This window comes from Camelus bactrianus, chromosome 6 (genome assembly GCF_048773025.1).
Source record: "Camelus bactrianus isolate YW-2024 breed Bactrian camel chromosome 6, ASM4877302v1, whole genome shotgun sequence".
NCBI classification, from domain to species: Eukaryota; Metazoa; Chordata; class Mammalia; order Artiodactyla; family Camelidae; genus Camelus; species Camelus bactrianus.
In genome coordinates, this window is record NC_133544.1 from 36,278,020 (window position 1) to 36,398,379 (window position 120,360).

The 120,360-nt window shown below is 39.6% G+C and overlaps 4 protein-coding genes and 1 long non-coding RNA gene across 9 annotated transcripts; 4 read left to right on the plus strand and 1 right to left on the minus strand.

Moving 5' to 3' along the window:
• The first annotated feature begins 251 nt into the window (after window positions 1-251).
• Window positions 252-57,151, plus strand: CCDC175 (coiled-coil domain containing 175). Its single transcript, XM_010962371.3, has 21 exons — window positions 252-314; window positions 518-701; window positions 2,393-2,478; window positions 4,299-4,410; window positions 8,237-8,372; window positions 10,984-11,212; window positions 15,599-15,721; window positions 18,346-18,455; window positions 22,530-22,611; window positions 28,994-29,130; window positions 31,397-31,507; window positions 32,336-32,407; window positions 33,437-33,572; window positions 34,134-34,265; window positions 39,568-39,706; window positions 43,575-43,654; window positions 44,878-45,030; window positions 47,271-47,373; window positions 50,421-50,464; window positions 51,758-51,920; window positions 57,020-57,151. Exons 1-21 carry the CDS (start codon window positions 252-254, stop codon window positions 57,109-57,111), a joined length of 2,487 nt encoding a protein of 828 aa, XP_010960673.3. The 3' UTR covers window positions 57,112-57,151.
• Window positions 57,152-57,847: 696 nt separating this feature from the next.
• On the minus strand, window positions 57,848-72,506 carry JKAMP (JNK1/MAPK8 associated membrane protein). 4 transcript variants are annotated; one of them, XM_045522057.2, is made up of 7 exons: window positions 72,377-72,506; window positions 70,356-70,447; window positions 69,648-69,802; window positions 65,060-65,266; window positions 64,129-64,310; window positions 60,460-60,536; window positions 57,848-58,583 (listed from the first exon to the last, which is right to left on the minus strand). In XM_045522057.2, exons 1-7 carry the CDS (start codon window positions 72,378-72,380, stop codon window positions 58,365-58,367), a joined length of 936 nt encoding a protein of 311 aa, XP_045378013.1. In that variant the 5' UTR covers window positions 72,381-72,506; the 3' UTR covers window positions 57,848-58,364. The 4 variants fall into 4 exon arrangements, with proteins under 4 accessions (XP_045378013.1, XP_045378014.1, XP_010960525.1 ...); XM_045522058.2 differs by having other exon boundaries at window positions 70,356-70,429; window positions 72,377-72,459; XM_010962223.3 differs by lacking the exon at window positions 72,377-72,506 and adding an exon at window positions 72,229-72,356.
• Window positions 58,590-60,754, plus strand: LOC123618866 (uncharacterized). Its single transcript, XR_012507503.1, has 3 exons — window positions 58,590-58,957; window positions 59,509-59,614; window positions 60,624-60,754. It is a non-coding gene; the product is annotated as an uncharacterized LOC123618866 (long non-coding RNA).
• Window positions 72,507-72,540: 34 nt separating the features above from the next.
• Window positions 72,541-102,834, plus strand: L3HYPDH (trans-L-3-hydroxyproline dehydratase). Of its 2 annotated transcripts, XR_012507501.1 has the most exons (8): window positions 72,541-73,150; window positions 76,690-76,859; window positions 79,249-79,371; window positions 79,462-79,599; window positions 83,702-84,874; window positions 91,483-95,944; window positions 98,968-99,049; window positions 101,905-102,834. XR_012507501.1 is itself a non-coding variant. In XM_010962222.3 (5 exons), exons 1-5 carry the CDS (start codon window positions 72,643-72,645, stop codon window positions 83,825-83,827), a joined length of 1,065 nt encoding a protein of 354 aa, XP_010960524.1. In that variant the 5' UTR covers window positions 72,541-72,642; the 3' UTR covers window positions 83,828-85,295. The 2 variants fall into 2 exon arrangements, 1 of the variants encoding a protein (XP_010960524.1); XM_010962222.3 differs by lacking the exons at window positions 91,483-95,944; window positions 98,968-99,049; window positions 101,905-102,834 and having other exon boundaries at window positions 83,702-85,295.
• GPR135 (G protein-coupled receptor 135) lies at window positions 89,025-91,476 on the plus strand. The gene has a single exon (XM_010962370.3). It carries the CDS (start codon window positions 89,177-89,179, stop codon window positions 90,677-90,679), a length of 1,503 nt encoding a protein of 500 aa, XP_010960672.3. The 5' UTR covers window positions 89,025-89,176; the 3' UTR covers window positions 90,680-91,476.
• Window positions 102,835-120,360: the final 17,526 nt, after the last annotated feature.

Here is a 120,360-nt window from a genome sequence, read left to right on the forward strand (position 1 = left end):
CACTGATTCAAGGTAAAATGTGCTCAGTGGTAGAAATATATACAGAGAAAGTTCTAGAAGAATACAGAGACAGGTTTTGTAGCATAATGGAAAGATTTATACAAACTCCACTTTAAGCCCCAAATTATCCTCTTGTGATCCTGGGCGATTCACTTAGTCATCCCTGCCTCGAGTTGTGAAAGTGGAGATAATAACGTTCCTGGTCGAGCCATTGTGAACACCGAGGAAGCTGTACATTATTTGGCACAGAGATGCGTTCAAAAGTGGTCATTATTATGATCCCCGTGGTCCGCAAGAAGTGCACAAGTGTTCAGGTACAAGGCCTGAACTAAAGAAATGAAAATGAAAGGAGGAAAGGACGGCTGAAGAGGGACTCGTCCTTAGCGGATTGCGTAACTATCGTGGATAAAGCTAGATAAATCGCGAGGTTTCTCGCCAGGTGAGAGCCGCGGGCCTTTGCGCAGTCTCGGTGCCCTCGTTGCCCCTGTCAACCGGCGGTCCTTACCTCTGACTGCAGGCGCCTGCGCTGCGCAGGAGCAGCAACATGGCTCTGAGCTCCTGGTCCCCTGAGCTGGGGTTCGGCGAGAAGGTGGTGCAGGTGACCGCTGTCTCCACGGGCCCCTCCCTGGAGTTATGCACTTTCCCGTCCACCCTCGGCTCCTCGGTCGCGGCTGCCGCCCTTGATCAGCTCTTTGTTGTGGGTGAGAAGCCCGTGGGCTCCCCAAGGGACGTCTTCTTAGAAGTGATGCCTAAATGGCGCTCAGCAGGAACCCTCATGGGGACCCTCCTCCCAGAACCCGGGGCATCCCTGGCTAGGGCATAACCTTTTCTGGCTCCTTGGGACCCAGGGCTCAGCTCTGACTTGGCCCAGCTCACTAGTGGCTGGTGACAAATCCAAGTCACTGCCACTTGCCTGTGACCAGAGTGCCCACCTGCATTTTGATTATGCGTTTAATTTCAGCTTATCCCTTCTTGTCTTTTCTTAGCAAGTTAATTTCGTCCAACACTTTGCCATGGCAAACTGGAGAATTTAACAGGCAAATAAGAAACGGAGTGTTTAAGAAGCTCCTGTTGCATTAAGCAAGGAATTGTGTATTGGGCACAAATACTTTTTCTGCCAATAATTTCTGGACCCTCAGAAGGTTTTTCGTAGAAAAAAAGCTTCCTTATGCTTTCTTGCCCTCAGTGTGAGTTATAAAATATGTAGTTTTCCAGCCAATTTGCAAGTGGGAACAAGCTTGTGCTCATTCATTCCATAGGAGAAAGAAGAGACAGCAGACAATGCCTGTCCCTCCATAAGTCACACTTGCTTGGAAGCTCAGTAACTGAGTTTCACTTGGTTTGAGAGCTTATTCATTAAGAGAATTCAGGTTCCCTGGAACAGAGGAACTGCTGTTTACTCTTCTGAGAGGTGAGGATGTCCACTAAAGGCATGGACTCTGGAGTCACACCACTTGTGTCTGAATCCAGTGATGGGCTCTCTGACCTTGAGCACATGACATGACCTCAAAGTCTTAGATTTCTTACCTGTGAAATGGGAATCATGAGGTTATAAGAATCAATTTAGATTACACATACGTGTAAGACATTAAACACATCAAACTCATCCCACACATGAGAATGCAGGCCTGGAATCCATTTAGACAGTATCTGTATAATGCAGTCGTGACAGAGCCAAGATGAGTCGAGTTTCCTCTGTTCTCTCTCCTCATCCTTTTATGTTTTCTTTTTTCCTTCCTTCCTTCCTTCCTTCTTCCCATTCTGCATGTATCTTGTCTTCCTTACCTTTGCAAGCATTTCCCAAGTGTCTCTTCTGTGTTTTCAATGTACAGTTTGTGAGAGAAAAGGTGATATCTTTCTTACATCAGTGGGGTTAGAAACTCTGCCTACATTTTAACTACCACTTTTATAATGTTTACTCTCATCCCATGATTAAAATATTGGCACAGAAGTGAAAATGACATAATGGGTTTTTAAAGAATTAAATGCTTTTTTTTTTTGCAAAATACTACATTTAGTATATATGTATACAAATATGTGTATATATGAAAACATTCTTAAACCTACATTATGGACATGTTATATTTATCCCTTTCATAAATATTTGTTGAATTTTTTTGTCCTATCCTATACAGATCCCTTCTTTCTACCATGAGTGATACAAAGATGGCGTCTTAAGAGAACTTTGTCCTCAAGTAGCATAAAGTATATACCTTAATTAGAACACTGTAAAAATAATAGCAAGTACAAAAGAGATTCTTATTAAGTACTATAGAAATTCAGAGATGGAAAATGTAATTTTCAGTCGAGTAAGCATTTGAGCTAGATCTTATAGAGTTAAATCAGATTTGGACAGATAAATAAGCGATCTTAACTTTCAAATTTTTTTTAGAACAATCACTGCAAAGCGATTATTTTAAATGCAATGAAGAAGCTAGGACATTTCTTAAGGACGTTGCTGTCGCTGTTAAGAAATTGGTATTGTATTATCTATAAGAGCTACTTTTTCAATCTTCCACTTATTTCTTCCTCAAACTTTAACTTAGTGCCAACTCTGTTCAAGGTACTTCAGTAGGTGAATAGGGAAAATACTTGCCCTGAATGAAAATTTCTCTCATTTTACTAATTGCACCAGTGTGGATCAGCTGTGGATTGCTGCCCAGTTTCCCATACAGAGCACTAAATTAAGGACCTGTGCTCTGAATGAGGGCAAGCCTGCTCAGGAGAAATGACCTGGTGGTAACAGAGCTCAGTTCAGGGGTGGGCCACATGGGTAAAGGCTCACAACCCCAAGATGTGAGCATTGCTTAAAATCAGGAAGCAACGTCTCGGATAAATTGCACATGTGGTGCCAGTTTTCTCAGGTCTCTAGAAGCAATTCCTTACAAAACAAATGAAAGATTATTTGGTACCTACTCTGTTGACATAGACAGTGCTTTTCACTGGAAACAAACAGGAACTCTTTCAGTTACATAAACTTGGCCCCATCAAAGAAATATTTTTAAAATTTCCTTTTGAAGTGTCACAAATGCGTCTCTTTGGCCCTGGATGATGTCTGTGATGCTTCCCCGGCAGGGTCAGAAGGGTGACATCTGTTCATTTGATTTAAAAATATTAAGGATCTACTACATATGAAGTATCTAAAAAATGTGGAAATCTGGCTGTAAAGTAAGTGAGCTCAAGTCTACAGACTGAGAAAAGTTACTCTCATTACTTTGTGATCATATTTTTATGTAATTATATGTAGTTGTGTATGTATACTACAGAATTATACTTTATAATCCCACTTAATTAAGTACATACATGTAAACACTGAGAATGTGCATTGTCCTACACTACAGTCCTGTGGAAACCTTTTCCTCTGCTTTGTTCTTTTAGTTATGTCTTTCTCCAGGACTTAGAGGGGTCAAAATATTTATTGTGGCTTATTAAATTATCTAGTATGTCTCCATTTAATATCTGAGCTGTGAAATCTCTTAAATAGAGATAAATCCTCCCATTTTTTTAAAGTAACACATTTTTGCTATTATAAAAACATTGTGGGTTTACTCTGGAAAATTTAGAAAAAAATAGATAAGCAAAAGAAAGAAAGTAAAAAACCAGCATGAGCCCACCCTAAAATAATCACAGTTAACTCTTTGATCAATGTCTTTCCTATTTTCAGGACATAGATGTACCTGTATTGAAGTTCATTTTTTACAGAAAAGTGATCATACTAAATATATAATTATGCAACCTGCTTTTTATTATTCATAAATTATAATGGCAATTTCTCAGTCCATAAAGTAACTATAGCCCTTATGATCTCTTATTTAAAAGAAGATTTATCTATTTTTTCCACTGTCAGATTTTTGGATGTTTTTCCTTTTTAAAATAGTCCCACCAATATAAAATTATAGGATATTTGTTTGGATTTTTAGGTGTGTATAAGAAAACCATTTTTCTTTTTATACCTGAACATGCTTTTATAGGCATTTTCCATTCTTTAATTCAGTAAGTTTCTCAGTGTCACCCTTTTGTTGGAGCCTTTCCTTTTAAACTGATTGAAAAGATGGGAAAGGTGATTTCTCAGTAGAAGAAAATCAGCAGAAATGTAAAGATAAAATAACAGTGACACCTTAAAAACTGATTGTAGAATAATTATTTTTCCTGCTTTCTATTCCAAATAAAAATAATAGCAGAAGGCATTTAATGAAAAGCAAATTTTGATCTCTGAAAACATTTACAGGACATTGTTTAGGAAATCAATCTTATATTTTAATGTCTTAACTTTTAAAATATGTAATTTAAACTTTCAGGAAGAAATGAGAAAAGCCACAATTGATCTTCTGGAAATTGAAAGCATGGAATTCAGCAGACTATATTTTCTACTGGAAACTCTTCCCACTGATGTTAGCAGAGAATTGGAAGGTACTTTTGAAGTTATCAACTCTAGAAATTTAGCTTATCTTATAAAATCGAGCTCAGTACTTGAAACAAGTACGTTTAATAGTTATTTCATATCAAAAATAACTAGGAAGAGTACACAACACAAATAAAATGAGATCCATAATCATTTTCCCTTACTTTTTAAGTGGAGGTAATATATGTGACTTGAATTTATGTAATTACTTATAAATAGGCTAAATATATATAGATCAGCCCATTCCAAATTGCTATTTATCCAATTAAATTAGGCAGCTTGCCTGACCTAACCCACTACTCTGATTTCTGTCTCTATGAGTTGATTACTCTAGGTACCTCATGTTGGTGGAATCATACGTTTGTCCTTTTGTGACTGGCTTTTTTCACTTGGTATGTCATTAAGATTCATCGGTGTTGTAGCATGTGACAGGATTTCCTTTCCTTTTAAGACTGAACAGTATTCCATTACATGTATATGCCACGTTTTGTTTTCCATTCATCCATAGATAGACCCATGCATTGTTTCTATCTTTTGGTTATTATAAACAATGCTGCTACAAAAGAATAAAAATAATAATAAATAATGATGTTACAAACATGAGTGTGCAAATATCTATTCAAGTCCCTGCTTCCAGTTCTTTTGGGTATAAATGCAGAAAGGAATTGCTGGATTGTATGTTAACATGGTAATTTTATGTTTAATTTTTTGAGAAGCTGCCATACTGTTTTCCACAGCAGCTGCACCGTTGTACCTTCTTGTTCACAAAGCACAAGTGTTCCAATTTCTCCACATTCTTGCCAGCACTTATTATTTTCTTTTTTTTTTTTAAACAGTCACCCTTATGGGTATAAATTGGTATCTCATTGTGGTTTTGATTTGCATTTTCCTAATGATTAGTGATGTTGAGCATCTTTTTATGTGCTTATTGGCTATTGGTATATCTTCTTTGAATAAATGTCTGTTCAGGTCCTTTTTTCCTCTTTTAATCAGGCTGTTTGTTTTGTTGTTTTTGAGCTGTGGGACTTCTTCATATACCCTGGATGTTAACCCCTTATCATAATATATGTGTGTGTGTGTGTGTGTGTGTGTGTGTGTGTGTATTTGCAAATATTTTGCCCCATTCGATGGGTTGCCTTATCACTCTTGTTAATAATGACTTTTGATACACAAACATTTTTAACTTTCAGATAGTCCAGTATATCTATTTTTTCATTTGTTGCCTGTGCCTTGGTGTCATATCCAAGAAATCATGGCTAAATCCAATGTTATGAAGATTTCCCCTATGTTTTCTCCTAAGAGTTTTGTCTTTTTCATTCTTACATTTAGGTCTTTGATCCATTTAGAGTTAAATTTTGTATTTGGTGTAAGATGAGGCTCCAACTCTATTTACCCAGTTGCCAGGAATGTTGGCTAAGGCTCACAGCTCAATTCCTCTGCAGGAATTGCTCTACAAAAGAGAAAGGCCTCACTGCAGGTTCCCCAAGTGCTGCCCACATTCAGTGATTGGTCACCAAGAGAGTACAAGGTCTACCTCCCTTGCTCAGTGTAGAACAACTCTGCCATGTCACCACAGCTCCAGAGCTCATCACCATTTAAGCCCCCCACCCCTGCCCAACCCTGATTTCCTCAGAGATGTTCCTAAGAGCTCTACTTAATAAATTTTCTACATACAAATTTAAAAATTTGTTTCCCAGGGAGCCCAACCTAAAATAGTGGTCTGAATAAATAAAAACTGATTTTTGAAGTAGATGTTACCCATTTATTGCCTTGCAGCTCCAAATCTACCTTCATTGTCTGCTCTGTCATAAGGGAGATGGACCCTGTGATGGGCCCTTTGCCAGCTGGTACAATGTTAAGCTTTGTCATCAGAGAGCACCAGAGGGACACTGGAGGAAAAAGGGGTTTTCTTCCCGGTCTCAGTGTTCCCAGCTTGGCTAGCTCCTGCAGTGCAGGCAGCTTCTCCAGTGCAGGCAGCTTCTCCCTTAGCGAGCACCCGTCCTTGGTGCCCAGCAGCTTCCTCCAATAACCCCTGGGCAGCTCCAAAGTAGATTGCTACCAGTGAGGCACCTCCCTGTAAACAGTTTCCCTGGTGTCCTTTGGGTGGTTTTGCAGTGAGTTCTAGAGTATGGCAATTCCCTGTGGACAGGTTTTCCTCAATGCCCCTAGAAGCCAGATTTCTAGTAAGTTCTGCCAGCCCAGCATTTCACAAATTTTCTTGCCATCTAGTGAGCCACCACCCTTTTCGATGAGGTCTGAATCTCAGGTCTGGAGGTGCTCCTTCCTGGAAGGCACTCTGTCTCAGCCATAGGGGTAATGCTGCTGCTTATGCCTGCTATTTCTGAATTCTTTAGAGTTCTCTTTATTGTCTTACTATTTATTCCTTCGTTACTCTAATCCTCTGTTACAGTTAATGATTCTTCATATTAAAATTCCCCTGTTCAATTTACTATAAGATTTCTATCTCTCAATTAGACTCTGAGTGATAAAGTCAGTTATAAAACAATATGCACGGTGTTAGTCTAGTCTGGCAGGGAAAATACAACAAACTCCTACATGCAGGGAAAGAAATAAGACTTCAGAGAATCTGTGCTTAAGGCAGAATTAGGAATGTTTTTGTTTTATTTTCTTTGCTTTCTTTGCTGTCCATTTGAATTATTTTTATAAGCAGGAAAAATATTTTAGAAGGAAAAAATACCATTCTAGTTTATAAAGTCCTTGGTACACACTGAATACTTAACCAAGTAAATTTAATTGGCCTTAATGTTTTAAAGCTTTGCTGCTAGAAGAATGGTCCTTGGATGAGTAGCACCAGCATCACCTGAAAACTTGTTACAAAATGCAGAATCTTTAGGTCAACTTCAGACCTGCTATATCAAAATCTGTATTTCAGCAACATCTCCAGGTGATGCACGTGCATATACGAGACATAAAATTTCAGAAGTCCTGCTACAATGAACAATGTAACTAGTAGCCTACAAAAAAATAACCTGGCTCTCTAGGGGAGCTACCAGTCCTTTTCTAGAGAATTTTTTTTTATAAGAAATGAGTAACCCACTACCCATTTCTAAATAGCAGTGTTCAAAAATTCATGCATTTTTACCATTTATCTATCAAGCACTGAGGTAATCCTTTGAAGTTATGTGATTATACACTAATTTGCTATTTATTGATGAATAATTATTTCTTTAATACACTCGATTCCCTAGAAAGCAGAGCCAGAGGCAATGGCTTTTGCACTATTGTTTTATTAGGAGATATAATCCACAGAGGAGGAGGATGGGATAAGAAGACCAAAGCAGGGAAACAGGAGAGTTGATATGGGTGGCAATATGTTGTTGACTGTCGCTGAAGGCAACTAAGTGTAAGAATATGCCCCAGGACACAGTGTTACCTCTTCTCAGGCACATCCAGGCACTGGCTCCTGTCCACCATTGGTCCCATTGGTCCAGTGCTTGTCACACTTCCCGCACTTTGGGTTACACATGCATGGGTGTGGGTGTCTAAAGAAGTCCGATGACAGAGGCGACAGGGAAGTCTTAGATAGGTGGGAAGTGGCTGTGACAGGCAGAAATCAGGTGCACTGAGTCTGAAGTTGTTCAGAGCTCATAGAAAGCTGGTCACCGACCATAGCAGCAGCTGAAATAAGGGAAATAATTGATAGGTAAGATTGAGAGGGTCCAAAGGAGTAAGTAAGAGGTGTCTGATACAGGAATACCAATTAGAGGAATATTTCAAATAAAGATATAATTTGTTTATGATTTTAAAAGTCAGTATCTACAGTTATGCTGTTTCTCAAATAATTGAGTAACATTTCTTCTACTTACTTTTAAGAATGTGTCAAGGATGCTCGAAGATTAAATCTTGTTGAGATAAATCAGTTACACACGAAAATTACAAGGATGAACAATGAAATAGAGTTTCTGAAGAAGAATATACTCAAACTGAAAAAAATTAATAAAGCTCTGGGGTACGTACTTTTTTTATTTAGTCCTTGAGGGAATCAGAGTCTGAGGCTGAAGTGGGACATTTTTCCTGAAGGGTTTGTCCTCTGGTCTGAACTAGCGCAGTGTGAGTTAAGAGGCAGAGATCACTTATAGATGACCTGGACTGATGAGGGGTGTGGGATGGCTGCATAGAGCTCAGGAAGAAAGCAGAACATCTTTAACTACTGCAGCCAGGAGATCTGCAAAATTTCAGAGGCAATCTAGCTTCCCAACTCCTACCTCGCACCTCACCTCCAAAGGTAGAAACACACAGTGGTTGTCATTTGATTTTTAGTAAAATTAAGTTTGTAAGTCTCAACCACCAAAGCAAGAAATCTTGCCGGGTATTGTTTTGCAAATATAATATCAAACTAGATATACTATAATTAGTTTAGTTCCTTGAAAACATTCTTCTGAAGGGCTGAGAATGTAATTGGTTCTAGGTTTCATCTGCAATTAAATGAGAGCTGACACCTGTTAGCTTCTTTCCTTTATCCCTCAGCTGTGTTGCCAGCACTTCGCCTCTGTGGGCCTCATTTTCTCCATCTATAAAATGGGGCTTACAAATCTTGACTTTCCCACCCCATAGGGAAAGAGATCTATTCTGAAAGAAAAAAAACAAAACAAAACCATGAAGAATAACTCAGCACTGCAAGTCAATTTGCAAGACTAATATATAAATGTCAGATTTTCAGTTTGTTTAGAGTAAGAAATACTCGAAGAGCCCTCATTAGAGTGAAAAAATCTTCTTGGGAAGTAAAATAATCAGAAGGTGGCTTGGTGGACAAGATATCAAAGCATCAGGAATTAGGTGGAGACCTCAAGACACGTTTCAAAAAGTAGGCCCTCAGAACACCTATTCTGGCAGATGCTCCATGAAAAGGCAAGTTCATGATCACATAAGTTTGAGAAAGAGTGCATACTCTAACTCCCTGTTAGGGATTCACAGTGCAGATTTGTGCATGGTGCATACTAGCCACAGTCACCAGAGACCACTGTATAAACTAGACTAGCAATTTCTAAATTAATAATGAGGAAGAGAAAACCCAGGCTGGAATACTCACCTCAGTTGGCCAGCACCTTCACCCCACTATAGACCAGTGATTCTCAAACTTGAGTGCTCATCAGAATCACCTGGAATGCTTGTTAAATCACAAAGTACTGGGACCTCCACCCAGATTTCCGATTTAGTAGGTCTAGGGAATAGGGGTAAGAATTTGTATTTCTAACAAGTTTCTAGGTGATGCTGCTGCTGCTGGTCCTGACCACACTTTGAGAATCACTGCTCCAGAGAAGTCTTCATGGAAAGGCAAATTACAGACATAAGGTGGGTTGCCCAATGAGCTGGCATCATCAAGCTATAATCACTTTTCAAAGAAAGATGTCTATCAGGGTGCCCACGCGCTCTGATGGTGATCCTCTCCTGGACAGTCCTCAAAAACTGGACATGTGCAAGCTTTTTTGGGAGGAGGGGAGCTCCTTTGGTCCTGCATTTCATTTCTGAGAACTCTCTTCCCAACCTATCACAATACACCTAGTCAGTTTTTTTTTTTATTTGACTTGGTTTTTTTTTTTTTTTTTCTTTTTTCTTTGCTTCCTTCAGGCTACTCAATCCTTAATTTGCTTCTTTCTTAGAAAGCTTCCTTTATTAAACCTGGGAAGCACCCGTTATCTGACCCAGTCTAGACTGGGCTGCTTTTAATTGCCTTTCTTTGCTGGAGTTGACTTTTGGAAAATGAACTTACCAACAACCTGTTTCCATTTTCCTGAGCCTTTGCATACAATCGCCCTGAACTAAAGTGTTTACCCTGGAGACTAGAAAAGGGAAAATGTGTTTACATTGTAGGAGCTTTGAAAAGAGGGAAAAATAGAAAAGGTACCAATTGTCCCTCCTCCAAACCTTTTATTATTAGCCCTGGGGTAGATGTTTCTCACAATCTTAAGGTTTTCCTCAGGTGGATGTGGACAGCAAGGGCTATGTGAGGTTAATGTCTCCTCTTGAACTCAGATTTGGCTGCAGCTGTGAGGAGATAAGAGGGTTCAAATTAGACATCAAGCACCCTCTGAGTGGTGAAGATGGACTCAGATCCCTTCTCCCCAACTCCTGTCCATCAGAGAAGTACTAGCTTTCTCCTGAGCCCTCCCTGCAGGGCAGTGGTGTCAGAAGGCGGCTGGAGGGGTGGCGGGATGTTTATCTCTTTTTAGTTTCGCTACATATCTCAGGATGATAAGATAGCTTTGGCAATGCTGCATATCAAACCAGTTTGGGCAGATTCCATTCACCTGTTCAAAATTATTTTTGAATCATTGTATGGTTTAAACCAAAACATCCCCATAGTGACTACCTGGTGTGTGAGAATGGGTTGCGTGAGGCAGGACTGCATGACACTTTTGCAGTGGTAAACAGTTGCAAGGTTAACACTTGTGTTTCCTTCTGTCCTTCATGTCAACCAAGGTTAGGCAATCACAAATACAACTCTAAAATAAGTATGCCTTACAATTTCCCTCTTTATGGTGATTTATCTCACCAAGTGGACTTTAAATTTCTTTCCTAAAAGCCATCCTTTTCATACCATGAATAATTCTTTCTCCTAGTGAACAGCAAGAGGAGATAGCAAGGCAGCATGAAAAGATTGTCCTGTCACTCAACCACGCAATGAAAGAAAAAGCCATTACCAGCATTTACATCAATGAGACTTACACCAAAATTAACTTGGAGAAGGAAGAAATAGAATTGCAAAAAAAATATATTCAAGAAGTAGAGGAGCAAATGGGAAAAGAAAAACAAGAATATTTGAAAAGAAAACAAAAATTGAATCAAGAAGTAAGTGACATGATTTTTTTTTATATACAGAATTATACAGAATCAAGGGCAGGAAATGGGAAATAACTTATTCGTCCTCAAGGCTAGCAAGTGCTCCTTGCATTATCTTCTGCAGGAATAGAGCAGAGACTCAGGGACATGGGAGCCCCATGGGGAGAACGTTTGATTGTAGAGCAGCATCTCAGTTCATGGGAAAGAATAATGTAAGTGACAGGATTGCTAACACTAGGGTGGTCCCTTGCTCACTTGCAGCCCGTTAGGGACAAGGAATTTGCTTCCATGTCATCCGAGGCCCTATGTCTGCACAAAGGATCAGTGAGTTTACCCCTGCTGGAGCTTGTGCCTCCTGCTGAATGAATCTGAGAGGAGAGGCCTGTAGAGGGGCTGTGCAGAGCCAAGGGTCCTGTAGACCGAATAAACAAAAACAAAACCAAAAAACCACATAGTCTAAAATTTGCAAGTTTTGTTTCATTTGAGGACTTTTCTGAGGACTATAGCCCAGCAAGGCAGCCTCTCAGATAGCTAATAGGAACTGTTCCAAAGAGGTAAGGGAGGAGCCAGGATATAAAGGATCTTGCTTGGGAAAAACAAACAAACAAACAAACAATCAGGAGTTGAACCTCAAAAGATTACTGCTAATTACAAAAAACAGACATCTCAAGTTAATGACTTTAGTGCTTTCCTATGTATGGGAGGATGCAAAAGTCTGGGCTCATCGAAATCATTCCTTTGAGACACATCTTAACTATGTAGGGCCAGTATCGTGTTTTTCTCCACCCTCGGCTCAGAGTCAGGAGGCAGCTGCAGAGGCTGATGGGTTGATGGTAGGCAACATTCTTTGTTTACCCGAATGGCAGGCAACATTTTTTTTCTGTCCACAGCCCCAACAGAGAAGAGTATTTTGAGACTAGAAATTTTGTGAGTGTCAGTGGGGATAATTTACTGCATCTTGAATTCTTAAGAATTCACACTCAGAATGGCTTCTGATGGATTCCTCTTTGTTCTGCTTCCAGCTGCCCCAGGAGAAGCAGGGCTGTTTCTGTATTAGGTGTTCCCAGCAGGAGCCTTCTTTTCCCCCATGCAGTGAGGGCCTGGCCCAGGATGAGCACTGCTGTTGAACTCCTGATGCTGCCCAGTCCATCCCGGGAACTGGCATAAGGATAATGCAGAATTGAAATTGGACCAGGGCTTGCAACTCTGCTATATTATATACATATGAACATTTGTTAAATTGCATTTCTTGAGTCAATTAAAATTTAGTGGAATACAATCTGGCAGTGATCAAATTTGGTTCTTATGATGATTGGTTTCATAAGACTGTTCATTAAGTTCCAGTCAGGTTTGAGAGTCTATATTCTTTACAGCGCCTGTCTCTTCAGAAACAGTTTTACACTAAAACCATGGATTATGTTTCTTGAGTAGAGATAACTCAGCCCTATTCATCCTTGGAATGGGCAGTTTGTGAAGTCCCTGGCAAGGAGTCTCTTGGTCAGTCTGCAGCCACTAAACAGAATTTGTAAAAGCCAAGCTTCCTGGACTTTTTCAGGGGTTGAAGCCAGCTGTTAGTGTTCCAGTGCTGGAATGAACTGAAATCCATGGCTCCTATCACTGGGCTAGACCTTACTTGGATTTATTGTTATTTTAATGAAATAGTGTCAGGGCAAAAACAACAATGCTGTGAGGACTTCATCTCCCACACTGTTTGCAGCCCTCTGCTGGACTGTTCTCTCTGAGCAGTATAGAACACTCATGCTGAAGCAGCGTACTTAAGTTATAGGGGCAAAAAGTGGGATGTGTCTGTGTGGACACAGCTGAGGGATGACTCGCAGGGTGCTGTGGGCAAGGAGTGGGGAGCCTTCTCCCTTTTCTTACTTCCCTTGGGTTTGAAACAATGGTCAGTGGTAGCATGGATCTGAGTTTTGCCCACCAGGAGGAAGGCTCCTCCAGGCAAGGATTTTGTCTGTTTTATTCATTGCTGAATCCTAGCACCATGATCCGTGCCTAGCATACCTGGTTCGAGGTAGGCACTCTGTCATGTTACTTTATTGAATGACTGAGTTTCTAACTTCATTTTAAGCCCTAAAGGGAAGTTTTTCCCATCTTTCTATTCTTTAACATAAATGTTAAAATACAAGAAAGAGAGCCCAGAGAGGCTTCAAATGGAATTTGAGAATGTGATAGGTTCTTCCTTTTGTGAATAGTGTTCCTCAGGGATCCACAAACTTTTTCTGAAAGGAGCCAGAGGGTAAATTAGGGTATTGTGGAACATATACAGTGTGGGTCGCAACTACTCAACTCTGCCATTTTAACACAAAGGAGCCATAAGTAATACCCAAATGAATAAGAGTGCTTTACAAAAACATGTGGTGGCTGGATTTGGCCCATGGGTAGTAGTTTGTCTACCCCTAGTCTATCTCCCTGGAAGAGGGCACCACTTTCAGATGGAAATAGCAGAAGCCCTGACTCAAACTGGCTTAAACAGTCAATAAGAGCATTTATTATCTCATAGTAGGAATTCCCAAGGAAAAGCAGACTCCAGGACTAGTTAATTAAGTGGCTCATCCCTCTTCTCCTCCATCCTTCATCTTAAGGCTGGTTTCCCTCATGGTCACAAGATGGCTGCCAGTGACAACTGGACTATATGCTTCCTCGTTCAACTAGAAAGAAGAAAACCTTTTCCAACCAAGGACATAAGTCTTTTTGCTGTGTCTGATCCAGCAGGTTAAGACACTGCCTACCCCAGAACAACAACGGATCCTAAGGGAATACTGTGTGCCAGTGGGCTAGACCAGCTGGAGTGGATTATTAAGGAGTCAACCACTGATGTTCACTAAATGCACATGATATGCATGGTGACAGCCTGTTAATTCCCTTTACTTCCTATAAAAAAGGAAAAGCTGTTTACAGGTTCAGAGTCTTCAAACCCATAAGGTCTCCCCTAACACAAAACAAAATGTTTTTTGCTAATATTATTTCTATAGTTGTAAGACCTAAGACCTTGGGAGAAGGCTTAGGCCAAAGTATGAGCACAGAAGTTCAATTTTCAACAAAATGTATTGATCACAGAGTTTCATTCCTATGCAACTGTGCCCTGCGGCAGAGATAATTGATAATCTCATTCAGAGTAGCCACCTGGGGTGAATTTGCTGCTGGCTTTGATGGAAAACCACCCAAACATGTGTTTTCATAACTCTTTAATGCAGAGTTAAGTATGCTTTCTCAGGCCTTACAACTTAGTTACCTTGTTCTTGATAATTCATTTTGCCAGACAAATCATGATGAGTTTGATTCTGATAAGAAGGTGACCCACTTCAGTAGGGTCTGACAAGTAATCAGAATATGTTTGCTTTTAGTAAAATTGTTATTTATCACCAACGGGTCGGTGACTTTCTCAGGGTTCTTTGCCTGGAGTCGCAAATGCCAATCAAACGAAACCGGGTTAGGTGTAGCAGATCAGAAACTTGATTCAATGATCAAGGAATGGAGAAGGGAGAGCTTGTGCTCTGAAAATATCTTCTCCCTTAAGGGAGGGGAGTAAGGGAATTTTAAAGAGTAGGAGGCAGACGTCATCAGAGCTCTAGGAAAGGGGCGGAGATTTCCAGGGTCATGCGCAGTCTTTTGCTTCTTTGCGCAGAGCATGAATTGTGCCTAGCAGAGTGCAAATCCTCCCTTTTGGCAGAGATCTTAGCATGGTGATGAAGCAAAGGTAACTTTCAAACACCTCCAGGTCTCATCCTCGCAGGCAACTCATTCCTGTGGTCAAGTCACAACCAGTTCAGGGCAGTTGACCACTGCGTATCTCTTAAGGCATAGCTGCAAAACATCTCTGCTGAATACCAGGTGCTTTTGAAACAGAGATAAATCGAGGCAAGGATCCATTAGCTCTCAGGGGCTGGTATGGATGGCAAAACGGTGGGTTGTTCAGGATTGTGAGCTTCCCTGTCTTCAATGATTTTGTTTTTGGTATGTTTTATTTCCCATTAAATAACGTGAATTTAGATTTCTGAATAATTCTTCATTCCTTCCTTTGACTCTTCTGCTGTGCTTAGCACACTGTAAATCTGGTAACCATTGCTGTAATGTTTTACTAGTAAATTTTACAATGGCAGTTACTTTCGTAATTTGCTATTAATGATCATTGTTTTATTGTTCTAAATTTACTATTTCAGTATTTTATAATTACACTTTGGTCGTTGTGGTTCATTATTTTTCCTTTGATGCGGCAAAATAAGCAAACCTGGTTGTTGTTTTTCTGAATTTGATAATATACTTAGATTGAATGTGGCATACTTATATTAAATATGAATTAGGTTGGCAAAATAGAAAGATTTCCTAAGCTGTGTTGTCTTAAGCTTTTTGATTGGTTGATTATGTTTGTCACTACAGATTGATGAATATAACAAATTCTGTGAATTAAAGAGAAAGGAGACTTACAAAAAGAAGACAGAATTGGATGGATTAAAGCTTAAAATGAAAAAAATTAGAGAAACAATTACTGCCAGCACAGGGGTAAGAAAGAAAGAAAACGTATTTTTCAAGCTTGACCTAGGGCACCTCAGAATACACTACCTTCAGTATAGCTGGGAGCAGGTGATTTAGTTCATCTTCATGACATTGAAAGGAGTTGATTTGAATTCAAATTCTTGCCGTTCTGGGGAGAATGTTTTTGGCATCTTAAGTTTCTGACTCTTAGTTTAAGTGTTATAATGCAACTGCGTTTTGTCCTTCAGGAATACGATGGAAGGAAGTGTGGAATGCTTTAGGTATAAATTGCATTTGATGGTCCAAAAAACTGTAAAAATGACTTTAAAAGATACATATAGAGCCGACTGAGTGCATGCAGAACAATACGTAACATTTCTGTGAGATTGCTTTATTTTACATAACAAAGTGAATGACTATGGGCAGATTCCTCAATTCTGACTGTGTGATAGTAAAACAGTTTAGGCTCTCCATTTATATTGAGTACAGGAACATTAATATGGAAAGGGGACTATTTGTTTGAAGTAGAAAATACTTCCGAGTTCTGCACTTCTATTTTTTAAAAATTGATAAGATTGATTGAAAGCCAGTACTGTGGTGTTTTGTGAGGGTTATCTTTATTTTAAAGATATGAGAACTGAAATTTATGGAGATGACTGTAACTGAAGAGACTGTAACACCACTTCTATGTTAATTAACAGAAACACCTGTTAATCTTCTATCACAATTAGTTGAATTAATGAATCTTTAGTGTATTTCTTCTCTCTGTATTAATTCCATGTAAAACTATATGGGGCAATAGTAACACTAAAATATCATTTCTCATCAGAATGTTCAGTGAATTCCGTTATACTTTTTATAGGGTGGTTCTGATCATTATAGTTACAATATATCTATTATGACATCCAATTATAAAACATGAGTAAAATTAAAAATTTTCCACAAATATGTGCATTTAAAAAGATCATTATCTATTTTTAAATGTCAACATACTAAGGAAGCATGAGTCAGGCTAGGCTCAAAGGGGTTGTGTAAAACAGATTTTATCTGCATGCCTTAGCTCATATCTCCAGTTTGGGCCTCATAAATCATGTCAAGCACACCACAAACCTAGCTTGGGAAGATGAAGTATGCATCCCTTAACCTGAATTCCAAAGACCTCTAAGGCCAAGTTAGACAAGGCTTGAGGTGGCAGGGATAAACTCACCTCCAGTGTCATTCTCCACCGCCTCCAGTCCAGCCTACCCACCCCACCCCACCCCTCTTACCAGTAGAAAATAGTGTCTAAAGCATTAACTTCAATTGAAAAAAATAAATAAATCATAAACTTCAGTGTCACAGAGACCTGGGTTTGAATCTTGGCTCTTCCAGTGTGAAGTTTCCTCACCTCTAAAATGGGGGTAAGAATCCTGCCTACGTCTTAAGGGCGTTTGTGGAGATGGAATGAGGTCATGTCTGCAAGGCTTTTAGCTGAGTGCTTTGTATCTGGCACAGTTTTGTTGTTGTTGCCTGAGATGAAAAAATAACATTTTTGGCTATGGACTGAGACTACAGGGAATTTCAGATTCATCTTGGTGTAGTGCTTTAAGTTTAGAAAACTCTGCAGCCAGCTCAAGCTAGTGTTGTGTTGGCAGAAAAGAATACTGGTATGTGATTCTCAAGGTCCCCTCTGCGTCCAGGGCAGGGAGGACCAAGGGCTGGAGGTTACAGATGTCAGGCCGGATGGGCCTTCAGCATACAGTCATTAATCCTGAAGATTGGTCAGAGTCCTTTGGATATTCTGCTAATTTTTGATGGCAGTTCTAGGATTTCAGACCCCTGTTAACTTTGGAACTAGTTATAGCTCACAGGTTCAATCATGTGAGTGCTTTAGAGAAAAAACAGTTTTGGGGCGCTTTCACCCACCTGTCTCACCTGACAGGTGCTTCTCTGACCCCACATTGCTGGGGGTCCATGGGAGCTCTATGCCAGAGAGCAGAGGAATTTTTGATCAGTTTCTCTCTCAGCTCACTCTCCTTTACAAGCTGAAATGCAGACCTAAGCTCTGATAAGTTTGCCTTCTCTTTTCTTTATTCCAAAACTACATTGTAAAAATATCTATTTCACTATGAATTTTTTCCATCTATATTTCCTTCTACTTAATCATTTGAACATATTTTCACAGTAACCAATTTTACCATTTCCAAAATACTGATGGAAAACTAAGAAAAATTTTCGGCGTGAACATAGCTGCCAACTAAGGCAAAAGACCAAATTTGTTTTGACTTTTGTATAATTAATCCTCGTTCTAGTATCCTCGAATAATACTTTGAAAATAATTATGAAAATGTATATCTAATTTTAAAATAGTAGTCAAAATGAATTTATGTCTTGAAAGTTGTTTTTATAGTTTCCACGTTCCTATTGCTATAATTGGTTGGTCTCACTCCCAAATTTTGTTTTCTTTTCTGATGATTTCAGGATTATTTCTGTCCCAATTTTTTTTTGTAAATTAGTCTAATGGCTGCTTTTTACTTTAACTAAAGGACAGGACACCCCCCCCCCCCATGTAAAAGTTGAGCGGGTGATACGTGAATATTTAGTGAGTTGAACTGCTGTCATGAATCATGTGGTGATGATTGAGTGCCATAATTTTACTGAATTTTCAACAGGTTCTTAGTGATGACAATTTAAAGATAGCACAATTACACGAATCAATAAGATTTTGGGAACAACAAGCTGAAGACATTAAGAAATCCTGTAAGGACCTGGAGGACAAAGTGTGAGTATAATACTTTATTTTTACTGAAGCATTTCCAGATGTTATGTTCCTTTCATTTAAAAAAATTTAATATCAGATGAAAATTATATTTTCTTAGTTTGCTAAAATTTGTGTGATTGTCAGTTTTATAGAGCCTCCTCTTCATTTTGAAATTAACCAGTCTCTCAGATGATCAAGAGGGAAAATTGAGGATGTGGTTAGTCAGGAAAAGGGAGGGACTTCTGGGTATGTACTACCCTCACTTCGGTTCCTGACTCCCTACAAATATGCCCTTTGGGGAAGGCACTGCCATAAAGCTATAAAGTCAACTAACCATGTTGTTACAGTTGTTCTTAGTCAAGGGGACTTCCAGAACTTACTAAGAAAATACAGGGAAACCTCAGAGTGAAAACTTTTACCTATGAGACTAGAACCAGAAATGTAAGGAAATAGTCCATCTATCCCAAGGCCCACAGTCTTTGCCTCCTTCTGCAAACATGTCCATACCTCTCTCTTTATCTACGTGCTGTGTTCTCTTCTTGATGACCCCATGGCTAAGCACAGCCATGCCAAACCCTCTGAGTTTGTTGCCAGTGACTAAGTTATTTTCCCGTCGCAGAAAGAATTCAGAGATGGCACATGGAGGTTAAGCGAGTAAAGTGGGGATTTTTTAAGGGAGAGATAGTACACTCTTGAGGGGAGAGCGGACAGGCTCAGGTGAGCGGCTGCCCTGAATTTCTTTGGCAAGTTGGTTACACAGGGTGTAAAGATGAATGGTTGGAATATTCACTGGGGAGGGAAAGGTTTGGGGTTGCATTCCTAGATTTTTATCCCAATTCCACCTTCCCAAAGGGAGGAGGGATTTTTATCCTTATTTAGTGTGGATCAGAAGTGTCATGTCATGGGTGCATGATGGGTACTTCTCATCTGCAAGGCTAGTTTTATTGAAATGAGGGTATAATGAGCAAAAGGTTACATCCAGACCTTCCTACCTTTTCGCATCTTTCTTTGTTGGCCTCCAGGCAACTTGTCACCCCAAAATAGACGACTGCTTATCAGCCCAGAGGTTCCTGCTTTTCTTTCTCTGCCCAGGGACCTCTGTTGTTTACATGATGTTTGGTTTCCTGCCCTGTGCCCCTCCTTTTTGCCCAGTTCCTGCCATTTGGCCTGCGTCCTCCTTTCTCTGCTCATATCTAGCTATCTGCTTGCTCTAACAGGTTTACCTGTCACAGTTCCATCTGTCTTTAGAGACTGTGACATACTCTTTCCCAGGAGAGTTCCCAAATTTCCCATCAAAAGCTGTTTGGCTCAGCTCTTGACAGGAAGGCGGGGCCTTTTAATATAAATATGGCTTTTGGGTTTACCCCCAGGGTTTGCTGAGAGTTTAAAAGACAGATTGTGGGTGATCAGATTCCCCAAGAGACAAGAAATTTCACATGTGGGATCCTGTTGTGCTCATTTCTACATAGGTTTTCATGTATTGTGATTAAAATTATGTCCTTGAAAATAGCAATTGCACAGTTCAATGCCTACTCTACCATCACCAGTCCATAAAATAGGCAATAATCTTTACATTCAGTATCAGATTTAAAAATGGAAACTCAAGTAATACAACACCTAAGACTCAGAATAAAAAATCTTTTTCTTTTAAAGTGATTTGATAGTTTTAGTTGATATGTAATTTTTACAAACTAGGTAAAGAATCAACATGGAAAATACAGATTAGCTCTTAAATTATTTCTAAGAGTTATAATTAAAAACCATCCACCCTGATGTTTTATTTATAAGCAGCCTTCATGTTGGCTAACTTATTTTAAATATATTTTCAAGGAGGAAATGGAGATTCATTGATCTTTTATTTTGAATGGCTCGTTTTATTCCCTCAATCCCTTTTCAAGAGTTTTCATGTGAAATCTCACTGAGGAAAAGCACTTTTGACTAATTGGGTGACTGGGGATATGTTTACCCCCTTTTATTAAAAAAAATTTACTTTTTCCTCTTTGTTATTTGGCAAATAAAGAGAATTTTCTGTATTTTTATTTTCTCAGTTCATTTTCTCTATCTTTGGAGGTGGGGAGAGGCAGCTCAGTTCTTATCTGGTGAATTTGAAGAATCAAAGTTTTATAATAAACATGTGATTCTTTAAGAATAAATTACATTAGAAACTAAAATAATTTGCTCAAGTCATCTTCCTTTTAACCTGTAAGTCTGAATTCCTTCCCCCTCACACCATGAAATCTTTACCTTGCAAACTCATTACCTATTTTAAGGTCAAAGTATTGAGGAAAAACGAAAATTACTCAACTATAAGTTTACATTCTCTATGTGGACAGTGAAGAGTACTTCAAAGTCTCCACAAGTCCACAGGAGGCATTGATAGTTTAATCCTTGTTCTTTGTTATTATTGATACCCAGCATGATGTGTTTGCATAATAAAGGCAAATCAGTGCCTATCTTTCTAAATGCTATGCTCTTTCTTTGCTATTCAGCTGGTTTTCCGCACATGGGAAGTGGGGGGCTGGAAGCTAAATGTTGTGTATAAATGACATCCAGTTTGTGAGTCAGAGTATATACTTGCCATTACAGTGCAGGAAGCTATACAAATTATGGATGCTTTTCTAAAACGGCTGAGATGGTTTCAAAATTATCAAGGTTACTAATGACTTCTATCCTACCAAATTTTAGTTATCTGGTCAATTCCTTAGAGATTTTGAATTCTTAATAGTTTGACACAGATGCTCACTTTTACCTTATTGAAATACTTTCTTCACTTGGCTTCCCAAACATCACATTCTCTTATTTCACTCATTACACTGCTCCTTCTCAGGACCCTTTACTTGTGCCAGTTCTTCTTTCAACTCGAAATTTTGGAGTTCTAAGCCCTTCAGTAGTCTCTATTCTCTACTCATACTCTCCATACATGATTTCATTCAGCCTCATACTTTGTTACCCCAGTGACTCCCAAATTTATATATCCAGCCTTGATCTCTAAATGCATATAGTCTCTAGCTTATTTGACCTTTCTACTTGGAGGATATCTCAAATATAATGTGTCCCAAACAGAATTCTTAATTTCTCATCTCCTTGAAATAGTTCATCTTTCAGTCTTTCATGTTACCATGTACCTAGTTACTTCAGCCAAAAACTAAGACTCATCCACCATTCCTGTTTTCTTCACTACCTGACCCTAACCCAAATCTAACTCCAACCAAATCCAAATGCAAACTCATTTTCAAAACTAAATCCAACTATTTCTCACCACCTCCACCAATACAACCTTAGTCTGAGCCACCATTATTTCTTCTGATCCACTGCCATAAACTTCTACATAGTCTCTCTTCCTACACTGTTGTCTTTCTCCACTGAGTAGCCAGAGTCATCTTTATAAGATGTTGATCAGTTCACGTCACTCTTCTCCTTAAAAAAATCCTCCCCTGGTTCCCTTCAAAATAAAATCTGAACTTTTGCCTTGTTCTCAAGACCCTACATGATCTGGACTCTGTTCTACCTCTTCAGCTTTCTCGTACTCCTGTCTTCAGCAAATACATCAGCCTCATTCCTATCTTAGGATATCATCACCTGCTGTTCCTTCTACATGAAAAGCTCTTTCTTCAGAACATCATATATCTGATTCCTTCTCATCCTTCAGGTATTTCACAGGTTATACCAGGAAGTGTCCCCTAACCACCTGTCTAAGGTACTTTCTCACTCTCAGGATTTCTCTATCCTTTACCCTACTTTGTGATCTTTGGAGCACTTAATACTATCTGAAATTTATGTGTATTTTTGATAACTCACTTATATTCTGACTACTCCACTAGAGTGCAATTTTCGTGAGGGTAGAGACTTTGCCTGTGCTGTATCTCTAGAACTTATAACCCTTGCAGAGTGCACATGTTTAAAATTGCTTCTTAATGTATAAATAAGTATTAATAGATCAATTCAAATAGTAAAATTTTTGTTTATTTTAATGAATTGTAAATAAATATGTTGCATAGGGAGATGGGGCCTGGAAGTTTCTGATGTCATAAGTAAATGTGGCTTTGCAGGAAAACATGTCCTCATAGAAATTTACTTGGCTTTCTTTGTTCATAGGGTTTTTTTTAGGAATAACAAGGAAGACCTGGATGATTCATCTAATTGTGAAAAAAATGAATTATTGCTGAAAATAAAACAGGTAGGAAGATAGATATGATGGTTTTAAGATTATAATAGTATTTTATTTTTAGTTAACATTTTAATTGTAAGAAATGTGAGATTTTCCAAAAGTAGCATTTTCATTAACTCATAATAATCATGATCATTCATAGTAATTGATTTAAAGATTTGATCAGCAAACTGGAAGACAGGGTATTGGAAATCATCCAAGCTAAACAAAAAAAAAAAAAAAGAAAGAAAGAAAAAATTTTTAAAAAATGAGTGTAGATTGAGAGACCTCTGAGACAACATTAAGTGTACTAACATTCACATTATAGGGGTCTCAGAAAGAGAGAAAGGGGCAGAGAGCATAACTGAAGAAATACATCTGAAAACTTCCCTAACCTAGGAAAGAAAACAGACATCTAAGTCCAGGAAGCACAGACCAAAATGAAACACAATGAACACAAACAAAATGAACATAGAGGTCTACACCAAGGCACAATGTAATTTAAATCGCAAAAAGTAAAGATAAAGAGAGAATCTTAAAAGCAGCAAGGGAAAAGCAATTAGCTATGTACGAGGAAACTCCCATAAGACTGTCAGCTGACTTTTCACTGGAAACTTTGCAGGCCAAAAGGAAGTGGAATAATATATTTAAAATGATAAAAGGAAAAAACCTACAACCAAGAACACTCTACCCAGCAAGGCTGTTATTCAGATTTGAATAAGAGATAAAGAGTTTTACAGATAAGCAAAAGCTAAAAGAATTCAGCAACACTATACCCACTTTACAAGAAACATTCAAGAGATTTCTCTAAGTGGAAAAGAAAAGACCACAACTAAAAATATGAAAATTATGAAAGGAGAAATCTCATTGTTAAAGGCAAACAGACAGTAAAGGTAGTAGATCAACTACTTCAAAAGCTAATAGAAAGGTTAAGAGGCAAAAGTTAAGGGGTACACAAAACAAAAAAATTAAAAATATGTCAAAAACATTAAATATGATAGAGGGGGAGTAAAAATACAGGGTTTTAGAATGAGTTCAAACTTAAGATCAACTTAATCACACACACACACACACACACACACACACACACTCATATATATATAAGTTGTTATATATAAACTTCATGCTAACCACAGACCAAAAAAATCTATAATAGGTACACACAAAAAAGAAAATAATCCAAACATAACACTAAAGATAGTCATCAAATCACAAGGAAAGAGAGCAAAAGAAGAAAGGAACATAAAAGGACTACCAAAGCAAACAGAAAACAATCAACAAAATGGCAAAAAGTACATACCTATCAATAATTACCTGAAATGCAAATGGACTTAATACTCCAATCAGAAGACATAGAACGGCTGGTAGATTAAAAATAAAAAAGATCCTTATATATGCTGCCTACAAGAGACTCACTTCAGATCTAAAGACAGACACAGACTGAAAGTGAGAGCGTGGGAAAGGGTGTTCAGTGTAAATGGAAACAAAGAGAAAGCTGGGATAGCAATACTTATATCAGACAAATAGGCTTTAGAACAAAGACTGTAACAAGAGGCAAAGAAGGACACTACATACAGACAAAGGGATCAATCTAACAAGAAGAAATAACAATTGAAATACATATGCACCCAAATACTATTTCTAAAAGAGATACACACACCTATGTTTATTGCAGCATTATTTACAATAGCCAAAATATGGGCACAACCTAAATGCCCATTAGTAGATGAATGGATAAAAAATATGTGACGTATATATACATATATGTACACAATAGAATATTTCTCAGTCATAAAGAAGAATGAAATCTTGCTATTTGAAACAATGTGGTTGGGCCTGGAGGATATTATGCTAAGTGAAATAAGTCAGAGAAAGACAAATACCACATGATTTCACTTATGCATGGAATGTAATAAACAAAATGAATTAATAAACATAACAGATACAGACTCTAGATGCAGAGAACAGGTTGTTCCCAGAGGGGAGGAGGTGGGGGTGTGAGTGAGATATGTAAGGGAGATTAAGAGGTACCGACTTCCAGTTATAAAATAAATAAGTCTTGAGGATGAAATGTACAGCATGAGGAATATGGTCAATAACATAATAACTTCATATAGTGACAGATGGTAACTAGACTTATCGTGGTGGTCATTTTGTAACATATAAAAATATCAAATCACTATGTTGTGCATTTGAAACTAACATAGTATTGTAGGTCAATTATACTTAAAACAAAACAATTTAAAAGAGTTGTCACAAGGGAAAAACATTTTTTTCTTTTTTCTTTGTGTCAATATGAGATGATGAATGTTAATTAAACTTATTGTGATAATCGTCTCACAATATACAGAAATCAAATCATAATGCTGTATACCTTAACTTACATAGTGTTGTATGCTAATTATATCTCAATGAAACTGGAAAAATATTTAATTGAAAAAAAGATTTTATCCACTCCCTGAATGCTTTAAAATTATGAAAAAGTCAAAGTTGTCCATGTGAAGATGTATAACTTTTCTGGTAACTTTTCATGTGGGTATGGTTATTTTACATTAGGAATACCCTTGTCTAAGGCACATTTTTACATGAATTATTTAGGTAAAATAGTACCTTTCTGCTGTTGTATGATATCTGTGATGTGTAGTAACCTGTACTGCATTTAATAATGTTAGTAAAATATTTGAGTCAGATTAAGTTCCCAGGAGAATTCTCCAGACATTTTTTTTTAACTCAGGTTAAAAGAAATATCATGACATAAGTAAGTAATCATGGGTATAACCAAGATTTATCCACAAGATATTCAGTGAAGCATTCATTATGATTGTTGAACAATTGAGGAGGGGGATACAAGTGAAGTCCAATAAAAGGGCCTTGATTAAATGTCATAGTTCACAATATATTATCCAGTGACAAATATGATATAAAACAGTACACATAATGACCTCATTTATATATGTATATATGCAAGTACACATGCACACCAGACATAAGTGAAATTCTTCTTGCTCCTTGCATTGAAAGTGAAATGTCCTTGGTATCTCCTTCCCACTCCCGCATATATACATACTTAATTTCAGTAGTCCAGGACTTGTAGTGTCAAGTACCCTATGCCTACATTCTCTATCTTGGTTTTGTCCCCACATCAACTAGGGTGTAAAGTTCATCCCTTTCACTAGTCTCTAAAAGAAATTTAGTAACAGTACTATCTATTGCAAACTTTGTTGGAAATTTGAGTGATCATGGGGAGGAATCCAATTGCAGAGCACAAAGTACCTGTTCACCTCCTTTCTTTCTCTTGCAGTTCCTCATACATCGTCTTGCTGTAGGATGCAACAACACCCCATACCCTTCTTGTCTCTCTGTTACAAACCATACCTTCACCCTCCATCTGAAGCCTGCACCTATGCCTTGAGGCAGGGTAGTTCTCTGCTGGAAGAATGATTTGTACCAGTTAAACTGTTTCCATTTTTGGTTTTGAGTTGTCAGCATTAGGGATAGCTTACCTCTAGGCTACACCTACTCTGATTCTTTCAGTTGCAAGGATACTGAAAGATAGAAACTAAACAAGGTTAGTTGGTTGGTTGATTGGTTGGTTTTTTAAAGTTTTCTTTCACTCTCCAGGCAAAGGATTTTTTTTCCTTTCCATTTACTCACTAGTCTAGGAACTGTTAGGCAGCCTTCAGATGTTAGCTCCATGGTTTCCAGACCTCATGACTGTCTGAATAGTCCAGGACCCCTAAACTGGCATGACTTGCTTGGTCAAAGGAACAAATACAGAGGAGTTTCCTTTTAATCCATAGCCCTCAGTCAAATTCTATGAGTATAAGTGAGTGACCACCTTAAAGGGAGCATTTATTTATTATTTCCGCTGAACCATTTATTACTTCCACTGGGATGAAAACTGGACTCTTGCTGACATCCAGTCTTCATGAGTTACAGGAGGCAAGTTCAATGATGACACAAAGTTCTATTCTAAATTTAACTTTTGTTTTGAAATACTACGAATATACAGAGCAGTATATACGTTGTAAGTGTATAGTCTTTATGTACATACCTACCTTTTGATAAATGCAATTTATTAATTTTAATGAAGTCCAGTTTATCAGTTTTTACCTTTTTGGCTTATGCTTTTTATTATCCATGTCATAAGGATATTCTTTCTCCTACATGATCTTCCAGAAGCTTTACTGTTTGCCTTTTCACTTTAAGGACTACAAGCCATCTGGAGTGTGTGTGTGTGTGTGTGTGTGTGTGTGTGTGTGCGCGCGTGCGCGCGCGCGCACTCGAGCATGCACGCACTCATGTGCTGTGAAATGGTGGTCAAGATTCATATTTTTCCATAAAGTTGTCCAATTAACTAGCACCATTAAATGAAAAAATGGTCCATTCTTCCACTATACTGCAGTGGCACTTTCGTCATAAATGAAGTGTGAATCATAAAAACCTCATAAATATGTGTGTGGATCTGTAGACTCTCTGTTGTATTCATTTGGGTTGAGTCTCTCCTTGCATTAAAACCATACACTCTTATTAGTAGCTTTAAAATAACCCTGTATATTTAGTAGTATAAGTCCTTCAACTTTGTCCTTCTTCAAGATTGGTTCCATTATTCTTGGTCCTTTGAATTTCTATCAGTCTGTCAAGTCCTGCCAAAAAAACCTGTTTGGATTTTGACTGGGGTTGAATTAAATCTATAGATGAATTTGGGGAGGATTTCGCATTTTGGTAATATTGAAGCTTCCAATCCATGAACATGGTATATCTTTCATTTATCTTAGATCTTTTTTGTTCTCTTTGATCTAGTTATTCAATTTAACTATGATATGACCAGGTTTTCCTTTTTTATTTATCCTGCTTGGGATTTTATGGGCATCTTAAATCTGTGAATTCCTGTATTTTATAAGTTCTGCAAAATTCTCAGCCATTTATCTGTTCATGTATTTCTTACGTCCCATTATTTTTCTGAGACCCCAATTATATATATACAATTATACATACTAATATTCATATCCTCCCTGTATCTTTCTCTTTTCTATATTTTCTACGTTTTGTCTCCTGCTGAATTCTAGGTAGAATGGTCTTATTTCAGTTCTTAATTTTGGTTATTACATTTTTCAGTTGGTAATTTTTAAATCTGCTTTGTCACTCTTTACTGTTTCTGATTCCTTGCCATATTTTTCAACCATGTCTAATATTTCTTTGATCATAGTAAACACAGTATTTTTGTATTTCAATGTCTAATTCCAATACCTGGTATTTTTTTTAGAACTGCTTCTGCCATCTGTTGTTTCTGCCAATTTTTGTTCATGCTGTCTTGTTTCCTTCTATTCCTGGTAGAAAACTGTGTGCTGGACATTGTACTTGAAAAAAGTATTTTTAGATACAATTTGAGATCTAGGATGACAGCATCTTTCTCGGGAACAGATTTCATTCACTTCCATCAGACACCTGGGGTATTATCCTTCCCAGACCTTCTTAATCCACTTTAGGTTTCCTGGTGACTGAAGTCAGGCTGTACCATGGCTTGTTAGCTTCCAACTCACCTTTCTCTGGAGAGTGAACCTCTTTGGGATCCCAGACTAAAGTGGTGGGAGGTTTATCAGGCTCAACACTTGGATGAGCTCTAAGTGTTGACTTTTGTCCCCCATGTCATTCATGCTAGAGATCCAAAACTCAGTTTCAAAGTGGCTTTTTCCATATCAGTAAATGTACTTAGAGTAAAAGAAGTTTTCAGGGCTAGATTTTTCAGTCTGGATTCTTGCTTTCTTGCAGAATTAGGCCTCCTAATTCCTCATTATCTTGTTAGTTCTTCAACACTTTTAAAAAAATCTCTTTTCATCCAGCTATTTTAGTGATCCTTAGCCCAAAGTTTATTTTGAATTATTCAGCCCACCATTCCTACCAAACCTAACTTTCTTACATCGTTTGAAGCAATTCAGTAGAGATATCCAAGCACAAAGTTCTAACCTCATTCAGAACACTTTTTGTCCTAGAATATAAATATCTAACAACAGGCAAGCATGATATCCAGTCTAAGAGGTTTTGAGCAAGAGCTTGTATTAAAGTTGCATTTTCTTTTCCCTGGTGTAGTTTATCTTATGGGGAAAAAGACATACAGATCTTGCTGAATGATCCTAGTTTATTAATCTCAGTTCTTATTTCAGTATAAATTATTATTTTATGGTTTTGCATCAGTGTTTACCTTTCTACACTTTTATCATACTTTATAGAAGAGGCCCCCAAATGTACAATTACATATTTGATACAGAATTAAATCACTCAACTTTTATGGCATTGTCATTGTGTGCTAAGTAATACACCCAGTGCTCTAGGGAGTTGCCCACCTGTTCTTGACCCCTCAAAGGAGCCATGAAGCAAATCCTCTACTTCAATTCCTTTTTTTTTTTCCTAGATAGCTGAAAAACTACACAAATATCATCTAGAGAACAAAGATCTACGAGAGAAATTGAATGCTGTTACCAGACAATATAAGATTGTCTTAAATGAGGAGGAAAAAGTTTTTATGCAGAAACAGAAATTGTATGCTGAGTACGTTTCTATCCATGGTCCATACATGAATCAACATGCTATAGTTATGGATTGCTTCCTCTGCTGTCAAAGTGGTGACACTCCAGTTAAACTTATCCTAGTTTTAAAATCTATTGACAACAATGAAATACTATCTACCCAATCATAAATAAACATATTCCTAATTTGCCTCTGTATATACTAAAAATTGCTTTCCTCATATGGGTCAGATCAAATCCATAAACACCAAATCCATTATTTTTACTTCTAAATCAGATTCTTGAAAGAATAATTATGCTTTTACCCCATGAGGCTGTTTAGAGAAATTATGAGATCTACCTTCAACAGAAACTGGCTTTGCGCCTGCATTTCCTATCTCAGAGAAAGGTTTGGTAATTGACACAATCCCCTAACCCAGAGGCTGGGGAATTATTCAAGGAAACTCCTGTCATTCACTTGGACGCCACTCAAGCACTAAGGCTTGTTAATTGCACCTCCCAAATATTTCTCAAACATGTCCTATTCTCCTCTCCATTTCTGTTCTTTTCACTCCTTTTAGCCTCTTTATTTTGGTTTGCCTCTCAAAAGTCCTTCCTACTTTCTGCCTTACCACCCCTAATGTGTCTCCCTCCCTTTCACCAGAATGGTCCTTCTGAAACAGCCCTCTGCGGTCATTCTCTTTCATCAGTGACTGTATTGTTATCAGCTGGGTACAAACCCATCTGTCCCACTGAACCATGAGCAGATCAGGGCAGTTGCTCTGTCTTACTCAGAACTATATCCCCAGGATCTTGTCCATTGCTTAGCAGGTAGTAGGCATTCACCAGTGTTTTCCTAATGAGTATTACAGCATAACATCTTGCACGCATGAATTATGTAAGTAATAATCCATTACTACACTCAAAGTTAAATCACATGGAAGTGTAATTATGGTGTCCAGGCCCACTGACATGAAGATGAATTTATGGTCATTGTTGTAGCATTTAAGATGCAGAGAGTTGTTGCAATCATTTTACCATCCAATTGAACAGCCTACTGCAAATAATACTGTTAGTATCCTTTAGGCAAAAAACTTTCCTCAGATTAATACTAGGTTATAAGTTTGAATCATAAAATGTACTGATGATAAATAATTGTAACACTAAACCATTTACTACTGTTACTGGTTTTTGTCGTCTTCAGCTTGGGCTGCCATACAAATTCCCCTAGACTGAGGGTTTTAAACAACAGTTCTGGAGGCTGGACATCTGAGATCAAGGTGCCAGCATGATCAGGTTCTGGTGAGAGCTCTCTTCCTGACTTGCAGATGGCCAGCCACCTTCTTACTGTGTCCTCACACAGTAAAGAGAGAGAGCAAGCTCTCTGGCACTAATCTTATCATGAGGACTCCACCCTCATGACCTCAGATAAACCTAATCACCTCCCACAGGCATCATTTTCAAATATCATCTCATTGAGGGCTATGGCTTCAACATATAAATTTTGGGCTTCAACATAATTCAGTCAATAGCAGTTTTTTTTTTTTTTTTAATGGAGGAACTGGGAATTGAACCCAGGACCTCAGAAACTCATGCATGCTAAACATGCGCTCTACCACTGAGCTATGCCCACCTCCATCATAGCAGTTTTGAGGAAGATGAGACATGTGGATAAAGTACTTGCTGTTACAGGCATGTCCCTATCAATGTCTGCAAATTTGAACAAAGTCATAAACTTCCCATTATTCTCTCTGCAAGTTAGAGACAAATTTTTTTAAATAAAATACTCATGGGTACCAACCACTCGCTTGAGGAATTTACATGTTGGTTAATCCTGGTACCAAGGAGATAGGTGTTCCCCATTTTACGGATGGGAAAACTGAGGCTCGTCCACAAGTGAAGTTTCTTTTAAAGGTCACTCTGCGGGCAAGAGGTAGACCACTATCCAAAGTAGGTCTGAGTGATTCCTTCACCTTTTATAAAAGAACATAAAGGAATTGATAAATTCATTAAAAAGACACACACCCACTCAGGAGATGAAGCATTATAGAACTGTTGTTGTGGTTCTGTGGTTACTATCGCAGTTAATGTTCTTTTCATAGCTTGGAGATTTCCATAAATTTAGGTTTAGCCACCACTAGGAAAAAAAACTTGGTTTCTGTTTTTACTAATTTATTTGGTAAATAGTTCATGAACAGAACTTTCCAAACTACTTTTTAAATTGTCTGTGATTACATATTTTCTTATGCTGAAAAGTTAAAAACAATTATTTCAACCTTTGACATACAATAACTGTATTTTCATGGTAGAAATCAGAAACAACTGTCATTTATAACTCAGAAAGAAAACTTCCTATCAAAAAGAAGAGTAGACATCAAAAATATGGAAGAAGGACTTCTCACCCTCAAGGATCTTCATCGGTATGTTTGCTGCCTTTGAAATTTTTGATCTTCATTCCCCTGCATTTATTTTTTAATAAATGGTAACAGCAAATCTATGCCAATTTCTAATACACTATAGAAAAGGAGGTTTATAATTAGCTCTCTCTGTTTTACAGTCCAGAAGAGTCATTATCATTGACTCTTTCGTGGAAAGGATAGACAGGTGCTGAGTTCTGTGCTTCTAATACCTATGTTAGAGTCTTCATACCCCCGTCCATCCTAGATTCATAAGCACATCTTCCATCCTTAATTACCACCTATCCCTAGTTCGGGAATCTATGTTGGCTTTCTGAATTGTACACTGATCAAGTCAGAACTCAATCCAGAATCTAGAGTTTCTTACCAATTTGTCAACCTTAATCCCTCCTGTGTCACAGTGTGATTTCCCTTCATGTCCTCTGGATGCAGCAAGTCTGCCTTGGTCACAGGTGTCCTGATTTACTGCTCCTTTCCTCTGTGTCTTTGCAAATGATGATGTCCTTTCCTTGGTGAGATCACAGCTCCATTCTGGGAATCCATGTTCCTCCCTGTATTAAACATTATCCTCCAGTAACCCTCGATGGCTTCCCCTAGAGTTATTCTTCTCTGTCCTTGGGTTCAATACTTGCAAAATCAGTTTGCACTCACATAAAATGGTAATTGTCTTTCCATTAGTCTGCCACTAAAATCTTTAGTTGTTTCACAAGGCTTGTTTTGTCTCCCAATTAGACGGTAATCTTACTGTGCATGAGAATTATACATAAAATCTTTTATACATCCTGGCAGCTCCCACAAATGCAAAATCCAATACATTTTTTCTTGTTTTAGAGCAACAAAGGAAGTATATCAGAAACAAATAAAAATCCTGAATGATAACCTGGAAAGAGAAAATCAGAGATGGTAAAAAAAAAAAAAAAAGCTCATTTATATTTTAAGTTGTATATGTTATCTTAATTAACAGTGCTTCAAACTTAGGAGGAAATCAGAGTGCTTGTTTGTTGCTAGAGTTCAAGGAAACCATTTTCCCAAATTAAATTGTGTGAGTTCTCTTGGATGTAGATGTGTTTGTTTGATTTTTTGGCATTGAACAGAACCGAAGTTTTTCATTCCAATCAGGTGACATCACCAAAGAGTAAAATTGCCAAGATGTGTGCAATGCCTTTTGCTCATTCAGGCTTCTATGTGAACCGGTAAGGGAGGTGATTTACAGGGACAAAGGAGGGTGGTTAAAAGCACCCTGGCTTTGCAGATGGGCTACTTTGGTTGTTCTGCCGCTTACTAGCTCTGTGACTCAGGCCAAGTGATTTGATAATCTCTCTGCTCCCATCCCTAGAAAGCGGAGAATGGTAATAGCACCCACCTGGTAAGGTCACTGCGAATGATAAAGTGAGATGGTTCATGTAACAGAGACAGCTCTGTGCCCAGCACCTAGAAAGCACTTGTGGACACTTAGCTGTATTTTATTGTTGTTGTCATTGTTATTAATATCATTTATAAGACTCCAATTGCATATTTTTTACCCTTCTCTAATTATATAGCTTTGCTAGTGGAGAGAAAAATTTGAGAGCCCTGAAGCTTGAAATCTCTTACTAGCACTTTGAGTGGTTTAGGTAATTCCATTGCTATGTCTGTCTGGGACTCTTCTTTTCCCACCCTTCCCTGAGCCTTCCCCGCTTACCTAAAGGAGGCGAGCTACCAAGTGTGGTTTGTCTGCTGACCTGTTGGATGTACTGATGCCACTTAACGTGGAGCAGCTGGCAGAGAGGGCACTGAGGCAGTTAACGTTTTGTCTTACTTTTTCCGCTAACGTGCCTAGTCTACATCATCAATGGCACAATTTTGTATAATTTGTTTTGTTTTGAATTCCTTCGTCTTTTCAGTAAACAGTGATGTCAAATTGATGGTAATTCTTTTTGTTCTAATCTCTAGTGGCATAACTCAGTGGAAAATAGCTTGTTTACTAAAAAAACATGCACGTTGGACTGCCAGGGTAAAGGATGAAATGCAAGAAATTATAAATAAAATTCAGGAAGCTGAACTTAAACGCAGCGACTTACTACAAGAGGTAGGAGAATTCAAGGAACTTAGTATTTACTCCCTGTGTTGCATGTCAGTAATGCTACTTCAGTGTTTCATTACACCTTACATTATTAAAATGTATTTTCCTTTTTTGTTGATTTCATGTTTAGAGTGAATTCTGCAACTGTCTTAGGAAATGTATCCATTTGCTGTATAATAACTATAGGAATTAGCAAAGTAACAATTCTCTCCAGAATATGCCTTTGAAGCACCTAACTGAAACTTGAGGATAGTGTTTAGGGGAATTGTCTCTAAAAATAAAGAGACTAAACGGCACTTATTTAGCTCCTGTATTTATCCTCTACCTCCCCTCCATCCCTCACTATTCCCATTCTCCATTTCCTCATATCATTTATAGATACTGTTTGATGAAGAAATTAATTTTGGAGGGAAAAAAGATCCCTCTCAGTGGTTACTAAGAAATAATATAACCTGAAATCAGAGCCAAGTCTCATGCAAAGAGATATTAATTTGCCTGGCTTTTTGAAAAATATAAGACTGACTACTGCAAGACAAATGATTAATCTTCATTTTTTTTTCTAATTAGACCAATCTTAGAGAAAACAAGGTCAATGAATTTTTGGCACAGATTGAACAACTTACAATAGAATTAAAAAGAGAGGAGGAGGAATTTGTTGTCAAAGAAAAAAAGTTAATTCAAGAGTTGAGCAAGTATGAGGTAAATTTTATTTTACATCTAAGAACAATTTTTGATGGCTCTATGCACGGGGGGGTATATTACATGCGATTTTCATCTGTTAAATGTAAGCTAAATCTTCTAGGATGAACAAGACTACAATTTAATTCTGAATCTTTCTTCTTTTCCAAGAAAAGAAATAGAACAACAAGAAATTTTTTTTTCAGTTAAAAAAGTAAAATCCTCACACACTCCAAATTAGGTAGAAGTGCTGGCAAAGTCCTTGGAGGCAGGTAGAGTTTTGGAGAAAACCATACAGACAGAGCTGGGCCAGGAGTGGCTGGGGAAAGTCAGGCAGAGTGAGGGAGACCAGCGAGGCCAATCTCAGAAGTCCTCCTCAAAGGGAGGGCATCATACTGACCTGGGAACTGCCAAGAGCCAGCCTGGGCTAGAAGAGAGCCTGGGCGCTGGGAGAGGTGGAGAGAAAAGGCACTGAAAGGGCCCAGGGGGCCCTGAGGGGGGAGCTCTCCAGAAACACAACAGAAAACAAACCTTTTTGAAGTGATGGTGTTACCTTGACAGCAAAGGCATGTTTCTTGGAGACCACCATTGATAGAGGAGCCGAGGAGAAGAGGGATGGTCATAGAAGGCTTCCTGAATTTAATTCGGTTTGAAGAGGGAAAAAAGGCCTGGCTACCTACCCAGAGAGGAACTTTGTTGGAAGACAAAGTGCCTCACTGTAGTAAGGGAGTAGGGAGTCCCCATCTTTCAAAGTTTAGATCTTACTCTGGTCCAAGGCCACTTCTCCCCCGCCACACACACCCTGCCAGGTCCTGCAGAAACCCTCTGCAGATAACTGGTCCCAGAAAAAGCCAATTCTTTCTAATATGAATAACAAAAAAGAAGCCTATATGTCTTCCACACAGAAATACTATGAGGAAAACAAGCGAAGAAGGTACACAAAACTTTCCAACAAATGAAGAACTCTCAGGAAATTGGTGCGGGAACAGGTGAAAACTGTGACTCAACATTTCTCTATGAATTTAAGGGAAAAAAATTCATAGAAGTGCCAAGGAAGATCAGCAATATGGAAATATAGGAACTCAGAGGAGAGACATCAGAAGGGGGATGGCCAGAAATAGGAAGAGGGGAAATGGAAACTGGCACAAGTCAGGGAACAAAGAACGGAAAGAAAGCACTGCTCAAATCCGCACAAAAGGAGCCGAAACAGAAGGGAGAAGAGGCAAGGCGGGGAGCATTTCAGAACAGAAATTTTTAAAAAGGAAAAAAAAAAAAAAAAAAAAACAAACCCAAAGAGCTTTGCCCTTATGGAGCTTACATTCCAGTGGGGTTGGGATGGGGGATTGAAAATAAACAAGATAAACAGTAGGACATGTAATATATTCAATGGTGATAAATGTTACAGAGAAAGTAAAAAGGGAAGTGGGCTAGGGTGAGTGTATGTAGTGCAGACCGTGTGCCATTCTAAACAGGGAGTCAGAGGAGGTTACAGCCCCGAAGGATACAAGGAAGTGTGACGTGAAGGTATCTGGAGAAGGCGCTCCCGGCAGAGGGCATGCTGAGCGTGAAGGTTCTGGGTCAGGACTGTCCTATTTGAGGAATGACAGGGAGGCAGCTTGGCTGGTCAGATGGGGGAGAGTGCTGGAGGGGCCAGGGACTCATCTTCCAGAAGCAAATGCTGATGTGAATTAGAAGTGCAAAGGTTTATTAGGGAAGGGGGCAGGGGAAGTCATCAGGCCATTATGTAAACTGTAGGCTTGCTCTGGGGAGCTCCAGGGCAAGGATTGTCCATTAGAAGAGGCCTGCCTTGGGCAGAAATGGCTCCACCCTTGTACCATCTCCTTGCTCATGCAGTTCATTGGAGGCCACCCCTCAAAGAAGATCATCTTGGCTAGGTATCCAATCCACTCTGAAGGAGCCAACTGCTGGAGGCTGTCAGCTAACCACTCCTTGCCACGGGGCAGTGAATTCTTCCTTGAGGGGCAATCTACAGTGGGTAACTCCAGGTCTGCCACACCTTATAGGACATTGTGGATGCTTTGTCTTTTTCTATGCATGGGCTGGGAAGCCATTGGAAGGTTCTGAGTGGAGGGCTGAAATAATCAGATTTTCATTTAAATAGGACCCCTCTAGCTACTATGTTGAGTAGAATTTAGGAAAGCAGTGGTGGATGCAAGACCAATTAGGAAGCTAGAACAATATGCCTAGTGGTTTAAGTAGGTGACTGGAAGTAGCCAGCATCTCAGATATTTTTTGAGTTCACCAGTCATACTTAATGGTAAAGCAATGAGGGCAAACCTCTTAAGGAATAAGAGAAGGACACGATTTAACATTGCATTCACACTTACACAATGCAATTAGGCAAAATAAGTCAATTAGAAGTACAAGACTGCAGATGAGAAAACTGCTACAGACAGTCCACTTGCCAGGCTGTGAGCCCACTGCAAGGCTGTGTCCCCCTGTGTCTCATTTATACAAAGACATGAGCAGGTGGCAGCCTGTGTGCCATTGTTACAAATCCCTTTTCCCGTTGATAATCATCATCAATAACCCTAGGCACATGGGAATCCCATTTCTGCCTTTAGTTCAGTGGCACGAGGAGCCTGAAATGGAGAGGAAACAACCTCAGATTTCGGTGTATGGAAGCATTATTGTGCCCTTGGTGGAATCACTCTTCTCACCAGTAGCAGGGTCTCTAAACCGACAGAGCCAAGTTCACGGTGAGGGAAAGCAAAATTATTAGGTTTAATAGAGAGGAGTCCCATCACCACTTGGGCCCCTGACCCACAGATTCCAAGGGAAACAGCTCTGAATATTAGTCACTGGTTCAGAATACAAACTTCCAAATCTTGAGAGGTGTTTTCTCAGCACAGGCGGTGCTGTGACTAAGTCTTCTGTAGACGTGGCTCCGATACCCAGGGGCCTCCACTACTATCAGAGCTTGCACAGCTTTCTACCTTCTCATCTTGCACAGACAATGTTGATCACAGGTGGATCTGCTGGGCCCTACAGCCCTGTATCGGCAAGGTTCAGTCAGAGAAGCAGAGCACCAGGCAAGGGGTTTATTAGAGGATTTGACCGTCCGCACTTGTGGGAGCTGGTTACACAGTCTAGTGAGTCTGTCAGCTGGGGCCTAAAGGCAGCAGGCAGACTTTGTGGAAGGAAAGATGGACAGGGAATGGAGAAAGCAGGGTCAAACTGGAAGTCGCAGGATGAGCAGAACTCACCAGCATCAGCTGGTACCTGCATTGGTCTCTCCCGTCCAAGGCTCCAACTCCAAGGTGTTGCAGCAGAAGCCAGAGCTATGTATGCACCCGGCTCAGGAATCAGGGAAGCTGAGACAGGATTTGAAGGATCTGAAGAAGCTGCGGGCCTGACTGGTTGCCCACCTCCAAGAAGCTGAGCCAGCGGACAAACAGCACCTTGCCTGAGCTTCAGCAGCACCTGGTACCCAAACCCTCTCTCCAAGCAAAAACCAGAGCATGGTTTCTTGTTAGGGTGGTGTTGGCGAAGGGAATGAATGAATGCAACCACATGCCTCCTTATCCGACCCCAGGCCATTCTCTTTTAGGAAACAGTATAGATACTACATGACTGAGTTAACACTGCAGTCTGGAGAAATTTACTCCTGATTCTGCATTGTAATATTTTTCTAGTACGGTGTTTTATGTATGTGTTTGCCTTTCTGTATTACTCATAAGGATTCTAATGATGGCAATTTGGTGGTGGTGGTGAGGGGGTTGCAACATACCAGGCCAGCATATCACTGTATTAAGCAGGGTGTAAGCAAAGTGCTCTATCAAAGAGATGCCAAAACACAGTGAACATAAGCCAGATGTATAGTAAAGGGTTAGCAACCCTCTCTCCTTTATTGGGATGTTGAGCTTGGCTTGACTTTCTGGCTCCTTCCCCTAGCAGCCTGACAAAGATAGATTACCAGTTATATTGCCTGACAACCTTGTTTGTACGGACTGACCCATTATTGACCAGGAGAAGACTGGTGGGCAATCAGGGCATTGGGCTTTCCCGGGTTTGGTGCCTGTTTTAAATGGGCATGTCCCTTGCATGGACTTGAAAGTTATGCATGAACGATGTTGGTTCCTATTTGAACATGAGGCTTCTAAGCCAGGGAGGCCTTCACACCCACCCCTGTGGGTCTCTTTCTCTTGCACCAAGCTATCCCTCTGGTGGGGCCAATGGACACTAGCCTCTGGTCGACTGTGTTGTGAGGACACCTCCACTGGGGAAGCATGTCTGGAGTTGCTGGCACTTGGGGTTTCCTTCAAATTTTGTGTGTGTGCAACTTAGATAGAAATAAAAAATAAAAGTTTTTAAGAGTATACTGGGTCAAGCATGGCCTGTTCAACTCTTAAGAGTCTGAGTATCACATTGAGAAGACTCCCTGACATGGTCATTACAGAAGAGAGATGTTTATTTCTCCTTCCTGGTACAGGCTGAAGGGAAGAGGTCAAGGGGTGTCATGAGGCTGACATCTGTGGGACCAAGTGGCAGCTTGCATTCTCATCCTCTTCCAGCTAGGGGAGAGAGGAGGGACCTGGGGAGCACATACCACTCCCTGTTGTGGGGGCAGGATGCAGAAAGGGCACACACCACTTCTGCTCACAGACTTGTTGGTCACACCCATCTGCATGGGGAGCTGAGAAATAACTCTAGTTGGCAGCCATATGTTCAGCTAACACTCAGGAGTCCTGATACTGAAGGGCAGGGAATGGATGGTAAATGTCAGTTGTCTGTCTCTGCCTTAGTCACCATTTTAAATCCACCCTGACTTTCTAAGAGAGACTCAACTATATTCCATTTGAAACTAAATGAAGCCTGAGGTTGAATAAATAAGCAAGTATTTTCATGTTTTGCTTTAACATATTTATTGTAGTATTATATCCATTTATTTCTATCCTCTTCCCATTCTTACATCCACATTTCTTAGAACTTGTGTATATTTTGTTTCACTGCTGGTTTTGTTTTGTTTTTTCATAAAATATGATCAATTAAGAGAAATTTTCTCAAATATGTTTTTGGGGTACATTCATGGTAATATTAATGGAAACATAGCAGTAGAGCTATAGAAATGAAAGGATGTTTGAAGAGCCCAGTGAATTTAATCTCCTAACATTATAGATTGCCAGAGAGCCAGTGAGTCAGCCAACAAGTATTTATTTAATGTCTGGTGTGTGCCAGATTCCTTTCTATGTATCTTAGGATAGGAGGAGCCAAGACAGACAAAGAACTTATCTTCTGCTCTAGAATATTATGTGAATTCTCCAAAAATCATACCTCACAATCAGCTTTACTGTCTTTAAAGCAAAGATTTGTCAAGGAAATGCAAATTAACAAAATAAAGGAGGACGAGCTAGGCGAGTATCTTCCACAACTTCAGGTGGCAGAAGAAGAGTACACAGACAGAAACAGAAAATTCAGAGAGCTCGCTGATATTCTTACAGGTATGTATGAAGCACTTAGTAACTGACCTCCAGCCCACGTAAGGATTTCAGTGTGTCTTCTAACAAGGTGGGTCATTCTTCACAAGCCAGGGTGAAATTCTTCCAATTTTCCCCATCACCTTTAATCTCTATTCTCTGGTTTTTGCCTCTTCTACCACTTTCCTCTCCTCTACACCAGAATCCTACTGTTAACGCTTGTCATACTTTTCCTTTTCTCTGTTAAAGACTGTTTAAAATTAAAAATTAGTAGCAACTGTGTTATATGGTTTCTCCCTGTACTTGGTAAAGATAAAACCTACTCCTTGATCTCCTACCCTGTGGAGAATTTTTTTTCTGTTCTTAACATGAATGTACAAATTATATCCTGTTTCCAGCTATGACTTTAACCATTTATCAGGTAGGTACTCATTAGATTTTTTTCACTAACCTGCCTCTAAGGCAGAGATAGATAAAAGCTTGCCTCAGATCTGGGGGCTTCATAGAGGATTGAAATGTGTCTGAAAGTATGCATATTTTGCATTCTCTTACATGGCACAACCATGTGTGTGTGTTTTATATAAAAATAATTATTTTCTCCACAAAAAAATGGATGTGGTCATCCAACCGTGCGCACAAAAGTTCAGAGATCCAGAACAATCCCTAGAGGTGAGTCTTATCTTGAATTTGGGGAGTAAAGGATCATTATCCAAGGATTTATGTTGTCAAGCAGGACAACTTCCAACACTTCCATCTTCTAGATGATGGAAGAAGTGCCATGGGAATCAAAAGGCCAGGACCAAAAATTACAGAAAGTACTGGAACAGGAGTAAAAAATGTGCACTGTGGTGGGTGGGACTGACCAGCTGGCATAGACGAATGTGGGGATGGGAATTAAAGCCAGTGTGTCAAAACGAGGCAGTCATGTGGAAACCCAGTACGTTCAACTGTGAAATAAGTATTCAAAGTGAATAGTGGTAATTGTCAAAGAAGTTCAATTTTAAACAATATAAGAATATTGTAAGAATAAGTACCTGTGTAATTAATTGATCTGGTTCCCATTCCTCTGTTGATTTTCCACTTTTGTCAGGTTTTCATTTAGTCTAATGAGGTTTTCTTGGTCTTTTACCAAGACTTATGATGTATATGTACTCTGTTCCCAATTTTCTACTTCCCCAACCTTCCCCCATCCCTTCTTGCACTAAGGAGAGGAGATAAGAAACACTATGAGTATGAAAGTAAGCAACATACTGCAGTATGTTGCAAGGTTCTCTTAAGGCACAGACAAGGGAGAAAATACTGAAGAAAGTAGAGAAAAGAGGGGAAGGCAGGAGAAAAGAAGGAAAGGGGACGTAAGAGCAATGTGCTTCAGAGAATAGGAAAATACACGTCACCTGCCAGCAGTGAGACTTACAAAGGGTAGAATACAAGGGCTTAGAACACGTAAAGAATAATACTGTGACTTGTGGTCAAATATGATGGATAAAGCACATGTATCTATCTTTGCTCCCTATTGAAACTTCACAAAAATATATGCAAAGGATTTTTTTTTTAAGATATAAACCCACAAGTACAAAGAGACTGGCAGAGAAGACATCAGCTGATAATAAGCAAACTTTTGGAAGGTGTAATTGGATAGAGGTATTAGCAGAAAGAGAAGTATGAAGAGCAAGTGCTTGCAGAGAAGCACCGCATGAAGGCAGGAAGTTCTCTCCACAGGACCAAGGAAGTCTTAGACATTGGAAGACTGGAATATTGTGAAGGCAGAAATGAGTCATGGGGCTAAAGATTGACTGAAAGTCGTTACGGCAAGCAAGTGAACCTTGAGATCAAATGCCCTCTTCTGGGCAGTTGAGTGACTGTTCCTCCCCAGTGCCAGCAGAGACATTGGGCCAGAGGGTTCTAAACTTGAGGATATCAGATATGAGGGAGGACAGAAGACAGGTGCTGTTCTGAGACCCCCTTCCACTGCCTAGCTTGATGAAGGTTGCCAGCCAGTTGTGTTATGACTCTTCTGTAATCCCTTCCCTGCTCTGAAGAAGATGGTTGGATTCTTCCCCAAGGAAACTGAGCAGTTTCAGAGAAAAGTCCCCACAGAATCTTATATTGGAGAGCCCCCCAACAAAATGGCTGCTCCCTTCCTGATCACTGAGCAGTGATGCCTACCCAGGAACCAAACATTTTAGTCCTTCACTCTTAAATAGGATTAGGTCGTCAAAGATCACCAAACATCTCAGGAAAAACTCTAATGCAAAAGACAGAAACTAAAGCAGATAGAAAAACATAACTTGGTGGAAACATAGACAACACAAAGAACATAAGACGATTTTTAAAGATATATTCTCAGAGAGTATATATTTTCTCTGTATAATACATATACAGTCTCCATTATTATGGAGACTATATGTGTGTATTCTTAGAGAAAAATGATAGTGCATTTTTGGAAGATGCTTAAAAGAAAGAACAATCCAAGAACAAAAAAGAACTCTTAGAGATAAAAAATACAACAACTTAAAGTTTAGAATTCAACAGGAGGATTATAAGAATAGTTAAGGGAATTTCCCTGAAAATAGAACAAAAAAATAAGGGGCTAACAGGATAAAAGAATAAGAAAATTAGAAAACTATTCTGAGATAGCAAATATCTAATAGGAAGGCCAGAAAAAGAAGACTGAAAAAACAAATGGGACATATAAAGTTATCAGTGAATTAATACAAAATATTTCTTTGAACTGGAGAATATGATTTTCCTAGTTGAAAGGCCTTGTCAAACCCTCAATACAATGTATGAAAGAAAAGACACTAAGCCACATCACTCTGGGATTTCAGGAGAAAAACAGAGAAGTTCCTGAAGACTTTTAGATAAAAAAAGCAGCTCTCACATAAAAGATGAGATATCATAATTGTTTTAGATTTCTTAAGATCAATATCATAACAGAAGTTAGAAGACATTGCCTTCAAAATTTTGAGAGAAAATAATTTCCAACATTAGACACCCATCCAAACTATCAGTCAAATACAGGTATAGAAATAGAGACATATTTAGATATACAAGATACCAAAATATCTCATTAACTCTGTCTCAGGAAGCTACACAAAATTTGCTTCAAAAATAGAGGAAATATGTCAAGAGAAAGAGGAGATCCAACATGAGAGAGGCACAAAGGGAAGTCTCGGGAGGTCAGCTGTGCAGCAGGCCTGAAGACAAATGTACAGCAGCCAGTGGGGAAGGGCAGAGAGGTGGATCTGATGGATTACTTAAGGGGTTTGACCATGTGAGAAGTAATATTCAGAAACATCTTACAATTCTGTTGTAGATTTTGATAGGAATTAATGATATGTACATAGAAAATGAAGCAAAAAAATTTTTTTTAAATGTAGTTAACTCTAGGAAAAAAAAAACTACACAAAGGAAATGTAATCATACTACACCATTTGTCTTATCAGTGAATAATATTTACATTGTTATAATGATCTAAACAGTTAAAATTCATTTAAACAAAATCTACAGTTTTATGGGAAGTTTAGAGGGGGGAATGTGGAGGGTGTGGGTGGGGATGGGAGTAAGCATGCTATGTCCTTTACTACACTAGGAAGTAAGTAGAAAATATCTTAAAGTGACAAATCAAGAAATAGCCGTATAAACATTTTTAAGAAAAAAATTTTTAAAGAAAATGGAAGAAGAAAATTTTAAATGAGTTAAAAATAGTTGATTCTGAGAAGTCAAACCCATGGATAAATGCAGCCTTGGGGAGCACCTAACATCCAGTTTTTGAAATATGTCTTATAATAGTAGTTTGCTTTTAAAACCAGGCATGTATCTTATTTTGATTAATTTTTTTAAATTAAAGAACATTGTGGATAGTAATTTTCTCATTTTCTCTCTCTTATAGCACAAAAGCAGGAGCAGAATTTACTGAATGATCAGATTGCTCAATTGTCAAGAGACTTTTTAAGATATTTTAACGATGCGGTAAAGAGTCAATGTATCCATTTTTTCTTTTATTAGAATACTGGTGTATTTAGACAGTAATACTTACCTGGCACTGTTAGCGTTTTCAAGAAATTCACATTTTTAAACTTATCCTGTTAATACCAATGTTTTGAAATTTCTAGTCACAAAATGCACTCATATATATGTATGTGTGTGTGTGTATGTCGGGAGTTCAGTTTCCTTATTTATAAGGTAGAGACTGGATTATGTTTTCTAAGGGTCTTTTCAGATCTATTATTCTGGTAAATTCATATAAAGACAAGGATAAATGGGCAAATGTTGCAGGGATTGAGGGAGTGAATGAAATGAGAGCAAGTAAATAAGAGGTTTAGTACCTTTTTAAATTTTATAATCAATAGTCAGTGAATGTATGTGGAATTGGTTAATTAAAAATATAAACCTATTCTTTGAGGTTTGCTGATATCAAAAGTAACTTTTAATGCATTATGGGAGTAGAAAATTGTAAGTAGATATGCCGTATAGACAATTCTGTTTCCTTAATAATATATTGCTAGGGATAATTATACAATGAATAAAGTCTATGCAATTTATAACAGTATAAGAATCAAGAACTGACTGGAGAATTCAGTAAACTGTAGAGAATTATGAAAAATCCATGAAGTAATATTCTTCTTCCTTTGAGAAACATTAAATCCTCCCTGAAAGAGAGTCAACAGATTCCACTTCCCTCTCCCGCGTTTTTGCCAGGCATTTGTTCATATATTAAAGTACATTCTAGTTTGTGAAGTTGTCTCAACAACTTAACTTGGGCTCTTAACTTGGGATCCATAAACTTGCTTCCCAGAATCCATTAGCTTTGTAGTTTAATATTAAATTTTTCAAGGGAAGGTATCCACAGCTTCTGCTGATGGTCAAGGAATTACAGTTGACCCTTTAACGAAATAGACTTGAACTGCATGGGTCCACATACATGCAGATTTTTTTTCAGTGAGTATGTACTATAGTACTGCATGATCCGTGGTTGGATCAATCAGTGGATGAGAGACACTGGGGAAGCAGAGGACCAACTGTAAAGTTATATGCAGAGTTTTGACTATGCAGAGGTTGGCACCTCTAACTTCTGCATTGTTCAAGGGTCAGCTGTAACTAGAACCCCTCTTTGAATGTGGTCCAGGCAACCCAATACACTGGTGCCCTGCTCGTTGAACTCTGTGAGATAACTGGGTTTTATGTGTGAACAGGATAAAGTGAAGCAAGAATTAAAACAATTACGAGATCACGAAAGCTATAAAATCAGAACTCACTTTGAAATTCTGAAGGTCTTAGAAAATGAAATCTATGTACATGACCTAAAAGCGGATGCTTTGCTCGTGGAAAATGAAAGGTTGAAAGAGGTAAGTTCAAGAGCACTTCACTCTGTACAATGATCTTGGTTGATTGTCTACACCTGTACTAGTTATGGAAGAAAAAGAGTAACTCTTAAAACTTTTTAAGTGAAACTTAAGGTACACACAGAAAAGTGCCCAAGTCATAAGTGTACAGCTTAATGAACACACTGGGTAACCAGCACCCAGATCAAGAAACAAAGCATCAGCAGAACCCAGATGTCTTCTGTGTGCCTTCCTGTCACTAACCTCCTCACAAGGGCAATGCTCTACTGACTTCTAACACCATAGACAAGTTTTGCCATCCATTACATTTATGGAACGATACAATATACACTCTTCCGTTCAACATTATGTTTTCCAGGTTCATTCTTATTGTTGAGTGAAGTTATGGTTCATTCACTGTTAATTCTGAATTGTATTTTTTGTATGACTACTACAATTTATTCATACATTCTACTGTTGATGGGGTTTAGAGAGTTTCTAGTTTAGGCTATTACAGAGAGTGTTGCTACAAGCATTCTAATCCATGTTTTTTGGTGAGTGTGTGTACATGTTCCTTTTGGGTATACATCTCAAGTGGAATTGTAGAGCAATGGGGAGGCATATTGTCTACTTCAGTGCACAATGCCAGTCTCCCAAAGACGTTGCCCTAACTGCCACTCCCAGCAGCAGAGTATGAGGGCACAGTTATCCCTCATTCTCAGTGAAACTCAGCCTTGTTCAAATTAACCATCCTGGAGACTGTGTAGACGTGTCCCATTGTGGTTTTAATTCGCATTTGCCTGATGATTAATGAAACACCTGTTCACATGTTGTTGGCCACTTGGATACTCTCTTAGTGAAGTACCTGTTCAAGTCTTATGCCCATTTAAAAAGTTAGGTTGTCTGTTTCATATTAATTGCAGCTCTTTTTATAGCAAAGGAATTTGTTCATCCAACCCCTTAAAGTCTCAATCTCAAAAGTTAAAAGTTTACTTATTTATATATACTTAACATTTACTTGAGTCTGTCCCTCATGAGTCACCCTGTGACTTTGGGCAGATCATTTAACTTGTGAGCTTCATTTTTGTCCTGTTAACATTAAAGGAATGACTCCTCATTCATAGGGTGAAGGGGACTTCTTTGTAAACTGAAAGTGCAAAAGAAATGCAATTTTTCAAATATCATTTTTTCTGGTAAACCTTGTTGACCTCAAAGGTCAGCATCTGTGTTAATGCATCCCAAGTGTTTTGCACAATGCCTCATGTACAAGAGGATTCAGTCCCATCTGATACTCAGGATAACCTGGAAAATGTATATGCATATTATATTATGTCCCTCTTGTAGATTAGGAAACTGAGGCTCTATGTTTTTCCCCAATTTTTAATAGATTGAAAAATAAAAACAGTCCTACAGAAGTAAGACTCTGAGGGGAAAAATCTCTTTAGCTCTTTGATGACTTGGACTTGGCTTAAGGTGGCTTTCACTTCGGTTTACTACAAACCTGCCAACAAGCCATGCAAAAACTGACACGAGATCCAGGCTGCATGAGAGACCCTCTAACATGTGCTTATAAACAGTCCTACATAACAGTTCCATGTCTCCTCCTTCTATGGTACTGGGCACTATTTCTAAGATTTTTGTCAGTAGTTTCTAGTATTTGACTATTTTTCTCTAAGAAGTAGGCCAGTGCCAACTTTATATCCCAAAGCCCATACTTTCAGAGTTCTCAGAGACTTTAAAGTTCCTAAGAATTGGGGGCTTAGAACAGAAACCCATGACTTTTAATACCTAAACCACTGCTACCACCACCACCCAACCCAGTGAGACATCTGATGAGAATGAGCAATCCCAAGGGGATTCCTGACTTGATAATTCATCTCTCTGAGGTCTTTTGAACTCCTCCAGTGAGGCAGCATTGCTGCCTTGTGACATGTACTGCACACACATTTTGCAAATGATCAGTTTTTTTTTTTCCCTGCGGACACGATGCATTTAGGCAGAATACCTTTTAGTTTATTTTTGTGGCAAATTCAGAATACCACGTTCATTTGGGTACAGAAATGCTTGCTAGGAAGCAGGATCCTTTCCCTCCCTCCCCAGAATGTGAGCTTGACAAGGGCTATGTTCACCACTGTGACCCTTGCACCTAGGACGGTAGGTAGCACAGAGAGCGGCAATCAATAAATGTTTGCTAAGTGACTGCATGGACAACTAACCTATGATAACTAAATGGCTTAGAGCAATCACATGCCTTTAATTTCCAGTATATTGCATACATAAAGAACAGCATAGAGGAATACAAAAAGGGAGGAGACGACCTCACGTGCACCTCAAATGACCTGTCCTGTCAGCTGATAGCTCTTCAGAGTAAGTAATGTGTCATGGGTGACCTTGACATATAAAAAATAAAGTTTCATTTTGTTTAAATCAATTTTACTGATTTGCATATAGTAGAATGCACTCATCTTAAGTTCAATGAGTTTTGACAAATGTACATACTACTGTAACCACTACTACCCCAAGAAAGATACAGAACATTTTCATCACTGAAAAATGTCCAATGTCCCTTGTGTCCCTTTGTAGTTGATTTCCCACCCTACCTCCAGTTTCTAGAAACCATTGATGTGTCTTCTCTCCCTAAGGATTAGATTACAAGTGGAATGATCTACCTGTTATACCTGGCTTCTTTCACTCAGCAAACTTTTTAAAGATCCACCCATGTTAATACATGTATCATTGGTGTGTTCTTCTTTATGGCTATGTAGTAGTATTCCATCAAATGAATATATCAGTTGTGTTTGTCCATTCACCAGCTGAAGGACATTTGGATTGTTTCCAGTTTGGGGTTACTATTTGTTTATAAGTATCTTGGAGAATATTTCTTTTCATTTCTCTTGGGTGAATACAATGGATTGGAATTGCTAGGTTATATTTTTAGTGTAACAAGTTTACCTTTATAAGAAATGGCCAGTATGCCAAAGTGATTATACAGATTTATCATCCCACGAGCAATAGCATACTCCACATCCTCACCAATGCTTAAAATTGTCAAGAAACCACTTTAAAATTGTTAACATTTTAATAGGTATGTAATGGTATTTCATTGTGGTGTTAATTTGCAGTTCCTCTTGGCTAAGATTGTTGAGTATCTTTTCATATGTTTTTTGGCTGCTTGTATATCATCTTTTGTGAAGTGTTTTGAACCAATTATCTGTTACAGCGTAACAAATATTAAAAATCACTTACTACACACAAATTGGCAATTTGGTCAGAACTTAGTGTAGACAACCCACATCTGCTCTACATGACGTCAGCTGGGCAACTTGATGACTGGGGACTAGGATCATCCAAAGACCCACTCACTCCCGGGTCTAGCATTGATGCTGGCTCTCAGCTGAATTCAGGGGAACATACCTTCATGCAGCCTCTCCAGGTAGCTGCTTGGCTTGCTATGTTCTGGAAGCTGGCATCCCAAGAGAACAACGTGGAAGTTCATGGCATTATTGTGACTTGACCTTGTCAGTCAGAGTGCTACTTCTGCAATATTCTAATGGTTGAGGCAGTCAGCCAGGTACAAGGTGAAGGGATGGAGACATCACCATGAATAGAAGGAGTGTCCACGTCATATTGGGGGAAGAGCATGTGGGATGAAATATATTTGGGAGCCGTCTCTGGAAAACGCACATGTGTCTGTCCAGATCTTTTGCTTGTTGCTTGTGTTGCTTGTGTCTCTTATTAATGAGTTAAAATCTTTATGTAGTCTGGAAATGAGTCCTTTTTCAAACCTGAGGCTTGACTTTCATTTTCTTAAGTATCTTGGAAAAAAACTAAAAATTTCTTTTGGACAAAGTCTACTGTATTGATTTTGTCTTTTAAGGTTAGTACTTTTTGTGTCTTGTCCAATATATTTTTGCCTAAGCCAAGTTCTCAAAGATTTTCTCCTATATTTTCTCTATTAGTTTTTAGTTTAGCTTTTATTTCTGGAGCCTTGGTTCATTTCAAGTTAACTTTTTCGTATGGTGTGAGGTAAGGGTTGAATTTCATTGCTTTCTCTTATGCATATCCAGTTGTTCCGGCACCATTTTTAAAAAGATTATCCTTTTAGCATTGTATTACCCCAACGACTTTTTAAAAAATCAAATTTATGAGTCTGTTCCTTTATTCTAAATATCTAATATACAAATACCACACTGTCCTGAATTACTGTAGCTTCATATTCAACCTGGAAATAAGGTAGTGTAAGTTCTCCACATTTGTGCTTCTCTGTTAGAATTATTTTGGTTATTTTAGATCTTTTGATTTCCATACAAGTTTTAGAATCGGCTTATTAATCTACACATACACATAAACACAGACACACACACATACCTTCTGAGATCTTCATTGAATTTATGTTGAATCTGTAAATCAATTTGGGGAGAACTGACATCTTAACAAAGTTGTCTCTCAATTCAAGGACACAGAATATACCTCCACTTACTTAGAACTTCTTTAATTTTTCTCAGCAAGATTTTGCAGCTTTTAGGATTGTTTCAGAGGTCCTCAGGGTCACTCTCGGTCTCGATGATTAGCTAGGTTTCACAGGATTCAGAAGTTGCCATACTAAATGTTTATTGTCTATTACAGAGAAGGATACCAAGTAAAATCCGCAAAGGAAAAAAGCACATGGAGGAAACCAAGTGCTAGCTTGCAGGTGTTCCTGCCTCGTGGAGTTGCAGAGATGCGCTTAATTTCCCCACCAATGATGTGTGACACATGCAAAGTGCTGCTAGTCCGGGGAGCTCACAGGGGCTTGGGTATCCAGGGTGTTTATTGGGGAGTGTCAGTCACACAGGCATGCACTGCCTGTGTGGCTGATCCCAGCTGCTCAGGCAGCTACGGAGATGCTCAGGCGGTATTTCTTCTTTATGACTTTAGCACAGGAAACTGCACTGATCGGTTTTTTAATGTCAAATCAACCTTCCATTCCTGGGATAAAGCCCGCTTGTTGGAAAGCTATTGTTGTCTTCATATATTGCTGGATTTGATTTGCTAATCTTTGAACATATCTCCATGTCTGTGTGCGAGACTGCCTCGCTCTGCTTGCACTCTGGGCTGGAAAGTGGCCCCCGGCAGAAAGCCCAGTGACCACAGGGCCCACCTCATTTGTCTCCTTCTTTTCCAGTATCACAGTCCTGTGCTGCTCATTCTCCAGTATCTGAAAGCTGGATATTAAAACAAATTATTTGTTTACTATACTTGGCCTTATTTTCTCCTTGTTTACAGTGGGAGGGCAAGTGTGATCCAGTTATTCTGACATTTTGGAAGTAGTAATTTTTAGATACAAATAATTTTTGAAGATCAAGTTGCATTACTTTCATTAAAATGTTCAAATTATTTCAGTAATCTTTGCATTTTAAAAATCTTTATTTTAGCACAATATTCAGATTTGTGGGCCGAATTTCAAGGTACACTTAAGGTGAGCTTTTTTGTGTTGCCTCCATAAATATCATATTTCCAAGATATTTACCTGCCTAATAAGTGTGCATGCATGTGTGTGTGTGAGGAAGGAGGTCAGGATTTCAGGGGAGTGACAGAGCTGGTGTGACCCTCATATCCTAAAATGTGTCCTTTGTGCTATTAAAAAACAAATTTCAACTGAGTAAATTTTAAAAATCTTATGGGCTTTGTCAACACTTCATGAGTCAGGCAGCACCCCATCCAGTAGACAGAAAGGCGCTCCAAGAAGCTGTACAAATGAAAGACTTTCATAGGCAGCAGGGATCAGGAACGAGGAAATTATACCAGGCAGAAAAGCAAGTTGGTTATTGCAAGGTCACTGTCCTGCAGGGGATGGCAGGGGTCTAGCAGTCTGATTACCGATCTAGTGCTGATTAGGTGATTCCTGATGAGGTGGTTTAAGATTCCATTTCTAGGAGCACTGAAACTGTAATTAAGTATCGGTTTGGTGACGTGGCACTTAACGTAAGTGACTCCATTTGGGGGCTGTTTTATCTTGAAGAGTGCCAAACCCCATTATGTGTCTTCATCCTTTGGGAAGCTGTCTTCCAATTCTGCCAACTCAGTTAAAGTAGGAATGTGGGAATGTAATTTTTTTTTTCGAGCACAAACTGAACACAGATTATTTTAGGACAAAGTTGTCAGTTCTGAACTCCATCTATCTGTCACCATCTCAACCCCTCCCCACTTTAGAGGCAGGTAGATGGGACTTTAAATCCTGATTCTGCTACTTTCTGAGTAAAGTTTACATAAGATCATCGTTCAACCCTTAAAACACTGGATAAGGGAAGTGTTAGTAAATGCCCTTTTCAGATGAGGCTACTGAAGTTCAGAGTTTAAAGTAGCTTGCCCAAGACCTAACAGTTAATGAACTTACAGGAATTTAAAGCTCGGATCCAGCCTGATTCCAAAGTTCCTTCTCTTAAGCTTTAAGCCAAGCTGAATCGCCTCTGCAATTCTGTGCAACTCCTAAGGTGAGCTGGCTTTTTATGCCGCCACCACCACTGCCCTGCCCAGTTAAAGGTTTGAGTTCAGTGAGCATCCCATTAAATCTTCTTGTTTGCTAATCCATTTTTCTGAGATCTTTTACAGAACTTAGTGAATTTGCTGTGTATGTGCACTTATTTTACGTGACTAACGCCAATTTTGCGTATGTGTTTTTGTCTTGTACATGATTCACTCATACGAAATACATTTTTAATTATTTTGTTGCAATTTATATTCATACACCCCCAAATGCTGTTTTTTAAAGGAATTGGTAGAGAGCAGTAATGAGACCTTGCGAGAAATAAAAAATCTAGTAGAAAAGCTGAATGCGAGAGATGAAAACATTGAGCAAATCAGTGTCTGGCTACAAGGGAATCTTGAAGAGCTGCATTCTCTTATGGAACAGGAATCACAAATGGACCTTCCTGGTAAGTAACACCTCAAGAGCTTTGGATAACAGAGAACTTTCTGCTATTTTACTGTACCCGGAGACATCAAAAAAAAAAAAAAGCCCAAAAAAATGCCGATCAGTAATTTAGTTATCCCCAATAATCCATTCCCAATAATGTCACATGCGTTCAGTGAGTGTTGATTTGCAGGGTTGAATGTGGTAATGCAGCAGTGTTGGACAACTGTCCCTTCCATCAGAGTGAGTCTCTTAACTAACTAAAGAATCTCAGCTCCTTTCTGATCTTTGAAAAGCACTTTCCCCCAAAAAACTCTCTTAAAACTCTTTTACACACTTTCTTGTCTTCTTAAAGTGAAGATATTAAACATCATGTTGAATTTTCTTCCTGAGCTGAGTTTAGCATTAAAAACAGAAATTATTGCCTTCTCTGAAAATCTCATGATGCCTTCTGGGGCTTCTGAGATGTGAACACATCCCATGAAACACGAGTGACTCATGAGCGTGGAACACAGTCTCTCCAGAGGAATATCAGCTTCGTCTTCTACCCCTACTCTGATGTCATGTTAGACACGAGGGTCACAGAATTCTGTCCAGGTCAGGGATGCAGGTGAATCCTTATAGAGAACAGCCCAGAGGTCCTGGGGTAGAATCCAATGGGAGAGTGAGAACGAGGAGGTAGCAGGGGATGGTAAGAAGGAGAACAGAGCGTAGGGGAGAGATGGAATGGTAAAATGAAAATAATATCATCTGGCAAGTGTATGGATCTGTTAGAGGTTATTCAGGTTTAATTTTGAAGTGCTTGAAGAGCATCATCATTAGAGAAGCAATTTTAAAGGTGGGTTGTAGAAAATAAAATGAGATAAAAGAAAAGTAAAATGAGAGAGAGTGATATGATTAAAAACATCTCAATATTTGGTAGAACCAGTGTTCTGAGGGTATTGTTTGACAAGAGAAATAATGTTTTAGCAGCCAGTAAGGAATTTTATGGGTAAACTTGCTTATCAACCTTAAAGATGACGTGGTCATCCTGGTGATACCTTGGTCACTCCAGCCTGGTGATACTTACTATGTCTTAGTGCATAAGGGTCCCTGGTGGGTCTTCCTTCACTCTGCATTTTCTTTGCTAGGCCAGGCCATCACTAGCAACTGTAGATCAAGCAGAATTTTGAGCTAAATTATCCCCAAGTGTCAACTGCACTATTTTCACATGAGCAGATCTTCCATTTTTGCCTGAAACCTGATGAAATCTTTACATTAGAGCAAATTTAAATAGACAGTATTGAAAAGCTAAACCCACTGAGTAACTAATATCATATTCCATTTTCTTCATGTATTTTGAGGACTGTCTTATTGATAACCTATGGAAAAGTAGAGGATTGCAGCGTGGGAGGAACAGAAGGCCACCCAAATGAGAACAAGCTAAGACATAAAGCTTGGTAGAGCAAGGGAGTCAGAGTCACCATCACTTGTTTTTGGCAGAGATTCAGAGGCAGGTGGGGGAGTGGGAAAGGTTTAGTGTGGGAAAAAACAGCTTCAGATGTGTTCTGATTGGAGGTTGTTGGCATGGGGAAGCTGATAACAGGCTAACTAGAAGGAGGACAGGCTATGTGATTGATTAGTGAGCATATTTGGCTTTTCTCTGGTCAGTCCTGAGTTGGATGGAGGGTCATAAAGTAGGGAAGTTGGAAGTCAGGGATCAAGTTGTGACTGATCTGGGCCAGTTGCAGAGGCTGTGGACCAGAGTTCTCTTGTCATGTATGGTCTGGCCATTGTTTTTATATTCAGCCTTTCAGCATGGATTTTAATTTTTATTTCCATTTTCAATTTAAAGTATCATGTTCAGAAGAGAGTTATAGTTGCTTTGAATGAAAACCAACCCAAATAAAAATAAATAATAGGCCAATCCAGTATGTGCCATTCATTCTTATTCCATCCAAATAGTACAATTGTTTAATTGTTTATTTGATGGGCAATCAGTGTATATGACTCTTAATTGAACTGCCCTTATTCTAGGAAGCTGGAACAAGTTCCAGTTAATATTCATTATGAAATATTGTAAGTATAAAAATCACACACACACACACACCTGTTTACCTGTATATCCACCATCAAGCACAAATCTTAACATTTGCCCTATTTTCTTATGATATCTTTCCCCCAAGAACTAGAACATGACAGATGCAATCAAAATCCCTAATTGACTGCTTTATTCCATTTCCCTCCCTCCTTCATTCCCCAGAGGGGTAAATACCATCTTTATGCAGGCTTCTCAGTCCCAGCTGCCTGCCTGCAAGGAACTCTGGGTCTTCTCTCTGACATCCTCCTGCTTATGGAGAAATACACTCTCTCCCTTCTCCCACCCCAGGCTGCAGACAAAGTGCAAGCTCCCTCTCCTGCCTCAGGATCTCACCCCCTATTTGTTTCAGCCTTGTAGATTTCCTTTGCTTGCTTTCAAATTCAGCTCTGTGCTGAAAAGGAAACTGATCACCACTCCTAGGTTTCTAGGTGTTTTATAATACAAAAAGGATTTTCAAATTATTGAGTCTACTCATTTCTCCCAGAAACCAAAGTTAGTAACTCAATCAAAAGCATTTATCATCAGTAATAATTATTACTATTAAATACTAATTGTGCTCCTGTGTTGTTCACTACCGTTAAGTCTCTGCCTAGAAGACCCTTTCCTCCGCTAGTCACAGGATTCAGATCTAGGTTAATAATGTCACCTTCTCAGATACATCCTACAAGAGCAGACTGTAAAGGCCATAATATTTTTGCCTTCACCATCCGTAAGGTCTCGTGGCCACTACTCAGGCCTGCCGTTGTCGCAGAATTGCCCGCAGGCTGTAGTGTGCCCACCCCTGATACAGTGGGAGAATCAGGTATCATACAGATGTCTGTAAACCTCTTGTCGCAGGGGTATTACAGGTGAGGCATGGGAAGTGCGAGAGAACCTAAGAGGGGGAGAGATGACCTAGTTAGGGCATCGAGAGAGGTCTCTGAGGAACTGGGAATGGAGCTGAGATGTAAAGGAGGCTTTATGTTACTGCACTTATTTCTGCTCCCGGCACTGGCGCCATAGAGGCTTTGGAGGAAGGTGGACCTGTTACAAGATCTCAGCTCTGCTTCCAGCATGATATTTAACCTCCACTCTTCAGTTTCCTTGGTTGTAAAATATGGGTGGTAACTAACAGGAGTAATAAATAATGCTTTAGGCACTGAGATCCCTGGAATTTTCTGCCCTCCTGGGGTGGTAATAGTCAGCCTTGGCCCCTTGAATTACTTGACCATCTCTGAGCCACCTGCTATCTCCCAGCTTTTGGTTATTCTGTGTTGCATGGTTTCTGTCACTGATGGGCTTCTAGAGAAGCCCCTTTATCTCTTCCAGCTTAACAACCCTCTCCTGCCCTCTTCTGGACATAATGTGTCACTGCAGCCCTGTGGGTTCTGGCGCTCTGCTTCAGAATTATTATTAACATACTGTATTAACATACTGAATACCTTTGGGCCCGGGCACTATAGCACAGGCGCAGTTATAAGTTAAATGAGACTCAGTCCCTGAACCTCAAAGCGCACACACTGTGAGAAACAGACAAGTGAAGAGACGATAAGAATACAGTGGACTTCTAGTGACTGGCTCTGGAGGGTAAAGAGGCACCCGTAAGTCTTCTGGAATGCCGGGAATACATAGCCATGTCTTCCTGAAGGAGCAGCAGACATACCATGGCCGGGAACAGTAATAGCATGACTGAGTGGAGATGTGCTGGGGGTACCAGCTGGCAGCAGTGGGCGATAGGCTTGGCAGAATGTGAAATGCCAGTCTTCATCTTGAAAATTAAAAGTTGTACTTTTTACCTTAACAATCTTTCTTGTAAGTTAGAGGTAAATAAGTTAATTCTTAGTGTATACCTAAACCAAATAGTAACTGCCTACAGATTATTTTTAAAGTATCAATTTTTGCTTTAAAATTCCAAAATCCCTGAGTATTATACCATATACTACAACTTAAGTTACAGATAAACAATTTGTGCGCTAACCAAATATCTTGATATGCGCTCTGTAGAGTAGAAGCCGTATTTAGCCCAAGAGATATTTTTAGAGAGAGATCAAATAATTTGTGTAACTCTCTGTTAAAGTTATCTTTTTGTTATTGTGATGAAAAGGACTTGATATAATTATATTTTGATCATTTCATTCTGGAAAAGAACCTAGTTATTAAAGCAGAATCAAAATTTCAGTAAGAAGTAATTTTAAAAATCATTTGCTCAGAAACTGTCAAAAGGTCTTTTGTAAAAATAAAGATCTGAACTAGGAAGAGAGTTTAGACTCTAGTTTTTGAACATTAGAATCACCTGGAGGAGGTTTTAAAAACCTCTCTGCTCAGCCTACACACCCCAGACCAATTCACTGTGAATCCTTGGGGGTGAGACACAAGTGTGCTTTTAGAAATCTGTCCAGCTTGTTCCAATGTGCAGCCAAGCCTTGCAAACCATCAGTTTTAGACAAATATGTAACAATGTAATTGTTAAATTTATTAATTGACCCAAATCAAGAAAATATTTTAACTTTTAAATTACGTATTCAGTGCTGGTTAGCAAAAGAATTACCATACACTGTAGCAGAGTAGCAATGTAGTACAAGGACCTAAGACAAAACAAAGCTGAGCTACAAAAAGGGTTGTTTCTGCGTATTTTTAATAACCATTTTAACAAATTTAGTAACATTAGCAACCATAATTGCTATGAATTATTCTAGTCGTGTTCTTAAAAAGCAAATTAAAAATTCAGATATGTACTAAATATCCCTGAAATTCTTTGCATTTGAGAACTTTGAATCATATTACTTGCATGATTTCTTCTTTTGCTTACACGTTTTTCTGCCAGAAGAGGATACTGGAGGGAAAGATTACTATTTAAAAAATTGGCTCCCAATGTGATGAGACAAAAAGATAGTCCTGGTAATCAGATAAAATGATCCCCTTGCACAATCCCCCCACCTGCCCATCATACAGTCTTCCAATTGAGGATACTTTGGGCAATTTAGAATTTTAATGGACACTGATAACTACCTAAACCTTTGTGAGTTACATATAGAATTCTTACATTTTATTTATTCCTACAGAAAGTAAGAAGAAACAGAGTCGTATCAAAAGAATCCATTTCCCAGTGGTTGAATGTACTATGAAAAAAAGTAAACAAAAACTAACAAAATAACTTAAAGGATACAACTGCTATGAATTCAAAAAGGTACAAAACTATAGAAAAAGTGAGTACACTTTCTTTCTTATTTTTCAAGTGTCAATCAAAGTCTTAAAAGTCCGAGATTTAACAAACTCACAGAACCCTAACCAAGCAGAATCAGGAAATAACCTTCTTAATAATACAAATGAATAACACGGTCAGATTATTAAGTGTAAAAATCTTATTTTGCTTCCATGTTTGCAACCTTGAGTCTCTTGAGGGCTTCAGAGCATAAAAATCACAGCACACCTGTTTACAACCAATCACAGGAAAACTGTTTATGTACTGTATATATTCTGTATTTTATTAAATCTAAGAAGCCATCAATTGTAAGATGCATCCTAATTCAGAAATGTCACAACGTGACCAAAAAAATTGTCTCAGGATTCATAAAATATGGCATTCGTACATACCCTTCAAAAATGAAGTGTAAGAGGAAGGAAATGTGTGAGTATGTACATTTATTCATTTGGGAAAGGACACTAAACTTAATAATATTTTGAATTATTGCCACAATTAGTGTGGCAAATACAATTAAGTGCCAGACATTTGAGATTTTTTTTGTAGTTAAATTTTTATTATTTTTCTTTACAGGAACAGAAATAACCTGAAGACGTCTTCAACCAAACTACCTATAAACAGAAGGCCTGTTATATAAATTATGCTCTATTTTTGTAGTAGGTCAAAATACTGTATTGGTGAAAATAAATAGATAACAAAGAACAATATATTTTATTTCTATGTTTGACATCAGACCCCCACACATACGTTTGTCTTTGTAATTAAGTATATTTGAAAAACAAATTGAAACACAGCAGGCATGCCCAAGTTATGCCAACCAAGGATTTCAGATTACACTTGTTATAGTTTTTTTTTTTTAAATAAAAATGGGAACAACATATTGCTAGGTACACAGAAACATGATTTTGCTCTAAAGAACAGCTGAATTGTTGCAAGAGTCAAGTGCTTCCTAATAGGCTTCTAGTGTAATATAACAGTGTACTGTAAGTGTACAGTGTGTTATACTATGTAATACAGTATGAAGGTGTTTTGTATTTTCCTTCAAATCACAAAGTCTGTTAAGTCAAAAAAAAAAACCCCAAAAATATTAGATGTACTGGTAATCATATTCCCATGTATGACAGATGAGTACTTTTTTTTATTTCTTTACTTTTTTTTATTACAAACACTTCTTAGGTTTTTTTTTTTCTTTTTGGCATTTACATTCAGTGTCCATTGGCTCCTTCTGAGAGTATCCGTGAAGGTTCAGTAAATTTTGCAGTGAACAAGTAAAACAGGGCTGGTGTGGGTACCAGTGCCAAAAGGGGTAAGTCTTGCTCGAGTTTATCGACTCTGGAAATGGAGATTATCCCATAGGCATGAAGTAACCAGTGGCTGAAGAGAACAATGAGTCTTTTCTTTCTGACCAGAAGATCATAGAAGTTCTACATCATTTTATAAAAGATAGAAAAGAGAGTTACAGATTATCAGGTTGAATCAGCTAGATGATTCATTACACTTTAATTGAGAACATATTATTTTCACACAGAATCATAACCTCAGAATCACAGAATGTCTGAGCTAAAAGGGACTTAAGAAATCACCCAGTCTCGCTGTTATACTTTACAGATGAGGAAACTGAGGCTTCCTGCTTGTAAGCACTCAGCGGCAGCACCCAGACCATGTCTCTTTAAGTTGTGGTCGACACTACTACGCGACCTGGAAGCACCACGGTTTCTTCTGAAAGATCTGAACTGGAAGCGGAACGCCGCGTTGCGTGCCTTCTTCCCGCCCTGATCCACAGAAGCAGAGTCTACAGGTAGGGAACGGGTGGTACACACCCGACTTCCTTAACCTCTAGCATTCCTAGGGACTGCTGCTTGGATAGTTAGGGGGCAGCAGAAATGACATGCGACCGCTCTGATTTCCTTTTAATCTCTAATACCGGTCTACAATGTACAAAAACTGGAAGGATAAAATTATTATAAAAGTAATATCTAAGTGTGCTAATGAACACACTAAAGTGTAATTAGCAGTCGGTCAGTGAACAACTTTTCCTCATTCAGTGGCGTATCAACTCACCTGGAGCTGGACGTCAGAGCCCTATTTCTGATGCGTGTACATAGTGCTAACTGAAGTGTATGAAGAGATTTTATACAGGGGAGACTCCCAGCAGCAGAAAAACAAGTATGTTTCAAGCTAACTGAACTTTCCATAGTAGTTATGGATAATGAACAAAAATTCAAACACTTCATCTTATTCAAATATCCAATTATTTTGTCCTGCAACTATTTCCCTAGAGTTGATAAAAGTGCCAAAACTAATTTGCTTATCTTCTTTAATTAATCACATTGCAATTGTTGATTAAAGATTACAAAGAAGAAATGAGGGTGGAAATATCTGAAAAATCACCGTAAAAATGCTGTCTTCTAGCTCCTCTACTGCTATTCTACTGAAAAGTCACTATGATTTCCAGGTGGGTTTTCCCTCTTATTCTTCCACTAATGTAATAGAAACAGGAACTTCAACAGCAACCACTCCAAAATAGTTAACAACTTACTTTCTCTGTGTTGAACTTTTTTATGTTAAGAATTATGAGAAAGCACATGTCAGCTGTAGTGGGTGGTTGAAAACAGTGCGCAGACACTGGATTAGCAAACATAGGATGGAAGAGTACTATAAGTCACTTAATGCTTTTATTCCTTTAGACGTTACTCTCAAAGAGTTCTTTCTAACAGTGGCCTTCCACTGAAATACTAAAAAGAGGCACAAAAAAGGTGTCTCAAGACAGGATCAGTAGCAGAACTAATTTGAGTGTTAATGGTATTTCCAAATCACCAAAATATTATAGATACTAGAGGGCAAAAGTAAACATCCATAATCAAGAAGGTAAAATCAGGGACAAAATACAGAAGGGTATGGAATGTGCAGTGTAATTACTGATGACTGTTAGTGCTGCTGTGGAAAAAAAAAAGTCTAGAAATATTCTCCATACAATAAAGCATTTTTATGTTTCCCTCAAAATAGTGTTCATAAGGTTCAACATTTCAATAGTTAAAATTTTCTATGCGGATAAATGATGTGAAATGAACTTTTCTCTAACATGCTGGATAGTTCAGCCTGACTACTTCACTAACTTCCCAAGCACATATAGTCCAGCATACAAGCCTTCATAACTAATGAGCTAAAAGCCAAGTGACTGTTTAGCCAGGGATTACTGAAACCGTCAGTTGTAACATATCATATCATGCACTGCTCTCCTATTCAACTGTCAGATCTATTAAAAAAAAAATCTTTAGCAAAGGGAAAACGATGCCCTACCTCAATTTCTGAAGCCGACATGTACACAGCCAGAGTCACCAGAGATAATACTAATATAATGTATGGGAAGGCATAATCTGAAAAACAAACATTGGTATTATATTGACAATTAAATTTTCTGAATAAACCATCAAAAAATTCAAACAGTATAATTCTTTCCATAGACAAAAACCTCAACCAGCCCTGCGAGAGACCGGAGTTCTGATGCCTCAGGCAGGGGTCAGCAAACTTTCTGTAAAGGGCCAGGAAGTGGATATTTTTGGCTTCATGGAACATGCAATCTGTCTCAACCACCTAACTCCACAGTTGTAGTGGGAAAGCAGCCATATTATACATAAATGAATGGCTGTGTCTGTGTTCCAATAAAACTTACTTTATACGTCTGTAGGTTAAAACTTTTTTATAAGTTATTCAGACAAGAAAATTCAAATTTCACATAATTTTCACATGTCAAGAAATACTGCTCTTCTTTTGATTTTTTTCACTAACAATTAAAAAATGTAAGCTCTCCTTGGCCTGGCTTTGAAGACCCATGCTTTAAGGCGTCCACTGATGGAAAGCACTAACTTCTCTACTGTGACTCTAGAATGATACCAGTTATGTATCAAACTTGGGAGAATTGAGAAAATCATTACTCAGTTTTCTGTGTTTTGTGGTCCAGATGGGGAACTTCAGTTGAGAAAGGCTATTTTTAAGGGTAATTCAGCTTTAATTATTCTTTAGAAAAGTTCATATATCAATAAACCTCAAAGGCTAAATGGATCATTCAGTGCTCTTAATGTTAAAATTCTGGGTATTTCTACTTCAAATACAGTACAGTAAAATACTAAAGTAGAAACAATACTTTAAGTGAAATTTTTTGTTAAAAATATCACCTTTCTCTTAAAATGTTTTACATTTAGAGCACACTAAAACAAATAGACAAATAGAGAAAATTATCTTGAATGGCTTTTTGTATAACTATTTCAAAACAATTAACCTCCGTTAGTAAAACTGTTAATCATTCTACAATGCAGTGGAACCCATTTGGAACACTGTCAAGTGTTAAATCAGGATGTGGCAGCCAGAAACTCTGAATTATCTGTGCAGGCGTGATTCCAACTTACTAAATAACTGAATGACTTGTTTGACATTTAGAACCTTTTATTTCCTAGACAGTGATTAGGTCCTAACCAGCCATTCAAAAAAAAAAAAAAAAATCCCAATTAACTTATAAATAGCTAAACAATGCTAATGATATAAATTTAAAACCTGGGGGCAAAAAGGAGAAAGAGGCAGTTTCTAACAAGGCCCAAATTTGTGGGGGAGTAGAGGGCTCAAAGCAGGATTTAGAATGGTCCTTACTCTAGCGTTTAAAGTGGTATAAGATTTTGAGCAGCTAAGTATGGGGGTAGTACCTGGAAACCTGCATTTCAATTCTGCTGGTGGTTCAGGTGCAAATCACACTTAAAACCTGGTTTCAATGGTACTTCCAAGCAAGTTAAGAGTGTGTCACTGACATTTCCCTAATTATCCCCAGTGTCTCTCTCTCTAGACCCCTGGTATCTTAAGCTACCAAGACCTCTTGCTGCTCTACCTTGCTCATTTGTTATATTCCCTTGTCATGGGCTAAATGTTTGTCCCCCAAAATTCTTGTGTTGAAATCCTAACCCCCAGTGTGATGGTATTAGTAGGTGAGGCCTTTGGGGCGACTAGGTCATGAGGCTGGAGCCCTCATGAATGGGATTAGTGCCCTTATAAAAGAGACCCCAGAGAGCTCTCCCCTCTGCCATGTGAGGACGCTGAAAGAAGACAGTGCTCAGTGAACCAGGAGAGGAGCCCTCACCAGACACCAAATCTGCTGATGCCTTGCTCTTAGACTTCCCAGTCTCCACAACTGTGAGAAGTCTCTGTTGTTATAGCAGCAGCTTGAACTAAGACACTCCTACAAACCAAAAATTATCTTTTTTTTCAACATAATGTAATTGTGAGTTGGTATGATAGCCTCTGTGACTAATCTCAGCAGACTGCATAAGTTATACTTAGTGCAAATAAACAGTAACTCCTTGATCCTCCCTATGAAGGTGCTTTGAGTGGAGGCTTGTTAACAGAACAATCTAAAGACATTCAGTGACTGACATTCAGTCAGCAAGGGTATTTTTCAATATAGGCAGCTACACTATAGGAAGCAACACTCTCTGGCAGTCTCCTTAGGTTAACTTCCCAAACCTTTCCCTGCTTTCCCCAGCTTTTCTCTTTCCTCCATTTCATAACCAAGAGGTTCTACACAATAGCACCAGCCACAATCTGGGACATGAGGATATGAGGGCTGACAATTAATCTTTCCAGCCTACCCAGCTCTCCCAAGTTTGTCTAGTATAAATAACTACCTTACTTTTTTGAATATTCCATGAATACCTAAAGCTAAATTCACTTCTCCTCAATCTATTTGCTCCTTCTAACATTCACACAGTTCACAGATTCACCAGTTCCTAAGGCAGAAAGCTACTTATTGTACTCCCCTCCCACTCCCTCAACCCCTGTATTTAACAAGTTACCTAGTTTAGTTAACTCGATCTTTGAAATAGCTTTTCATCCCCTGTGTTTCTCTGCTTTAGGTCACACAGTCAGACTTGGTTACTGCAGTAATCTCTTACCTGATCCCCCAGCTTCTCTTCCCTACCACGCTGCTACCATGTTATCTTTCTAAAATGCAAATCTAGTCATGTCTTTCTTCCTCCTGAAATCTTTTTAAGTGTAGATCTCTCATCCCGAGAGCAAGAATAGCAACCTCAAACGTTTACAGAGGTCAGCCAGGAGAGTAACTGAAGTGGGCCAAATCTAAGAAAATAGGAAGTGGTAGGAGCTAGAAAAACGAGATTTTCAAACACCATGCAGGCCAGAGGAACAATACATCTGTAAACCAGAATACGGAGATAACCGACCCCTGACTAGTCTCCAGTTTCTCCTTCCCTTGGCCTGCCCTCAGCTTCACCCTCACTTTGGACCAGATTCATTAGTGAGCTACACTATTTGCATAATGATGCTGTCTTTCCCAGTTCTTTTAGGCCAGAAGGCTGGCCCTCTGCAACCCTGGCAGGCCCCACATAAGGATGGTGTCCAGCATCTTTGCAATGTTCAATGTCACACATTCAGAAAGTACCACACTATGGTCTCTCAGCTATTTATAGCTTTCCTAGTACTATGTGAGCCCTTTTATACTAACTTACTCTTCTTTTGAGTCACAGATCAGTCTAAATGGTTGCTGAATAAATGAATGAATGGCTATATTATAATAAAAAATATATTGAGGATTTTTTTACTGTACCTAAGCATTTTTCATAAAGGAACTTAGAAAACTAAGACCTAACTTAATAGTAAATAGTATATATTATCAAGAGTAATTTCTATCAAGTATATGTAAAAAATAGTTTTTTTAAAAACTATGCTCAGGTTTTTAAAATTTTCCTATTTAGGTTATGAGCTTCAAATACAGAGTATTCTCTAAATAGAAATCAGTTTTGATTAAGAATGTTTATATGTTTTAGCAAATATATATACTATGGTTTATTTTCAAGGATTAAAAAACAATAACAAAACTAGTTTAAAGGAAAAGGTCCAAAATTATACTCAGAGAAAATACTGTTTATCACATATAATAAATATACTGACTTTACCCATCAGACTTACATAAAAGGCCTCCACCAACTGCCTGAAGCACAGTTAAAATTGGGAAGAAGTAAAGTGCAGCATAAATACTTTTAAATCGATCAGACTTCCCTAACCCACAGGCAATCTTCTTTACCAGAAGAGGTCGGAGCAGCATCATTAATACCAAGCAGAATGCATAATAGATAAATACAATGGTGTAGCTGGAAAATGAAATAGAAAATTACAGCATCAAAAATATGTTTTAAAATGTCTTTTTATCATTGATCATTTTAAAATCAAAGATCCTAAAAAAGGTCTAAAAAGTATATTGTCTACCCATCAAATATTCAGATTGGTAGAGGGTTGGCCAAAAAGACTCATATAATGCTGGAAAGTGTATGCTAGTTCCTTTCCAGTAGAATGTTTGGAAATGTGTATCAAAAGTCCTAAAATGTTTATACCCTTTGATCCAGAAATTTTACTTGTAGAAATTTATCAAAGGGAAACAATTGGGTATATACAAAAACCTGATGAACAAGCATTTTTACTAAATCACATAGTTAAGAAAACTCATAAAGAAAATAAATATTCAACAATAGGAAACTGATTAAATTTTAGAGTACATTTATGCTGGAATACTATGCAGATATTAAAAATCCAGTCATGAAAGAAATGTTAACAAAAGCAACTGTGCCTCATACACTAAGTAACAAGAACAGGTTACATAATGGCAAATGCATAGTGATAGTCTTTAAAATATATATATCTTTATATACACACACACATACATACATACACACACACACAAAAATGCAACTGCAAAGACATGTATCCCTTAAGAGAAGAAAATCATTTCTGTATATACCCCCAGTGCCTAGAAGCCACTTCACAGTGCTCAATCTGCTGAAATGAATGCAATCTATAATTATCATTTTTTAAAGAATGATCTTAAGTCTGAGTAAATACTTACAGTGGGTAGACAGCTTCATGTGTGCAGTGCACTGTGGTAACATAATCTGGACTTGGGTTGTACAGCATCGTATACCAGTCAGAAAGCATCAGTACTCGACACGAACGGATATAGAGCACACCGACTGGATCACTCACAAGTAAGGTGATGAGAGCTGCCACAGTGCACTCAAATAGTGCAGTGATGTGCTGGAAGAGTGCACTGGAGCTAGCAAGACAAAGGCAGCACAATCACCAGAGAGTCCTCAGCACTTAGGTGGCTTTTAATAAAACCCATGTATGTTTCAAAGAAACTTCTTTCTAAAAAGAAGTTTTAACTGATAAATCCTAAAACTAAAAAATCTTCTAAGTAGGTAAGAAAAGCTAAACACATATGAAAACTTGAGAAGAGTTTTACCTTGTTTACTAAAAAGGGACAAATACTCATCCCAGATAACACTGTGCCAGTGCTGTCTACATGTGTAGCAGAGCAAAAATTAGATCCACCTTTAACTTCAGTATCTCACCAAAAAGTTGTCTATGCATTTAAAATTGTCTTAAACATAAAACTACATAAAAGATTATATGTAATATATATTAGCTGTAAAATATAATAAACATTGTAAGCTTACACCTAATTTAATAACTAGAATATTAACAATTTATATCTACCTCTGTTCCTCCCCAATCCATATTACTATCTCTCCTCTAGAAATAACCATTATAGTAAAATATCTTATCAGTTTTTCTAAAAAGTTTTTATTCCAACTATTTATGCTTCAAAACTACTATTTAGTTTTGCTTATTTTTCAACACAATAAAGTGATGTAAGTTTTCTGATTTTTTTTCCACTCAAAATTACATTTCCAAGATTCATTCATGATCTTGCTTATAGGTGAAGCCCAGTCATTTTCACTGCAGTATAATATTCTACTTGTGTACCCTGTTATTTATCCATTCTGCTTTGTTAGTAAAATATGTTGCAAATATCTTCCTCTCAGTTTGTGGGTTGAATTTTCATTTTCTTTGTGATGTCTTTTTTATGAAAAGATGTTCTACATTTTCATATAACTGACTATCAAATTTTAAATTTCTGGTTAGCAGTTTTAATGTTTTAAGAAATCCTCACTCTAAGAAAAGTATTATCCTATATTTCCTTCTAAGAGTTTTAAGGATTTGCTTTTCATATTTTAACCTTTAATTTGCCTAGAAGAGATTTCTGTGTATAATACCTGCTGGGATGTAACTTTTGATTTCCCCATTTGGATATCCAACTGTCCCAGCGCAGCATGTTATTGAATAGATACTCTTTTCCCCTCACTAAGCTGCCTTGTCACATCTGCTGTATAGAGTTTCCTATCTAACTGGTCTGATTTTTAGGTTCTCTATTTTGTTGCTGGTGTCCGTTTATCGATCCCTGAGATAACAGAATATGACAGGAGTTCTTGATATTACATATGTTCTTCTACTTCTTCAGCAGTCTTGGTCATTCTTCTATATACTGGTCTCATTTAGTCCCAGTTTCTCATGGCACCCTCAGTTCTCATTTCTTGGTTACACTGTGCTCTTTCTCTGTACTTTTGCACATCTTTTTCCTGCGGTCTGGTAGACTCTTTCTTCAATTCCTCTATCAAAAACTACTCATTTTTCAAAGTTCATCTTAAAGTCAGTTTTTTCTTCTGTGACATCGCCCTATTTTGAGAAGACAAAATTAACTCTTTCCTTCTTTATGCCAGCCTTAAAACTTTGTACATGTCTGTATTATAGAACCTCACATGTAATGTAATGGTTTGCCCATCTCATCCATTGGACCGAGAGCATCCACATTTTAGTCATCTCTGAATCCCACAACCTAGTATAGCACCTGGTGCACTGCAAACACCCCTAAAGATTGTTGAATGAATACATTTAAAAAGTTATAAATTATATAAAAATAAGTTACCTACAAAGCACAGCTTCTGACTACATTACTTAAAAATATGCAATTTCTGCCTATCTCTGCCCTGGCCTCAATGAAAAACAAATTTGATACTAAACTCTAGGGAAAGCAAGTTTGTCAGAAAGGGAAGTTTGGTTAGTGTCTAGCCCTTGCATTCTCACTGGATGGTAGCACTCCCAAGGGGGCAAGAACTGACCCCTAGGTATAAAATAATTACACTTTTTATTTATAAAACACATGTATACATACACTACATCAAACAATAAACAGTATGTCTGTGATAATAAAATTTCATGGGGATAGGTGGAATTAGGAGAAAAAAGGTATCTGAAAAGGTTCCTCGAGGTGACCATGAAAAAAGGGTTGAGAAACATGGGTCTAGCCTCAGACAACTAGGCCCCTGCTTCCTTGATTATAAATGCAACATCTCAGGAAAATGCAGGAGATGGCCTTTTGTTCCTTGCTACCAATTTCCTAGACAAAGCATAGTTATGCAAACTCCTTTTTAATTTTTAAATTTTTTTGTTTCTATAATTTTTTTCTTTTTTTATTGATGTATTGTCGATTTACAATGTTGTGTTAATTTCTGGTGTATAGGACAATGATTCAATTATTTATATATATATGTATATATACACATATATATATATTCCTTTTCATATTCTTTTTCATTATAGACCATTACAAGGTATTGAACATAGTTCCCTGTGCTCTACTGTATGACCTTGTTGTTTATCTGTTTTAAACCCCTTCTTTGTAAACCCACCTCCTCTCCTGCCTAAGCATTGATCACGTCAACAGCTTACCCCCAAACCAAAGCTCTACCCTCTGTTCCAAGATTCTCCCTTAAATATACCTGATGTTTTAGTTCAAATGCATTTGGGGGGATACATCCCTTCACCCCATCTCTTCTCCTCTCTGAGCTGAGACGTTCCAACAATTAACTGAGCAATTATTCTATTTTAGCTTTAAGTTCATCACATCTCCTTTCTTGCCCTCTCTCTCATCATTCAATGACAGAAATTAAAAGCAGGATGAGAGCTGCTTTTAAAAAAAAATTATTTTATAGATTCCTCTGAAAAATAACACCTGCTTTGCCAATGTAGATAACCACTGTGGATTTACTGGGTAGATCCAGAAAAGTGCTGACTGCATTTCTATCTGACCATCCTCTCCACTTCCATTCCCACCACTGGAGTCTAGCCATCTCTACTTTTGGGCAACAGTCTTCTATTACGTCTCACCTCTAATCTACCCTCCATAGAAGTTCTCATCCTAAAATATACATCCAGGATGTTACTTCTCTAAACCAAAACCTTCACCCACAAAATCATTCACTTGGCAAATACTAAGTGAGCATCTGCTGCTTGCCAGTGGCCGTGCTGGTCTCTGGAGATTCCATGGAGACAACAGCGATGGCCACTGCCCTTGTGGAGCCTAGAGTCAGGGAGTGGGAGCACGTTAAATGAGGAGACAAACATCACTGCGAACCATGCTGAGTGCTAAATACAAAGCAAAAAACAACAAGATCAGAGTGCTATTAAAATGAAAATATAATGGGGACAGACCTACTTCAGATTGGGTCAGGGAAAGCCTCTCCAAGTAGGTGTAATTTAAACTGAAATCTGAAGGGGAAAAAAAGGCAGCTACATAAAAAGTTGCACTCAAAGGAAGAAGAAAATAATTCAGGCAGAGAAGAGTTCGGGGAAAGGGAGGGGACCTAAAGCAGGAAAGATGCTGAAATGTTGGAGGAACTAACAGCCAGGATGGCTGAAATGTACTAAGGTAGAATTTGGTTCCTCATTCTCAATGGAATAAAGTTCACATCATCATCAAGAACCTTCACATTCTGGCCTCAACCCCCCTTTCCCATCCTCCCTATTATTACCTTTCTCCCAAATGCAATCCATGCTCGGACCACCCAACTACTTCCATTCCCACCCACAAGAGATCACAGGTTTCATACCTCCATGCCAGTGTTCACACTGTGGCCTCTGCCCAAAATGTTCTCTTTTAAGTCTCTCAGATCCCACTAGGCACAGTTTATCTCTTTTTTTCTTTGTGTTTCCAAATCACTTTGTTTAGAACTCTTTTATACACTTTTTGTTTATATACTTTGAAGTCTGATTTATATTATAATTAGTTGTGTATGCCTGCCTTTTCCACAAGATTATGACTATAAACCACATCAGTTATTTTGTATTTCTTCCCCTAATTTTCTAAACATAAAACACTAACCAATAAATTTTTGTTGATTTAATAGTTTGGTCTGTTTTCATAATTAGGTTGCAGCTATAACATTTAAACCACATTACATGAGATTGCTAGTATTAAATTAAATCACAAAGTATTTGTTTTTGAAAAATAAACAGTTTGTAATCATAGCCAATTTTTTTGTAGAAAACCAATAAAGATTATAATTAAGAAATAAATATAAATAAAATATTCTCTCAACATCATTCAGAGTAAAACAAAGAATATTTCCCTTAATATTTACTGAAACACACCCTATCACTAAGTTTTCTTGCTACAGTCAAAAGTAATCAGAAGATAAAGGAAAAACATGTTTGCCACTTTTAAAACAACAGACATACAATTACTTAATAAGGTCTTCTAGATAATAAATATTCCAACATCAGTCCATCCAGATACATTCGTAAAAAGTGCTAACCTCTTTTTCCCCGAGTACCATTCAATGAAGAACCAATGCAGAACAAGAGGAAGCATAGCCATAAATCCAAGATAGAGCCAGTCATACAGTTCTGGAGACTCTGTGCAAGGCTCACAATATTTCTGTGCATTTGTTCTCTGTCCTCTTGGACACACCTACAATATATGAGAACAGTACTGTATGTACAGTTACTATTTTAGAACATTAACACCCCCCAAAAATCATTCACTAAGACATCCCGTTTTGGTTTAAGCAGCTGTTTACATGTGCATCTTTTAGAAATAAAAGAGAAAGCATAAGTAAAACAAAAAGCAAGCTACATTGTATTGCTACATCTGTATAATGTTCTTAAAGGACTCTGTTTATTAAGTTTCTAAAATAGTTGACTAATATTTACATGAAAAATCTAGTTATTAACTCCACATAAAAACAGTTGCAGAGAAATGCTCTGGAGTTGTAATGTTAACTTATTGTCCATTCACTGTACTATATTAATAAAAAGTAATTAGAAATTATTATAAAATCCTTAATAACTGTGACTATCAAGAAGATGTATTAGACAATGTGACAACACAAAAAGGGCATTATTAATACCTCCATATTTTTATAAGCTGAGTACACTGAAGAAAAAAGTTATTCTATATATGACAGTATTTCAAAAGCAAAAAGATTTTACAAATGAAATAACATACAACTGTTAAGACTTACCCCACATTCTCCATATATTTCAGTCGAGCCATTTTTAAATAACAGGGTCTTCCCACAATAAAGTCCAAGGCATGCTGGTTGAATATCGACAGCTTTTTAAAAATAAATGCCAGTATAGTAACATCTTTTGTGATTATAAAAAATAATGCAATAAAAGCTGAAACATTTGGCAGAAATATCTCAACACAGTTTCAGTTTTAAAATATGTATTAGACAAGAGTCTTGATGCATTTATTTAAATTTTTCCGTTTACATTGTGACACTGCAAACATTATAAATGGAACCTTATTGCTAATAATGTTCCTTAAGATTAAGGTCCTCAACCAGCAGAGCAGACTCTATCCCCAGAACTCAAAGCCTAACCTGGTATGTCTCCAGTGGCTCTAGCCAGCCATTCCCCTAGGTTAGATAGTCTAGATTTTTTAATTTCCTTTTTTTTTTAAACTGGAGGACTAATAGAGGATTGACACTTTGTGTTTTGCCCAGTCAGGACATTAAGTGCCTGCGCATATAGGGGCACACACAAAATCTATTATTACCTTCCTTCGTAACAGAACACATTTTAATACCAGAAAAGCAGAAAGGGCATAATTTCAGAATAAAGGGAAGGCCTTTAAAGTAAAAAAATTCACCTTTATAAGGAGCTTAGGAAATTGTCCTAACTTTGGTCGTTTTTGTAGAGGACAGGTTAAAATTTTATGAAGGCTGTCTGTCACTGGGCCTCTGACCAGTATTTATGAACCAATGCCTTAGAATCAACCTTCTGACCTCAAGGATTGGAGAAAATCAGAAGCAGCTATTTCTTACCAAAAAACTCAGGGCCTACAGATTGTCTTTGACCTCATCAACAGGGAGAAGTTACTGAAGGATTTTTTTTTCCATCAGTGACATCTGATTCCCTTCAATCACTGATTTATTCATTCAGTAAACATGCATTCAGTGTCTGATTCCACTGGGTAGGGACTCCTAAAGATCCACAGAGGAACACAACAGAGCACCTACTCTCAAAGAACCTACAGCTTCGTGTGGAATAAATCCAAAACAACTGTGCTCAAATGTGAACTAATTTGGGAACTTAATCCATTTTATGACTACTCCTGAACAACCATTTCCCAAATTCTTCATAAATTCACAATCTAGAGACTACCTGATCCACAATGCCTTTTCTTCTTTCAAATTTGAGACCGACTTTTTTTTTCTCCTTGTGTTGTTGAGAAAAATAGAAATAGCACTGACTAAAGTGCCTGAAGTTTAATATTTTCACTCTTACCAAATTTCTGACTTTTACAAAATCCTCGGGCTTCTTACTTGGGACTTACTTGTAAACCAAATGTAATCACAGTGCTCTAAACTAATCAACAAAAACGAATTGTTTCAGATTTTCTGAGAAGGCAGAGGTTAAAGAATTGGCAACTTATTCTATACCGGTTTCGCATCTAGTAGGTGCTTAATGAATACATTTGGATGTAAATAATCTAAAGTTTCTCAAAATCCAAGGCCTGAAAACCAGTATGATAAACTGAAAGCAACAGCTCATCATCGGCCAAACAAAACCCTAGCTCCCAGTGTCCGTTTATTTCCCCCTTTCATATCCTTTAGTAAACGATCTCTAATTTTTGACCTTCTTTGCAACCCTCTTAACGTGTGATGCTGAAGCAGGACACAACAGTTATGCAGCAATTGGCGTCTGCTTCCTTTACTGTTTTCCTGCACTTAGCGCCCGCGCTTTAAATTGTCAAGTCAACCCTCAGAAATGTTAAACAAAGGGACTGAAACAAAGGGGCTGTTGTTAACAGCGGCCTGGCCTTTTACCCCATCCGCAGCCGGCCTCCCGTCTGCAGCTTGTCACCAGCAGAAACCATCCCCATCCCACCTGGGCCCGGTCGAGGGCAGGTGAGTCCAAAGGGTAAGGATTCACCGCTATCCGAAGGCCACCCGCTGGGGCCGAGCTCAGAGCTGGCAGCGAAGGGAAGAAGCAGGGACTAGGAGAAGCGCTTCCGGGGACCTCGGCGACCACTCACCCATCGACAGCTTGTAGGTTTCCCGGGAGAGTCTCCGGGATCAGCCGACCCGGCCGCAGCTCCCGGACATCCGGGCCAGAGCGACTTCGGCGGCCCCGCCTCCTGGTAACCCGGGCGACCGCCCCGAAGCCCCGCCCCAGCCCCGGGCTTCCGGGTCTCGGCTCCGAGGCCCCGCCCCCTAAGACAGCCCGGGACCTGCCCCTCTGGTGCGCCCGAGCCTTGAGGCGCGCGCGACGTCAGGGTGGTTGAGTTCTCGGACGCAGACAATGGAGAACATGCTGGCGGTGCCCCGACTGCCTCCGCACGACCCGGGGACGCCGGCACTGTTGGTGGTGGACATGCACACGGGCGGCGAGCCCCTGCGCATCGTGGTGGCGGGGTGTCCGGAGGTGGCCGGCCCCACGCTGCTGGCCAAGCGGCGCTACATGCGCCAGCACCTTGACCACGTGCGGCAACGACTCATGTTTGAGCCTCGAGGGCACCGGGACATGTACGGGGCCGTGCTGGTCCCCAGCGAGCTGCCGGACGCGCACCTGGGCGTCCTGTTCCTGCACAACGAGGGCTACAGCTCCATGTGCGGCCACGCGGTGCTGGCGCTGGGCCGCTTCGCGCTCGACTTCGGGCTGGTGCCGGCGCCTCTGCCCGACGCCTACGAAGCCCTCGTCAACATCCACTGCCCGTGCGGGCTGGTGGCCGCCTTCGTGGAGTGCGAGGGAGGCCGCAGCCGCGGCCCAGTACGCTTCCACAGCGTCCCGGCCTTTGCGCTGGCCACAGGTAATCGGCAGGACCCTTCCAGCCCTGCAGCCCGGGACCCAACTAATTACACTGCTCTCTGGGCTGGAACCCAAGCAACGCAACTAACCTGTCCCACAAGCTTTTGCAGTCAATAAGAAGGTAATTCTAAACAACTGCAAATTTGTGTTAGCATCTTAGCCTTGCGGATTTGTGCGGTGCGTGCAGGTTTGATGATCCTGCAGATCTGTCTGCCTTTGGCTTGGGAAGAGCTTTGAGGAGTATAGAATTCCGTATTTCCCTTACTCAGCGCCTCATTCCCCACTCATCAGACATTCCTAGAGATTTCACAGTTGGATAAAGCAGGTTCTGCTAGGGTCAAGGAAAGTGCAAAGAACAGCCAATGTACCGGGGTTCCCGGCTGGCTCAGAATACACTTGTTAGACATATTATTACAAGTTAGTAAACAAGTTACTAGAACTCGTCTGTTAAAAATGTCTTCCCCACTTCTTGGGGGAAGAATTAAGTGAAAATAAACTAAGCAATTTATATACAAATCGAGAAGATATGGATGTTGCTGCTCCTATTCTTTAAGAACAAGGACAGTGCCTTAGTCCAAATCCTAACAACCTCTTAAAGCTGTGGAACCTTAGTCAAATAACAACTTCTCTGTGCCTTTTATGTCTTCATTTGTTATCTCATTGAGTTTTTTGTGAGGATTTAATGAGAGTATGCAAGGTACTTAGGAAGTTTTAAAAAATTTTTACTGGAAACAGACTGCAGAATATATAAGGTTGCTAGTTAGAATTCTTTAGGAGTGCAGAGCCTTTAAAAGGTTTTGGTGGGTTCTCTAGTACAGGGTCTGTATGTTATGTAAAATAGAGTGTCTATAACTATAATCCTTACAAAGAGGGATATTCTTACAAATTCTATCAGTGAATGCTAAATTCTGTTGGTGAGGATGCTTTAGTAGTCTGACTGGAAGTGAGCTGGGAGCTAATTTAGTTACCCCAGGAATAGGATTATCACCCCTTTTCAATAAAGTCTTCAAACCATGCAAATTATTCTATTAATTTGATCTTGATCCTCCTGGTGGATTTGGGTTCCAGATTAGCCTGATTATGAATGTTATGAATGATGCAGTAATAGCTCAGGTGTTTGAGAGTCTCAGACCAACCTCAGGCAGCTGAAACACACAAGTTGATAAAGAATGCCACTGGGAAAACTGATGCCAGTTTCCCAGGAAGAATAGTGTCACATCTGGTTTGGGAGGGCACTTGAAGGAGCAGGAATTTATGTTTAGGATTGCATCTAAAAAAACCTGTTAACTAGCTTAGCTACCTGATTTCTCCCTAGGCCACCCCAGCAGCAGATCAAACACTCTAGATTGTGTGGGAAATGACCGCTGGCAGCAAGATTACCAACTACTTACATCCTAGTTTGGGGTTGGTTAGGGCAGGGGCAGCCAACCCCACAAGCACAGTAGTTCCTGAAAGCATCACAGTGTGACCATACAGTAATCAGTGGGCATTGATGGTCACTTTGAGTCATTAAGAAGACAAAATCTTCAAATTTTCTACTTTGAATATTACATAAAAGGCAGACTGGTTGTTCAGGATCACAGCTCTGCCCCTCCCTGCTCAGTGACCTTGTAGAAGGGACTCATGCCTCAGTGGCATCTATAAAATGAGGATGACAACAGTCCCCACCTTAGGACTGTGGAGTTCACCTCCACTCCACCCAGCTAAAATGAAAGCTCTCTTTAGTTTTGTTCACTGTATTTAAGTGCTGGAGCAGTAGGCAGTCAATATTTGTTGAATGAGTAAATAAATGAAATTAAGAGAATAATACACTGATTAGCAGATGTAAGTACCTGGTCCTCTTAAGAGCCCTATTTCCTAGGGAAGTTAAACTTTTGGCTTTAATAGTAACATTTATTGCATTCCTAATCTGTGCCAAGCATTCCCTACACATTATCACATGGAATTCTCAAAACAACCCTTTTAAGAGTGAAACAGTAATTCCATTTTACACATGAGGACTCCAAAGCCACACTTGGCTTAGCTTTCCACATTCCAGTGGTCCCTTGTTTCCATCTACTTCCTCAGCCTTCTTTCCTTAAGCTGCTTTTCATGTTGTATCAACACCAAGATAAAGACATTTTTGATTCATCCTTGCTGTTATGTTCCACAGGCATGTTTTACTCTGTTGATGATAAACTTGCTCTGTTTTGACCCATCGTGTGTTAGGAGGGTTCTGTGGGCCACCCGGTAACTGAGAGCATATTGGTATCTTTGTGTGACTGTGCAAACTCAGAGATACAAGAACTATTTTTCACAGCTTAATTTCTGAATTTGAGACCTTTCTCTGCCCTATTGATTGAGTTGGCCTCATCCTTCCCCTTTCCTGATACACGTGTGAGCAAAGATTTCTTCAGAGTGCCAGAGTCTTTGTCCTCAGCTTGCACAGTTAACCAGCAAAGCAGCATCTGCTCCTGTCCATCTGGTGTGTGCCCCATCCCCTGCCTCCCCCATGTTGCCAGCTCTGTCACACCCCACAGCCTCCTCATCATGCTGTGGGAAAGTCAACACAGTCCTCTGCACTCGAGACCTTCAGCCTCCTTTCTCATCCAGAGGAAATTCCTCAGTTGACTGGGAGACATATTCTCCCTTTAGGACACTCCTTTGCCAACAAATGTCTTTCCCCTGATATCTTAGGTTTCCAGAAAGCAAAAGCAGGCTTGCTTTCTCCCCGCTGTCTGCCTCTTCCAGAGGCAGGGATCCCCAAGCACCCTTGAGTTGGGGAGGAGGAAGAGAAGAAAATACGAGAAGGGGTGAAGCAGTTTTAATGTCCCAAAATATCACCCAGCCCCGTTCCTTTGGAAATACAAATTCAGGATTTCAAACAACTGCACTTCAGGTGAAACTTTGGGTATGTTGGAGACTTAAAATACTCAAATAAAAAGCCTAATGCAAAATGATACTGTAAAGGCCAGAGATTCTACAGTGGTTTTATTCTGAGTATTTGTCTGCAGCAGGCTTTCATGAGATGAAAATATCCAAATAAATAAGTATATAAAACTTATATAGAGAAATCTCCTTTTTTCATTTTGTTTTGATGTTACAGCTGAAGAACACTAATTTGTGAACAGGATCCAAAGTCCTCACTGTTTTAAACCAGTCCCAGCAGTATGAGAGGGGACCGACCTTTTCCCTCAGTTTTCACACGTTCATGTCCCAAAGTTTTCCCTCTCTTGGCCTCTAGGATGTTTTCTAGAAAAGACCCTCAGAATAATTAACAAAATATGTATGTATGATTTAGGAAAAACATGGCATTCAGATATTCTAAAACTTATGGAAACTTCAAGTTAAAAATAGAAAGAGGCACTTAGCAAAGATATGTTACTGCTTACCTGATGCATGCTTATTTTGAAAATGGATTTTTCCTTACTTCGTTTTTATGATAGGAAAAAATACCCCCACCCCATCCCCTATCTCCCAGATACACACATATTAAAAATTCTGTGAATTTTATTGCTAAAATACTAAAAACAAACTTATTTTCAAACACATCTTTTTTAGATCTCCTGGTGGATGTTCCTGGTCATGGAAAGGTGATGGTGGATGTTGCATACGGTGGCGCATTTTATGCATTTGTTAGTGCTGAAAAGTTAGGGCTTGATATTGGTTCTGCAAAGACAAGAGACCTTGTGGATGCAGCAAGTGCAGTGACAGAGGCAGTGAAAGCCCAGGTCAGTACAAACGCTGCTGTCATAACAGACGCCATCCTCTGCGCCTGGAGGGAATATAAATGACACATATACAGAAAACTAAATGCGTATTCAAACTAGTAGTAGTACTAAGAATACGGTACGGGTTATGATCTTAGGCTCTGAAGCAGCGTTATCTGGGAGTTGTAGCATTGCCACTTGTAACTTTCGTAACCTTGAACAAGCTACATAACCTCCTGTGCCTCAGTTTTCCTGTCTGTAAATGGAAATTAGGAAACACCTGCTTCTCAGGGTGTTGTAAGAATAAGTCAATATATGTAAAGGACTTAGAAGAGTGCCTAGCCATAGTAATAAATGATAACTATTATTAACTTGAATAATACATATGTACTGCTATAATCTGTGGTTATTTAAATATACAGAAAATATATAGCATTCCACTAATTCAAAATGCTTTGCTATATGTGGTCACTCTGCAAAACCTGAAAATAATGAATGTAAAATGTAGCTTACAAAATAGATTTCATTAAATCAGATCAGACTTTTTCTTATTTCACAGAGAATATTAATTCCTAGTTAGTGAATTTTTTCTGTATCGCTAAGAAGTTACTTAAATAACTACTCAAGTAACTCTAGTTTGGCTTGGGAAAATTATTGTGATAAAATCAGTGTAGATAGGTCTAGAATATTCTTTCATTTCTAGCATAGGTCTGCCGTTTTACCTAGTGGAGACCTATAAATAAAACTCATACAGTATTTGAATATTTTAGCATATGAGAATTTAATTATCATTCTAAGTAAAAAAATAACAGGAAAGAGAATCTAATGCACTTATACTAATAATTATTTATGGGTCTATTTAACACATCTGACACTTTAGTTTAGCATAATTTATAACTTAAATAACAAAATTAAAATGTATACTATATCCCAGTTCTAAATTATTATTTTTTTCCAGGACTGTTAATACCAATATGGAGAATTATTTTATCATAGTAATTTCTGAAACTCTGAATTTACATCAATTTTCTGTTCCAGACAGCTAACTGTTGGAGTTAACAATTTGACACAAAATAATTTAAACTTATTTTTAATAAAATCAAGAGATTTTGAACTTCTCTTTAAACTCGAACTTCTCACCAAGGTGGCAAGGGGTGGGCTTTGAGGGAGAAAAATGAGAAGTTCTGTTAGCGTTGAAGCAGTTAGTCCGACTACTTTGGGAATTGCTGACCATTCATATGGCTGATGAAGATTTAGGCAAAGGCCATTTGGGGGCGGGAAGGTGCATTTAGTAAGTATAATGTAAATTCATCTTTATTCCTTCATTCCTTTAACAAACACTTACCTAGAACTTATCGTATGTCAGACACTGTGCTAGATGCCAGAGACCCAGAGGAAGAACAAATCCCACCACCTTCCGGGAGCTCAGTCTAGTGGAGAAGCCTCCCTGTGCACAGTGCGATGTGGTGCTGGTGTTGTTGTGGAGGTGGGAGGTGGGGCATAGGTAGGGGCTTTAAGAGGACAGAGAACAAAGATCCAATATGCCGGTCTCTTTTGCTCTTTGGATTTTAAGACTCCAGATCTATTCAGCTGCTTCAGGTAATGTGGTGGTGGAATGCACTATCTGTGGGGGTACACGTGGAAGTAGGATTATATTATACTGGGTTAGGCTAGCAGACGTTATAGAAATCCGAGAGAAGTTAACCAACCAGACCTCCGGAGAAGAGCAGGAAGCAGTGTGCGCTTGGGGCTGACCAGGCTTTACCTCAGGCGTGACTTAGGCTCCCTGCCCATGCCTGCTTCTCTGTGTGTACCTGCTGCTTTTTATGTTACTGACTTCATCCTTTACAATAAATCTTTTTCCCCATCCAGTTGTTTTTCTTACCTAATAGCTTCTGCATCCTTATGATGTTTGCTTGCTCATGGCCTCTGACAGTCCTTGGCATCTGTCAGTGGTATTAATTTCAGTTCTAGACACTCATTGCTCAATTTTTCAGCCTTATCCCCTTCAAATTCCTGAGTGAGAATAGGATTGCCTTAGCTCTTCCTGTTTGAGCAGGCTGTGGATTGACCATCCTGAGGTCAATGCTGGAGTCAGTGCTTCAGAGAGTGTGTGTGTTTAGGGGGGTGTGTGTGTGTATAAACTAGGACTGTTTAGAGAAGGCTCTGTGCAAGACAGCTTCCTTAGAAAGGACTCTAAGTGTAAGAATCATAACTTCCAATAAAATTATCTTTATTCATCTAGACAAAGATATAATTTCTAGTGTTTAGTGCCGTGACCAAAAAGATATGTTTTAAATGATAAAGAGGGAAAAATTATATCTAAGAGTGCCCTTTATACATTATTTAAAAGATAAATTTGAATCAAAATATTTACTTTACATGTGGTTGATAATTATTTTATTTACAGTTTAAAATTAATCATCCTGACAGTGAAGACCTTGCCTTTCTATACGGAACTATATTAACAGATGGAAAAGATGCTTATAGTGAGGAACCAACCACCAACATCTGTGTGTTTGCAGATGAGCAGGTATTACAACTGGAATTTTTGTGCACAAAAGCCAGGTGCTGTGGAACTAGAACACTGTGAACACTCTTACCTTCATTTCTTCGGAAACAGGTTGACAGAAGTCCTACCGGCTCAGGAGTGACGGCCCGAGTTGCCTTACAGTATCACAAAGGGCTTCTAGAACTGACCCAGACCAGAGCCTTCAGAAGCAGTGCAACCGGCTCAGTATTCACGGGAAAGGCTGTGAGGGTGAGTGGCCCCCTTTGCTTCTCCTTTGTACATGTGTTACTTTTGAGACGGCAGAGACCTAAGTTGGGCGTTAGATAAGTTTCTTCACTTAGCTCTTAGAAGAAAATTTTAAGACAGGCCTGTAAAAACTTCTGTTCAGCTAGGGTATTTGTTCTCAAAGTGTGGAAAGGACCTTGGGGTTCCTATCCATGAGTCCACAAGGTCAAAGCTGTATTCATAATAATACTGAGACGTTACTTGCTTTTCACCTCCATTCTTGCACTAATGGAAAGTGGAGTTCCCCAGGGGCTATGTGACATGTGATATCCCAACCGATTGACTGCAGAAGCAGATTTGAGAATCTAGCTACCTTTTTGAAGCCAGACATTAAGGAGGTTTGTAAAAATACAAGACAATGCCGTATTTCTCATCAAATTCTTTTGTTTTGACAGATGTAGTTATTTTCACAAAAATTTGTTTATGTAAACATGTAATGGCTTTATTATTTTTAAATGAATTAATGGACAAATATCTTTAATTCCCAATATAGCAAAATATTAATTGATATAACCCAAATAAACAAAAACTCTTTGAGGTCCTGAAATATTTGTTTTTTAATTGAAGTATAGTTGATTTACAATATTGTATTAGTTTCAGGTGTATAGCATAGTGATTCAGGATTTTTGCAGATTATATATTCCATTATAGATTATTACAAGATGTTGGGTATAATTCCCTGTACTATATAGCATATCCTTGTTGCTTATCTGTTTCATGTATAGTAGTTTGTATCTGTTAATTCCATACCCTAATTTGTCCCTACCCCCATCCCCTTTGGTAACCACAACTTTGTTTTCTGTATCTGTGAGTCTGTTTCTGTTTTGCATATACATTTATTTGTATTGTTTTTTAAATTACACAAATAAGTGATATCACATAGTATTTGTGTTTCTCTGTCTGACTTATTTCACTAGGTATAATATTCTCTAGCTCTGTCCACATTGCGGCAAATGGTATTATTTCATTCCTTTTTATGGCTGAGTAGTATTCTATTGTATATATATACCACAGCTTCTTTATTCAGTCATCTGTCAGTGGACATTTAGTTTCCTTCCATGTCTTGGCTATTGTACCACTGCTTGTTGAAGAGACTGTCTTTTCTGTATTGTATATTCTTGCTGCCTTTGTCGTAGGTTAATTGACTATAGGTGTGTGAGTTTATTTCTGGGCTTTCTATTGTGTTACATTGATCTATGTGTCTGTTTTTGTGACAATACTATGCTGTTTTGCTTACTGTAGCTTTGTAGTGTGATCTGAAGTCTGGGAGGGTTATACCTCCAGCTTTGTTCTTTTTTTCTCAGGATTGCTTTGGCAATTCAGGGTCTTTTGTAGTTCCATATAAATTTTAGGATTATTTGTTCTAGCTCTGTGAAAAATGACCTGGGTATTTTGATAGGGGTTGCATTAAATCTGTACTTTGCTTTGGGTAGTATGGACATTTTAATAATATGGATTCCTCCAATCTAAGAGCATGGAATATCTTCTCATTCCTTTGAGTCATATTCAGTCTCCTTCATCAATGTTTTATAGTTTTCAGCATATAAGTCTTCCGCTTCCTTGCTTAAGTTTATTCGTAGGTATTTTTTGATGCAATTTTAAACAGGATTGGTTTTTACTTTATCCTTCTGATATTTCATTATTACTGTATAGAAACACGACAGATTTCTGTACATTAATCTTGTATCCTGCAACCTTCCTGGATTAATTTATTCTAATAGTTTTAGGGTTGAGATTTTGGGGTTCTCTATACAGAGTATCATTTCATCTGCAAATAGTGACAGTTTTACCTTTTCCTTTCCAATTTGGATACTATTTATTTCTTTTTCTTACCTGATTGCTAAGACTAGGACTTCCAATACTGTGTTAAGTAGCAGTGGCGTGAGTGGGTACTGTTGTCTAGTTTCTGAATTTAGCAGGAAGGCTCTCAGCTTTTCACCACTGAGTATTATACTGGCTGTGGGTTTGTTGTAAATGGCCCTTATTAGGTTGAAATATGTTCCCACTATACCCACTTTGATGAGAGTTTTTAATCATGAATGGATATTGAATTTTGTGAAATGCTCAATACATCTATTGAGATGATCATGTGGTTTTTATCTTTCATTAATGTGGTGTATCATGTTGATTGATTTGCAACTTGATCATTGTGTATGATCGTTTTTATGTAGTGTTGGATTTAGTTTGCTAATATTTTGTTGAGGATTTTTGCATCTATATTCATCAAAGATACTGGCCTGTAATTTTCTTTCTTTCTTTCTTTCTTTCTTTTTTTTTTTTTTTTTTGTAGTGTCTTTGTCTGGTTTTGGTATCAGGGTAATGGTGGATGAGGTCCTCAAATCTTAGGGTATAAAAGCATCCTGAGACCAAAATGTTTGAGAACCATTAAATTAGCTTTTGGATTTTTTTTTTTTGTTCTGTAGGAATGTTCCATTTTATAAAATAGGATGTGAGAGCCCTAAAAATTTGTGGAAAGTAGAATTTTTGTAATGGAATCAAATTTTAAATAGGCTAATGGAGCTAATTAATGAATTTACTCATAGTAGTAAGTGAAATCTACTACAAGATGATTCATTTCCATTTAGTAAATGAATCTACTCACAAAGAGTTTTTTTTAATATAGCAAAGATTTATCCTAATAAAGACTTTTATATCCTAAAATAGCTGTTTTTAAAGTTTGGTTTTTCTGAATATTGAATTTTCTTTAAGTTAGGGATTCCTATATAATACAGTGATCTTATGGGATACCAAACCATTTATGTTATATGCAAGGATTTGGAAAACATTGTCTTCAGGTCTGAGATTCAAGATAAAATAATAATCAACAACATTTCTTGGGTGCTTCACTATGTGTCAGTTTCCAAGCTCAGCACTGTTTATATACCATCTCATTTAATTCTCATAAGAATCCTATGAGGTCAGTACTGTTATCATCCTTTTTTAACAAATAATAAAATGGAGAATTAAAGTTTAGTTAATTTGCCAAAGGTCAACAGTGAGTAACAGAGCCAGGTGGGTGGGTCTCTCTGAGCAGACCCTACCTACACTGCTAAGCACCATATTTTATCATCCTTAGTTTTCAGTGAGGCTCTATATTGTAGCAGCTTTATAAAAATATAATGAAATTACTGTACCCTAATCTAACATTGACATTTTACCTTGAGATTGTTATTCTCATTTAAAAAGAAAAGAAAAGAAAGATACACTGTAGTTAAGATTTGAAGTTTATTTCCTTTATAGTTACTAATTATATTTGCCAGAATAACTTCACATGCACCACACTCCTTCCCTTTCTGTCTGGGCTCTTCCAGGCGCTCTGAAGCTATCTTCTTTAGTGTCTTTCCTTGTCCTTCCATGTAAGGGTCCCCAACATTTTATCTTTAGCTTCCTCTCATCTCATCAGCAGTTTGACCCAGGGGGCAGTCCCACCCACTTGAGAGTGAACTCAGCTCTGAGCCACCCGCTGATGAAGACCCCCACGCCTCCCGCCCTGCCACGCTTACCCTGTGCCTCTCTCCTGAGTCCAGCACTGCCCACTAAACGCATCTCAAGATGACTGTCCCAGAGATATCTCAAACAGCATGTTAAAAAGCTCTTCCTTCCTTCCTAAATGTGTTCTTCCTGTCTTATTTTCCATCTTGGTTAATGGTGGTGCCAGTTTCACTTCCAGGCTAGAAACTGTGGTCATATTTAATACATCACTATCCTCACCTCCCACAGACATCAGTCCCCAAATCTATCAGTTCTCCCTCCAAAATGTCTCTGTATTTTGTTCTCTATTCTCACTAAAAACTACCATCGTGTCACTAGACTCAACTGATGAATTAAGATTACCTCTTACCAGGTTTCTGGGTTGCTCATCTCCTCTCCAGATTTTTCCCCCACTTCACAGCTAAACTCATCCAAAACACAAATCCAGTCACATCACTCTCCTTAAAAACCTCACATTGCCTATACAGTTAACTCTTGGGTTTTCTTTAAAATGATAAATTGAGAATACAACTTTTAGGCTAGTTACAGTATGAGGGCAGTATTTTGATATTCTCCTTTCATCTTCTCTTTTCAGGAAGCAAAATGTGGCGAATTTAAAGCTGTTATAGTGGAAGTATCTGGAGAAGCCCATTACACGGGGACAGCGAGTTTCACAGTAGAAGATGATGACCCATTGAAGGATGGGTTTCTTCTTAAGTGACTTCTAGGCCTTTCATGTTAAAGAAATTATCATAAGTAATTTTTCTCTGATTTATGTGGAAAACTATATCCAAACTGTACATGTAAGTCAACTTCCTTTCTTTCTAAAATAGTACAACATGGCTAGATAGAAAGTTGTTATTCCTCATATCTGCACATGTATCTTGGGATAAATATCACTTATAGAATACAAAAATCCCCAAAGTGCAGAATACTTTTCTAATTATGAACACATCAGGTAAAATTAAAATCTTAGTTCTTGTTACTTTAAAAATATTACTCCATGGTAATTACTGTAGTATTTTGTTTTAAATGCTCTTTGAATAACAGTTTGAATTACAGCCCTCACAACCATGGGTCTTACAGGCGTATTGTTTTAGTCTTCTGTTTTTTTGACTAAAATAATGCCCTCTCTCTAAGCAGGATGCAAGGGACATGGATTATTATTAAGTCCTCAGCACTTAGCATCCACCACCTGGGAAGGCCTGGGGTGGGCAGCTGCTTTGGGTAGAAGTTGTTACAGCTGCTGCCTGGATGCCCTCAGCACTGCCAAGCCCTGCTCCTGCAGCCAGGTAACTGAAGTCTTATCAGCTCATGAGAGATGACCAAGGATCTGGCTTTTAATATATTTCAGGGCTCTTATAAGAGGGGTTGTTTGTTGCATTACTGAAATACAGCTACACACTAGGAGTCAATCAGTGAATCACTACAGCAAGGCGAGTCTCATCTGTACCAACTGCATCTCTACCAGGTAGATTTAAAACATGAGAGAGGTGTTAACTATTGGCATTCTTGCTAGTTAATTGTCTGTGAGCCTGTTAAAATTTGAGCATTATCAGTCATTATAAAATGAAGTATTAAAAATTAGTCAATATGTGATTCAATAATTAGGAGACTCTTTTTTTGAGGGAAGTAATAGTATCTCTTTTCCTGAGCCTACAGACACTGAATTAATTAATGTCAACTGGCTGTGTCATCCAGCAAGTCCCTATAGACCCAGTTATTAGGTCTCTGATTGAACTTCCTGACCAAATTGAAGCCTATAAAGGTAATGTTCTTGATTTCTCTATTAATTGCACAAAAGCTAATGTTTTCCACTATCTATTAAATTCTGTGGTAAAGAAATCACTTACCTCCAAAAAAGTAACGCTGTCCTTACAGTGACCAAGAAATTTTCTACAGAATAGGGAGATTTGCTGTATTTTTTTATTTTTAATAGAAACAGAGTGACTGTTTTCTCTCCAAATTTCACAAGTCACATTAAGTGAAAAAAAAAAAAAGACACATGCATTGTTTAAAAGTCACATTTTATAGCGTTTTGTCGTGCGCAGGCACACATCCCCTGCTCTAACGAAGCACACTATGAAGTTTGTACTGTTATCCCGTGGCTGCCAAGGGTGGGGACTGTTGTGTCACTGACCTTCTTTAGAATTGTCAGCACATGGCAGTAATAAAAATATAGACTGACATTTAGTTTTCTTATTGTTTTAAATTTCACTACAGACAGTGCATCCCTGATCACCTGTGCCTGGGCAGACCCCTCGCTCTGCCCCACCCATGCTATGGCACTGTTTTTAATCTCACTCATAAAAATGAGAGAAATGCAAGTCACACGTGTTAAAACTCTTGTCAGGTAATATTTGTGGCTGTAAATCTAGGGCTTGTGACTCCAAGTCTAGTATCTTCCTGCTAACACTTCCTCTACTTCTAAGATCGGACAGCCAGAACTTGTTCTGGGATATAGTACTTAAACAAAAACGGTCTATTTCTTGAGCACTGAGAAATAGATACTGCCCCAATCTTCCTAAATTCTAGTCCAGATCAGAGCCAAACCCTTGCAACACTATGAATACCTTCTGTACCTCACTGTGTCTCCTGTGGAGTCAAAGCCACAAGGGAATTAACTCCTGCTACTCTCACCTCCATGCGTCTCATCAGTCACAAAGCCCTGTTTGTTCTCCTAAATACTGCTCACATCTATCCCTTCCCATCCTTGCAAAGGCTCTTGCCTCATCACTTAACCTCTCTCAAGCAGCCTGCTTCCCCTCCCTGGTTCCTTCCTCTAAGGAATTATCAAGTATCATAAATAAAATGAAACACCCTTGGTCTGCCTTCCCTCTTCAGCCTGCCATCTCTCACCCCTATTTCCTTCCCTTCGTAGTCAATTCAAGCTCCTAGATTCCTCACTGTCTGCTCATTGGGTACATTTTCTCATCTTCCATTTGCTATTCAATTACTGCAGTCTGGCTTTGATCTTGTTACTCACTGGAAACTGTTTGATCAAACAACCAGATTTACTGGTCACTCAAGGAATCCATGATGGCCACTGCTGCTTGCTTCTTGCAGGCAAGTGTGGTACATTTTAGAGCAGGAACCTCTACTCCCTTAGTGCAGAGCTCGGACACAGAGCAGCTCAGAGATTCTCCAGGCCATAGATTAGTTCCCAGTCCCCATTAGTACCCACTCTCAGCTGCAACCATGTGGGCCCAGGTCCATCTCCTCTTCACCATGAACTTGTAATGCTTTTTGCTCTAAGACTCTGTAAGAGTTGGGGCACCCTCCTCTTCAACCTTCATATTCCATAAATTCCATACCATCCCTCCTTAGGACAGCGCTTCTCATACTTCAGCGTAGGTGTGAATTACCCGGGGATCTTAGGATGCAGGCTCTCATTTATCAGGCCTGGGGTGGAGCGTTTCTGACAAGCTCCCAGCTGATGCTGCTGCTGCTGGTAGGAGGACCGCAGTTGTAACCGATCCATTTGAATTACCGTTTCGGGCCCAGGCATTCTAGGTGAGTCTCCCCTACCTGGCAGCTTCTCCTTTTAGTTCTGAGATACACAGGAAGCCTTTTAGCTCTCTATCTGGAGGTAAAGAATAGAGCTGATCTCATTATTATAGCAAGTTTTCTGAGAAGGGGCTGAGAAAATTACCTTACCTTCTTTTCTGAAAAACAAAACAAAACCCAAAACAAAAGATAGCTGATTTCTCAGTTGGCCAAATATGCCTTGTTAAATATATAACTTAACCTGCCTTGCTTTTTTCCCGTTATCTGCTGCTTAATTTTTTCTGCTCCCTAGCTTTCCAATCAGACTCTCTCCTCCAGGACCTGGGATCTTGAGGGAAATGACATAAGGTCTGAAAAATGGTTAAAGCACACCTATTCCAATAAAGCTCCAAAGAGATCACCTTCAATTTGTTTCTGCTGTCTCTGCCTGCAGAGCTGCCCTGACTTCTCTTGTTCTTGGGGCTGGTTATTAAACTATCCTTTCGGACTTCCCCTATCCTTCCAGTAAATTCCTCTTTTGCTTAAATGAGACGGTGAGCTCGCTGTTTGTATTGCTTATATCCACCAACCCTAATCCATATACTACCTCCTTAAAATCTCTTCTCCTTCCTCACTGTAAATGCCTTAGTTCAGACTCCTTCATTTCTCCCCGGCATTTCATTACAATGCCTTTTCTTAACTGGTCTCCCAGTTGCCAGATACTCTTCTTACAGTCATATTTTTAAACAACGTTTATGACATTGTAATATATTTGTGTTTGCCTAAAACTGCAGGTTCTTTGGTCTGGGATCTTTATCTTTGTTGTTTCTGAAAACCTAGCATAGAGATTTGCTAAATTAATCTGTTATATACTTTTGTCTTAATTCAGTTGTTATCAGCTGAGGTTTACCCCCCCACCCACCTCTACCCTGGGACATTTGGCAATGTCTGAAGACATTTTTAGTTGTTACTACTAGCGTCTTGTGCATAGAGGCTAGGGATACTGCTAAACATCCGGCAATGCATCAGGTAGTCTTCACAACAAAGAATTATCTGGTTCAAAGTGCCAATAATACTGAGACTGAGAAACCCAGTCTCAGTTTACCACTTAAATGAACTTCTATTTATACTGTAAGTTTCCAGCAGGGTATTTTTCCTCACTGAACTAAGCACCCGAAACACTAATATCATTGATTCTAAGACCTGAGGGTATACTAGCCATTTTTTAGATCATGTTTCTCAAGTGTGCATTGGAATCACTTGCAGGGCATGTGGCTGGGCCTCACCCCCGGAGTTTCAGATTCAGTAGATTTGGGGTGGGACCTGGGAATCTGCATTTCTAACAAGTTCCCAGGTCATGCTGATGCTGCTGGTCTGGGGTTCACACTTTGCAAACACTGCTTTAGAGAACTTGAGTGTTTATCACCCCCCTCACCCTCCACTTCCCACCCCCAATTAGAGGCCATGCCCCAAAACTTGAGATGCAGCCTGGGCAGGCAAGCCCTTCCCATTCCTGCATCTCTCTGCCAGAAATCTGGAGCAGCATCTGTGGTGACTGCCTGGCTAGCAGCACCTTAGACTCAAAGCATACCACATTCCAGAGAACTGGTGAAGGCTGCCCGCAGGGCAAGGAACCAATCACTTTCCCATCTCCCCTGACACGTGTGAGCCAGTTATGGTCCTGAGGTCCCTGAAAACAACATGACATCCTTTCTCCAAGATCCATATCCTAGTGCCTCAGAGCACCTATATCAGAATCACCTATGGGGTTTAGATTCATGGGGCCACCCTCAGTAATCCTGGGAGTCAGACAGTAAATCTGCATTTTAATAAGTTCACAACATCAGTGGTTCTCCAGCTGTGGTCCTTGGACCAGCAACATCATCACCACCCAGCATCTTGTTAGAAATGCAGATTCAGGGATAGGACCCCAGACCTACTGAATCTGAACCTCTGGCGTTGGGCCCAGTTACTTGTGTTTAAACACACCTTCTAGGTGATTCTGTTGCACCCTCAAGGTTGAGGACAACTTGCTTAAAATTCTCTGCCTCCTCAAGTTTAAGATCTCCGGATTTGGGTCATTTTCCACTTCAGGTTCTAGATTCCTTTCCTACCTATAAATGCCAGAAACACCCACAAGAAGCAAAGCAGCCCCACTCCCCACCCCAGGCCTCCCTATAGGACATTTGTATCTAACAGGAGAGCTTGAGAGTGAACCCTTGTTGAATTTGGTCACCTAGATGAGGGCCTGTCCAGATTTATTTGGCCAGCAGTGGTCCCTGAGGAGGTCGACCTGGCACTCTCTGGAGCCCAGCCCCCCAGCCCCGTGGCTGGGTAACCTCCGGGAGAGGTGAGGTCCTGGGCCGGCTTTTCGGAAGGTACTTGGCTGGCGTCCCGCCCCGCGTTGCTGCGTAAACACACGGTTCCCTCGGCAACGCCTGGAACGCACGTCAAGGGCTCCGCAGGGTCCGGGGCAACTGCCACCCCTCCGGCCCAGCCCCATTCCGGGCAGATGCCTCTAGCCCCGGCCCCGAGCCACCTCGGGCTTGCGGCATGAGCAGACCTGCAGCCGCCGCGGGGCCCCATGGAGGAGCAGCCGCCGCCGCCGCCGCCCGTCCGCCCGGTGGTGAGCACGGCCTTGTCTGGCAGCCCACACCCCGGCGCCCCCTCCGCGGCCGGCACGCCTGGCGGGACTTCCTCCGCGGCGACGGCGGCGGCCGTGCTCTCCTTCAGCACCACGGCGGCCGCGGCGCTGGGGAACCAGAGCGACAGGAGCGGGGGCGACAGCACTGGCATCCCGGCTGGCGGCGGCCTTGGCGGGCGCGGGGCGCCGGGGGCAGCGGGGAGGCTGCCGCTGGGCCCCGAGGCGGCGCCGCTGTTGTCGCACGGGGCGGCAGTGGCGGCCCAGGCGCTCGTCCTCTTGCTCATCTTCCTGCTGTCTAGCCTGGGCAACTGCGCCGTGATGGGGGTGATCGTGAAGCACCGGCAGCTCCGCACCGTCACCAACGCCTTCATCCTGTCCCTGTCCCTGTCGGATCTGCTCACGGCGCTGCTCTGCCTGCCCGCCGCCTTCCTGGACCTCTTTACGCCTCCCGGAGGCCCGGCGCCCGCCGCCGCCGCCGCCGCCGCCGCGGGACCCTGGCGCGGTTTCTGCGCCTCCAGCCGCTTCTTCAGCTCGTGCTTCGGCATCGTGTCCACCCTCAGCGTGGCCCTCATCTCGCTGGACCGCTACTGCGCCATCGTGCGGCCGCCCCGGGAGAAGATAGGGCGCCGCCGCGCGCTGCAGCTGCTGGCGGGCGCCTGGCTGGCCGCCCTGGGCTTCTCCTTGCCCTGGGAGCTGTTCCGCGCGCCCCAGGGGCCCCCGGCGGCGCAGAGCTTCCACGGTTGCCTGTACCGGACGTCCCCAGACCCAGCGCAGCTGGGCGCGGCCTACAGCGTCGGGTTGGTGGTGGCCTGCTACCTGCTGCCCTTCCTGCTCATGTGCTTCTGCCACTACCACATCTGCAAGACCGTGCGCCTGTCCGACCTGCGGGTGCGGCCCCTGACCACTTACGCGCGCGTGCTGCGCTTCTTCAGCGACGTGCGCACCGCCACCACTGTGCTCATCATGATTGTCTTCGTCATCTGCTGCTGGGGGCCCTACTGCTTCCTGGTGCTGCTGGCAGCGGCCCGGCAGGCCCAGGCCACGCAGGCCCCCTCGTTCCTCAACGTGGTGGCCGTCTGGCTGACCTGGGCCAATGGGGCCATCAACCCTGTCATCTACGCCATTCGCAACCCCAACATTTCTATGCTCCTAGGACGCAGCCGAGAAGAGGGCTACCGGACTAGGAATGTGGACGCTTTCCTGCCCAACCAGGGCCGGGCTCTGCAGGCCAGAAGCCGTAATCGCCTTCGAAATCGCTGTACCAACCGCCTGGGGGCCTGCAGCCGGACGTCCTCTTCCAAGCCGACCAGCGCTATGGGAGGGGATGTGGCCATGTGGGCTCGCAAAAATCCTGTTGTGCTTTTCTGCCGAGAGGGGCCACCAGAGGCTGTGACAGCAGCGGCCAAACAGCCTAAATCCGTACCCGGGGATACCAGTCTCTAAGAAGGGTTGGGCTGCACAGCTTGTGAAGGCAAATTTTCACCCACTTCGTTTAAAACACAGGATTCCGGGAAGAATCGTGTATTTCCTAAAACGAAACTAAAAGAGACAGAGAGGAAGGCTTACCACTTCCCCCCAAAAACATACACAATTTCCCTTCCTTCAGAAGTGCCCAAAGGAATGTAAAATGCAGAAATTAAAACAATCGTAAACCACACAACCAAGCATTGTGAACTGTAAGTGCCAAAAGTGACAAAAATAAAATTCACAATTACTGAATAGCTAATATTACAGGACTCACACTGTGAAACAAACAAACAATTATTAAATGCAAGTGGTATTTGTTCAAATATGTAGAGTTCCAGGAAAGAATGGAGACCTTAAAAATTGCTTGAAGTCCCCTCTAAATCACCAGCATTCCACAGAACTTCAGATTTCTAGAACTTGCACCTCTAACACATGCTTTGGGTGCTTAAGTTAGGAGTATAAATTCTTATCCTTACTTTGGTGCGTTTCCTCCCCCCCCCCCCCCCCACCCTACCCTTATAATCTTTATGGGAAATTTTAATTAATATCCTACTTAAAACCATTTTAGGATTTTGAAAAGGTGGTTTATTACTATAAAATTCAACCATTTGAGGCCCAAATAGAAGTATGAACATAAAGAAATGTGGCTTTTTGAAAAAGTATTCCAGAATTATACTTAGAAATTAATGTCCCCCCTTGGACTCCCAATATTATCTGCCTTGGAAGCTTTGAGTCTTTAACTTTATTCTAACCTGCTACTTTTGTTTCTAATGATTTAGGAGTGCTGCTCAGAGAAAGCGTCCACATTCTTAAAAAATAATTTTCATGATAGAAAAATCTTTGCTTTGGAGGTAAATTTGATTTTTGGATGCAACCAAATGTAATTTGAAGTCAAGTTGATTGAATCAGGTGAGTAATGCATATATATGTATATGAGAGGTCTATAAAGTAACCAACTTGGCTATCCTATGTAGCTTTTGACTAACCGAAGATGATTCTAAAGAATTCAAAAAATTTTTTGAGAAGTGGCTGCATTCTTGGAAGAAGAATAAAGGTCTCCAAGAAGATCATGTTCTCCTACATTTGGAAGGTTGGGTACATTTGTTTAAACAAAAGTGGTTACTCTATAGACATGACATGTAAAATAATGTGTTCTTTATTTGAAAGGAGAATGGCTGTGAGATTATTATATGTAATAAGAGTATTCATAACCTAGGCACAAAGTCAGAGAGGTACTTCAATCAAGCTGGAAATACCTTCAGAAAGGTGCAAAACAAAGATGCTTTTTTAAAAAAAAAATTCAAAAGCACAATTTAGGATTTGTGTGGGTGAAATTTCTCACATTAAATGCCACTGTACATAGAATCATTTCCTCAGAATTTTTAAAAGATGTTTTTGCGTTTTCTCCCTCTTTCTTTTCCTCCATCTTGCCCCTTCAATATTGCACAGCCTTCACTGAGTAAGTACTTTAAACTTTAAACTATGAAACATCAGCTCTCAGATAAAGATTTTAATGTGAAAAGGACACTTTTTTCCCTCATGAAGTGTTCAAAGATGTTTATTAGTATTTAATTTTTTTGTGTGACACATGAGTGTATGTCATTATTTTGTAATCAAAGATGGAAATATATGATTCTTGTCAGAGCTAAAGGTGTTTTAATTGTTTCTCTTTCTCAAGGCATCATCACAATCAGAAGTTTATAAATTATCTGAATCGATCTTGCTATACTCAGTGTAGTACAAAGTAGGTGGGATCATCTCTCTTCAGCACTTATTATAAAACACGTACAGACTTAATGCAGCTGAACTCACATTTAACAGATATCCTGTTAAAGGCAAAAAAGTTGTGTACTTTTTAGCATTGTGAGAAAATGGAAGTCACGTCTGATATTTAGGGAAAAATGATAAAAGTCTTCCAATTATGAAAGGTATCCTAGAGCAGGGATTCAGCAATTGTGAACAGAGGCAGAAAGAGAGTTAGAGATCTTAGGGGAAGGAGGCGGGCATGTTGCAAAATATGGTATTGCCCGAGAAGAACTGAAGGAAGGTATTTAAAAATAAACATGACATGGCATAAACCTGCCTGGTGAGTGAAGGGAAAATCCATGAGATTGGAAGCGACAAGGTGGTGGCATGAAGACTTTAGGCAGAAAAGGAATTCCCACCCTAACTCTTCATAGGCAGAGGGTAGGAAGTTTTAGGAAGGGGGTGGCTTGGGGAGGAGATTGTTTTGTTAGTGGTTCTAAAAGTTATGATTGGCAAGAATGGGAGAGGAGAGACAAAGTTGGTAATGTTACTGAGCAATTTACAGCCTTGTGTTTGTTTTTAAATTTGAGGCTATACAACTGGTCAGTGATAGAACTAGGACTTGAACCTCAGAGCCCCATATTCCCTTCCCCACCCTCTGTTGTCCCCACAGAGATCAATGACTAGGGAAACCAAGGATGAGAAGTTACGGTACTATCATCACCATCATCACCTCGGTCATCATCACCATCATTACCACCTACTGTTTTTATTTTGTACTTTATGTAGAGAAACTTCCTGGATGCCAAGGCTACTAAAAGGTAGAAAACACAGTACCCACCTTAAGAGGGCATACAGCTTAATTGAGGACTTTGAGTTTTATAATAGTTGGCCATAATCAGGACTCTTCAGTTTACCTGTGGGGAAGAAAAATTACAGCATTTTTAGAAGTGGTTATCAAAAAGAGGAGATGGATTTGGAATAAAAAGACATGTAGGTAGATAAATGCCAGGAACCAATCTGGTTTAGTTGTAGATACGTAGAGACAAAAATTAGTGCCTTGAACAAAGGATGAGAATAACTCTCAAATAAGACTTAGACCTTTCCTTATGACTTTGTGGGAAAAGAGGAAAGAGAAGCTATGAAATATTGGGATGTACTAAATAAAACTTAGTACATAAAGGCTAGAATGTAATCTTTCCTATCTCATTCTGCTCCCAGCTTGATTATTTAAATTACAAGTCGTAGTCAGCATAGTACATACATTAGCTTATTTAATCCTCAAAGCAATCCTCCAAGGTGTGGGGGGATGCTAATATTAGCACTCCATCCATTTTACAGATGAGGAAACTGAAGCACAGAGGTGCTATGTGATTTGTCTAAGAACACACAGGAAGTAAATGCTAGATGTAAGATTTGTACCTAGCAGACTGGTGCCAGAAGTGCTGTCTTAATCACTGCACGGTATTGCCTCTCTAATTTGTAAAAGATAATGGGATACCTGGAAAAGACCCAGGGGAGATAAAATCAATTATCAAAGGGGTGGGAAATAGATAACGAAATTTAAAAGAGAGAACAGCTGTATAAGAGGCATCTTTTAAAAATATATGAAGAGATTCTGAGCAGTTCTTTTCTGGTATAATCCCAGCCCTAGATGACCCTATTGGTCTTCTCCATCCCTACCCTAGGGCAGCTGATCACAGCTGAAGAAAAATTACAGTGTCAGATCAACTAGTGTCTTCTGCACCCAGAAGCCATAGCCTGTCTGGACCCCTCCACCCTGCCCAGCAGTCTGAACCTCTTCGCTGGTCAGCTCATTCTTTTTGCCCCTTTAGTGACCCGTCAAACTTTCTCCACTCAGACTTTTAACCAATTCTTCCCTCTTGGAAGGCCACTTTTGTTCCTACTTCACATAGAAAAAGGAAGCCTTCAGTTATATATACGCTCATATTTTAGCCACCAAATGTAACAAACTAAACCAGATTTACACCAGTTCGCAGCTGTCTTTCCAATAATAAAGAAGCTGTTCCCCTCCACAGCCTCAGGAACCACATGCTATCAATTATCTCCTTTCCTTGGTATCCTTAGCCTTTCCTGCTGAAGCAAATCCTTCCCATGAGCACTTAAGCATGCCCTAAGCTCTCACTTAAAAGGCAAAAACAAAACCTCTCCTATTTATCCACCCTCCTTTCTCTCCCTCAGCTCCCTCCCTTCAACTAAATTTGTCAAAAGAATTGCCTACATGTTTACAGACCTAAATCCTAGTTCACAATGCAAGAACAGCACTTTTATGAACTCAGATTTTTCCCCAATCCCCTCTTCTGCCAAATGTTAGAAATTTAAGATGGCAGCATCCAGGTTCTACAGGCTTATTTAGCACCAGGGCACAGGTGAACATCAGTCTTCAGTGATCATGCGTCTATGCCGGCATCCTCTGAGGCACCCACCAATCTTGTCTCCGGTCACATCCACAGCAGGCTGTGTGAGTTACCCCCACTCAGTCCCAGAGGGTCCAGCTCTAACTTTGGACAAACTTAGAGCTCCTCTTTGGACAAAGAAAGATTATTACGCCGTCTCAGCATTAACAGAGGGCTGTGGCAACCCCTATAATGCTGTCTTAGACTTTTAAAAAATTACTTTTTAATATTTTTGATGATTTGAAACTTTTTAGTATTGGAGGTTAATCAAAATAATACATGAAGTATACGTTGGGAGTTCTACTTATGGAATGGAATTGAAAAACTATGTGACCTGCTCGCCGATGAAACAAGTATAGCTGGTGGAGAATACTGAAAAAGCTGCTACTTGAAGTCTCTGGAAATTGTCGTAAGAGCGAAACTATGGGTAATGGTTACTCAAATCCATTTCATCTGCTTTCACTAATCAAGGTTGTTTTTGACTTGCTTGTCCTCCAAGCAACACGTAGCATAAACAATAAGATACCTGCCCGAGTTATTTTCCAGGAATTTGGGGTCAGCTGTGCCTAGTTTGAGCTGAGTTGGCTGACCACCGGCCCTCCAACTAGGCATGCGCGAGTGCCCGGTGACCTTTGACGTCAGAGGCTGGAAACTCCACCCTCAGATGGTTCGAGGCCTGTAACCTAGTTACGCCTGCGCAGAAGGCTGCAGGAGGAGGATTCACGCACCTTTTTCCAATCACCCTTCCCCACGCCCCCCGCGCTGCAGACGTCCCAGCGTCTCTCCGTCATCCCGTAAGCACCCGCACCCTCGCCTCTGCGGGGGGAGAGCTGCCGGTGCTTCCACCTCTTCGCTTGGCTGCCTTGTGTGGAAGCCCTCTCTTTGCTACATGCCTCTGCGGCTCAGCCTTTGGCTTGCTGTGAGTCCGGTAGGACGAACCTGATTCGGTAACAAGAGTATATAGCAAATGAAGAAACATTTATGCGAGAAAGTCTACTCTAACTCAGAACAGCAGAAGTCTGTGGAATTTGAATTATAACCTCCTCGCTCTCTCAGCTCTGTGTGACAGAAGCTTCCGGTGAGTACAGTCAAGAACCCAGGGCCCCCTCTCTCCCCAGCTCCTAGCCCAGGGCCAGATAGCTTCCTGGGAGGAGCGGGACATGAGAACTTCTCATCTTTACAGCCCCATGTTGGAGAGGCTAAATCCCAAGTGATTACAGCTGAGAGGTTGGGCGTTCTCTTCCGTCTGTCCCCCGTTCACAGGGTGGTTGCTTGACCTCGGGTGCATAATACTGGGGCCATGATTGTCCTCACCCACCTGGTTAGCAGAGGGGAGGCTCTGTGCTAGAAAGAACTAAGAGACGCTGGAATCAGGCTGCTGCCTCCACCCACTGCCCTGCTCCTAAAGCAGATAATCACTCCCAGAGAAGCAGGTACCCGAAAGAAACAGGCCGCTCTCTTCCCCCAGCCTCAGAGCAGTGTCCCAGGGATTTTGCTCAGAGGTATACACAGGCCTTTAGGCAGAGAGTCTTGAAGCTCTCCCTAAGGAACTAACTTGATTTAAAACAGAGTGTGGGGAAGTTCAAGTCCAAGGGCATTCTCAGAAACAATGCATTTTTGGTGATGAACAATAAAGTGGGGCCTGGTATCTTGAGAAATACAAGCTAAACCACAGGTCAGCTAGTTTGCTGAAGGGAATCAGGGAAAGAGACATAAACAATGTATCATCTGATGAGCAATTCCACTTCTCCCAACGAGTTTATAGAAATATTTCACAAATACGGACAGATTTAGATATAAAGATGATTATCAGTTATCATTGGGAATAACTAAAACACCCAATAATAAATGGTTAAATAAATGATACATTCATACAAAGAAATATAGTTATTATGAATTGTTTTATATATATTTTAATAAGTTGGGGAAATCCTCTTAGAATTTTAACTTAAGCAAGATTCTGAACTGAATATTCAACGGTAACACCTATTTTTTAAATGAATGCACACACACAGAAAAAGACTAGACATAAATATCTCAGTGTTAACAGTGAAGGGAGTATTGTTTTATATTTCTGGTTGTATGTGTATTAATTTCATAGGACTGCCATAATGAAGTACCACAAACTATTAAAACAGCAGAAACTTATTCTCTCCCAGTTCCTGGAAGCTAGAAGCCTAAAATCAAGGTGTTGGCAGTTCTCTGCTTCCCCTGACACCTGTAGGGGAACCATTCCTTGCCTCTTTGTAGCTTCTGGTGGTTTGCCAGCAATCTCTGGATCCTTTGGCTTGCAGCTGCATTGCTCTAATCGTGTCTTCACATAGCGTTCTACTTGTCTTTCTTGACAAGCTGTTTATCTGTGTGCTCAAGCTTCCCTCTTCTTAGAAGAACACTAGTCGTATTGCAATAGAACCCACCCAAGTGACCTAATCTTGACATGAGTGTATCTGGAAAGACTATTTCCAAATAAGGTTATATTTACAGGCACCAAGGGTTAGGTCTTCAGCACATCTTTGCAGGTGGGTTGGGAGCGGTAGGGGTTGGAGGGCACAATTTAACCCATAATAGCACTGTCCTCCATTTTCTTAATCTCCTACAATAACTGCATATTCATTATCAGAAGTGGCTAAGGAAGCCAGTTTAGGGGGTCAGCCTAACCCAGTGTAAAGCTTAACAGCTCTACCACTTAACAGCTGTGTGACAGCGCTCAAGTTAATCTCACGATGTCTCAGTTTCCTCATGTGTAAAAAAATAATAACGACTTAAGAGGATAGTATATGTGATGCACTTAGCATAGTGCTAGGTCCTTAGTAAATATTCATAGTAAATGCCCAGCAATTATTATGGCTGAAAGAACAATAATAGACAAAATACTACAAAGAGATAAATAGGATGAGGACTGAGAAAAAGCTATTAGAAGATAATTAGTGACTGTAATGAGTCATTTTAGGAGCCTGCCTGTAACAGACACCAGATACCTTAGTGATAGGAAATGAGAAACTGAAGGCAGCAAACAGAGGCCAGTCTCTCAAGCACTTGGGCTTATAGAGAGCAGAGGAAGACGGCTAGAGGGGACAATGGAAGTAAGTTTGTTTTATATTAATAGGGGTGACTAGAACTTACTTAAAAATAAGAAGTATATGGATACAGAGAAAATGAAGATAAAATAGCAGTGAAAATTGAAGCTAGGCAATGAGAAGGGTAAGTAGTCAATTTTCTGGATAATATGTGTTTTATATATTATCTAGGAATTTGAATATCTATTCTTACGGATTTTTAAGGTATATTTTTGGTTTTATCATGTTTAAACTCTTTGAAAGTTTACCACCCTTTTTTGATTTAATTATTTTAAAGCAGTTCTAGGTTTACAGCAAAATTGAGAGGTAAGGAGATCTCCCATATTCTCCCTATTGCTACATGTGCATAGCCTCCCCCATTATCTATTAATATCCTCCACGAGATTTGTTACAGTTGATGAACCGACATACATACAACATTGTTATTCAAAGTTCATAGTTTATATTAAGGTTCACCATTAATGTTATACAGTGTGTGGATTTGGACAAGTGTATGATGACATGTATCCATCATTATAGCATTATGCAGAGTGATTTCACTGTCCTAAAAGTCCTCTGTTCTCCACCTATTCATCTACCAACCTCTGCCAAGCAATGTCTTTTTACTGTCTGTGTGCTTTTGTCTTTTCAAAATGTCATATGGTTGGAATCATACAGTATATAGCTTTTTCAGATTGACTTCTTTCACCTAGCAATGTGCATTTAAGTTTCCTCCATGTCTTTTCATGGCTTGATGGCTCATTTATTTTTAGCACCAAATAATATTCCATTGTTTGGATGTACCACAATTTATTTTTCCATTCACCTATGGGAAGACATCTTGGTTGATTCCATATTTTGGAAATAATGAAGCTGCTGTAAACGTCCATGAGCAGTTTTTTTTGTGTGTGGACATAAGTTTTCAACTCAGTTGGGTAAATACCAAGGAGCATGATTTCTGAATTGTATGGTTAGAGTATGTTTAGTTTTGTAAGAAATTGACAATCTCTTCTGAAAAGTCTATACCATTTTGTATCTCCACCAGCAATGAATGAGAGTTCCTGTTGCTCCACATGCTCACCAGCATTTGGCGTTGTCAGTGTTTTGGATTTTGGCCATTCTAATAGGTATGTACTCATCTTATTGTTTTAATTTGCATTTCTTTGATGACCGGTGATGTAGAGAATCTTTTCATATGTTTGTTTGCCATCTGGATGTCTTCTCTGATGTATTTGTTCAGGTCTTTGTCCCATTTTTAAATTGGGTTGTGCATTTTCTTACTAACTTTTTCAAATTCTTTGCATATTTTGGATAACAGTCCTTTATCAGATGTGTCTTTTGCAAATATTTTCTGCTAGTTCGTGGTTTGTCTTTTATCTTGACTTTTTCCGCATTTTAGAGAAAATATGTTAATCTGACAGTTTTAAGACTTTGATGAGAAGACAGAGTTGCTCTTATTCTACGGGGGCATTTTTGGTATCACAGTGTCACTAGCACTTAGTGAGTGGTGTCTGAGAATGCTAACTGTCCTGCAAAGTGTATGAGAACACTGCCTGAGGCAGAATTGTCCCACATCCCACAAAACTATCAAATGTCCCACCAAATATTGAAATAGCTGACAAGTCTATGAATCATTATGCAATTACACAGATTTAATTCATTCTTCATAGAAACACAGGATTTTAAACATAGTTTAGTAAACACTGAAAAGTTTAAGTGTGACTATTTTATTAATACTTGTATTTGTTTTATATTTTTATCGAGCACTATTCACCATTTAGAAAGCTACATCACAGTTTGCTACACTTCTCGATGTAATGGGTTGTGAAGAAAATACCGTTCTATCAGTCTGCATTTGTCACTATCGTAATCATTGTTCTACATTTAGGTATAAGCATCCAATGACTTCATTGTTTACTTTGCAATAAGCTACTTGCCACACGATAACAGATTAATGCTTGACCTTTTGCCGAGAGAAAAATCTGGATACAAAAGTACATACTATGTGATTTCGTATGAAGTTCTAGAATAGGAAAAATTTATATTGGAAATAAATAGAATTTCTAGCTCTTTGCTGAGAATTCCCACATGTTCATTCAGTATGTCCACCCTTTCCTTTAAGCCATTAATCATATTTATAACAGGTGTTTTTAAAGTCCTTGCCTGGTGTTTCAAACATCTGGGTTATACAAGGGTCTGTTCATAATCAAGAAGAAGGGTCTGCATCTTCTTGATTATGGTTCATATTTCCTTTCCTTTTTTCTTGTCTAGTTATCTTTGATTATATGTTTGATATTTAGACAATGTATTGTAGACAATGGATTTTGTGTTTTCCTTTAAAGGGTGTGTTACTTAAATTACTAGTGTGTCCTTTAGATCGTTTCAGGCTTGGTTTTTAATCTTTGTTTAAGGCAGTCTAGTTTTGTCCTTAGTCCTAGGATATGACTCTTATTTGGGGACATAATTTTCCCTGCCAAGTTAGTCTTTCTGTTGTCTTAAAAGAATGCTCAATATGCTCTGTGAAATCTCTCCACTCTGGCTGGACTATAACTCCAACGTCATTAAGTCCAATATAATGTCCGGTATCTGTGTTCATTCATCTCCCAGTTTTACAGTAGCCAATCTCTCCTAGGCTTCATGGCAAGCTTTTTCTCTATATGTACGCCCCAGTTCTGTAACGACCTTTGGGAGAGTCCCCCTGCAGACTTCTGTCTCCCTCCATCACGTAACTCCCTTTTCTCTAATACTCTGGTCCACAAATTTTTGGTCAGTTCAGCTGCCTTGAACTCTGATCTGTACATTCTCAGTTTGGGAATACCACTGTTTTCTACTTGGGCTCCACCTCCCAGTGCTCAAGTCTGAAAAATAGCCCTAGGCAGAAAGATGGAGTAATTTACATACTGCGTGTGCATATAGGGCACCTAGCATGATGCCTCCCCATAGTAAATGGGCAACAAATGCTGATTTTTATTATGAAATCTGTATTTAGTAAAGTGAGATTATATCTACAAATTTCATTAAAGAAAAAAGTCTGTTATAAAATATTTATGAGTGACCTTATTTTTGGATAATCATCTTGTATTGAAATCTGAAAAGATATCTGTTAAATATTACTACTAAATAATATTTTTACCAAACAATGTAAGATTCTTCAGTTAATAATTTATCCTATTATATTTTTATAATAAGCATGTATTTTAGAAATAAATGGTAAAAATAAACCACAAAAGAGCATTTTGAGGGGTCTGTGTTGAAGAGGGGAGCAGATCCCTCTTCTTGGTCTTGGGAGTAAAATCATTTACCTTTTTTTTTTTTTTTTCCTGCAATGAACCCTTGGCTTTTTCAGGCCTGTTGGCTGGAGGCACTGCCTTTTCTGCCCAGTAGCCTCTGAGTGAGGCCTGAGTCACTGGCCTGGGCCCTTGAAAATATACCACTTCTAAGTTGTGCATTTGAGTAGTTAAAAAAAATCTGGAAAAAGTTCAGTTAGACTGTAAGCCAGTCTTACCTTTTTACTTTTAAACCTCTCTATTTTGGATTCAGATAATTTTTCACATCCAGTATCTTGTTTTATCCTCTCAACATATGAGCGAGGAGTAGAAGATAATCTTACATCACTACTCCCTTGTCCCTGACTCTTCCTCCTTCAGCTGGATCCCTGTCATTGGTCAAGAAAGCACATGCACCAGAATGTAAGAGTTGTTACCATGTTCACTGATGAAGTTGACTGGTGTGGATGGCTGGCGTCTCTCTCCCAAAGCACTGGGCTTTGTTAAATAAGGCTACCTTTCCTCTCAGGAATATGCTCTCGGGTCAAAAGTAGAGAAATCTCTGCTAGATTAAGGCAAAACACACACCTGACTAATAATGTTCTCAAGGGTCCCACTACATGGGCCAGTTTAAAAGTCAACAGTTGTTGTTCACCTTGTTTTCTCTCCAAAGAACCTAACAAAGAAAAAAAAATGTTGATCTGCTTTACTTTTAGCTGCAAGGACTGCAGACAAACCAAAGGAGAGTCGGCAGAGTTCACCGCTCCTGGTGGTCATTAAGGGCCTGCCGATCTCTGGATGTCAGGAGTCCACAGGCAAATACATATTTCCCTGCGAGCACTCCTACATACGCTTCCACTGTGAATGGGGAAAAAATTAAGATAACGTTTTACCCATGATTTGAAAGACTGAAGTACTATTAACTCCCCACAAGGAGGCTCCGTTATCAAGTGCAATAATTTTCAGAGGGAAAAGTATCAACCATTTTAAAAGCACATCATGGTACATTTCAACACCTTAACATTCTTACTGATTGTAGTTTGGTTGTTATAAAAATAACGTATCATCTTAGTGCTATGCAAAGCTAAGGCAAATGTATCATGTGTTAAATCCATAGCTTAAGCTGAATAGACAGAATAAGACAGTCTGTGGGGCAGAGGAGGTAAAAGGGTATTCATTATGAAAGATTTAAAAGCAGTTTCCTTATGCTTCAGTTACCACATTTTATCCAACAGTTGTCACATCGGTTCAACTTTCGCTTTCTCAATCAAATAAGAAAGATTAACCTTTGGTTAAAATTTTTTCCCTTTATAAGGTGAAACATTATTATCTGTTTAGTAGCTCTTTGCCTAATCAATGACACATAGGGCCATGGCGTTGTATGAATGCTTTTACTTCTTACTGGATGATGTCATGTCTTAAAATACTGGGACTAACATTTCAGAATGGTCAAAAAATGTATTTGAAGTATTTAAACAGGAAATACAGACTAAATACATAATTTATACAGTTAAGGTTTTTACCAACGTATGTTAAAACTAGATGTGTGATCGAACATCATACAGTGTTGTATCTTTTTATTTTGCCTCCTTAAGTCTCTGGAAAAAGAACTTGGAATAAATATGACTAATGCTATAAACGTTTAATTAACTTTGTGTTTAAATCATTTATTTCATAATATATGTGGATGAAATATCGAGGCAACTGAGAGACAAATGTCTTTAAATGGAAAATAGAATGAGGCTTGTAACTTGGGAGTTCTAGTCTTACTGAGTGCTTCCATTAGGTCCCTTGCTTCTATCATTTATTTCATGTCTTTGGGCTAGATATTGCTATTCCCATTCCACGGATGCAGAGACTGAGATTCAAGGAAACAGCTTACTCAAAATCACATAGCCAGCTAAATAAACAACTAAAATCAGAAGTCCTGGGATTGGAACCCCAGCAGGGTTGGGTAGGGGAGGTGTGTAGGGACGGAGTTTTGAGAATAAGGAGGAGGCAGGATGACATGAGATCGAGTCTTATCTGGGAGCTCTCTTAAGTGTGATTTATATCACTTAGTGTGCCTCCCTTGTCCTCATCAGGCTCTCTGCTGCCAGATGGTCCTTGGGTTTTTTGTTTAAAGTCAATTTGAATTTAAGCATCAATATTTGGAATGTAAGAATCAAACTGACCTCCTATGATAACTTCTTAAATGATGACTGGGAGCCCAGGCAACCAGCTCCTGAATGTCCAGTTCCTCTTCCTAAAGGTCAGGACTGTGTTGTTGGCTCTGCTAATAAAGTGAACCTAGTGACCACGTCTCAGGGCAGCGAGCCAAGCAGTGAGGAACTCACTGAGACTAACTGGTGCCCCTTGTGCACCTAGAGGACCCTGGTTTCCTTGGGGATGCTCAGGCTGCCTGGAAACCTCCTCCCCCCCTCCCCTCTGTGAGCAGACCACCCAGCCTGCCTACAGTGGTGTAAACCTGCTTGGCTGGGGAGCCTCTCCTGTATTCCCCACAGGAAGGACAGGAGACTGCAATAAAGCTTGCTTTGATTGCTTTCAACTAACTTACAGGAAGACTTACCTCTTTAAAGGAAAGAGAAGATTCTTCAAGTTCTGTCTTGGAAATGGAAAGTTAGTCTTATAGTCTTAAGGCTAAAACAGATGATCTGCAGATTATCCACGCAGACTAACTCTGGGACCTGGGAATGGTCTGATTCTCTTAGAAATCGTGTACAATCAGACGGGCTGGATGGGAATGTTTTTCAATTGTGATTCTCTCAACTATGCAAGGCAACAATATACCCCCCTTAAACATTGAATAAAGTCATGAAAATTCAGAGCTTCCTGAATTTGGTGAAAATGTCAAACAGGAGAGGAGGAATAGAAAATGTGGTCATGTGTAAAGATTGTTTTCTTACTGGCTGCTGAACATTCTCTAATGATTATCTCCTAAATGTCTTCCTGTGATGGACTTTGAAGGGGAGGGGAAAACATCTCCTAAAAAGAGAGAAAGAGAAGGAAGGAAAAAGAGCGGGCTAATGAGGGAGGGAAGGGAATAATGAATTCTTTCAAAAGGAAAGAGGGAAAGAGAATTGGCTGCAATTACAGGGTGTCAGATGAGCAACAGAAACATTGATTAGTTTGAAATGCTTATTGAGCACCTACTGCGTGCCAGGCTCTCAGTTAGACCCTAGTCAAAAGCAGGGGAATGGACAGTTTTGTCTTACAGAGCATGTGGATTGAGGGAAGCACAAAATCAAACTAAATTAGGTTGCTAATAAATTCTGAATTCATTCTATTTTTACCCTATTCTCATTCCCCATAAATTTATCCATATACCTAAGAGAATAGAAACGAACTACTCTGAACTATTAAAATATAACATTGCCTCAAAGCATTTTTCAATTTAACTTTTTCTTTTTGCTTTCCTAATTGGGGTAATATGTTTGTAATACTGCATGTCTGCATATTTTAAAGGCGCTGATAAAAATATATTTGTTCCCATATAGTCTTCTTGAGCAGCCTATTTGCAAAAATTTTCCTGAGAAATGTGTAGAGGAAAAGAGTCAAGAGTGGGTTTTGTTTTAAATCAACAATTGGAATAGATGTGGTACAAAAGTAATCTGAAATTAAACAGTGTTGGATTTAGCATGAAGTAGATAACCTGATAGTGTATCAAAAAAAAAAAAAAAAAGGGAAGAAAGAAATCAAATACTCTTATGTACCAAAGCATTTAAGTCAATAAGCTTGAGATCAATGCTGCCATAATTTCTATATAGATTCCAGATTGATTCTTTCTTTGGTGCCAAAAAAAAAGATCAATTTTAAATTGTCAAATTTTTAAATTATCAAACTGCAGGTTTGGGAGACAAATATTTAACAACCAGTATGGCATGGACCCAGATACTGGTTATACACCTTAAAATGTAGTTTTGGGTGCATCCTGGTTGGATAAATATCTACCCTAATTATGTGGAAACTGGTAGGCAGTTCACATGGAATGAAATCCCCCCCCCCGCCTTAGCCCATTAAACATTAAGCTACTTCTTTGAAAGAAAGTTAATACGACTGACGTGGTCCTTAAATAGCATAGCTAACATGGGAAAAGAGAGAGGACATGGCTCCTGAAGAGATTCTCCATTTTTGGAGAACTTTGCAACGTTTCTAAAATAACATGTCAGCACTCTGGTTGCCAACACTATGTTGAAATGATGTAGAGGATGCAGTTTGAAAGCACATGTCTGTTTAGTGAACATTGAAACACCAATAGCCATACCGTGAGACACAAGGAGAAAGGGCTCCAGGGATGGGGACTCTCTAAGCGCTGGCTTCCCCGGCTGGGAGAACCTAGCTCTGCTCTTGGACTGCGTCGCAGAAAGCCATAGTGCTGCTCGTACACACGGGGGAGAAGGAATAAACTTGATTCCACGTGGTCTCCTGGGCACCTTTGAGTGTTCTCCTGCCTAACTTGACAGTAGAGGAACAAGTGCCCTGAGAAGGGCACAGTGAGCAGTGGCTTGGATCACACAGTAATGAGGGTCTGGTCACCTGAGCAGGTAAGCCACCTAGACTAGCAGAAGTTATAGCCAAGGGTGAGGAGAATCTGGGATGTGCAGTACAGAGGGAGATTTGGCCATGCATTGCAGCCCTGAGATCAACTGCAGTAGTAGGATTGCACTCTGTCCCACTGACTTTTCTCCTCTAAGTTTCCCAAGGAAAAGAGACCAACCAGAATCTTGAGGAAGCTGAACCCAGATGGAACAAATGGTTCATACAAAGTAAATGAATCCAAGCAGTGCGAGGGATGAACTGTGGTGGTGCTGTGATATCCTGTCCAGATACCCTTCTGGACCAAGGCACTCGTCTTCTGAGCTGGCAGACATGTTACCTGTTGACGGTTCATAGCTAATCCCTCCGCACAATGAATTGCTTTACCCAAGGATATGACCTCTCCCAGGGGAAGCCCATAGCCAAGGACTGGTCAATGTCAGGGTACAGAAATCCAGCCTCTTACCTTAATTTGGGACACCTCTGAGGGACCAAGCCAGCTCCCCAGCCACTATGGGATCTGCTGAGGCTTTTCTTGAAATTTCATCACAGTTCACTTTTCTCACCAATCCTGCTTCCTTAATTCCTCATAATTCTTATTCCTGAGAATATTTATTCCTAAGAATAAAAATACACTGTTATATTACACTCTACAACAAACTTCCTGTATACAAATTTCTTTCCTGGGAAGTATGATATAAGAGAATTTCCTATTCAGTATTTTAAAGTGTATGTTTGTGACACATTTTAATCAAAAATATGCTATAAATATGCTATGGTTTAGTTTATGTTAACTAATTTAGCAAACCTCAGTAAAACAAATGCAAAGATTTAGCAAAAGAATAATATTTGGTAATTAGTTCTAAATCACTGGACAGGCTTTCTAAACATACTATTTTAAGGCTATACTTTAATGTATGTTCAGCCAAATCAAATGAACTGTTTTAGTTCTTTCAATAACATTTGAGGCTAATAAAATAAACACCAATATTCATTAACTTCTCCATGTTTTTAATTTATCAAAAAAATTTTTAACTAAGCTTTGTAGTCATGAAATGCATTTTGGGGCCTAAGGTTTATTATTTTTTAACCTCATGCTTTCAGTAGTTTTTAATTTTTTTAATTGAGGTACAGTCAGTTTACAATCTTCTGTCAATTTCTGGTGTACAGCACAATGCTTCAGTCATACATGGATATACATATTTTCATTTTCATATTCTTTTTCACCATAAGCTACTACAAGATATTGAATATATTTCCATGTGCTGTACAGTATAAACTTGTTTATCTGTTTTATATATACCAATCAGTATCTGCAGATCTTGAACTCCCAGTTTATCCCTTCTCACCCAGCTCCCCCATGGCAACCACAAGTCTGTAATCTCTGTCTGAGTCTGTTTCTGTTTAATATATAAGTTCATTTCTTTTTTTTTTTTTTAGATTCCACTAATGAGTGGTATCATATGATATTTTTCTTCCTCTTTCTGGCTTACTTCACTTAGAACGATATTCTGCAGGGACATCCATGTTGCTGTAAATGGCATTTTATCATTTTTTATGACTGAGTAGTATTCCACTGTATAAAAATACCGCAACTTCCTTATCCAGTCATCAGTCAATGGACATTTAGGTTGTTTCCATGTCTTGGCTATTGTAAATAGTGCTGCTGTGAACATTGGTGTGCAGGTGTCTTTTTGAATTAAGGTTCCCTCTGGATATATGCTTGTCTCCACACCCTCTCCAGTATTTATCACTTGTGGACTTTTGAATGATGGCCATTCTGACTGGTGTGAGGTGATACCTCATTGTAGTTTTGATTTGCATTTCTCTGATAATTGGTGATATTGAGCATTTTTTCATGTGCCTGTTGGCCGTTTGTATGTCTTCATTGGACATTGCTTGTTTAGGACTTCTGCCCATTTTTGGATTGGGTTGTTTGTTTTTTTCCTATTAAGTCATATGAGCTGTTTATATATTCTAGTAATCAAGGCCTTGTCAGTATTATCTTTTGCAAATCCATAGGTTTTCATTTTGCTTATGGTTTCCTTTGCTGTGTAAAAGCTTGTAAGTTTAGGTCCTATTTGTTTATTTTTGCTTTTATTTCTATTGCTTGGGTAGACTGCTCTAGGAGAACATTGCTAAGATATATGTCAGATAATGTTTTGCCTATGTTTTCTTCTAGGAGGTTTATGGTGCCGTGTCTTTAAGTCTTTAAGCCATTTTGAGTTTGTTTTTGTATATGGTGTGAGGGAGTGTTCTAACTTCATTGATTTATATGCAGCTTTCCAGTTTTCCCAACACCATTTGCTGAAGAGACCGTCTTTATTATTCCATTGTACGTTCTTGCCTCCTTGGTCAAAGATTAACTGACCAAAAGTTTGTGGGTTAATTTCTGTGCTCTCTATTCTGTTCCATTGATCTATATGTCTGTTTTTGTACCAATACCATGCTGTTTTAATTACTGTAGCTCTGTAGTATTGTCTGAAATCTGGGAGAGTTATTCCTCCAGCCTCATTCTTTTACTTCAGTAATGTTTTGGCAATTCTGGATCTTTTTATTCTATATACATTTTAGGATTATTTGTTCTAGTTCTGTGAAAAATGTCGTGGGTAATTTGATAGGGATTGAATTAAATCTGTAGATTGCCTTGGGCAGTATGACCATTTTAACAATATTGATTCTTCCAATCCAAGAGCATGGGATATCTTTCCTTTTCTTTAAGTCTTTAATTTCTTTAATCAATGTTTTGTAGTTCTCCATATATGTCTTTCACCTCCTTGGTTAGATTTATTCCTAGGTATTTTATTGCTTTGGGTGCTATTTTAAAAGGGATTATTTCCTTACTTTCTTTTCCTGTTGATTCATTGTTAGTGTAAAAAAAAATGCAACTGATTTTGTACATTAATCTTGTCTCCTGCTACCTTGCTGAATTCTTTTATTAGTTCCAGTAGTTTTTGTTTGGCGCTTTTAGAGTTTTCTGTATATAATATCATGTCTGCGTATAGTGACAGTTTTACCTCTTCTTTTCCAATTTGGATCCCTTTTATATCTTTTTCTTGCCTGATTACTGTGGCTGGGACTTCCAAGACTATGTTGAATAGAAGGTGAGAATGGACAACCTTGTCTTGTCCCAGATTTTAGTGGGAAGGTTTTCAGTTTTTTTTTTACCTTTGAGTACTATGCTGGCTGTAGGTTTGTCATAAATAGTTTTTATTATGTTGAGATAGTTCCCTCTATACTCACTTTGGTAAGGGTTTTTATCATAAATCGGTGTTCACTAGTTTGGTTTAATTTGCCTAATATGACAAGTTTCAGAGTTCATTAAAAATTATTTTGTTGAAATTTCATTTCTCTAAATGGGAGATTCTACATAAGATATCTTAAAGTTCATTTCACAACCACATTGATATTAACGAGGCCTAAGAGATAGTAAATGATAAAGCAGAATTGTAAAAGCTGTTCAACATCTTTGAACAGCTTTGAGAAACAAGATACATACTGTATGATTCCCCATTTAAAGTATACAATTGAGCAGGTTTTAGTGTATTCAGACTTGTGCAACCATTACCGCCATTTGACTTCAGGACTTTTTCATCACCCTAAGAAGAAACTGCATATGCATTATTAGCAGTCACTCCCCATTTCCCTCCTTTTCCAGCCTCTGGTAACTGCTAACCAACTTTCTCTATGGATTGGCCTATTATGGGCATTCCATATTAATGGAATCGCACAACCTATGGGGGTTTTGTACCGACTTCTTTCACTTAGCATATTAACAAACCTTACTTTCAAGGTTTGTCCATATGGTAGACAGTGTCAGTGCTTCTTTGTTTTTTATTGCTTTACTCTTTTTATTGCTGTATTCCATTGTATGGATATACCACATTTGATTCATCAGTTAATGAATGGATTTTTTTGTGGGGGAAGGGTTGTCACTGCTTTTTAGCTATTAAGTGAATAATGCTGTGATGAACACCGTGTATGAGTTTTGTATGGACATATGTTTTAGTTTCTCTTGGGAATATACCTTGCAGGGAAATGTTTGGTTATATGGTAACTCTCTGTTTCACATAACATTTTGAGGAACTGCTAAACTTTCCTGAAGCAGTGGCACCATCAGCAGTGTATGAGAGTTCCAGTTTCTCCATTTCCCCCCAGTCCTTGTTATGGATTATTGTTTTGTTTTAAACATTAGCCACCCTAGTAGGTGTGAAGTGTTATCTCAGTGTGGTTTGGATTTGCATTACCCTAATGACTGATAACTGTTCTGTGAAGGATAGTGAAGAAAAAATTGAATGTTTAACTTGGAAAAGGGAAGATTTTGGCAGGAGGGCCTGATGGCTATCTTTAAGTGTTAGAATAGAGGGGCAGAATTTTATTTATTTACAGATGTACAGAGCTGATGTGAAATAGCAGTGGAGTTTAGCTCTATGTTAAACAGAGACAGAATTTAGCTGTGTGTAAACAGAATGTCTAATGACATTGAACAGGGAGAGAGTAGGTCCTCATTCTCCAAAGATGTTCAAGCAGACACTGTAGAAGGATTCTGTAGGGCTGCTCTAATACGCTACAATTTGTAAACATTTGTCAAATTTACAGAGTATATCATGAATATTTTTTTAAGCCATACATGTATTATCTTGGCAGGAACATTGCTTCAAGTAAAGTTGTTCACATACTGTTAGGTTCTCTGGAAAACAGTCTTATACTAGTTGGAGTCTGTGGGGTGTGGAGTATATTGGGACAAAAGAACTTTGCAGAAGCCCCTGTATTAGGTGGATGCCGCCTCCACCTGATCAGTCATGCTAGAAGCCACCAGAAAAACACTTTGCTGATTCCTGAGGATCACAGTGTCTTTTCTGAATGCTCTCAAACCAGTTTAATAATGTCCTAGAGAATCTTTCCAGGGCATGATGTCATGTTCTGAGATTCACATGTTTGAGAATCAGTCTTCACTGTTCTGACACATCTACTATACATAATAATTATTTAATTTCTATTACATATTTCTGTTATATATGTATGTGTATGTATTTGTATGTGTACGTGTGTGTATATATATACATATATATGTCAGTAATTTTTGAATGAATGAATGGTGATGATTTCGTGAAAAAGGGAGTGATGTCATGACATATAAATCTGCCTCCAAAATAATGAAACAGAGGAAAAAGAGAAAAGTGTGCGGACAACTGTAGATATATTTACTGTGATTTACTTGACTACTGGTTTTCTCAAATGGAGATATAGAAAAGTGAGGCTATTGAGCTGAACTCTTCCTGAGGCTAGAACAAATTCTAGAAATGCTTAATAAACTTGCTAAAAGAATTCCTAAAATAGGCTTGTTTACTAGCAGAGTTCAAATAAGTTAGTTATTTGAGGTGATCGAACATCTTGCTATAGGAGTTGTCTGGTTTGCGGTAAGCTTTAAAATACATAGTCTACATACAGTTTATAAGACACGGTCTTGCCTGCAAAATATTAATTTGATAAAATTACAAGAGAAAGCTCTTGATATATCTCATTTCTTTTTTCCTCCTTTAATAGCTTTATGGTATATTAATTTATGGTATGGTAAATTATGTATTAATTTCCTGTTGCTGTGTAACAAATTAATACAAATGTGGCTAAAGATAACATACATTTATTCATAAAGTTTGGAGGTTGTAAGTCTGAAATAAGTCTTGAAGGGTAAAATAGAAGTGTTGACAGGGCTGATTCCTTCTGAAGGCTTCATGAGAGAATCCATTTCTTGCCTCTTCCAGCTTCTAGAGTTTTCCAGCATTCCTTGGCTTAGAGTCACATCATTCCAATCTTTGCTTCCATCATCACATTGCCTTTTCTGTCTAACCTCTCTCCTGTCTTTTGAGAAGACTCTTGTGATGACAGCGGCCCCACTGGATAATCCAGAATCATTTCCCCATCTTAAAATCCTTAAATTAATCATATCTGTAAAATCCCTTTTGCTGTGTAAGGTAGCACGTTCCTAGGTTCAGGGGATTAGGACATGGACCTCTTCAGGCAATCATAATTCCGCCTACCACGGCAAATAATACGTATTTCTAAAAATAACACAGCCTCCATCATTTTGGAGTTTGGTAGGTACGTGCCACACAAACCAACCAACCAACAACCAGTCCTCTCTTGTTGATATTAATTTCTCTCTTACTTTCACTGTCTTATCACCGAATATTTACCCAAATATTAGAAGATGTAAACTTAGGAGGAGGTGCATTTCCAGCACTGGGTCCTGTGTTGATTCATGGTCTGCTCAGGTAAGTGCTTTTGACTCAACTGGGAAGGAGGAACGTTGAGCTTACCCTGGGGCCTGGTGTTTGCTTGAGAGACATCATGCCCACTTCCTGAGTGATGTGTGGATCAGTTCTGAGCAGGGTAAAACCGCTGGCAAGTGACGTCCAGGTCCTAGCTGTGGGGTTAGCCAGAATCATAGATGCAGTGTTTAGAGAGATCAACCTTTTTGATAGTTATAAAAAATATTCTTAAACTCTTTAAGAAAACTGTAGACTCCCATGCAGGTCTGTGAAATGCTAGCAATCCCGTGTGCCTTTTGCCCAGTTTTCCCCAGTAATCAACATATTGCAAAACTATAGTGCAACATGGCAACCAGCATGTTGATGCTGATCTGGACAAGATAAGAGGCATTTTCATCACTGTTGACTTTTTAGCCACATCCGTTTTCTCCCACATCCTTAATCCCTGGCAACCGCTAATCTGTTCCCCATTTGTATAATTCTATCATTTTAAGAGTGTTACATAAATAAAATCATACAGAATGTAACCTTTTGAGATTGGCTTCCTTCTCACACAGTAATTCTCTGGAGATTGATCCAGGTTGTTGCGTATATTAATAATGGATTCCTTCTGACTGATGAGTAGTATTCTGTAGTGTGAATGTACCACAGTTTGGCTTTGCTTAACCATTCATCTGTTGAAAGACATCTTGGTTGTTTCCATTTGGTGGCTATTACAAACAGAGCTCATATGAACACCAGTGCACAGGCTTGTGGGTGAAGGCAAGTTGTCACGTCTCTGGGGTAAATGCCCAGAAGTGCATTTGTCGGGTTATATAGTATTTGTACATGTAGTTTTTAAAGAAACTGCCAGGTTATCTTCCAGAGTAGTTGCACCATTTTCTATTCCCACCGGGAGTATATGCGTGATCCTGTTTCTTCCTATACTTGCCAGTATTTGGTGTTCTGATAGGTGTGCAGTGATATTTCGTGGTTTCAATTTGATTTTCCCTAGTGACTAATGATGTTGAGCATCTTTTCATGTGCTCATTTTCTTATTTTGACTGCTGTCTCCAGAGCAGCCTTGTGTCACCATGAGATGGACATCACAGCCAAGAGAGCTAGGCTCGGGACCCGTAACCTCTGCTTCTGCCAAAGCTGCTTCATTTTTACTTACTAGGCTTTTCAACCAGATTTCATTTGAACAAGGTTTCCTTTGCTAAAGGAAAAAAGAAGTGTGAAATCTACTTACTTCATCTATTTTACAGATTATCTTCTAGGAAATGACTTGATTTCTCACTATCTAGACAAAAATTAAATTCACAATTAGAAGTAAACATGCTCAAATGTATTTATATAAAAATATATTCAAAAGCTTAAGCCAATATGTACTTTTTTGATACTTTTCTTTTCAGTGAATGACTGCAAGCTGACTCTAATTTTTAAAAATGAAAACTGTATCTCTTAACTAACTAAAAAAAAAGCTAAAAAATTTCTCATTAACAGTCTGGAAGACAGTTTCCTTTCATGCAGGACCAGCAATCAAAGATCCTTCCACTTGTTAGGCAGGAAGGGCACTAGTGTGGAAGAATAAAAAGTAAGTGAAGGCTCTCATGAACAGATTGTAATGCCTTAAATATTATATACTTGTAACACCTTACAGTGATGGCAAGTGCATACAGAATGCTTGAGTGTGGTTTTTGTGATTCTAGAGATTAGTTACTAGACAATAAAGCATTCCCAGAGAGTGTGAGTCACACTCACTGAAATCTTGTATTCTTCTGGGGTTACTAGTGTTTTAGTCTTTTTCCCATATTGATTTCCTCTTGCTTTTTCATTAAGGAAAGGTCTTTTTTTGCCCAAGGCCAAAAAACTTGTCATGTTAAAAGAGACAAAAACGAAACAGTGATATCTCTATGACGCTTTTCCTAGTAATTTCACAGCCTGATGGTGGGGGTGTCGGAGCCAGCACTCCTGGAGGAGGCACAAGAAGGCATCAAGTAGCCGAGCTGATGCTAACTTGGCAGGAACTCAGGTGGCCTCAGGGAGGCCATGTAAGGTGACAGCTTGCTGCTGGACGTCCGCCAGTGTGAGCTGCATTGTCCCAGAGGACGGAGAGACAGGTCACTCCATCTCAGCTCCCAGGGAGCAGCATGACCTCCCCAGCCCCTGCAGGAGGCAACTGGGGCTCCCAGCTGCCCGTCCACATGCACACAAATGGCTCTCCGGAGGAACACGAACTGGCCACAGAGGAACATTTTTTTCCCATGTCATCATCCACCCTGATTCTTCTGCTAGGAAATCTGTGAAAAGTCAGGGATCAGCTTAGTGAAAAGAAAATCAAAACAAAACACACTCGTGTGTCCTCATTCTGTGCATATACCTCCCCCAAACACTGCAGTCCCCATGGCTATAGTTGAGGGCTTTGTACATGGTGGTCAGAAGGCTCTGGAGAAGTTCCATGCTATTGGCTTGTGCATGGTTTTCTTTTTCTCTGTGTGTGGTAGAAGGAATTAGTAGGGGATAATGTCTTTTGGAATGTTGTTTTATGATCCCGTTGGACCTTGGGTTTGCTAGCACAAGTCAGCATTGGGAAGGAGTGTTTGCATCGAGGTGGAACAGAGGCCTGGGGGCAGAGCATACCTTGGGGAAGAACTCGAGCTACCTTGGCTCCTGCTTCATTGGATTCCCCTACCCACACTGGTCAGAACCCAGCAAAACCGTAAGGCAGACACAGGGTATGGGCCAATCCCATCTTTCCCATGAAAAAGTTAATGGAGTTCACACCAAACTTACCTTAGCACCAACCAGGCGATCCCGGCTGGCAAAGCACTCATTCCTTTTTTCCAGAGGACTCATTCCTTTTTTCCAGAGGAAGTGGAAGGCCCTCGTGCCTAAGAAAGTGTGAGACTTGAGCCCATCCCCAAATAATTATGGAATCAGGGCAATTATAATATCCATCTGGTCCCAGCCCTTCCAAAGTAAATGTGGTTGTGAGTTTTAGCACTCAAATGGTACCCTACCAATTTGTGTCCTGGCTTCAGAGTAAGACCTACATGTATCAACAGCCAAAGAAGTGAGACACTTTGGAAAGAATGATTAAAAACTGGAATTGGGCTTTTACAAATACTTTCTCATCTAGTTTTCAAACCACCTGTCAAGAAGTTACTGCTGTAAGCCCCATTTTACATATGTGGGACATGAGGGCTGGTGAGGTTGACTGACATTCCTGAAGTCACACAGACAGCAGATGAAGTGCTGGAAATGGAACGTGGAGTTGGGCTCCCGAGGTTGCATGTCTAAATACTCAGTGACACCACCAAGAAGACCCCTCACAGCCGGTTATGAGGGCGCGGGGTAGAGACACAAACAGGCTGAGGGTGAGCGCGGGGCTGAGATGAGCGCGTCCTCCTAGGAGTCAAACCTGTGCTCAGTCCTAAAGGATAAAAAGGGGTTAGAAAGGGGAAGAGAGACAGAGACGGAAAATGGGAAGATTAAGCCAGAAAGGGAAACACAAGAGGCAGGGGGACGGCGGCAAGGTGGGTGGAGGAAAGCTGAGTGGTGCCCTGTGCTCAGCTCATTGAATTTTGGTTGAATTGAGCAAGGGGTTGAGTGTAGGGGTCAGAAGCTGAGGTGAGAATTAAAACTGGAGAGCTTTCTAACTCATGCCACAGAGAATTTCATTTCGAAGGTTAACAGTAGCCAGTAGAGGATTTTAAGCAGAGCAGGGTGATAAGCTTTGCATTTCAGAAAGATCACTGTTTGTATAGGGAATCTCTGCAGGAAATGAGGGCCTGGGTGTGGCAGCAGAGTCAGTCAGGAGACAGTGCCTAGTCCGGTAAGAATGAGGGTACAGACTACGGGGCAGTGGGGATGGGGAGGGAACTGGCTTGAGAGCTGTTCTGGGAAATGGAGAGACTCTGATGAGTGCGTGAACAGGGAGAGTAAAGGGCAGAGAGCGTCCGTGATGAAATAATTACACATTCACACGTACATGATGCTGCTGTTCCTTCAGCTGGGGAAAGCGGGGAAGAAGGGGCCAGGGCTGGAGGGCTCGGAGACGGAGAGGGGTAATGAGAGCAATTGAGAGCATAGCTGAGTTTGAAGTAACAATGGAGTGTCCAAGTAAATATTCCAGCAGGGGTTGGCTAAATGAGTCTGTGGCTCAAGAGAGAGGCTTGGGCTGGGGAAGTCTGCTTTTTAATCCTCCCGGGGTACTTGAGGCTGTGCAGCTGTGCCAGTTTTCCTCTCCACCCAGATTCACTCTCTCTGCTTGCTTTCAGAGGCTGGAGCTGGGACTCCGCAAACCACACCTGGGCTTTGCCAGCTGCAGACTCTGCCCGCAGAGGGAGGCTGCAGGGCTGGAGGGAGGGGGAGCCAGGCCCCTCCAGACTGCCTCCTTCACCTGACTCTTGTAGTTCATTGCGGTGGTAGCTGTGGGGTCCAGTGTGCAGTTCTTCTGCCACCTGCAGAACCAGCTTCCTCTTGCCCCGATTTGAGGCCATGCCCGTCCCCCAAGGCCCAGGTCCCACCTCATGGCGCCTCTTCTCTAACTGCTAGTTTTAAATACTTCCAGCCTCTTCCTTTGTACTTCCCATCCTAGAAGTAGAATTGCTGCCTGCAGGTGCTACCTGCCTTACCGCAGAGTTCTCTTTTCACCCTTTCATGAAGTTGCCTAGTTAACAATTCTGTATATTAATTTCTTCTGGTTAAAATAACTGGTGTGGTTCTGTCTCCTCACTGGAGCCTGAATGTTGTAGGGTGAATATGGGGGCAGACGAGGAAAGTGTGGAGAGTAATGGAGAGCTTTGGAAAGGACCCTGGGACCACCTGTCAGCCCAAGGGGTGGACTGGGGAGGTGCTGGAGAATCCAGAAGATTCTGTGCCTGCTAAGGGAATGAAATGACCAAGGAAAGAGAATGTTCAGGCTAGAGAATGATTAAGGGGGCTAAGTTCCTGAGAAGGTGGAGGGAGTAGCCTTGATCTTTGAAGGGAAGGACAGGAATGAAGGTGAGGAGTGATAGGGAGGTCATCTACCGAGAGGACAGGATGTGGAGAAGCTATGGGGTCTGAGGGAGAGGAGGTTTGTAGTAACCTCTAAGGAGAATGGAAGAGAAGGCTGGCAAGGGGCACCCTGTGGGGCAGCGCTGAGGGGCGTGGGACTGGGCAGTCGGAGAAGAGGAAATTGACGTGACTCTAATCCACATGGCTGGGCGTGCATTTTGTTTGTTTTATACTATTAGGACACAGCAGCTCTTTGTGGTATCGAGAGTGGGATTAACTCAGGGAAGGAGTTTGCCAGATGCACGGGAGATGTGGGTTGAGCAAGAAGGGATTAACATGAAGGACATGGGGCCAAGGTTGGCTAGAGAATGAAGTAAAGCTCATGGGGGCGGGGGATGATGTCCAAAAACTCCCAGCTCTGCGTGAGCCCATGAGGGTGTGCATAGGGTCTGAATCTCTTCTTTAAGGCCATAAAAGGAAAAGTTTCCAAATATGCTCTGACCAGAGAGGAGAAAATCCTGCACAGAGACGGGACACTAGTTGTAATAAAACATGGTGGTTCATTTCTAGCTCCAACCTATTTTACAAATTACCTGAGTCAAATGGCTTATAACTCTTGTATATTTAAAGTCTTTATTTATTTAGGAAAGGAACTGTTTGAGAAGCAGTGTAATAAAGAACTTAGAAGACTTTAGAACACCTCCAGTATGAAGAATCAGAGATGTTATTGTAATGAATATGACTTTTGAATACTACTTTTTTTTTTTTTACTACTTTAAACTTTCTTACAGCTGAGATCAAGTGTGATAAGCACTTTAACAGGCAAATTACGACGGTAATAAAATATTATGCCTTTGCAAAATATACTAGGTGCTCAGGCTTCCGAACTTTTCCAATTATTTTCTTGTAAATGCATTTGTATAAGGGTAGTTTCCCCCTAGGACAGATTATAATGTAAAAAACTTGTATTCACTGCAGCCCTATAAATTACTGTTTCCCCTTAATGTTGGCAAGTAGTGATTTATCTTAGTCAAATTGCAGACCTCACTAGGCATGCTTTCTTGTGTGTGTACTTCCCTAGGGCAAGTAAGACTTTTTAAGTGTATTATTTGGGGGAAGTATAAAAGCTATTAAATTCATAAATTAATTTACACATCAATTCTTAGTTTACTCTGACTTGTCATATATTTTGTACAAAATGGCTGTTTATATTTGCATTCTCCATAAGCAACTAAAATATGAGTAATGCTTACATTTTTTCAAATAGCGCTTTATTATTGCTCAGTATTTTCAAATTTATCTTTTTTGCTTTTGCAATTCAGATTGTGAAAAGGCACTTGTATAATAAGTTATATCTAAGACTCACTTTTTAATTGACATGGAATTCATTTTAATGCTTCTCTCATCACAGATTTGTCTAAGAAGGACATGAGAAAAATAGTGAAGCTGAAATAGGTGTGGTTTTCTGTAATTCAGTTTTAGAGGCATTTGAAAATAAAATGTATCCAGAAAAATATATGGAATGGTGAATGTAGCATAAAATGGTGGAATACTGAATGGTTTGGGGGGGTGTCAGGGAGGGGGGAATCCAGTGCCATGAAACGCAGCTGCGCCGTCACCTGAAGAGTCTGAGTTTTGTTGCATCAGGACCACAGTGGTCAGTGTTGTAGGGATCTTCACACGTCTCACAGAAAAGAAATCACTTAGTAGAAAAAACACTGGAGTTAGACAAATAAGGTTCAACTTACAGCTCAGTCACGTACTAGCTTTTGACTTTGGTCAACTTTAACTTTTCTTAGTCACCATTTTGTTGTCTGAAAATTGGAGATAAAGTAATCACCTCTCAGGGTCCTTGTGAGAGACCTTTGTGGTTACAGGTGTTGAGTGATGGCACCTGGAAAGCTTGGTGCACAGCAGCCTCCCACCTTTATGGTTCCTACCTTCCTCCAGCCTCAGGTTCTGACCTCCCAAATGACCATCTGGGGAGATGTCAAGTAAGAACTCAAAGGGCAGATGCCACCAACAGGCCATCGTCCTTTGACTAAAAACTTTAAAATGTGGAACTGTTTTGTGCTTTGAAGACCTGGTGCAAAATGTGTGATGGAGGAAACAAGTTCGTTCTAGAAGTTGCCTCCATCAAAGAAGGGGACAGTGGATGATGCCACTCATTCCTACACCAGTGCCTTCCCATAGAAACCCCCAAGCATCACTGCTTAGTTTGGAAACATGACTGAAAATGCAGACTCAAAAAGCAGTTGGAATAATCAAGAAAGTTGGGATGATCAACATGGGTAGTTGATGTATACAGGAGAAAATTTCTTGTCAAAAAGAGCTTGGCTTAATGACTCCTTTGCTGTCGCATCCTATCCTGTCACACTAACAGTGTGATTATTTCAATTGACTGCTTGTCAGAACCACGGAAAAATCGGAGGTTTACCACTGGTTCAGGGGAGGACTCCCTGTGACCTTCTCCGCAGCAGCTGTTCATTCCTCTGTTTCTCATCAGTTTGAGTCTTTGCAATATTTGACAGCTTGTGAAAGATTTTCCTGTTGGTAACCTCCTTAGGCATGCAAGACTGGCTTCATCCATCGCTCCTCTTTTCTTCTTTATGGCAGTCTCAACTCTCCTGTGAAGATCTGCCACCTACCGCCGCACTTCTACCAGTAGTTCTTGGCAGCTCCCTCCAGAATCTCTAGCCTGGACTTCTCTTCCACGATCTAGTCCCCAGTTCTACTTGTCTGCTAGGCACTGCCACACTCATGTCCCACAGGTCCTCGGAACTCCTCAGAGCCAAAGCTGAACTTACCTTTCTTCTTTACGCATTCTTCCTGGTTAATGATACTACTGTTCCCTCAGGGACATGGGCTCAAAAGTTTTGGCCTTTCTTATCCTCCAAAATTTAAGCAGTTGCTGTGTTCCATATTGTCTGCCTTTATAAAACCTCCTCATTTGAATGTTTATACTTTCTGCTTTATCTCAGGTTCTTATCACCTTTCCCCAGGACTACTGCAAAGCCTTCCGAAGAGTAGCCCATCTTATCCCATTCTGCGTGCTCCTGCCAAAGCAGGGCTCTAATGCCGGTGCTTCCCTGCTCCAGCATCTTCGCGATTCCTTGTTGCTTAGGAATCTAAGTTCAAACGTCTCATCCCGCATGAAGGCTCTTTGCATTGAGTCCACCTTACTTTGTGCTCCCTTATATCTACTTATATTCCAACCAAACCACTTGAAACTAACTTTTTATTGATCACTTACTATGTTTTACACAGAAGGATAAACATTTAAGATCTATCATTTAATCCATGTAACATGCTGTTATTTCCCCCTTATTACAACTGAGGAAATTGAGATTTGGAGAATTTAGGTAAATTGCCCAAAGTATT

Bases quoted from the DNA above. Each gene is read 5' to 3' on its own strand.
- L3HYPDH (XM_010962222.3), top strand. From the start codon at position 72,643: ATGGAGAACATGCTGGCGGTGCCCCGACTGCCTCCGCACGACCCGGGG. The intron at 76,860-79,248 runs GTCAGTACAAAC...TTTTATTTACAG, and splicing joins CAGAGGCAGTGAAAGCCCAG to TTTAAAATTAATCATCCTGA. The intron at 79,600-83,701 runs GTGAGTGGCCCC...TTCTCTTTTCAG, and splicing joins TCACGGGAAAGGCTGTGAGG to GAAGCAAAATGTGGCGAATT.
- GPR135 (XM_010962370.3), top strand. From the start codon at position 89,177: ATGGAGGAGCAGCCGCCGCCGCCGCCGCCCGTCCGCCCGGTGGTGAGC.
- CCDC175 (XM_010962371.3), top strand. From the start codon at position 252: ATGCGTTCAAAAGTGGTCATTATTATGATCCCCGTGGTCCGCAAGAAG. The intron at 18,456-22,529 runs GTGAGTATAATA...CTTTGTTCATAG, and splicing joins AAGGACCTGGAGGACAAAGT to GGTTTTTTTTAGGAATAACA. The intron at 34,266-39,567 runs GTAAATTTTATT...CTGTCTTTAAAG, and splicing joins AAGAGTTGAGCAAGTATGAG to CAAAGATTTGTCAAGGAAAT.
- JKAMP (XM_045522057.2), bottom strand. The intron at 69,803-70,355 runs GTAAGTCTTAAC...CATATATTGTAG, and splicing joins AAATATATGGAGAATGTGGG to GTGTGTCCAAGAGGACAGAG. The intron at 64,311-65,059 runs GTAAGTATTTAC...TTCATTTTCCAG, and splicing joins CATGAAGCTGTCTACCCACT to CTACACCATTGTATTTATCT.